General features: G+C 34.8%; 9 protein-coding genes across 12 annotated transcripts; 4 read left to right on the plus strand and 5 right to left on the minus strand.

The window, feature by feature from the left end:
• Window positions 1–905: 905 nt before the first annotated feature.
• Window positions 906–5,329, minus strand: LOC130642049 (uncharacterized). Its single transcript, XM_057449117.1, has 2 exons — window positions 3,605–5,329; window positions 906–2,403 (listed from the first exon to the last, which is right to left on the minus strand). Exons 1-2 carry the CDS (start codon window positions 3,666–3,668, stop codon window positions 1,220–1,222), a joined length of 1,248 nt encoding a protein of 415 aa, XP_057305100.1. The 5' UTR covers window positions 3,669–5,329; the 3' UTR covers window positions 906–1,219.
• Window positions 5,330–26,163: 20,834 nt separating this feature from the next.
• LOC130642048 (uncharacterized) lies at window positions 26,164–33,056 on the minus strand. Its single transcript, XM_057449116.1, has 5 exons — window positions 32,782–33,056; window positions 32,227–32,373; window positions 29,099–29,475; window positions 26,973–27,363; window positions 26,164–26,622 (listed from the first exon to the last, which is right to left on the minus strand). The coding sequence occupies exons 1-5, from the start codon at window positions 33,017–33,019 to the stop codon at window positions 26,366–26,368; spliced, it is 1,410 nt and encodes a 469-aa protein (XP_057305099.1). The 5' UTR covers window positions 33,020–33,056; the 3' UTR covers window positions 26,164–26,365.
• An 8,133-nt stretch (window positions 33,057–41,189) lies between these two features.
• On the minus strand, window positions 41,190–42,236 carry LOC130642384 (uncharacterized). Its single transcript, XM_057449469.1, has one exon. It carries the CDS (start codon window positions 42,234–42,236, stop codon window positions 41,190–41,192), a length of 1,047 nt encoding a protein of 348 aa, XP_057305452.1.
• A 13,348-nt stretch (window positions 42,237–55,584) lies between these two features.
• Window positions 55,585–62,251, minus strand: LOC130642050 (signal recognition particle subunit SRP54). Its single transcript, XM_057449118.1, has 16 exons — window positions 62,001–62,251; window positions 61,655–61,739; window positions 61,462–61,566; window positions 61,086–61,152; window positions 60,873–60,930; window positions 60,703–60,792; window positions 60,249–60,309; window positions 59,858–59,917; window positions 59,604–59,692; window positions 59,343–59,443; window positions 58,861–58,947; window positions 58,713–58,786; window positions 58,338–58,446; window positions 57,252–57,422; window positions 57,030–57,125; window positions 55,585–56,104 (listed from the first exon to the last, which is right to left on the minus strand). The coding sequence occupies exons 1-16, from the start codon at window positions 62,168–62,170 to the stop codon at window positions 56,004–56,006; spliced, it is 1,524 nt and encodes a 507-aa protein (XP_057305101.1). The 5' UTR covers window positions 62,171–62,251; the 3' UTR covers window positions 55,585–56,003.
• Window positions 62,252–64,752: 2,501 nt separating this feature from the next.
• LOC130642051 (haloacid dehalogenase-like hydrolase domain-containing protein 2) lies at window positions 64,753–69,554 on the plus strand. Of its 3 annotated transcripts, none has more exons than XR_008982535.1 (6): window positions 64,753–64,849; window positions 64,946–65,095; window positions 65,362–65,658; window positions 66,174–66,393; window positions 66,758–69,092; window positions 69,347–69,432. XR_008982535.1 is itself a non-coding variant. In XM_057449119.1 (6 exons), exons 2-6 carry the CDS (start codon window positions 64,995–64,997, stop codon window positions 69,478–69,480), a joined length of 816 nt encoding a protein of 271 aa, XP_057305102.1. In that variant the 5' UTR covers window positions 64,753–64,849; window positions 64,946–64,994; the 3' UTR covers window positions 69,481–69,554. The 3 variants fall into 3 exon arrangements, 2 of the variants coding, with proteins under 2 accessions (XP_057305102.1, XP_057305103.1); XM_057449119.1 differs by having other exon boundaries at window positions 69,029–69,092; window positions 69,347–69,554; XM_057449120.1 differs by having other exon boundaries at window positions 64,760–64,849; window positions 64,943–65,095; window positions 69,029–69,092; window positions 69,347–69,554.
• LOC130642053 (dynein regulatory complex protein 8-like) lies at window positions 69,500–77,295 on the minus strand. The gene is made up of 6 exons (XM_057449121.1): window positions 77,177–77,295; window positions 76,964–77,036; window positions 73,880–73,959; window positions 71,902–71,944; window positions 71,226–71,292; window positions 69,500–69,708 (listed from the first exon to the last, which is right to left on the minus strand). The coding sequence occupies exons 1-6, from the start codon at window positions 77,284–77,286 to the stop codon at window positions 69,584–69,586; spliced, it is 498 nt and encodes a 165-aa protein (XP_057305104.1). The 5' UTR covers window positions 77,287–77,295; the 3' UTR covers window positions 69,500–69,583.
• Window positions 77,296–77,400: 105 nt separating this feature from the next.
• LOC130642054 (DNA damage-regulated autophagy modulator protein 1-like) lies at window positions 77,401–85,998 on the plus strand. Of its 2 annotated transcripts, none has more exons than XM_057449123.1 (3): window positions 77,401–77,542; window positions 84,138–84,786; window positions 85,693–85,998. In XM_057449123.1, the coding sequence occupies exons 2-3, from the start codon at window positions 84,148–84,150 to the stop codon at window positions 85,894–85,896; spliced, it is 843 nt and encodes a 280-aa protein (XP_057305106.1). In that variant the 5' UTR covers window positions 77,401–77,542; window positions 84,138–84,147; the 3' UTR covers window positions 85,897–85,998. The 2 variants fall into 2 exon arrangements, with proteins under 2 accessions (XP_057305106.1, XP_057305105.1); XM_057449122.1 differs by lacking the exon at window positions 77,401–77,542 and adding an exon at window positions 81,444–82,064.
• Window positions 85,999–88,148: 2,150 nt separating this feature from the next.
• Window positions 88,149–90,002, plus strand: LOC130642055 (glycoprotein hormone beta-5-like). The gene is made up of 2 exons (XM_057449125.1): window positions 88,149–88,368; window positions 89,268–90,002. The coding sequence occupies exon 2, from the start codon at window positions 89,282–89,284 to the stop codon at window positions 89,636–89,638; it is 357 nt and encodes a 118-aa protein (XP_057305108.1). The 5' UTR covers window positions 88,149–88,368; window positions 89,268–89,281; the 3' UTR covers window positions 89,639–90,002.
• A 7,399-nt stretch (window positions 90,003–97,401) lies between these two features.
• Window positions 97,402–101,209, plus strand: LOC130642059 (DNA-directed RNA polymerase III subunit RPC10-like). Its single transcript, XM_057449129.1, has 3 exons — window positions 97,402–98,447; window positions 99,127–99,214; window positions 99,640–101,209. The coding sequence occupies exons 1-3, from the start codon at window positions 98,331–98,333 to the stop codon at window positions 99,759–99,761; spliced, it is 327 nt and encodes a 108-aa protein (XP_057305112.1). The 5' UTR covers window positions 97,402–98,330; the 3' UTR covers window positions 99,762–101,209.
• Window positions 101,210–105,962: the final 4,753 nt, after the last annotated feature.

Here is a 105,962-nt window from a genome sequence, read left to right on the forward strand (position 1 = left end):
ATTTGTCGAGGATTCAAAACCCTTATGCTGTTAAATGAGCATATGAAATGTCAATGTAAATCTTCATAGTTATTTTTACTGAAGAAAACAATAATGCACCCTAATTTTACGCGTTCTTATTTTTCTTTATATTTTTCCTCCATTAAATAAATCTACATGGCCAAATAGACCAACCTTGGGGGAAAGAATTCGTATTTCTGTTTCTATATGTGTATTTTTATTTCTTTCTCCAAGGGTAAAAAAAGTTGCTTTTAAGTTACACAATAATAATTCATAAAAAAAACAATCGGTAGAAATATTCGTAAATAAAAATTCGTCAGCCTAAAATTTGGTCACCAAGAGAAAAAATTGGCGACTTATTTCATTTTAATAGGGTATTTCGTTGTGCTAGCGTGTTAAAGCATTCGACCAAACTCAACGCGTAGAGCGAGTAGCAATTTTTTACCCTTTCCGCTGCAGAGCATGAGTCATTTGACGCTTTTGTCCATGGTGCCAAATGTTCAAGTTTGTAGACCAACAAAATCACGTTTTTAACTTACTCTTTCTACAGTCATTGTTCTCCACTTCCGCCCTGTTGGCTTCCTGTCATTATATAAATTATATAATAACAAAGCGCATACTCATCACTCATCGATGCTACCGATGCAGCAGCTTGATATTTTATTTAATTTTAATTTTAGTTTTTATGGTGCTGGATGTGAGAAAACGAACATCTTAGGTCACCATCATGTCCAGCTTTTTTTTTGGATCAGGTAGCAGAGCAGTACTTATCATGTGTACAGTTACTGCATCCAACACATTTCCTAGCAAAGATCTTAAATCAAAGAACTTGGGGAAAATAGAGACAGGTATGATTCCAAGCGAGACGTTAATTTATTGTTTTATTAATTTAATTTTATGTTCATATTTACACATTGTCTCGCTTTGAGTAAAATTTCTTCGGGTTATAAAGTCAGTCGTTTATATTGAAGTAACGAATTTGCATGTTTTTATATAAGCGCCATCAATACAGATGTTTAGTTTCTTACGACAATAAGCATATGCCAAAAATCTAAATGTTTGATACAGCGTTCGTTCGAATGGAGGAATGTGGTGTTCGTACCGTGCTTGCTATTAAAAGTGTTACGTAGTGTACTATATGAAGTGTTTATATGTCCGTACATTACCATTTGTCCACTAGTTGCCACAGATAGAATAGTTAAAACTTCAGTAATAATAATTAACTATGATTACTTCTCTGATTTTGTTTAGTAGAGTTTGATTCAATAGAACGTTTGGCATTGTTATATAATGACTTGTATGCAGAATCAACTTTCTTTGATGACTCCAACGTTTCTAAGCCATCTTTAGCAAGGTTTTCCCTCAGTTCATTATCAGCTTCAAGGTAAGCTTTTAAAGATGAAAAATTACTTCCTATACCGGGCGTTGATTTATCAGCAGTTGTGCTATCTGCGTTCTCTTTTGTTTCTTGCTCACTTGCAACTTCTTGTTGTTGTTGTAGTTGTTGTCCAGTATTTTGTGTTTCGCTTGCCTCGGAATTATCTCCTGTTGTTACAGTTATTGAGCTGGGTAAAGAAGGAGAGGTGTCGGCAACACTTGTTATGGATGATACTGCACCAAATGTCCTATCTTCTAAATCTTCGGGAAGACCAGTTAATGGATTTAAATTGTTTTGTTTTTTTGGTGCAGAATGAAACAATAAATTATTTTGTCTCTGCAAAGGCAATCTGTGTTGAGCCAGTTTATTATGTGTCACACTGATTCTAGAAAGTCTTCTTGCATTCGCGTGTTGTTGTGAAGTTAAAGCTCCTATTGCTACTCCTCTAGCAAAAGGTTCAAACTTTCCTCTGGACGCGAATGCAGCAACACTTCCAGGCAAACCTCTAGATAAACCACCGGCCACGTTCTGAGCAATGTTAGCTGTAATGGCTGCGCTATCTAAAGCGTTCAACGGCACTTTAAAGTTACGTGTATGACCCGGAAAACGTGAATATGACCCGTGCTTTAGAAATCGTGGTATTCCCACATCTTGAATCATTGGTATGGACGCCGGATGCCTTGCTACGATTTCTTCTTTAGTGGCATGTTGTTGTATCGGATTGCTTGGAGTTAAACCATTTGGAGTGTTAGTATTAACTCCTAAAATTGACGAAGAAAACCTATCTCTTCCTTGGTAAGCCATCAATTCATTATTATGAAGAGATGTATCTGTCACCGGTGTTCCAAAGAAGTCATCATTTATTTTGTTCATAACAAAGCGGGGATCAGCTAACGGATCATTTATTCCACGCCGTACAGTGTCTTCCAAATCGACCAATGGATTTGCCCCCTTGATTGCTTGTTGATGATCTTGCACTTCAATGACGTACTTTTTCTGGTTTCTATGGTGATGCGGACGGCCATCTATATGCAATGACACAAAATGTGAAAAGTATATTTTAACACATGGAAATAGTGCATGTCTATATTCGGAGGATTTTTTTTCTCTTCAAAACATTTAGACAAAAATCTCTATTATAAGGCTGTTTCCGTCGCCAACATAAAAATTATTGGTTTCAAACGAAACAACAAAAGTCTCCGCAAATATATTAAATATACTAAAAAGAAAAAAATTACATTTGGTTCTGATGTCTAATTAAATTTTGACGTGCTGATTGTGATAAAAAAATCTAACCTTTCTTGTTCGGTAAAACAATTAACCTCATACGTCTATTTAGGGGGTCCTCAATGCCGAAACTTTCTACAATTGTTGAGTACGCTTTAAGTAAGAACCTAATCAAAAAATTGCTGATATCAACATTTTTGTCGACGATATCATCAAATTTGCAGGAATTTGGAATTTGGAAGTTTCAATTTGATTTTGTAAAATATTTGTATAATAGTGATGTATTTAGTCTCATTAAATAATCAATGTACACTAAGACCATGTTTTCATTGTATCGGAAAGGTTTCGTGTCACGTGACGAATAGGCCTTCTATTATTTCAAAACTGATACGTCTTGTATCGGATAAGTCCTTATTTTGTTATTCTGTACATTTTCTATTGTGACGTAAATAAGTATATGTTTACAAAAGGCTATATGGAAACAGTGCTGTTTGTATGTGTTTCCATTGTACTGGATTATAAATTGATCCGGCGCAAAAACCTATCCGATACAATGGACACATGGTCAAGATTTTACACTATTTCACCATGGCAACGCTTCCGCATATTCCACCCCAAAAATCTCGAAACTCAAAACTAAATCAAATTTAGGGAAAGTACCAAAACCTCAAGGTGTAACTATAAAAAACGACGCCTGGAAGCTATTCACTTTTATTTTCTTCCAAGGTCAATTTTAATTGTCGCGATAAATGTTTCTTCACATGAAGGTATTATTAGGACTTTCTACGAATATATGTCAATCAGAAATTATTCTTCGTGCGAAGAAACATACTGAAAAGGTACCTCACTTCACCTAGCTCCCGCCTTTTTTTTGCCTACCACGCAATTGTTAAAGCTAATAGGGCTTACCGCGAAAAATGTAAACATTTAAAAAGGTCTATGGACATGTCATCGAGAACATGGGGTGTTACAACTAAAGCAAGATGAAAATACACTAACCTGTTTTTATTATATAAACAATAAAAATCAAGAAAAATAAACAAATTGCTTTGCCATCCATCATCACTGTGAAAAATTAGTTTTTGTATTTAGCAACACCATGACAATTTTGTGAATGTTTTTATTTTCACAGCAGCAAAAACATTTGCTCAGTTGTATGAAGACTTTCATGCCGAATGTGAACCGAGAAGAAACTTTACCACCTGCTCACTTTGTTTTACTTCATTGAACACCATTGCTTGCGTTGATTTTGTTTTAAAAATTGTTCAAAATCGCCTTCTTCAGTTTCGCTTATTTTGCTTTCATTGTAGTCTAGTTAACCACGCTTTCTTTAAAGATTTTGAAATAAGTTGCTCAGATACGAAAGCTTAGACGCAAACGAATGTGTTCAAGCATAATTGTTTCTCAAAGCAAACTCTGAATTAAAATCAAACACTCGGCTAATTAAGCCGTATCTTACCCCTTTAAATAATAGGGAAATTAATCATGCTTGTTCAGGTGAGTGGAACAATTCTAGCTCAATACATTAGAAGAAGAAAGGATTTTCTGGTAATGATCACGTGAGTAAAGAACAATAGAAGTTGTAAATTAAAAAGCGCGATATTCTGATTGCAAAAATTCGTTTGTAACCCAGCTTAATTGGTAAAAAAAGTTATGCTCGAAGGCTACTTTTTTTTAAAGATTTCCAAAGAGATTTCTTTAAAACATCAAAATTTCAGCTGAGGTTGTTATTAACGCCTTCTCAGCTTTAAATTGTTTTTTACAGAGAGGGAAATATACGGACAAATTCACGAATGATGATGAATATATTTTAGGATTGCAAAACAAAAATCGTGTTAAAGTTTTGTGAAATGCATACACCCGAAATGCTATAACACGGTATGCGCTTGTAAGATATTGTGCACATATACCAGAACACTCTACGTTGATGTGTGGCACGGTTGACTTGCACTCATGCGGTTAACCTAATGTTCAATGGCGGCAGTGCAGCATGGTCTCCCTGAAATAAAACGCTCAATCTGATGTTCAATGCTTAATCATTGATGACTTAACTACGCGTTTCGACGCCAGGTTAAAATATTATTTATTTCATTTGAGAAAGTAAGCTTATGCTCACAGAGTGCAGCAATTGCCAAGCTAGGATTTACTACTTTTTACTTCAACAATTTTTTAAGCTGCTTACTTCACTTAGTTACACATGATGCTAATGGCAAAAAGTTTTACCACTAAATTCTAGTTTTTTCACTATATGTTAAATTTCTAAATGGCCTGCGTTTAAATTTTACCCCTTTTTTGCATACCATCCTTTTTATTCAAGAAACTAGTTAATGGCTCCATAGTAATAACCGTCTGACTGTGTTCAAAATGGCTGCGTGTAGGTATATTTAGGGGAGATCAATACATTTTGCTAAAGGCCGAAATCACACATCTTATCATTTTGCATACAGAAAACGGGTATATCCATAATGATAAGAAAGAGCCAGAACAACGGGAGTTTACCTTAACAAAAACTCGCATTTAGACTCGCGTTTTTTAAATAGGCACCCCCGCCCAGCTCTTACAAACACATGGTACTCCGCAGTAGCTTTTGCTTGAGTATTGCCAAAACTGCGCGTGTGGATGAAAGAGTCAATCGAACGGATACGATAAATGATTTTTCCATCAAAGGGACTAAACCGATGACGGGAGACCTTTTTGTTTCCGGAATGGTGATGGAGGAGGGGGACAATAACAAAATTTTTTTAGCATACCGATGTTGTGAGACTATTTAGGAATGGTTCAGTTGTGTGTTTATTGCAGTTTATTTCTTCATTTTTAGACTGCACCCATTACTACGTTATTAACAAAAATCCAAAGTTTCATAATTCAAAAGAGCTATTAGAATCTTTTAAATCCTTCTAGGTAAAAGACATTCTGTGCAATACAATAACAGTCCTAATAAATTTCTTGTGATATATCTACAGCGTTTGTTTTTTTGCTAAGTAAATTTTGATAGGCATGCTGTACATCACTCTTTCTATTTAAACTTATATTACAAATTAGTCGATAAGGCCCGTGGAAAAATCCACTTAGACAGGATAACAGAGAAAAACAACCGTCATTTAAATTTTACTGACGTCAGCAGAGACCTGTGAGAACACAAATTTTTTTTTCAGAAATGTGTATACTTGTTGCCTTCATCGTATAGATCTTAAAACGCTGATGAAAAAAATGTATAGGATTATGTAATTTTGACAAACGGTTGCAGAGATATTAGGGTTTTAAGGTTTTTTGATGACGTCATCAACCCGTCCATTCCGAAACGGAGTCGGGTACCCAAGTTTGGGAAACTTATCCAAATTGGTCCCAGGTAGTCCCTAGTTACCCACGTCAGTTATTTCCACCCGTTTCCAAGTTATTAAGCCTTAATTTTTGAGTGCAATGCAATGGCTTCCCTAATCTTAATAAACTTTTCCTTGACGTCAATATTGCTCTAACGTCAAAGTTTGCTAATTTACAGAACAAATTTATAGACGATGTTTTATAGACTTTATCAAAAAAATTTTATCCACTTTAGAGATAGGAAAATACCAATGTTAGGACAGACCCCCTTAGCAGTTTCCTATCCCACGTCAATTTATAGATCATCCACGTCAAATCAACGATAGAGGAGTCCATAAAATCCATGTGCACTTTACCACTTTACGTTAAATAAGCGGGCATGCTCTATAATATCTGCCCAAAACCCCCTCCCCAGCCGTGTCCCCTCATCCCCGTCCCATGGGTCCCTACCCACCCTCATCTGTCGTCTCCTATAATTTATAGTGATATGTGCCTATAATGTCCTCTAGCCAGTGTGGTAATACCATCTTCCATAATTATACGCTTATCATCATCAGCATTGAGAGCGAGTTTATTTGTTTTTATGGTATGAACATCATGCTTAATCGATCGAAAGGTCATCTGTTCCCTGTAAACATTTTCACCCTCCAACAAGCATCTCCTATAGTCATCGAAACCTATTGTCTTCCTCGCCACACATTTCTTGACCCCCTTGCACCTCTTATCCTCCCTACCACATAGCTGTTTGTAGGCATAATTCTTAGCCCTAAGAGCGATAAATTCGGTCATTACCTTACCACCCAACTCATCCTTCATCAGACCAATGATCTTTTTATTCAAACCTAATGGTAGAGGTCTACCATCTTTCTTATCGTACCCCGAAGTGTCAAATCTCAAAGCCACATCGTCGGCGATATCTTTGTAAAAGTCGTCGGTTTTGATATGATAAACGAATGAATCTGTATCCATGTAGCAAAGCTTTACATCCACACCATATTTTGGTCTCATGTAATCATAGTGGAACTCATACATAACTATCTTGGACAAGTCGAGAATTGCCAGCCCCAGGTAGATTGGCTTGTTTAGTTTGATCTTGATCTTTGACATCTCTATGCCCATCAGTGTTTCCGAGAACCACGTGCTACCCTTGAAGTTGGGCTTCATCACCATTTTCTCATAATTCTTTTGGTTGGTGGCCAAACGTATATCCTTCTGCCTTCGCTGATTCTCCATTGTCTTCCCAAAGACCGAATTATTCATCAGCTTGAAAAAGTCCTTTTCGAAGTCATTAGTTGATTTGGTACGCAAATCAGTGTTGAAATCTATGTACGACTTCAACCACGCACTCTGATCAAATCTCAAGACCCTATGAACCTTCTCAAGAACAAGACCATGCTTCAACGCTTGATCAAGCGCACGGATATGAGTGATATATTTCTTCTTGTCTGAAAGACACGGTGTCAGCTTCTCGACGCCATTAATGATCTTCCTCTCGGGCATGAAAGGAAGGTCGTTATGAGAATCATGAAGCTCCCGTGGATAGCTAACATCAACCTCAAGGATGTACCCCTTTTCACCGTTTTCCACAGCTAATTGTGAAATCAGTTCGGGTGTAAAATCAGAAACCACGTCATCAACCCACTCAAACCCTCCGGTCGGCATCTTCTGAATCATGGCCCAGCCGTACAAATTATTTGCATCTAGGTATTGGAGATAGCTATTCATCTCCTTACTCTCAGATGTGTTGGCTTTGGTGGTATATTGTTTTTCCTCTTTCGGTACAGACGGTCCCCAACATACCTTTTCATAAAAACCCATGATCTTATCCTTCACGGTTCTGTAAGCTTTACTAGTTTTCACCTTGATGACCCTAGGTACATGTTTCATCAACCAGTACCTCAATTCAATCAATTTTCTTTTTACAAAAGGCACGGTTTTAGCCATTTCCTGCTGCTCAAATAAATCCATGCAATTCCCATCCGATATGTTGTACTCGTCCCCCATATACTTATTGTTGGCCTTGGCGTAGCGGTGGACAGCCTGACACAATCCACCCCTAATACCACTCTCAATGAACATGACCATCTCCGTATCCGACAATAAATCTAGACTAACCTTGGTCTTTTTCAAACACGCCCTCCAGGCTAATCCCGGAGCAGTGTAAAAGTGAGCCGGGTCTAGATCGTAGTTTCTCAAGCATGTTTCTCTGAATGTCTCAAACACATCACTCAGAAGCAGAACATCCGTCTTGAGATAGATATCATGATAAACGCCCATATTTTCAACTTTCATGTCCTTCCACACCTTCTGGGCATGCGCATAATCGGCATCGCTGATACCATTCATGTTCAGCTTGCCGTAGAAATCATCCTTTGACGGGAGCTCAGTTTCATTAAACCTATCGAATGAGTTAACATACTCATATGGGTATACACCCTTCCTTCTCATTATGTTGAATTCGTCACCATTGAAGAATTTTCTAAGGTTTTTGCATTGATCATCTGATAGGTTGTCAGCCAGGGAGCTTAGGCCGCTTGACATAAATCTAAATGAGTCTATGAATCTCAGTTGTATCTTTCTGTCCTTAGTCTCCCCATTTTTGTTAGTGTATTCACCAACCTTAACATCCGTAGAGAAAGAGATATATTTCTCCTTATTCTCCGCGATTACACCCATACCATCTTCTCCGTACTTCCTAGCAAGCTCCTTAATGAATAAATGCGCATCGTAGCCACTCAGATTGTGGAAGACAACCGGAATATAATTAGGAACCTTGTAACGGAGATTACATTTCTGATGGGCAGCCCCACGAAATTTACCGGTGAAATGGCAGTGATCCCTAACCTTGATGTCATCCTTGTCATCCTTGTCATCAAATTCTTCCATGCAAATGTGGCACACCCTGGCTCTCTTGAAACTGTCACGCTCCTCATCCGTCAGTGGATCCATTGCTTTCTGAGGAAACATGTTATATAACCTTTTCGCCTCAGAAACTACATGATCTACAAAGCGCGGAACACAGTCCTCACCGCGGTAAAGATTCAGAGGGTCCGGCACTTCACCATGAGCATATTTACTATAACAACAGAATCCGGTGGGAACATGTTTACCAACTTTCTCGGTGGATGATCCGCATTTTCTCTCATCTTCTGGCAACTCTTTTGTAAAAGCTTCGAAATCGGCATACATGATGAATGGGGCTTTGAGCTGAAACTTACCATCGGTGAAGGTTAGGGTGCTACCCTCCTTAGGGAGTTGAATCTTAGCGGCATCGTTATTCTTGCAATACTCAAAGTGCTCATCCCTTTTCTGTTCGCTTGGAAAACCAGAGAGACAATTCAAGCAATAATGCTCTCTATGTCCATCCTTCGAGTTAACCTTGCTCAGTACACCGCTCAAGTTCTTAACAGCAATGTAGTGCTTCTTATCACCCTCACACAGCAAAAACAAAACAACCGTCTCCTTACGGTCAAGATGCTTCGACTTGCGACACATGTAGATACCTTCTCCCTCATCCTTTGTCAAAACATGCACAGCGACATCGGGGTTCCTTCTCTCAAACAAATCTATCTTGTTTAGCGCCATTGGGAAAGTTAGACCATCCCAATTATACTTATCATGCTTCTTAAGGATTGAGATTCGTTCAGGGTGATTATCGATCTTATCATGATTGAGAGCAGCGATAATAGCCCATCTGAAACATTTATCATCATCCTCGTTATGAGGGTTAATCACAGATCGCTTTCCACTGAAATTCTTGGGTAGCGGCAAGTAAGAACTACCTCTGGTTAATTTCAGTTTATGAAAGTCCACATGCATATGCAAGATTTTATCAATTGTAAATCCGCTAGCTGGCAGCGCGGGGTTTTCAATCTGCTCGATTATCTTATTACGCATCCGATCGAAAACATCGGAAATGTCATCGTGGGCGTGCAGTATCTCCATATAGCTATTGAAAGCTTTATCTACATGTACACACGGGGCTTCGGTCGAGCTGGTGTCCTCCCTTACCCACTTCACCCACAAGGTCGCCTGGGTCTTCAGCGACTTCTTCTGCCTGAGCACGTCACTCATCAACCTATTTACGACGTGCTCGACCTTTTCGAGAAAGACCCTGACATTCTTCCCACCATCCGAGTTTATTTTGAAACGTTTGTATGAACCTACAAAAGCTTCTTCAATGGGGGTTTAGGGGTTTTCCTCCTCCTCCTCTTCCTCCTCCTCCTCCTCCTCCACCTCTTCCTCTTCCTCTTCCTCTCCACTGCCCTTTTTATACAAACCCATGATCTTATCCTTCATGGTTTTGAAAGCTTTGCTCGCTTTCTCCTTAATAGCCTTAGGTACATGATTTATTAACCAGTCTCTCCATTCGATCAACTTGCTTTTCAAATCCATGTCTTGTTGGCTAGTGCCTGGTCTCGGCACGGGTACGGGTCTGGTGGGTCTCGGCACGGGTACGGGTCTGGTGGGTCTCGGTGCTGGTATGGGTGCTGATACCGGTCTTGGCACCGGTACGGGTCTGGTGGGTCTCGGCACGGGTACGGGTCTGGTGGGTCTCGGCACGGGTACGGGTGCTGACACAGTAGTGGGTGTCAATAATTCGATCAGATCGGCCTTTCTGAGCCTTGATTAGCCACGTAGGCCGCGTTCTCTAGCGAGAGCTCTTAATTCAACAACTGTATTTCTCGAAGTCATGCTTGGTTATGATATACGATTTATGAACCTTTAAGATGGTTTTTTATAATCGTGAAACTAAAGATTCATAAAATTTGTTACTTGGCTATGATATACGATTTTGTAATCTTTAAGCCATTTTTATAAATCGTTAACCGGGGTGGAGGGTCGTGAGTGTCCTAGTTTGTGGGGCAACCACCCGGGGTTGCGAACCTTTAAGATGTTTTATAAATCGTTAACCGGGGTGGAGGATCGTGAGGGGCTTCGTTCGCAAGACAACCACCCGACACCATGGCGGTAAAACGCGGTTTATGATACTGACATCGCTCCAACATGGGTACCCACCCATCGACACCTCGGGATTTTTGTTACCCGTCCGAGTAACAAAGGCCGGGAATTCGCGTTCAATATTGTCTAATGACAAAATCTATTGGTGCCCGACATATGGGACATTTATCCCTCCTATTCTCCAATTTATATGCACATGATAGACAGCAGCAAAAATGCCCCGCTCTACCATGAACAATGGTTGCTGTCTTTCGTTTAGAAAGACAAATGATACATCTATCATCTTCATCAATGTCATCGGCGTCCTCATCATCATCAACCTCAAGCTGCGCCGGTATCGGTCCAGGTGCCGGTAGCGGTCTTGGCACTGATACATTTGGTCTCATCACGGGTCCTGAAAATTCGGTCACTTCGAGATCCAGCATCCCTATGACGAGCGGTAAAGTCATATCGGGATATCTTGCGGGTACTGTTGATAACAGTAATTCGATAAGCTCAGCCCTTCTGAGCCGCGAGTATCCACGTAGGCCAAGGTACCTCGCTCTGGCTCTTAAATCAGGGACCGTGAAAAGATCAAAGTCATCAATATATTCTCTACTGTGTATCAAATCGAGAACGATTCCTGAAGACATGCTTGGCTATGATATACGATTTTGTAATCTTTAAGCCATTTTTATAAATCGTAAACCGAGGTCGCGAGGATCGTGAGGGGCTTCGTTCGCAAGACAACCACCTGGGGTTGCGCTGCTCCATGGTGGTAAAACGCGGTTTATGATACCGACATCGCTCCACCATGGATCGTTTCCCGGAGTGTAAATGTGGGTGGGTACCCCCCCAGGGAAAAAAATCAGGACCTCCGAGGTCGCGAGGATCGTGAGGGACTTCGTTCGCAAGACAACCACCTGGGGTTGCGCTGCTCCATGGTGGTAAAACGCGGTTTATGATACCGACATCGCTCCACCATGGATGGTTTCCCGGAGTGTAAATGTGGGTGGGTACCCCCCCAGGGAAAAAAATCAGGACCTCCGAGGTCGCGAGGATCGTGAGGGGCTTCGTTCGCAAGACAACCACCCGACCCCATGGCGGTAAAACGCGGTTTATGATACTGACATCGCTCCACCATGGGTACCCACCCATTGGCACCTCGAGGGTCGTGACCGGTACACCATGGGTACCCACCCACCAACACCTTGAGGGCCATGACCGGTTAGACCATGGGTACCCACCCACCAACATTTGTTACTCGTCTGAGTAACAAAAAAAAATACCCAATCACTTGGATCTTTTGTCGTTATAACGTTTTTGAGCTTTTAGATATGCCTCCCTGTTTTTCGACCTCCACCTTGAACAGTATCCATACCATTCCTTCTTGGTATCCAGATCGATGGTGTAGGATGGGTCGAGATCATTCTTCTCAATCACCTCAACCAGTTTAGCCTTTCTCATACCCACGATATACTTAATTCCGCGGGATTTGGCAACCTCTCGCAACTCTCTCAGTTTCATCAATTTATAATCCGGTGTGGTATCCATGTCTGACATATTAATATATTATATGAAAAACTTTAAGCACTTTTATCGTACCACATCATAACACAAAAAGGAGATAAATAAAGGTGTGCATAAATAAAACATGTCAAAACTTCAAGAGACTTACTATCAACCTCAAAATTTATGGAAAGGACAAAAGGCTGTTCAGAATTTAAGAGTATTCGGCTTCGGGCCAAAGGAGATTAAGAAGTGGCTATCAAAACAAGCATTTTGGCAAGTACATTTACCCGCCCCAAAACATGTTGAAAGACCACATTATGAAGTTACCACCCCTAATGATTTACATCAATTCGATTTATTGTACATGCCCGGTGACATACTGTATGGTAATAAATATAAGTACATTTTGTCGGGAATCGATGCTGCTTCCAGATACAAGGTAGCCCGACCTTTGAGGACTAAGAAAGCCAAAGAGGTTGCCGCTATGATTGAAGACATCTACAAGGCAGGACCATTAACTTATCCGAAAACTTTCCAATGTGATAACGGTTCAGAATTCAAGGCAGATGTATCAAAGCTGTTGGAGAAGCATAAGGTTGAAATTAAAAGAGCGACTACAAAATATAAGCATACGCACACAGCTTTTGTTGAGGCGTTGAACAAGATACTTGCGGAAAATTTATTCAAAATACAAGATGCTCAAGAACTGAATGATTCGGAAAAGGTATCATCTACATGGGTTAAGCATCTGTATAAACTGATTGATAGGCTAAACGATACAAAGACGCAGATGATTGATATGAAGCCAAAAGATGCTATTTTAATGAAAGAGGTGCCTCTGGTTAATCAAGAGAGCTATCCACCTGAAGTAGAATTACCTAAGGATGGCCTGTATAGATATCTACTACAACCTGGTGAAGAGCATGATGATGGGCGGAGACGGGCAACCGATAGAATATGGTCGAAAAACACATATAGATTGCGTGAGGTAATAGCGCAACCTGGTAACCGTGTAATGTACTATGTTCAAGACGGACCCGGACGGGCTTTTGTAAAAGAGGAATTGATGTTAATACCTGAAGATACAGATTTACCTCCTGATTATGTGCAAGGTTGGTGAAAAGGGGGGCGATATCTTTACCTGTTTCTGGTAAAGATGATTGTGCCGAGGATCGCGCAGGGCGGTCGGCAGATAGGGCCGCTATGGCTCAGTCTTGGGGGGACGATCGCGCCGCATAATGTCACAAACCGCCTTAATATTAATTTTTATCGTACCACACGAAATATGCGAGCGGTGTACATGCGCACATCACTAACCTTGATTTACGGTCCTTCTGAGGCTTTGAACCTGGTCCATTAGACTTTTTGGTTGCGAGTTTCGCTCTCCATCTTTCTGTCGGTTTTCGTCATCTTGTCCAGAGCTTCGTAGTATATACCGCTCAGGGTTTGAAATTCAATGTGACTAATGTCATCATTATTCAGAGCCCGCGAGACGGAGTTTTCAAACACGGCGATGTCGGACGTTGCCACATCATATAATTTCATGACCTTGTCAAGTTTGCTCCGATATCTTTTAATCAGAGCCATGACGGAGCCCGTGAAAATGGTTCCGGACAGTGCTACGGCTCCCAATCCCACGGAAGCGGGGATTCCGATGAGCGTGGCACCGGTTACCACCGAACCTATGCCCGAAGCGACGGTTAGGGCCGTGGCGCTGGCATTTAAAAGCACCAGTCTGTGTAGCGTCTTGTTATATTTCTCATATTTTGTATTGAACTTATCACGTAATTTCCTAAGCTCCCCAAGTTGAGAGTTCACGGTATTAGTATTAAACTTGTCCTGCTCGCTCGAATACTCGGGAGCCGTGGGTAGCTTCGGATAAATCTCTGCCATTTGGTTACTACAAAGAAAAAAACTTTACTCTAAATAACCTATATCCAGTTTATCCAGATCCTTGAGAGTTCTATGATACGTATCACACAAATTCTCAAAATCGGCTCTACAGATCCGAGTGTGCCAGAGTAGCGTTTTATCGAAAACATCGATGGCATTTTGTACAACGCGATATGCGGCTCTTAATTTGATAAGTTTCTCCCGATATGTCCTAACATATTGGGCGGTAACCGCATAGGAAGCCGAGCCCAATAGACACATACCCGAATTCCACATGTAATTTCCATGGGTACCGCCCAAATTTCTAATAATGGTCACCGCGGTCGCTATCGAGCCGGTAATGGCTGCGGTTCCGGATAATCCCTCCAGAATCGACCATATGATCAGACATCCTCCGTGTTCGTGTGTCCTGTCTTGGAACTTACCTCGTAATTTCACCAGCTCCTCAAGTTGGGAATTGGATATATCCGTTTTAAAAGTTTCTTCTCTGGTACTAGAACTCTCTGCCATTTCTATTATATTAGGAAAAAACTATCCTTTAAATAAAATAATGGCGGACATTGATATTGATCCGTTTGGTGACCATGGTCAACCCGACGAGGGTCACGATGACCCCACACCTCTGGTACCGAGGGAGCGCACGCGTGTGCAGATACACACACCTGATGAGGAGACATCATTCGGAGGAGGCTCCACTCAACTTACAAGATTTTTGCGGGAAATGGTTGATGTGTTGTATGATAGATTATCTGAAGGATCCCTGTCAAAACCTGAGGTGCTACATACAGACCTTTTTGAAATTAAGGATGGTGAATTATACTACAGAGATAAAAACGAACCTTTGACAAACAATGGAATACTAAGGGCCACCGGTACTATATCAGATATATTAGGCAAGAAAAGGCTGCGTAATTTAGGCTTTGACATACCAAAAGGTAAGATTACAGCCCGACAAGCTGCTAAGCTAAACAAAATACAAGAAGAATTACCCTCGTCATCTAAAATAACAACAGCAAGTGATGTAGAATTAGAAGCTATATCCGGGGATGTGGTAAACAGTACGGAAGATTTAATTTCATTGGTCAAACAATCTGTAGACCATGAAGCAACCCAGACCGGTGATCTATTTGAATATCCTATGCGTGAATTGCTAGGATTGGATAGATCATTGAGAAACATAAGAGGAAGTCTTTAGGATGAAGTTGCAAAAAAGGTTCAGCTCGAACAGCATATTGACAGAGAAAAAAACAAGTTGGAAGAGATGGAAAACACACCAAATATGACCGAGGAACAACAAAATGAAGCGAAAGAAAGGTTGAAAGGTTTGCAAAATGAGTTGAAAGGCCGGCAAGAGATTATCGATATTCTCAAAGGTAAACTTAACAGTCAAATAAAAAGCATCAGGGAGACGATTACCAAAGTACTTGACAAAGAAACTACATTGGGTGAAAAGATACGAACGCTATTCCGTGAGCAGGGTATCACCATCGTCAGTGTACTAACGGCATTTGGTATGGTTATCGGCCTTCTAGTTGAAACTTTGACGCCCGGAGGTGGGGGGTCATCCACCGGTAATACAAAAAATCATGAAAAAACCGAAGGTGGTGTGAGGGAATGGATAAAGAACAAGCTGAGCGCGCTGGGATCTCTCCTGGGTAGATTAGCCGGTGCCGCAGCCGCGTCCCTACCGGGTATAATTGGATCCATCGTATCGTGGATCCTAAATAGAGCAAAGGAGGCCGTTGGTTGGTTGAGTCAAAACCTTTGGGCTTTGATAGTTGGAATCGGAGGTCTTATATACACCTACATGGTTACAAAGCGTTAGCGGATCTGGAATATATGTTACATGTGTCATGTAACATAGTAGTAGTACCACGCGTACTATTTTTCGAAATACCACACGGCACCCCCGACACCGATCATGCTTAGCGCGATAAATGCCAATTCCCGTTCATGCTGGCCATTGCTGGGTGTATAAAAGTCGCTCAATACGGGCCTGCGCGGAATATCTGTGAGAGGTGATCCTCCAAATACTTTTTTATATTCCCGCATCGCGTCATCCAGCTCCGTGAATTTACCCTCGGCCTTCTTCTCAAGTCTGAGCTGCTTATTGATAAAGTCAACCCTCTTCTGTCTTTTACGTTGCCATATAACCTGAGCCTTCTGCAGTTGTTCTATGGCTAGATCATGCCTCTTCCGTTCCTTATCTATCCTATCCTTGGATAAACTTGAAAAGAGGTAGCTTGATCCGGTGAAAGCCAAAGCGTTAGCGAAGGCACCTCCCAACATCATTGCAATTGAAGCCATGTTTATATAATCCGATATAATATGGTGGCGTTATTTTAATACGATAGCCTCGGAGTCTATGACATCAGAGTCGTCTATGACCTCGATATCCGTGTATTCCACCTTGGGTAAAATACTCTCAACTTTCTTACGTCGATATAAAACCCAGACCAACCATTCCAGTATTCGCAACATTATATATTTATAGTTTCAGGTATAATTTTTTGCTTAACTAGATATTCTCTTGTCATTTCACTTGCGGCGACTATGGCTACAAGCTTTCCGGTATCTTCCAGGTCAAACTTCTGAATTGAGGGTGGTGTCATTTTTAATACCTTTTTCCCGAGCATTGAATAGCCTACAGCGAAAACGCATACGACCGATGCCTTATAAATATCGTTGACTATACTTTTCTTATCCATGTCTTATATTTACTTCAAGATTATAGTATCGCGATATTATCCCTTTATTCCATTTCAAGCTTACTTATTCTCATAGTTTTTTTATTACCTGAGTTACTTGGTGGGGTACCCTTCACCTTAATATTTTTGTCCTTATTTTTATAGACGAAATAAGCACCAATTAAGACAAGTACTATCACCCCACCACCACCCATTATTGTGTAGTTCACTCCGCCGTGTTTGGGGCCATCTGTCACGGAATCCTCGATGACAATATCCTTAGGATCCTCCAACTGTGTCTGAGGTGCTGAGTGTGTCTGAGGTGCCGAGTGTGTCTGAGGTGCCGGCCGGGTTTGTGTCTGAGGTGCCGACTGTACCTCCGTCTGTGCCATGAGCAATCTTTTATATTCTTCCCTATTTTTACGATTGAATTCAGCCAGCCTCTTACCGGCCTCAACCTTTTTAGGGTTCTTCGTTGTCACCTGAACTGGAGTATCCGACATCTTTAGTATCCGTATCGATATTGTTTAAATTTTTTCCCGCGATATAATGCCTACCTGTTATTAAACCTACACTGATTGGTGATAGTAGTGATCCGAACTTATAATATAGATCACATGTGAACCTTTGGAGTGCCGAGTTTAGGAATGGATCATTCTCCAGGTCATCACTCAGAGCTTTTTGATTTTTTATACCGAGAGCTGTACAGGCGCCCATGGAGTACATGTGGATTATTGACTGTCCCAAAGACTTTACCATTTGACCGGATAGTTTAGCCTCGTATATGGTGAACAGTTTATCCACCTCATCATTCTTGAGCTTCTGGATCTCCGCCTCCGTATACATCTTACCAAGATATAACTTACTATTTCCGGTCAGCACACACTCGAGCAATTTTTGTCTCTTCCCATCATCCCGGGCATCCTGTTCATCGATAAAAATTATGTTGCCAATTGCGTTTTCAGCCATTTTCAATATCGATAGGTATTTTTTAATACAAAAAAGGCAAAAACTAACCAATACCAGCAATAGCACTACAGCTATCACCAGTAATATGAAATTTATATATTCTATCATGGTACTACAGTACTACAGTACTACAGTACTACAGTACTATGCTGTAGTTTTCCTATAGATTTGTTACAAGACTCTTGTAACAAAAAAATGTCCATTCTAGCAAATCACGTGAGTTCTTGGATGTTCCATCCTCATGACTAAATGTGTATATTTGCCATCTTTCAGCCTTTCCTTAACCTTCTGGATCTCCGACGATTCAATGACATCATTCTCTTCGTGGATGGTTGCGAGATCATGTCTGTCCTTCGGATACCACACATATAACATTTTTGCCTGCCTTCGTAAGTTCTTCGGTATCGCGGTGTATGATTGTGTGAGTAGCCACATGGTGTGGTTTCGATGCCGACCGCTGATGGCCAGCTCCAGAAGCGGTTGCCTCTTTTTGTCCAGTTTCTCATCCGCGATGATGTCGTCGATCAGGAATAATGTTTTGTATCCGGCACAGAAATCCGTCATCTTTTGAATCCATTCATACAACATACCTCTGGGCTCAATTAGAATCACATATCTATCCCTCCAGAACCAGTTACTCCCCATATATGTCTTGTTCCATCTTAATGTTGGACATATAATCACAATGAAATCGAAGTGATCAAAGTATTCACTCTCCAGCAGTGTTACTACGCGTTTGGATTTTCCGCAGCCCGTTGGACCGACGAATAGTGCCGTGTGAGGATCTTTCATGTAGTCCATCTTAATATAGTACATCCATAATTTCACCGTTTTGAATATTTAATTGAGCATCCATGATTAGATATATGTAGGCGTTTAAGGATCCCGCGGTTTCGGCCGTCTTTTCAACTTGCAGTGTGATCCCCTCGCTCGCATTTTCAATCCGTCGGCCGGTCCCGTGCAGTGAGTTTTCATCTATGGTTCTGAAATCCAGCCATAGAGCATATTTCGTGGTTAGGTAGTCCGCGACCTTCACATCATGTAGTTGCAGATGTTTCTGTATTTCACCGGCGTTGCTGTCCTTTTGCTTGCCCTCTGCGAAATACTTGCATATTTCACCATAATGCTCAAACGGCTGCATCCCCTGAGCGAAAAGTTGGTTAGGCTTACCCTCAACTATGGCGGATACCTTTTTGATCTTAGGATTGTAGAACCTACCGGTATCTCGTTTGTAAGCTTTCTCTTCCTCAAACAGAACCAATATACCCTTCAGGGACTTGCACGGTGTATTGAATGACCAATTCCACGTTGTGTCCGACTTATCCACCCTAATTTGTCTATGTCTCAGAAATCTGTCATAGAGTACGGCCATGTTTTGGTATTCATTTGAAATGAATCTGGCGAGTGTGGGTTGTGTCACAATCTCATATTCGAGAGATATGTTGGAGATTTTGTATTTAGCATCCGGCGCGGGTGCCGATGTGGCACCGGAAGGTTTGGTTGGTGTTGATAATACTACCCTGTCATAATTGTTGAATGCTATTCCATATTACTTTTATTTTATTTTACTTTAATTCGGTTAATGCTACGGTATCATCTGTACGCCGTATCTCTTATGTGAATGGTAACTGTTGTCTTCATACCACCCCATAACACCTTACCATCCTGACCTGTGACTCTCATGGTAAGTGATTGAAGTAAACCTTTCTTTAGTTTCTTATATTGCGGATTTTTCGGTTCAATATATGTAAAATCACCACCATACTCGGATATATGATATGTCATCAGGTTGTTGCTATATTCACCATCTTTAAGATTTAACGAGTTATCCAATTCATTAAGATTAAAATAGTATTTCTGTTACACCCTCCATATTGAATATTTTACTCAACTTAGAGTTTCTAGCTAGTTGTGTTGATTTTACATCACCTCTCACGATTGAATTCAACTCCCTACCCGTGTAGTGCTGACCCTGTTGTAACCTAACCGTGGTAACTCCATCGGCCAAGGGTATATCTATTGGAGCTGTAGCTACATATGTGACATTATCTGAAAACGTCTCCACGATCGCAACCTCCTTTGTACCATGTGAGTTGTCTATCGGTTGATACAAATAGATTTTCTTCTCGCTATTTACGTCCTTTATTGTGATATACATTATTATATTAGAGATTGTGAATATATTTAAATCAAAGAATGGATGATATTTTCAGATATAATCCGAATGCGGCATATAAGCCGAATGGAGGGCGGGATCTTCAAATATTGGGCGCTAGGGATCTGTACAAACAGGCCATTATTGTGTCTGAAAGTGGCTCTTTCCCCGCTTCCTTTCCTAATATTTTTACCAATTATGAACTTAGTCATAACGCGCAACGTATGAGAATTTGGAATGAGCAACCTTTTAGATTATGGCAAACCCAGCTAAATTTCGCCACTTGGTGTGCTTCAAGTGCCTGTGGGGTAAGTTCCGAACACCTTAATGATGGTAGATCTATGGTCAGGTCGATATATCGTTTTCATGTGTATTATCACATTAGACGAATCATTAAGCGTCTGCAGACACCTCTGCCATTTGAGGATAGTTTTAATCAATATGATAATCCTTATTCAAATGAGGAATTTCTAAAAATCTGTGGTGAGTATGATGTTGATTCCAACCCCATGAAATACAGAGGTCAGTACTTTTTCACTTCATATCAAAAAAGACGTAAAGACTATCCAACTCCCGGGTTGAGTTATTTCACTAACGACTCCATGACGCGGTGGATTGTGGAAAAATCCGATGGATTTACAAAAACGGGCCTTGTGAAGATCTCAAGCAGTGTTAGGGCCTATGCCTATCTTGTTCTTAGTTCTCAGGCCTCGGCACGCTCCTCCATCCTTGGTAATGATTCAAGTGCTCTGACCGCCCAAAGAGTTTTTATGAATAACCTTGAAGACATTGTTAACCGTAGGGTTGATATTCAGGAGGACATTAAACGCTATCAGGATACGTTAAACTACGCTTCAAGTAAGGTTGATTATTCGGTTGGACAAGGTATTTATATGTTACCTAGTGACATGAATCTCAGAATTAAGACAGGGGTGGTAGGTTACAACAACAAGATTTTGATATCGGGTGAAGATCTTACCATCGGTATCAATCGAAAGGTCAATGTTACCGAATCACATAAGATAACTAAAAAGAAGGCTGTAACACCCGATCATCCTGATAAACACATCACCGTACACCACGTGGATACTACAGATAAACACATTACTGCACCTTACCACAAAGATACTCCTCCTACACACGAAGATGAGAAGATCGCTCTTGTGATTGTTATGACAACGGGTTATTTCATATGGTATTTGTTTAGATAAAGATTGACGTCAATTAAATGTCAATCAAGCCAGAATAACAATAGAGAAACAATGCATTCCTTACATACCAAATATCCTTACATACCAAATATCCTTAGCAACGGCTACTTTCGTTTTAACTTTTTTCTTATGTAAACAACTTTCTGGTATGTAAAATATGTAAAATCCTATTGTTATAAGCGTTTGATTGACAGATGGTAGATAACAAAAACTGCTTTTCCGATAGAATCTATAAAGTGGTATAAAGAGATGTAATCGTGAATATAAACACAATGGCTTTTCCAACAGTTGAAGAATTTGAACAAAACATAGAACAAGTTACTCCAATCATAAAGTGGAGAGAGCTGCCTAAAAACGATATTTACCTTGTTAAATATGTGAAAGAGATGGAAATATCAAGACCCGGTGCTCTTTCTGAAAAATCTATGTATGCAGAGGTTCAAGATAGAATGGGAAATAAATATAAGACATGGTTGCCTGCAAAACTTTGTGATGAATTGAAGGATTATGGTTGGAAGGGTGATGCCTTTGTCAGATCAAATGGTCTCAAGCAATCTCAAAAGAATCATGAAAATCAATTCTTCAGTTATGACATTATGTGGCGCTAAACCTTGCAATGTTGCAATCATCTTTACTTGTTTCTGGTAAAGATAGACACACATAACACTATAAATTATAAGGCACGACAGATGAGGGTGGGGAGGGACCCATGGGACGGGGATGGGGGCCCGGGGACGCGGCGGGGGTTGTGGGTTGGGGTGGGGGGTGGGGGTTTTGGACGGATATCGTTGATTTAATGGATCATGATCCATAATTTGACGTAAAGTGGTAAAGTGCACATGGATTTTATCGACTCTTCTATCGTTGATTTAACGGGGATGATCCATAATTTAACGTGGGATAGGAAACTGCTAAGTGGATCTGTCCTAACATTGGTATTTTCCTATTTCTACTTTGCAAAAGTCACAGACAGACAGACAGAACTGGCGTATTATAATAGAGACTAGTCGATAAAGCCCGTGGAGAAATCCACTTAGGCAGAAGGACAATGGAAAAATAGGTTGTTTTAGATTTTTTGCTGACGTAAACAGTGCAGGTACAAAAAAAATTGGCCAAGTTTAGTTTATTCGTTGCCTATAACGTGTAAAGGTTAAAACGCTGATCACAATAATGTATAGGATCATATGTATTCGACAAAAGCCTAAGAACATATAAGATGTTAAAAATTTTGTTCACTAATCTTAATATACTTTCCTTTGACGTCAATATTGCTTTAACGTCAAAGTTTGCTAATTTACAGAACAAATTTATAGGCGATGTTTTATAGACTTTATCAAAGAAATTTTATCCACTTCGCAAAAGTCACAGAAAGAAGCTTCGTATTATTATATAGATAAGGCCCGTGGAAAAATCCACTTAGGCAGGATAACAGAGAAAAACAACCGTCATTTAAATTTTGATGACGTCAGCAGAGACATGTCAGAACACAAAATGTTTTTTTTCAGAAATGTGTATGCCTGTTGCCTTCATCGTATAGATCTTGAAACGCTGAGCAAGAAAATGTATAGGATCATGTACTTTTGACAAACGGTTAATGAGATATGAGGGTTTTAAAATTTTGCTGACGTCAACAATGGCCAGTCAACCCCCCAAAAAATTTTTTTAGAAATTTGTATACCTGCTGCCTTCATTGTATAGGTCTTGAAACGCTGATCAAGAAAATGTATAGGATCGCGTATTTTTGACAAATGGTTGCAGAGATATTAGGGTTTGCAAGTTTTTTGGTGACGTCATCAACCCGTCCATTCCCGAAACAGATTTGGGGATCCAGGTTTGGGAAACTTACCCAAATTGGTCCCAGGTAGTCCCTAGTTACCCACGCAGGAGATGACGTCAGTTATTTCCATCCGTTTCCAAGTTATTTAGCCTTAAATTTAAAAGTACAATCCAATGGCTTCACTAATCTTAATATACTTTCCTTTGACGTCAATATTGCTCTAACGTCAAAGTTTGCTAATTCACAGAACAAAATTATAGGCGATGTTTTATAGACTTTATCAAAGAAATTTTATCCACTTTGCAAAAGTCACAGACAAAAGCTCCGTATTATTATAAGAGACTAGTCGATAAGGCCCGTGGAAAAATCCACTTAGGCAGAAGGACAATGGAAAAGTAGGTTGTTTTAGATTTTTTGCTGACGTCAGCAGTGCAATTACAAAAATATTTGGCGAAATTTAGTTTATTTGTTGCCTGTACTATGCAGATGTTAAAACGCTGACCAAGAAAATGTATATGATCATATCTTTTTGATAAGCAGTTAATGAGACATAAGGGTTTTAACATTTTGCTGATGTCAGCAATGGCCAGTCAAACCCCCCAAATTTTTTTTTTAGAAATTTGTATACCTGCTGCCTTCATTGTATAGGTCTTGAAACGATGATCAAGAAAATGTATAGGATCATATATCTTTGACAAACGGTTGCAGAGATATTAGGATTTGAAGGTTTTTCGATGACGTCATCAACCCGTCCATTCCAAAACGGATTCGGGGACCCAGGTTTGGGAAACTTACCCAAATTGGTCCAAGGTGGTCCCTAGTTACCCACGCGGTGAAAAATCATTGACGTTACCACCTCGTTTCCAAGTTATTTGGCCTCAAAGTTTTAGGTGCACTGTAATGGCTTCATTAATTTAATATAGGATATTGACGTTAAAGTGGTGTTATTGACGTCGCGCCGTAATGTCTGAATATTTACCATATTAGACATGCATTTTTCGGCAATATCAAAGGAAAATGAAGACATCCACTTTGCCTGTCACAGAGACACGGAACTGGCGTATTATTATATAGACTAGTCGATAAAGCCCGTGGAAAAGTCCACTGCGGCAGGATAAAAATGGAAAAATAGGTTGCTTTAGATTTTTTGCTGACGTCAGCAGTGCATATACAAAAAGAAGATTGGTGAAATTTAGTCATTCGTTGTCTGTAATGTGTAGAGGTTGAAACGCTGATAAAAATAATGTATAGTATCGTATGTTTTTGACAAACGCCTAAGGAGATATAAGGGTTTAAAAATTTTGCTGACGTCATCAAAGTCCCTACTAAAAAATCCAAAAAAATTTCTTCATAAATTCGTACACCCGTTTCATCCATCGTAAAGATCTTGAAATGCTGGTCAAGAAAATGTATAGGAACATGAACTTTTGACAAACGGTTGCAGAGATATTGGGGTTTAAAGGTTTTGTGATGACGTCAACAACCCGTCCATTCCGAAACGGATTCAAGGACCCAGGTTTGGGAAACTTACCCAAATTGGTCCCAGGTGGTCCCTAGTTACCCACGCGGTGAAAAATCATTGACGTCAGCACCTCGTTTCCAAGTTATTTGGCCTCAAAATTTTAAGTGCACTGTAACGGCTTCATTAATTTAATATAGGATATTGACGTTAAAGTAGTGTTATTGACCTCGCGCCGTAACGTCAGAAATTTAACATATTAGACATGCATTTTTCGGTTGCTTCAAAGAAAATTTCGGTAAGATCAAAGAAAAATGAACATATCCACTTTGCCTGTTACAGACACACGGAATTAGCGTATTATTATAGAGACAAGTCTTTTCGGTGTTGTACTCCCTCAAAAAAGTTGAAACTTATTTTAATAAGACAAAATGTCATAAACAAAAACATTTTAGTCAGAAAATCTAGAACAACAAAAATCACTACACTTAAGGTACCAGAATTACTACATGTTAAATAAAAATCGTTTCGTCATATTGCATGTAACCGATGTATATAATTTTAGTTACACAAAATGTGAAAAATACATTATTTGCATACACAAATTGTGAAAAATACATTATTTGCTTAAAAACAGTCCTTAAACTCTTCTTAAATATTATGTAATACTTTTTTAAAAGTTGTTGTGGCTTGTTAATTTAAGCTTAAAATGTCAATTAAAATAAGTTACAGTCACATTCTTAGCAAAGACCACTAAGATTAGCTTACATGTAAAAAGCAACATAAAACTGAAGCTAAAATAAGGTAGCTACAGCAGCTAATAGCTGGTCACTTAAATATAAACTGGAGACTTTGCTAGGTATAAAGAACATGGCTACATATTTATAAAGTCCGAGCTAGCTAGCTATTAGGTTGTTGTTGGTGTGGTTGGTTTTATGATGCTAGCTAATAAAACATGTCTCGCATCAATAATATCATCAAAACTGAAAAAAACATAAACAAACCTTACAGAAACCTTTCTATACTTTATTTATATACCATGCCCCTTTTTAAATGCTTTTGTAAAGATTTATTTTGAAGGAAAGAGTAGAAATTGCTTAAAAAGAACAGCCATCTTTTTTGCAAACACAATTTCCGTTACTTTGTGCTAGAACTTCATTTAACAAACCACATAAAACTCGCAGCTTTTCACGACAAAGAAGACATAATTTTTTCGGCGACTTCAAAGATAATTTCGGCAACATCAAAGGAAAATGGCGATATCAACTTTGCCTGTTACAGACACACGGAACTGGCTTATTAATATAGAGATTAAAATTGGCGGGTGATTTTTTGCTACACAGAATAACAACAGACTATACCCTCTATTTTATTTAGAACAATATTGTATTTAGAAACTTCGCAAATACTTATTTCAAAAATTTAAATTGTTTAATGAATGCTTTAACTAGATGGGCTAAGGCTCAAGGTGCACCATTATAAGCGCTTTGTATATCTCCTAAATAAGGGTTTTCGTGCTTTACGTGCCTTACGTGTCTTAGCGCCTTACCCGCCCACACCCCGCCCCGTTCCTGTTTCATAAGGGTTCTATTATTTTATTAACACATAACAACATATAAATATAAAGCATTTTTCTTCAATAACAATACAAAAAAAGTATAGTGAAATTTTTTAGAGCTTTGAGATTTTAGTAAAATCGTTATAAATACATAGCAACATGGTAATTGTCTTCGCATATATGCTTATTTTGGTAAACTCTAAAACCAAAAGACACAATTCCATGAAAAGTTAAAAAACGATTGTACAACTCGTTATCATTGTAAGTCTGCCTTGACCTAAGAATAGTCTGGTTGTGGAAAGCCATGATTTTTATACGCAACGTTAAAAATATTTCGCTCAGTTGCAACTCCTTGGACAATGATGTTCTTTCTTGCACGCCTTTGTTCATAGTTATTGTCTATATATACTTCCCCTTGCTGAGATAATTGAGATACTAGTGGCTGTGTTTCTTTGTACGAAGTTTGTAAGTGGAGGCGATTAGATTGATTCGTTTGATCTTCATTAACTATCGCTGTCTGATGATGTTGAAAACCTTAAACAGAAATTTCAAACTTTAACATTCGGTCGAAATGTGATAACAAGACGAAACAACGAAGTGAATATTAACGTTATCGGTCTTAATTTATTTTTGTTCATCTGTTTTTGTTGTTGTCAATGCTAAAGTCTCGTATCATTTTTACATTGTTGTAAAAATAACACATAAAGGTAAACTTTACGAAAAGAAAAAAAGAGTGTTTACTACATAAAGGTATGTAACCTTTTTAAGAAAGGGGCATAACTAAGGACCCATAAGAAGTAGTTTTATCTCACTGTTCTCATTTGATGTTTACGTTTAGTTTTGTAGACAGGAAAAAAATAAGTCTACAGAAAGCTATTTTTTACTTTGATTTGCGTTGGTTAAAAGATTGATAAACGTCGGTTGCCTTGTGCGCTTTTCATTAAGATAAGTTGACGGCTTCCAAGCATCTACGTTGGTTACTGTGCGCCATGCAGCAGGACCTGCACAGCTGTTGTAACGGTATATCATTGATGGTGGGTTATTGTTGCTGGAAGCCTCGTTGGAATGGACACCAGAATCCGATGCTTCAATTGTATTTATTACTCCTCCACTTTGCCTAAATTTAGGGTCAGCATAATTGATTTCTGTTGTATTGGCTGAACTTTGAGGTTGATAGTAAGACTGCTTTCCAATGCCGCTTGCTAAGTTTCTTCTTCCGTGCATTTCCATTTGATGATGTTCTTGTATTGATAGGCCTCTTTTCTCGTAAGTAAACTAAAAATGATCATGACAAAAGTTGAAAAGAAAGTTGCGCAAGCCGTAATCTCTACCACTATCAATGTATTTGAGAATGTGGAAAGACCGACATATTAGAACTGTTATGTCAATATTCTACCAAAATTGTTAAGTTGTTTTATCACGAAAACAAGCACAATGAGTTAAAAAAAATTACTACAACCCATAAACTAGTTTAGTAACGTCATGGTCGCACATGAAAAGAAGAATTAACTGAGAGGCTAAATGATGTGGTGTATCACTTTATAATCACGTCGAACTTTGCAATCTCATTACAATTTGTAAACCATTTTGTCATACTTTGTAATCCTTTCATAACGCACTTTGTAATGCCTTCACGACGCACGTTGTAATCTTTCTTCAAAATATGTGTATGAAAAAAGGAGAAATTCTGTTACTATACATGCAATATCGTGTCATAAATCTACACACATTTCTATTAACTTTAACAATTCAACTTTAAGAACAGAATTGTTTTTATTCTGCAGGTAAGACTTATCAGACATTCATCTTTAGTCACGATTTTCTCTCTATTTGTTTCAACATTAATATATGTTGAAACACATCCTTTTTAAACGTAAAAGTATACATAGAAGTTTTTTCACCCAACACTCAATAACTTTATCTTTTAACCCTATTCGCTCCGTGGTTTTTCGAACGTATTATGACTGGGAGAGGGAGGGAATCCGCCGATAACTTTCTACAGGCTTGTCCAAATTGAATCAAACTCAACACACTTATAGTACGTCACAAAAGGAACAAAAAAAAATGGCAGCCATAATTTTTTCCTAGCGTCAGCACATTTTCTGTGACGTCATCAAAAGCTTGAAATTTCTTTAAATCTATCTACTTAAAATTCAATTACTTTAGTTCTAGAGCGAATTTTTACATTCTGTTTGAAGTTTCTGACAGTTAAATAAATGTTATTTAACATATTTTCCGGTTTATACATGGAGTGCATGAAAAATTGCTTAAAAATGCCCAAAAATCCGTTTTTTCCGATTTTCGGGTAAAATCAGGAAAAATCAGGAAATTGGATTAAATCACGTGTCCAAAAGATTCAGAATGATTCTTCTTAATGAAAAAAAGTTGTGCCGTAAGTTTCAAGTTCTAAGCATTATCTTACAAGAGTTATTATATTTTCCCTATTATAAGGGTTTCATAGAGATTTTGGGGGGTAATAGCCAATATCAAAGCCTCTGAAAAGTATGGGTCCTAAAAATTTGGCATGCAGGTGTCTAATAAATAATTATTAATACGCAGTAAGTATCGTAGCTATGCAACATAGTATGAAAGATTAATTACAAAAAACCCGTCAGGGGGGAGGGCGGATTTCGAGAACGAAAGTACGCGCTGTGTTATAACGAGAGACAAAAAGAGTCACTCGAGGGATTGGTTTACCGCTAAGGACGTTACATCTTCATTTGCTTTGCTACACTTAAACTTATGGCCGAGTTAGCTACAGTAATGTAAAAGCCTTATAAGCAATAGAGATATACTTTTACGTGTACTGTAAACAAAAAGACGTGTAGCAATAATTATTTGTTTTTCCCTGATTTAATAGAAAAAACGACAAGTTTGAAATTACCAAGTGCAATAAAGTGGGTTGCAAATTGCGATGGGGTGACAAAGTGTGATAAAATTGAATTAGAAAGTGCAATGAGATTACAAATTGCGACGGGTTACAAAATAATACACGACAATTGACACTTACTTGAATTTTATCTCTTGCATTTTTGTTGAATTTGCTTTCATCACTTATTGCTCGGCCAAAATATCTTCCTTTCTTTGCATCGAATTCAGCAAAATTGACGTCCCAATCAAAATGCTCAACTACTTTCGTGGATGGCGTGGTTGCACTTACCACATTTAAATTAGAATACTTCGAGTGATATTTCAGAGTGAACCCAAGTAGGCAAGTTACGATAATTACTAATGTTAACGCAACAATGACTCCAATGCATGTCGTCATGTATGGCCAACCGTATTCGATCGAAGTGCTTCCACTAATGTTTTGATCGATCCATTTGGGAGGTTTTGGATTTGTCCGGTCAGTTAGAGATAAACCAATGCAAATGCTTAATAAACCAGCTAGAAAAGAATAAGTTTTTATTTATAGAAATCATCTGTATGGTTAAGTCTTCATAGGAGTCCCTTTGAGAAGCTTTGTTTCCATATGACTGTATTTTCAGTTATAATAGCAAATACGCATTTAAAAAATAGAGTTTTCGTCCAAGTACACAAGCGTTACTCAAGTAGAATCAAGCCTTGTAGAACAAGTTTTACAAAATGGTTGCTAAACTGTTACAACACCTTACGTTTTTTTTTACTATGCTGGCGATCAAAAGTTTCGTTAGCAAAAAACTTAATGTAAAAACATATTTTTAACGGACAACAATTCAAGAGCATTTTATATAACAATTTTTCTTCCAACATTATCGCCTATATTATTAGGCTACTTCCGTCTGTCTGCCTCGTGGTTATTAATTATGATAATTAATGCTTATCACTCTTTCTTTTTTTATTAGCATGACCGGGATTATTACATATTTAAGCCAAAAAACCCAACGGGGAAGAATGCTCATTGTGATAGTGGAAGATAGTTGAAGCACTATGGAGATAATTAAATTTAGAGCATGAAAGGGGAAATTCTGGAAATTTAGATATTCTAATTGTCTAGATCTGATACTGTCTCCATAAAGAAGCGACTAACTGTTTGAACAAAGAAAAATAATCAAAAAGTAAGACAGCTAGCGAGGCGAAGCTGTCTTCAGACACAACAACAAGAAGAGTTCGGTGTTAAGTTTGACTTGAGTAAGTTAAAACGTTTAAATAATAAAGAATAACACTGAAACTTCGATTAATTTATCTGATTTGTCATGTTCGGAACTTTGTGGATACATTTATAAAAGCATTATGATGGAAATACAGTTACAGATGCTCTCCCTCATTTATTATTTTTGCTGTAATGGCATGAATCCAGCAACCATGTGATCGATTTTGCCGTGTGTTTATTATCGCATGATTCGTGCAATGAAATGCAATGGCGGTTCTGTAGGCGAAGAGAAATTGGGGTGAGTTTGTTATTTCTATGAAACATTTGAACATGTTCTGGTTGTCAGTTTTCACAAAAATTTTCAGGATAATGTTTTCTTATGTATATCTTTCGATTTTTACAATAAAATAGGCACCTCTAAAAAAAGTTGCCTACAGGGTGATTACGCGCCTTTAAGGCCAAATAACTTGGAAACACGTGGAAGTAACTAATGTCTTCTTCCGTGTAACTAGGAACCAACTAGGACAAAATGAAACCAACTTCCAAACCTGCATCAACCAACCCGTTTCGTACATCATCAAAACAGTTTAAACATCGGTATCTCCTCAACTGTTCGTCAAAAGCACAAGATCCTACAAATTTTCTTGATCAGCGTTTTAAGATCTACACTTTGCAGTCACGTGTAAACAAATTTTGCCGAAAATGTTTTATATACACTGGTGACGTCACCAAAACTTCTAAAATAACCTATATTTTTCTATTTTTCTTCTGCCTGGATTTTTCCAGTGGTTTATCGACTTATATAACAAACACGCTGTGTGATGACAGGCATAGTGAATGTGTTAATTTTTATTTGTAGTCACTAAAAATGCATTTCTCAAATGTTAATTGACAAAAAGAAAAGGCCAATATCTTAATAAAAATTAATAAAGCAGCTATTACAATGCAGTTAAAAAAGCCAAATAACCTAAAAACAAGATGGGACGTCACTTATCCTTCATCGTACAAGTAACAACCTGGAGTTGTATTATAAGTTGTAACAAGTTGTATTATAAAACAGACATTGGAGACTCATTTTGTTGAACATTAGATTTATATACAACCTGTAGAACAATCACATACCTCAAGTGACGGCGTATGCAACATCTGCTTATTATACCCAGATATTCTAGTATATATATTTAGTGTGATCGGACTGATTTTCAACTATAGGTTGAAGATAAAGATCAAAAACATCTTTTTTACACAGACAACTAATTTTGTGCTAGTTTTTTTTAATATAACGCAAGTAGAGTTTCAATCTGAAATCTGAAAAGTAACCTAAAGAGTTTATTGTAATTATTCGGCCTGGGCACGCTTATTAATTTACTAGATTGTGAATTTACTAGATTTTTACATGGGTGCTTATATAATAGACTTATATAATTTTTCCAACATAGGATTAACACGAAGAACGGAGGAATTTTCAACAATTTATTTCAAACATAAGAAGGGGACGATATGGAAAGCTTTTATTTATAAGAAAGTGAAAAACAGGCATTATACGATGAATATTCGTTATGTTGAAATAATCCTACGGTTTAATTTTCCCTCTTATGCAGCGAAGGACATAATCACAGTGAGCGCTTCTGAGATACATCCACATTTAAGAGGGGCACTTTAGAAGGGATCAATAATCCGAATTTTATGCTATTTGCACTGTGACACTTGCAGAGAGTATTTTAGCAAATTGCAATGCCACTAGCCTCCATGGGAATGAAGTTTACTTATTTATCTTTATATAACTAATATCCCTATTTGTTCGTTTCTGCGCAGAATGGTACCACACTAGAATTAGCTGTTTCTGTGAGATAGGATAGATGAGCTACGCACACACGAAATGCGATATAGTTGTATTGACGTTGCCGTGACAGGCAAACTCCCTTGGATTTTCCACGGGCTAACGACAAGTCTGTATTATAATACCCAATTTTTCGCCTGTGAGATAGTAGTTGAGAGCAGCAAATTCCCGTAAATTTTCTGACGAATGAATTACTGTGAATTTCCACAGGTTTGCTAGTACTTACATATTAGCCAGGTCAAAATCTTGACAACTCCAATCATCCACAGTAGTCTTTTGATAGTTTGATTGAGAGTTAACACGATCGCAATCACAGTAACAATAAAGCATAACACGATAGCACTTAACAAAAGCCCGCGAATTGCATTGAGACCTAAATGTAGAAACATATACATATAAATTTCATATATCAAAACCTTTGGGACGACGCAAAACTTCACGAATCAGTAGACCAAAACCAGAGGATTAACCTTAAAATCAAAAATTTTGATTTTAAGAATAGATTATCAACCTTTTCCTTTTCGTTTAATCTTAAAAGTGGCTTCTCAGTCATACTGCGTAAAGTGCTAAGAATGGACGAACCATGGATTATAACAAAACAGAAATAACATTTTATCGGAATTTATGCAAAAAACGAGAATATATGGCACTTGTAAAATTATTTAGCTTTGCCTATGAAACTTATTCTTGGCTTGGTTAAAAAATAATATAAAAAAATATTCAAACGACCAACCTAAGTTTAAATCCTCCTTGCTTTTTATGAAAATATGGGGCGACTCACCTGTAATACCAGAATCTTTTTGGTCATGCTTTTTGCATGAGTCCTTTTGTTTGACATAATCTTTATGACATGCACGATGCAAACCAATTGTCACTTTGTCTTTAAGCCTCTCACTTTGAACATATTTAATAATCCACCATCCAGGGGTGAAGTAGCTTGCCAGAAGTAGAATTGTTAGCAAAATTAAAACGAAAAGAAAAAATACCAGAAATCTTCGTTTGACTTCGGTTAGCCCCATTATGCTTGAAGTTGTTGTCCAGTCGCTTGTGTTCACCTTTTTTCGAAAATATAAATTTACATGAAATAAAATTAAAAGCAGAACTGAACAATTTTTTAGACAAAACTGTTCTTAGACCAAATTAAGTTTAGGTATTGGGAAAAAATAACAAAACTACTAGACGGCTTCGAAAAACACATTTTTTTGGACATTTGGGAGAAAAAAAATTTTCAGACTGTAATTCAGAAAAACGATACATGCAGTGTTAACAAAAATTCATACAGGGCTTAAATATTGCTAAACATTCTTAGACCGTTAAAGTATTAGCATCCCGCACAAAATTTAATCACTTTTTACCAACTAATTTGTAAATAATTATATGGTTGAGTTTATAAAAATTATATACAAGGTATTTTTTACAAATTTACATCCTAAGGACTGAAAATATCCAATGTCTGTATCTCATTACTGTGTTCTTAACGCACTAAAAAACAGATGAAAAAATCGACAAAAAAAAACAGTCAGCAGAGAAATAAAGTAAAAATGTTGTTAGGTCTAAACATTAGTTACCAAGTCAAAATTTTGTCACTTCTTACCTATAGCGTATAGTGCAGCATCTTTTAAATCCGCAGATTTGTAAGTTTCTGTAAATATCGGCAAGTTATCTATATTAACACTTTCGTCCTCATGGATCTTTATATAACTAACCCAATGTTATACTACGGACATTGTCAACTTTCTTAACTTACAAGATTATCTTAAGTTATCAGACTCTTTTTAAAATGGGTTTTCTGGATAAAAACATAATAATGTCAAGCTTTGGTACCTCTTTTAAATATTTCAACATAGCACCCTCGTCCCCAGACACGCTTAAGATACTTTAAATTAATAACTAAGATGGATAAAAAAATAACAAACAAAAAAAAAAAATAATAATATAATAAAATAAAATAAAATAAAGCAGCAGAACTGAAGTTAATTCTCTTCACTTCTTCCAAACCCACACACCAGAACCTTCCAACGAGCGCAAAACACATGCATATACTTTGTTATACATATTGCAACAATGATATAAAACAAATCTGACGCTATTTTTTAAGTGAGCTAATTAACAGAAAAGAGCTCAAAAAACAATCAATTTATGTAATCTTTTTTAAAAAATGTATCGCCTAATTAAGTACGAGTGGTAAATTATTTTTTCTTCTTTCGGCATATGCCATCATAAAAATGAATGAAACTTTTTTAATGGATTTATTGATAGCGAGAATTCTAATGTTTTCTTGTATAAAGGGTATAAGAATTTTTATATTCGCAGAACAAATAAGCTCCGTATGTTTTTTGTATGTGGCGACGTAAACATGACGCTACGTTTTGTTTCTAGTACCTGTTTTCGTTTTTTATATACGGCCCGCCGAATAAAACGTTTTAAAAAGTGTTTTTTTTATTTCACGGTAAGAACGCGTGACAATTTTTATCAAATGATTTTAAAACTCTTGGTCAAACATTTGATGTCCAAAAGACGCTGCGTCTCACGTCGCTGGTAAACCGATTTATTTTTATTTTTCAGTTCAGGCGTGATATACCCATAACTTCTCAGTACTTGCGGGAGAATCTAATGGTTTAAAACTCACTGGAGAGTTTGTTAACTGAGCGTGACCATCCTATTTAGAATAACACGGTAAAGGGCATGCCTTTAGAAATTTTGAGATTTCATTGTTAAATTTTTTATTTCTATTGTTAAAATTTAGTATTTTATCTCGCTCATTAAATATTTAGAATTAGTGAACACGCCAACTTGGTGCCGACGGAAGCTGCGAATATATTTTGGATGTGTTGTAGATTTTGTCGTTTTTATTAATTTTTCTACAAACTGCCCTATCCAACTGTAATACACCCTTAAAAACTGATAGTATAAAAAAAGGAACTAGTCATTTAATTTTTAGCAATAGGTTCTCGTGTAAATAATATTAACTTTAAACGGTCTTACCGTGCGCGAAAAAAGTATTACTCGATTGGTTAATTTATGTAAGCAGACTTCGTGATTGAGTTAACACCCACACGTTGTCACAAACAAAGTCGGTTAAAATATATCGCATTTGGCAATTTTCAGCTTAAAAAAGACGGAATATGGATATCATTTATATAGATATAAGTTCCAATCCGTGGACAGTCCTCGTAAATACATATCGGTCACGAAGAAATTGCTAAACATTTATTGCATTAACTATTTTCGTCTGTCTATAGCACGACATTTTGTCATTTTATTTAGCGGATAGACGGACAAATCACGGTTTTAATATAAGAGACGAGTTGTAGCTACCTACATCCATAGAGATATATCTCTATGCTACATCGATCCTCAGATTTTTGCTGGTCAACGCTATTTCATGGCGATCCAAATGCCATTTGGAACAACCTCAAGTATTATTATAAATATATTAAATTAAATTGTTAGATAGAAATTTTTCAACCACGGTGGAGTGTTTGTTTACTCAGTTTGAATGTTTACCGTCAACACACAGTCACATAACACACCACAATCTTAATTTCAAATGGATTTCATATCTTTAATCTTTGTTGTTGTCACAGAGATAGATTATTGTTATTAATTTCAAGTTCTCTTTTACTGTTGTTATATTTTATGACTTTAAAAAAACCTTACGAGTAATCTATTTAAAAAAATTCTAAACGTTCATCGTAGTTTTAGGTTTTAGGTGATGTGTTGCAACGACTTTCTTAAAGGAGAGGCAAACTGCGCTGCGAGACAGCTGCTGAGAAAGAAGACCAGACAAACTGGCTTGGTCTGCTCCATAATAATGCCAATCAGGTGGGTGAAGTAAAAATCAATGAAATATATTTTCCTTGAACAAAGTGACGAACATATTTATTATTTTATATTTCTGAACTTCTGAACAAATTTGTGAGTAAAGATAAAAAAAAGTAAAGATTCGAATGAAGCAACCACATATTGCACTTTCGATCTGTTGTAGATTTTTCCCGGTCTGTGTATATATCAAATTTGGCGCTATCCCATCAAAACAAACTTCGTCGTTGGAAGCTGATAGTATGTTGTTGAAAAGGGACCTAAAACATGAAAAAAAAATTGTTTTGGTCATGACAAATATTTCTTAAGTTCAAATAAGTTTAAATGAAGATTATAAAATGCTGATACTACTGTATTATCTCGATCTTATATCTGATGTTTACTGGTAGGTAAATCCATAACCTACTTATTTTCATCCCATACAGCCAAGAAGATTCTGAAAAAATGTTGCTAGGAAGATATATAGATACTTCTTAGTTGTGAAATACAGTTTGTAATCATAGTAGTTATCTTAGTAGATTTTGGGATTTAAAAATGTATATATTTTTTTTCTCGTCTAAAATTTATTTTGTGGCTGTTACAAAATAATTTTTTTGTTTGCCTCTCCTTCAACCCTATTCAGGCCGTACTTTTCAGGGGCTCTGAAAGTCGAGGAGGAGAGGGGGAGCTAAAACAAATCACCCCTCCGAGATGGATGAAGGATCGTATTGCTTGGCACATATGTTTGTTAACACATTATTATAAGACAAATTACGGGATAAAAATTGATAAACGTCATTCTGTCCAAGACGTCGTTATCATGTATTTCTGAAAATGAAAAAAGAGTGAAACGGTCGAATATAAGCTTTAGAATAAGAAAATTGGATGCAAACGATTAAATTTTCAAAATTACTTGATCAAAGCTTAAAAAGGCTAAAATAAGACTTTACAGAATATTTAAAGAAATAAACAAATTTGTCCTGTTTTTTTCTTGCTCGCTTGTTAACCGAGTATTGTGTCACAGTAAGTTAGTACTGAGAAGGCAATAAGGCAACACAAACTCATTTTACGTAAAAATAATTATTAAATTATAAAAAGTGCATAACGCAAAAAATGATATTCCACGTCTTCTTATTTACATTCAAAATTTGTTCATCTACTCCTCGGTGTCTTCCGTGAATGACGTTCTCTTCAAAAACGACTAGATTTTGATTCGGTAGTCATTAATGTATGACTCTGTCTCGTAAAAAGAGTTAGGGGTAAGCGAATAAATCTTGTTGAGATGTTTGTTTTAATTTAATGTGTATCTGTGTAAAAAAATAAGGGTGTAATGGAAACTTACCATTGGGGAAATTTTTTGCAATGTCGACGTCTATTTTATACAATTCATTCTCGGATTTCAACATGAATTTGTCGTAGAAAAACAAGTAACTACTTGATGAATCAGACAGGTAAATGTGTAATTGACGAGAGTTAGATTCCATTAGTTGGTAAATCTTTTCATTTCCTAACCTAAAGTCGGATCCGCCAAATCCATTCTTATAATCCTTCCAGTTCCGGTTGAAATTTTCTTTTCCAGTCATTCTTATAACGTAGATTGCTCCTAAAGTGAAAGCAAAGATCTACATATTCCGATTAATTATAAACAATAATAATTAGCAAGAGGCCAACCTCGATCCCAGAGTCTGTGGCGTTCTTTGGTATGAAAATGCATCCTTATATCGAGACACGCTACAGACCCTGGGATCGAGGTTGGTAAGAGCAATCGACCTTGTTATGAGGATAGGATAGGTGCTGATAAGTATAAAAATTCTATGCTATAAAGATTGTCCAAAATGTGACACAGAATTCGTTTTAGGTGAAAAAAAGTATATTATATTCTTAAGCAAATTGGTTTGTAGGCAGAAACTTAGCGTCTTTGTTTTGAAAATGACATGGTAATTATATATTAATTATATATTATATTACCAGGTATTTAAATTTTCTTTAGGCGTACATTAATAAAAACACATTTGCGACAAGAAACAAAAATAATGTTTGTTTTCATTGTCTATATCAAGAAAACATCTACGAAATCAATTTATGTAGAACCTATGTATTTCTAAGAAGGCCTGCTTATGCAGAAATAAAAGTGAGGATATTAGTGAGCTTATAGGTTTCCCCAAAGCTGGCTGTTGAAGAGTTTTTAGTTTTTATTATAAGCACAAACTTGCTTGTGAACTGGTAGCTTACAAATAATTTCAAATTAAACCTAGCTCTAACCCAATGTTTGATCGCACATTTCACAAAATGGCCAGGGGGTTAACTCTTCTTCGTAAGCAAACTTCTCTTCGCTATCTTTTACCGATTTACAATAGTCCCCTTGATTTTCATCAACATCACTCCTTGAAACACATTCGTAAGTGTTTAGTTCATCGTTTGGCACGCATCTTTTTTTAACGTCTCGACATATGTTTTCATTTTGTGTAGATACATTCTAAAGTGACAAAAAATTGATATAATTTTCGCTATCTACAAAGTTTTGAATTTCTGAAACAATTTTGCCTCTTTATTTGTTTTCTATATACAAACAATTTATTTTTGAACAAGAATATATTCCAGCAAGAGCACATAATGCAGACAGAGTTTTGTTTTCCCCTTTTCCGCAAAATTCTTTATTGCAAGCTATCAAATGTATATACATTATTTTCAAGTTTCTGACACGTGTTTACATTGAGCTGTTTTATCATTGTGACATGTCGCACCTTAGTAGCATTTCAAGTTCATGACTCGGGGCACTTTATGCCTCCCCCCTTTTTCGTGTTACATGGGTCTAAAAAGGCCAGGTTTAAAAGAAATATTTTGTTTGGACAACCTAGCTTCTGAATTTGCATTGTCAGCATTATCTAATGCAAACATTAGACTTGATAAACAACTTAGCAAAAACATTTGAAATACTTACAGCTGTTGCTATGTGTGTGGCTTTTGGATGCCTGACCAGTTGGCAAGGATCTTTAAAAAATGTTTGATTTAACAACTCGCACAATGTGAGATTACTTGTAACGTTAACAAGATTAAAACTTTTACATAGCGCATGAAGCAAACAGAACCTTCCACATTCCGCCATCGTTGAAACATTTCGTTGTTGGAGCGGTGTTGTAATCAAACGTCGATTTGGATATCGCTTGAGACCCATCCATGATGTTTTGATAGCACTTGTTATGCTCTTGACACGGACAATGTTTTGAGAACCACCGTGCACAAAAGAATACACGACGGTGAACAAAAATAATTTTAACCACATTTTGCTTCGTTTAGTACATCTCACTGATGTACCCTTTAACTAACCTTCCCTCAGTTATCTGTTTTCGCCTCCATTAATCTGAATTCTATTACTAATTAAATACTCGATGAAAGAATAACAGGTATATGGATGAGAAAAAAATATGCGATTACATATTCACAACGCATGTTTTTTAAAAACTGTAAGTTGTGGTTTGCCTTAGTGGTTTGCCTTAAAAACCACATATCGGGTTTGTTTTAATCGACGTAAGAACAACTGTAATAAACCAGTTTCCAACCTTTCCCGCTTGTCAACCGCTAGTTCAGAGTTAGCTAACTAAGACACGCGGTTTAAACAAACGGAACAAGGTTTGTAGGTTGGGATTTGTCAAACACTGCATGCACAAATAAAACAATGGGTTTGTACATCTAGATCCGCACTACAAGCCATTCTCAGCTATAACATACAGGCTAGCTGCTCACATTTAATTTCCCATACTGCATTGCAACTTCATAATTTTTAAAACATGGTAGCACTATCAATGAAAAGGCTAATTCATTAATTCAATGTATATTATTGAAAAAAAAATTGAAAAAAATATTTAAACATTTTCAATATATCATGAAAAGTTAAAATTTGAAAATGAAAATTAGTCAAGGGAACATCTTTTATAATAATATAGAGACTGTGTCTGTTTGTAACAGGCAAATAGGATATCGTCATTTTCCTTTGATGTCGCCGAAAAATTTATGTCTAATATGTTAAATGTTCTGACGTTTTGGCGCGGCGTCAATAACACTACTTTAACATTAATATCCTACTAGTCGATAAGGCCCGTGGAAAAATCCACTAAGGCAGGATAAAAATCTTGATGAAGTCAGCAACTCATCCACTAAAAAAAATTTAGAATTTTTTTTTCACATTGCTTCTATTGTGGAGATCAGGAAAATGTATATGATCACGTGCTTTTGATGAGCGGTTTTTGAGATAGGAGGGTTTAAAAATTTTGCTGACGTCAGACAAATCTCTCAAAATTTTTTTTGAGAGATTTGTATTCCTGCTGCCTTTATTGTATAGATATTGAAATGCTGAACAAGAAAATGTATAGGATCATGTACTTGGGTTTAAAGGGGTTTTAAGTGCGCTGTAATGGCTTCATTAATTTTTTCTTCAGTATGTGACGGTCAAAGTGGATATCGTCATTTTCCTTTAAAGTCGCCGAAATTTCCTTTGAAGTTGCCGAAAAAAGTATGTCTCAAATGTTAAATTTTATGACGTTTTGGCGCGACGTCAAAAACACTACTTTAACGTCAATATCCTATATTAAATTAATGAAGCCATTACAATGCACTAAAACTTTGAGGCCAAATAACTTGGAAACGAGGTGGTTACGTAAATGATTTTTCACCGCGTGGGTAACTAGGGACCACCTAGGACCAATTTGGGTAAGTTTCCCAAACATGGGTCCCCAAATCCGTTTCGGAATGGGCGGGTTGATGACGTCATCAAAAAACCTTTAAACCTTGATATCTCTGCAACCGTTTGTCAAAAGTACATGATCCTATACATTTTCTTCATCAGCGTTTTAGCATCCATACGATGAAGGCAACAGGTATACAAATTTAAAAAAAAAATTCGGTCTTGATGGGGCCATTGCTGACGTCAGCAAAAATTTTTAAACCTGTCCTTATATCTCATTAACCGCTCATATCAAAAGCGCATGATCATATACATTTTCTTGATCAGGGCTTTAATCTCTACACAATCTTTATCCTGCGTCAGTGGATTTTTCCATGGGCCTTATCGACTAGTCTACATAATAATACGCCAGTTCCGTGTGTCTGTCACAGACAAAGTGGATGTGTTTTTTTAAAAGAAACAGCCGCTGTAACATGTCACTTTTGTTAAAATTTTATTTTTATTCTGTCTTTGGTATGCTTTTTCAAATTGATTTAAAATCTTTGTTTTAAAAAAGTCACGGTTAATTTATTTTATTGTTAACAAAAAAAACTACATTATTCGCGACGTTTCGGATGTTCACACACCCATTTTCAAGCAATCAAAAACGTACAATGTTCTCCTAAATATATACAAGTTTAACAGCAACCATAGTTACAGATTAAATACTAATTGTATAAATACAATGGAGCAGATCTAATGTTGTTATTCAACTGGGGACTATCCCGCATTATGAACAAACTCTCTTTAATCTCTAGCAAATACCGGTTGTTACCCCTAGAGAGTATACTAAAATCGTCAAGAGATGATGTGGTGTGACAGGCTTTAAGATGATCTTTAATTGCCGTGCAATTAGATGAGGTTGATTTCTTACCTGTTAAGGGAGACACTCCGAGGTGCTCGCTTGCCCGAACCTTAAGATGACGCGACGTCTCACCTATATAAGTGGCGTTGCAGCCACTGCACTTATATTTGTAAATGACGCCTGACTTTAATTCTTTGGGCAACAGGTCTTTAAATCTGAAGAAGTTAGATAAGCGAGTGTGAGTTCTGAAAACAACAGAAAGTTTACAACAATGCAAAGTAGATTTGAAAAGTTTTTCTAACTTCGTTCTCGTTTGTAAAGATGTTTTACCTAAAAAAGGGAGAACAATCAAAATGTTTTTCTTCTCAGCTGTGTGGGTGACTTCTTTTGTTTTGCGAGATATTGAAAAAAAGTGTTTTATGACCTTGCCAATAAATAGTTCTGGATAACCATTTCGAATAAAGATATCTTTGATTCTAATAACCTCATGATGGAAAATTGACCAACTTGAACAAATTTTAAAACAACGATGAAGCAAAGTATAAATTAAGCCGAATTTATAGCTTTCAGGTATAAAACTATCGAAGTGCGTGTACACTCCGCTAAAAGTAGGCTTTCTATATATGGATGTAATAAACTTTCGGTCCACATCGCGAGTAATGGATATGTCAAGGAAAGATAATTTATTGCTCTTTTCCGTCTCTGATGTAAAAGAGATGTTAGGATGGCATTTATTCAAGTAATTTTGAAATTTAGGCAAGTGGTCCGGGGATGAAAACAACACAAAAATATCGTCAACGTACCTTTTAAAGTAGACGGGCTTGAATTCTGTTGGACAATTGTTCAACCAGTTTTGTTCATGATAGCACAAAAAAGCATTAGCAAATGTGGGGCCTAAGGGTGAACCCATAGCCACTCCATCAATTTGTTGATAAATTTTGTCATTAAAAATGAAATATGACTCCTTGGTAGCTAGCTCTAAAAGAGATTTAAACTCACTTCTAGTTAGACCTTGACACCTATCACATTGATCAAAGACCAGGTTGGTACATATTTCTATCGTTTCATGTAACGGAATGTTGGTAAATAAAGAGTCTCTTTTACATCTCTTTACAACATCTCTTTTACATCAGAGACGGAAAAGAGCAATAAATTATCTTTCCTTGACATATCCATTACTCGCGATGTGGACCGAAAGTTTATTACATCCATATATAGAAAGCCTACTTTTAGCGGAGTGTACACGTTGATGCACACAAGAGATTATGAACTACGCCGCTTCAAACAAACTAGCCTTGATGCTCATTGGGACAATTATAAGAAACTCAGAAATACTGTAACAAAAAAGATACGTGCTGCAAAAGCAAACCACATCAGAAATGTATTTAAGCAATCCACTGACAAACCTAGCGACTTCTGGAAGCAAATCAAAAACTGCTATCCTACTAAGGGTACATGTGCTCCAAGTAAATTTTTCAAATCATCAAATATCAAATGCATTTTGTTCGTTTTTTACGAAAGTCGGATCCAAATTAATGAACTGTAAAATCATTAATTACACATGGAAAATGTTTGACCATCGGGACCCCCCTGAAGGATATAAACCGAACTAATGCAACATTTAAGTTTAAACATAGTCATAAGAAAAAAAGATAGTCTAGAGGCAACGACCACCGACATTGTTTACGCAATGTATCCTTAACTTAGGTAGGACGACCCTCCGATATTGCACGAAAGTTAAACATGGCGGCTTCAGCACAGGAAGATTACTTAGCTGGTGACGAACTTGATGACTTGTTTCAGTTACTTGATGGTGGTTTTCTTGACGATGATGCAATTTTTAATGCAGATGTGAACGCTGTAGTTACTGAAGTAATGGATAACGAAAAAAATAAAGCTGTTTATCGTTGTCAACATTGTGAAATAATTTGTAAATCACAACGTGGTCTTACTAGGCATTGCAATGTTAAACATACATCAGCAACTATCACAACAAATTCTTGTGACTCTAGTATTTCCATACCACAGCTGTCAAAGGAAGAACAATGTTTGAAGAAATTTCACCCCTTAACTTTAAAATTAATTGTAAATAAATGTGCTGATTCATGCTTTAAAGATTTGTGTTTGCCTGAAAATATTAGATGCTTGTTCTCGAAAGAAAATTTTTTATTTTCAACTGATGATGCTATTGAACTATGGAACAAGTTCAGACCAATGATTGAAAAATATTCTGGGGATGCTGAAGATTTTTACATGTATTTTTATGGCATGTTGAAGGAAAATATCCTACCATCAAAATTTGAAGAAACACGATTTAGCAATATTTTACTTGCAGAAGTGGCAAATCATATGTTGACCCATTTATCAGGCATTGGTAAAGATACATCCAAAGACCTAAAGGTGGCAGAAATTTCAGAAAAAGAGCTCAAAAGTTTAGATTATCTTGGTGGATATATTCTTCACAAGCTACATTCTAGGTTTCGATTTTCAAAGGCTACTTTAACAAATCGCACACAATTTATTGCACTGCTGCAAGCATGTAAGGTTGATAGCGATGATTCTCAGACATATATTAATATTCGTGATCGTGGAGGTTTGTGGAGAGTAAACAAAAAAATGCAAGCAGTTTTCGTTAAATGTGAACAAATATTTCGGTTGTCAACTATTAATTTCCAAACCAAATTGGTATGTCACAACATAGTCCACAAGATGCTAGAAAACCCTTCAATTTTATCTAATTTTAAGAGTGCCTGTTATGAAGTGGAGCCACAAGTTGATGAAGAAGTTAGTTTAAACTTGTTGGAGCATATGTTAACATTGTTTACTAAAGTTCGCACCTTTTCATATGCTAAAGATATTCGTGAAAAACACAAGGCTGCTAAACAGAATTCAAAAAAACGTGCTTTGAGAGTTGAACTAAAGAAAACAGCTATTACTAAAGAACTGGGACATTAAATGTTTGCCAAGTCCTAGACATGGACTAAAAAAACTGTCAAAAAGGCTATTTTTATAGCCACAAATTTTCAAAAAACATGTTTTGGCTTTAACTTATATGTTTTATTCTACGTGCCTGATATATTTATTTACATTGTTTATTTAAACTTTATTATTGTTAAGAAATTAGGAACGACAGTTATTCACAGGTTTTGTCGATAACGCCAAATATTCTCAGTGACTTATAAATCACTGATTGCAAGTTTTTTTCCAAATATTTTTCAATTTGTAGAGTTGAAAAAAGTTCCAGGTGAAGTAAATACCATGTGTACCTACAAAATTTTGTTTTCTGCTAGAACCCTCCAGTCCCTAGTATAAAGGGGACTAAAGAATGTGACCAAAAATATTGATAGCCAGTGTAATGTTTTTTTTTAAAATTGTGGCTATAAAAATAGCCGGTTTGACAGTTTTAATCCATGTCCGGGATGTAGCATCTATTGAGAGTTTTTCTTTCTTTTTGGCAATGGACTATCATCAATAAGGTTAAATTTGCTACTACCTGAGGCACAAACATTTCCAGCAATTGGTCGTACAGAAAATTGGCTTTTGATGGTGTTATCATTATAGCCTACATCTCTCACTGACGGGTTGTCACGGCGTGATCCAATAGCACGTTGTCTGCCAAAATAATTTTCTAAATCATCCTGGCAAAATCTTTCTGACAAAATATAACGTACGCCATGTTCAAGTAAGAATTTACAGACTTCTTTAAAGGAATGTACAGTTATTTGTAATCCTTCATAAGTCTGCCAAGAGATGAACATATTCGATCTTGCCTGTGCAGTATAAGGATGATCATTGCGTTCTTTAATCGATTCCTTCCATAATTGGAAATAAGAGAGAAAATCGTCCAGCCAGGTGAAACGGATATCATCGATAGATTCATATGGTCTTAAAAATGGTTTTCTCTTCAATTCATGGTCAACAGTGTTTTTAACATTAAGGCAGTCAAAAAACTTATCCATCATGATGCAAAATTGTGCAGTGCCAGCTGCTTCAGGTGGACCAAACTCATTAATTACATTTCCAACTGTTTCACTTAGTACTTGTGCAGCCAAACGGACTCTCATTTTAGAATAAGGTGTCAAATTTATGTGATCATTTGTCAACTTGTGCACTAACTTTAAGCCACTTTCAAGATCTTCATGATATAACTGAGATATGTGACTCCAAAGTACAAAAAACCCACTGTTCCACATGTACCGTGTTGCTCTACCAGAACCAGAGTTGGACAGACAATTGCGAGCTGTTTTAATGAGATGGGGTACATCAGCAAAAAAATATATAAAACGTTTATCTGTAGCATATAGGTTGGTGGAACGATACACTACATTTTTTTCTGACTCTCCACATAATAACTTGTGCATTCTAAAAAAACGACGGTTTGGAGAAGCTGTGAACATTTCAGCCATTTCAGCCACTTGGGGGTAATAAAATAAACAAATACGAAAATGGTTTTTCTTCTATATAAAATCAACAAACACGTGTTTCTTCTTTTACACTTTTAACTCTACCATCTTTAGTCCTAATGCCGTTCTAGTTAAACGGCACCGGGAGTCTAGCAAACAAAAACAAATATGGCGGCAATCTAACACCCCCACTTGACGTAAAGTTCTCATTAAAAATTACTCTCCAAATAAATATTGTTTGAACATTGTCAACAAATGTTTCTTTGGCGGTTTTGTAAATATATCCGCTTTGTTTTCACTTGAAGGTATATATTCTACAGCTATCTGATTCTGTTGAAAACATTCTCTGATATAATGGTATCGGATATCGATATGTTTGGCCTTCATGTGCTTTACGGGGTTTTTTAATAACGCTAAGGCACCTTGGTTGTCATTTTTAATCACAGGCGGCTTGAGGTCAAAATTTGTTAAATCTTTGATAAGTCGTGTTAGGTAGGCGGTCTCCTGAGCTGTTAGTGAGAGGGCCATATATTCAGCTTCGCACGTTGAAAGTGCCACAGACGCTTGTTTTTTCGACCTCCAACTGATAGGTGGCCCACTCGGATTGAGCTGATACAATAACCGGTAATACTTCTTCTATTATCCAAAGAAGAAGCCCAATCAGCATCACAAAATGCATAGAGACGAAATTCTTCATGGTTTAGTTTACGAAAAGTGAATGTATAACTCACAGTATTCTTTATATATCGAAATACATGTTTTAACATAATCCAGTCTGAATTTTCAGGCTTTGACAAGTGTTGAGACAGCTTAGTTACAACATAACTCAAATCTGGTCGGGAGCAAGTCATGGCATATACAATGCTTCCCACCATTTGACGATATAGTTTGGTGTCGTTATCGGTCTTCTCAGTATCACTGGTCTCATCTAATATATATGCGGCAGGGTTTTGTTCACATGGGGTATTCCTCGGTTTACAATCATTGAGACTGAATCGGATAAGGACATTTTTAAGGTAACGGGACTGGGACATGGTGACGTAGTCAATCCCCCTCTTAAAATCAATTCCAAGAAACGATGAGAGTGTTCCAAGATCTTTCATATTAAATCGATTCTTCAACTGGATCTTGACAGTGTTGAGCAGTTCGTCCTTACTTGATGTAATAATAATGTCATCCACCCAAACAAGTAACACAATGGTATAACCACAATGTCTACGAACAAACACACATGGATCGGCATGAGATTGGACAAAACCAATATCACATAAAAAATCATGCAGCAATTGGTGCCAATTGCGTCCACTTTGTTTGAGCCCATAAAGAGATTTAACTTCCAAACATTATTGGCTGTTTCATATCCAGGAGCTGGTTGAACATAAACTTCACATTCTATTGGAGCGTGTAAATATGCTCCTTTAACGTCCATTTAATGAATGTTCCAATCTTCTTGAACAGCTACCTGTAGTAAAGTACGGATAGACTCCATTCTAGTAGTTGGTGAAAAGGTTTCTGAGTAATCTATTCCTTCTTTTTGACTGAATCCTTTTGCTACATAACGCGCTTTGTAAATTGGGTTGCTTAAATTTCCTTTGATGGTGTACACCCATTTCCCCCCCACTGCTTGCTTATTTTTGGGTAGTGGTGTTTCGGTGAACGTATCGTTGAGCTTCAAAGAGTTGATTTCTTCTTCCATCGCGCTTATCCATTGATCTGCATCATCTTGTTGAATTGCGTCATTGTATGTGTTTGGAACATTCAGATAACAACAATCATAATCGGTGTCTGCAAAATCACTACAGTGATAATCAGCATATCGTGGTGGAGCTTTGCGTTCCCTAGTTGGGTATCGAGCCTCCGGATTTCTCTCTGGGTTCTCATTTTGTTCTGAACTACTTTTTGTAGCCGGTTTAGTATTGGCTTCAGTTGAAAATAAGTCGTTGCTGATGGCTGTGTTCGGCTCTTCGACATGAAATTTTTCCGTAAATTTCACAAGTCTATGTCTTGATACAGTCCTGCTGTCGGAATAGTAAACTAGATAGGCTGGACTCTCTTTGTCATACCCGACAAAAATTCCTTTACGGCTTCTTGGGTCCAGTTTCTTTTGATTATGGACGTATGCATAACATATTGTACCAAAAACATGTAATCTTGAGATGTCAGGTTTTAGTCCTGTGATAAGACCATATGGTGTTTCTCTGATGCGGTCTACAAAACAACGATTTCGAATATGTGTAGCAGCCATAACAGCATATGTCCATAAATGTTTAGGTAAGCTAGCCTCAAGTAACAATGCCCTTCCCATTTCAAAAAGGGTGCGCCAGCTGCGCTCTGCAGTGCCATTTTGATGAGGAGAATGTGGAGCAGAGATTTCGTGTTTGATACAGTGTTTTGTCAGGATAGTTTTAAAGTCCTGTGATATGTATTCCCCACCCCCATCCGATCGCATTCGTTTTACATCACCAAATGGAAAAATTTCTTCGTCAAAATTAAAGGTTTTCACTTTGCCGTAGGGCGCTATGTCTGCTAAAAATTTTTCTAATGCACGGGACGCATCAGATTTCTGTTTTAAAAAATAAGTAAACATACATCCTGTGAAATCATCATTGAAAACAAGAGCATATCTGAAGCCATTCAGTGACGCTGGTTCTATTGGTCCAGCTAGGTCGGTGTGTACAAGTTCGAAAGGAGTCGTGGCACGGATGTCTGGCTGACGATTACGAGTGTTGGTCTGCTTTGCTAGTGTACATACCTCACAGTCAAATTTTTCTCGTTCACTGATGTGCATTCCTTGAACTACAGATTCTAATTTTATCACATCATCAATATTACAGTGTCCTAATATTCTGTGCCATGTTCTCAAATCTTCTATGCGTTTTTGGCTCACATTATTTTTGTACAGATAGTATAGTCGTTGGCGTTGTTCGATTGGAAAGATTGTTCCATCTGGGGCAATGAGATTAGCATGATCATTGGAGAAGTTGACAACAGCACCTTTACGGGTTGCGGCTTGAACAGAAAAAATATTTTGAGGGTAAGTTGGTACATACAGTGCGTTTTCAAGGTTAACTTTAACTAGTTCTCCACTTTCTGTACGTAAGGAGGTGACATACGTTCCTCTTTTCAATGCAACATTGTTTGATTTGCTCCCATCTGCCAATTCTATATAATGTTCAGCTGGTTTGAAGTTGTTATCAATTTCAATCATATTTTCTTCAGAATTCACTATATGGGTTGTTGCTCCACAGTCCACGAGTAGTGTCTCACTACCATTAATTTTCATACTGAAGTCATCATTAATCTTGAATGCAAAAGAATGACTCTGATTATTATCACTCATCGACTTGGCCTGGTCACGGTTTTGTTTTCGGCAGTTACGGTTCGAGTGCGATGAGGATCTACAAACGGTACACCATTGTCGCCGACATTCATTCGCTTTATGTCCAGCAACTCCACAACTGTAACAAATGAGTTGTTTAGATAAATATTCATTTCGTGCTTTCATAATAGCTTCATTTTTATTAGCTTCTGGTTTTGTAGATCGGGCAGTTTCAGTTTCATCAAAATTTCTCAGAGCTTGCTTGAATTTGTGAAATGTGTCTACAGTTTCGGATTGTGTTATAATAGCAACAAAAGCTTTGTACTGATCGGGGAGTCCCTTGAGTACCATTGCAATTAACAAAGCATCACTGACATTCTCACCAGCTGTTTTCAATGTGGCTGCAGCTTTTTCTGCCCTCATCATATAATCAGTTACTGATTCATTGTCACTTTTCAACAATGTTGTAAGTTGGTTGTATAGGGTAATTATTCTCGGTTTGCTACTTCCTGAATAAAATTCTCTTAGTATTTTGAACGCCTTTCTTCCATCATCTTTTGCTTCACGAATGACCATTGACAAAGAACGTTCATCTAAAAATTGTATAAGTTCAGCAAATGCAAGTTCATTTTTATCTGGATCAATTTCGATACTACTAGTTCCAACTAAAGTGTCTTTAAGTTCCTTGACTCTCATGTAACCTAAAATCTTTGTTTCCCATATCTCAAATTTTCGTTCATCCCCATCAAAAATCAAGTTCTGCCACTGGTTTCTTGGTGGACTGGGCCCATAACCTGTGAACATTTCAGCCATTTCAGCCACTTGGGGGTAATAAAATAAACAAATACGAAAATGGTTTTTCTTCTATATAAAATCAACAAACACGTGTTTCTTCTTTTACACTTTTAACTCTACCATCTTTAGTCCTAATGCCGTTCTAGTTAAACGGCACCGGGAGTCTAGCAAACAAAAACAAATATGGCGGCAATCTAACAGAAGCACCATCAGCTGTAGCAGCAATAACTTTTAAATTTATTTGCTCTAAATAAGAAACTGCTTTCCAAAAAATAGGCATGAGCTGAAATAGCAAATGTCGCAAAACTGAATGACAATGGGTTTACGATGCTTTTAACAAGAAAAACGAGGACGTGGGATGCTAATTCTTTTACATTTTTGAGTGTTGCAAAGTTTGTATTAATATCACCTAGGTCCACAAAACCAATTAGTTCACCTGTGTACTTATCCCACACCAAATCTTCCTGTATCTTCATCTCGTCAAATAGTATGGTGACAAATCTCTCAGGTGCTGAAAATAATGCTGTTTTCTTAGAAAGATCTTCAATAATTTGATAGTTAAATCCTCTGGTTGGGCGAATGTAGTTTCGGTAATCTCGCAAAGTACGCAAACTGGGAAGGACTAATATTCCAGAACCAGTGTTTTTATCAAATCGCAAGTCGGAATATGCAGAGGAAGATTTAGCAGCTAGATTCAGACAGTATTTGATGATCATAGGATGGTATCTGACACTATGTGGACTAGAAGATTGCACATACTTTTCTTGCTCCTCCCAAAATAACTTCATAAAAGGTGGAACAGCCTCTCTGTCACAACCAGTAAAAATAGATATTAGATCTTTACTTAACGCAGGACTTACATTTTCAGAGTGACTTTCTAAAGCATTTTTTATTTCTGCAATTTCCTTTCCCAATCTCTTACAATTTAGTCTTTGATTTTGCAGAGTTAATTTTATCCTTTCAGGGGAGGTAAATTTAATCGGTGCCTTCAATTTAGCTGGTTCAAGCATCTTTTTTTCTTTTCGGGTGTCACTATACATAACCTTTATGTTGTGAGAAACACACTGTAAACATGGATGTTTGTCATTGGTGGATAGCAGCATCCTGCAATCATTAGACCGGTAGTATTCATCTTGGTGTAGATGAGATTGAAATGACTGCTGTTGGAAGGAGAGGTAATTAAACTTTTTAGGTATGACATGTTTTTGATAGTTAAATTCTTTACCAGGATCAAGCATAGTAATACCTCCACATAATATGTAGTTATTGGTTAATTCAAAAATAAAACTTGAAAGTGTAATGTTATAAAATGTTCGATTGTATAACGAATAAAAGACATGGTCATCAGGCAACATCCAACCATAAACCCTTACAGAAAATGCTAATGATTGGTCTATAAATACTTCATACTTTGGTAGGATATGATCTGTGGTAAAACATGTAACAATGACTAAAGTATCCTGCACATCAACATGCCAACTTTTACTTAATGAAAGTTTCACGATGCGTTGTTTAAAATCAGAAAAACTTTTATAAATTGTGGAAGGAGATGGTGGCGGAGATAAATCTTGAAAAACTAGGAATTCCTCACGCTTTTGTATAGAAGTGGTTGAACGACTTTCACTACTAATGGTGACAGTTTGAAAACTTTTTTTAGGAAGATTCAGATATGGTATTTCCCCTTCTTTTAGTGACTTACGTGTAGGGTAAACATAAAATTGATCAGGCGAGAAATGACGTTCGCAAATATATAACTTGAAGGTATCAATACGCTTTCTCAGCTGCTTATCAATCACACGATCCTTTGTTATGATGTTGATCAATTTCTCACCCCATGTCTTGTTGAAATCACTATTTGGCAAAGGAACTTTGAAAATACTTATATCCTTATGTCTTCTGGAAGTGGAACAACCAAATATTGCGCAATTTTCCCCAGGCATATTAGAATAAACATCAAACTGTTATGAAATCAAACCAAAACATACAGGCAATTATACGCCATTTTGAACTTCTGTGCAGGATCGGAGATCTGGGTGCGAGCTTCATTTGCTTGCAAAAACATAAAACAATAGGCCATTGTTTGTCACCAGACTATCTTTTTTTCTTATGACTATGGTTTAAAGAATTAACAGTCCGAGAAACATTAAAAATCTTAGAATCGACAAATGCATCGAAAGCGGCAGGTCCGGACACATCACCTGCAAGAATTGTAAAGGATATTGCTCCCGTAATTGCAGCACCACTTACGTTCTTAATAAATGCAAGCTTGTTATCTGGCACCTTTCCAACATCAGAGAAAACTGCAAAAATTAACCCTGTGTTTAAAAATGGAGATCGCAGTAATATTGATAATTACCGTCCGATCTCTGTGCTCAACATCCTGTCGAAGACCATCGAGAGAGTCGTTTATAACCAACTAGCTGACTACCTGGAAGAAAACTTCTTCCTGAGCAAACACCAGTATGGCTTCCGCCGCAAACGATCGACTAGTGATGCAGTTACCAAACTTACAAATAACATCCGCGAAAACATGGACAAAGGCAAAGTAACAGGTGCCCTGTTTATGGACCTGAGAAAAGCATTTGACACTGTTAACCACAGTTGTTTACTTTTCAAACTTCCTTACTATGGCATACTTGGTAAAGAGGTTGATTGGATATCTAGCTACTTGTTTCACCGAAGCCAAATCGTTAACGTTGATGGAGTACTTTCTGAGAAGGAGTTTGTTACCCATGGTGTACCCCAAGGTTCGATATTGGGACCTCTGCTTTTTGTCCTTCTTATAAGCGACCTTCCGATCCAGCTAAATTACTGCAACGTATTAATGTATGCTGATGACACAGTGATTTATTTTTCACACAAATCGCTAACTGAGATCGAAAAATGTATAAACTCAGATGCTGAAAAAGTGTTCAGATGGATGCAAGATAACTGTCTTATCCTAAACCCCAAAAAAAGGAAAGACAGAATTTGTAACATTTACATCTCGATCACGTAACACCCAGATCAATATAACAATCAATAACAATAAAATCCACCAGTCTGCGTTCTACGAATATCTTGGTGTAATCATGGATAGCCATCTAAACATGAGCTCTCACCTTCAACGAATGTACAGGCGGGTTAGTTCAAGGCTCAAATTGCTCAAGAAAGTAAGACATAACATTTCACCAATTGTTGCTGAGAAGATATTCACGTCAATGATTCAACCTCTAATTTTCTACTGCTACCCTGTTTATGGTGGCATGAGCGATACATGGCGATTGAAATTCGAATCGTTATTTCTGAAAGCAAAATTCATTGTCAAAAATCGTAAAAAATGGCCAACTTTCACAATACGACTGAAAAGAAAAATTGTTATTGACGTCTTCAAATCGTTACATTTCGAAACTGATGGGAAATATGTTATGATCAACCACTCGATAAACACTCGAGGAAAGAACTGTTCACTTCGGCTCCCATCAATTAAATCTGAAGCTGGGAGGAAATTATCATATTATCAGGGAGCAGTTATTTTTAACTCCCTACCTGCTAGTGTTAGGAAAGAAACTAATTTTAATTTATTTAAAAAACTAGTAAACAATTATGATTTTTAAACTTTTCTGGTTCATCCACGATGTGGGAAGGAACGGTTGACGCCAACGACACAAACAACACAAATTTCCACGTCCTCTCACTGCCATTGTATGGATTGTGTGATGACATCATCCGTCGTTTCTTACATCGTGTTTCTTGATATACTTGAAAATTTTTCGTACAAAGTCTTTCACAATATTTTTAATTTTCTCATATATGGTTCTCAATGTTCATTCTCTTAAATTTTTCAATATCCGCGAATTTTTTATTTCTCTCCGTTTAAATCTTACTTCGAAAATTTTTATATTTTGTTATTTTTTGTTTTACACAGGTCTCTCATTGATAACAGTAACATTTACATATATCTTGTATATATTATACTGACGTAGATAAACCTGTATAAAGATGAATAATAATAATAATAATAATAACTTCGATAGTTTTATTCCTGAAAGCTATAAATTCGGCTTAATTTATACTTTGCTTCATCGTTGTTTTAAAATTTGTTCAAGTTGGTCAATTTTCCATCATGAGGTTATTAGAATCACACTACACACACTACATGTGTTCAAAATGTCAAGTTTACTATATGCTTTATCTGACTTTTTCACACTATTTCATGGAGAAGAAAGTCAAAAGAGTAGCATTTCGATAATCTTTATGCTCACTGGCTTAGCTGAATATGGTTTTGTTCATCTTCTCCCATGCTCTTGAAACATATGTGTCACATATTATATGTCACCGCCTGCCAAATACATTTATCTGGATGTTTGGATTTCAAAATATCCTCAAAATGAAATTTTGAGAAAGATGACATTTTCTATCATAAAATCTCAATGTTCACTAATGTGTATAGAAGTTAAGAGTAAATTGATCCAACCGATGAATGTTTATTAAATGGACTAATTAAGGTAAAAAATACATTGTTTAGTTTGGGCACTTTTAACATGTTCTTTCCTACTGGTTGATTGGGATTCCGGTACAACAATTACTAGCCCAAAAAGCTTGTAAAGGCAAGTTTATAAAAAGATGGTTTTGTGATTTCTCAAAACGAGGTGGCTGAAGAAGATTCCGGTCCTTCTGCTTTATCTAATAATTAAGATTTCAGCTCAAGTAGAATACTGACTAGTTGAGCTGACTCCAAAATATTTCGGCGAAGTACGCGTAAATTCTGTTCATACAGCTCTTTTACAACTGACAAATTTTATATTATTTGCAATCAAAAAATGTGTGAGCGAAGAATTATATCATTTGTAGATAAGACTTACAATTAATGAAGATGAAAAATAAGAGGTAGAAAAACTATTTTTAAAATCTTTATGCGTTTTCGCGAGAAGTAATTTTTGTTAATCAAGGGTCCCAAAGTTGCGTATTTCGTGAAAAGGGTTGAAAAAATCGTGAAATTCGGTCATCAGCAAAAATTAGCTACCCTTTAAGATTTTGAATCTAAATAAATAATTCCCGCTGTGACAATCAATGACAATTAAACGTTGACAAACATTTAAAGTGCGTGATACTTCGTAGAAGAGGGAGCGGCTTTCTCAATTGCTTGTGGTTAAGGGTTTTGAAAATTTCACCCTTCCTTGCAATAATTTATGTCGAAATTGTAGTTAGATGTAAAATTATATTCATTAAAATTAAATTACGCACATAGGTATTGTAAATTTATTAATATTTTATAAGTCATTTTTAACAAAAATTTCTAGATACCATTTGATAATTTTTAAGTGCTTTTTATGAAACAATATTCTTTCAACCACTTAATATCCGCCAACTTTGCTCCAAGACAATCAAATATTACGGTATAAGGCAGGAAAATAGAGCACAGCGTGGAGGATGAAATTAATCAATTTTGTATTTTCGTTAACCCTGATCCACCCACTTTCCCTTATAAAAAACTTTTGGTGGATATTTTTTCAGTTTCTGCATTCTAGAGGCTCAACTGTTGCTTAGTTTATTGCTTGGTGACTATCTACTTTGGCAGATCATGAGTTTGCTGGTCCTTTTTTTCATTGGTTATTTATACTTGCTACAGATGTTGCTTACAAGATGTTGCTTATGGAAAAAAGCGTATAATTTAAATTTTTTTTCGATGTTGGTGAAAGAGAACAACTGTTAAATGCCATGCCACGTGTTCGTCAAACCAGTTAAAAAGTCACGAAAGATAACAGATACACAGAGTTTATTTGCGATTTTAATATGTTACAAAATTACGTAATAATCCCAAAATAGACTTCTCTTATCTTGTGCAGAAATGGCTAAACTAATAGCCGTGATTAAACGATTCTCCAAATACAATTCACAGAAAATAAAATCTTTTACTTCAGTATTTAGATTAAAGTTGTTACAAGATTATTTTTGTATGGTGTCTCACAGGATTATTTTTAGTATGAAAAATGCAGACTCTCACAAGATTACTTCTCTCTATTTTCTCTAATCTTATTTCGTAGATAAGTGTTCAGGTATAAATAAAGTTCTATCCATGAAAACAACATTCTTTTCTTTTGGTAACGTCGCGACCAGCACGTAAACAAACCACATGTGTCAAACCTGTTTTTGACGAGAAATGACGATACTAACGTGACTATTTCTTTCTACCCTTGGATCCGCCCGGTGCGCCACCACCGCCACTACCAGATGCGCCCTGAAACTGTTTCATCATATTTTGAAGGCCTCCCATTCCACCTAAAAAGAAAGGTTTTTATGCAACTTTGGAAAAGATGCGAGGAAAGAATCAACGTTAATGACATAAATTTTAGCGAGAATTTAATGTTCACGATTTCGCGAGAAATCTGAAATTTTCTAAAATTGATTAATTACTGAAATCATCTAGTGATATTTATTCAGTCATACTTTGAAGCAATGTACAAGTGTTTGATTTAGGCGGTAAAATTTCGCTTATCATGTCTTACTAGTGATGATTGACCAAACTCGCAATATTAAAGATAAAATGTTAGCTAACTTTTTTATTTAAACAGATGTGACCACAAAGAGGCAGATAAACAAGGCACGAAAAATTGCGGCGTGTTAGCGGCGGACGAAACGTGGTTTATAAATTTTTATTTATATATTTATCAAAAAAGAATATAGAATGACATCTATCGCAGGTCATGCAAGAAACGAGAATATATGACACTTGTAATGTTATTGAGCTTCAGTTATGAAACATATTTGTATTATATTGCAAATATATACAATGTTTTTGTTATGAAGAGGGAAAAGGTTGTTCAGAAAAACACGCTTGTAATCAGTTTCGATGTTTTTGGAACTCAACGTTAATAGTGCGTTGGGTAAGTTTTACAAACTGTAAGATTGTTAGAGCCGCTAAGCTTTCTTGTTTTGTTAAAGCTGACATCTTAAATCTGATCGAAGAGTAACAGACTGTAAAAGATATAGTGATTCTTTATCATGGCACGTGATAAAAATCACCTATATATACATCTGAATAAACTATCGGTGATCATCACTAACATATAGCCGCAAGTAGTGTAGTGGGTTCGTCTATGGCTCCCAGAATTTTTCCTTATTCACCAAAAATGTTGTCGTTGTAGCAAGAAAAGCAAAAGATTTTTAGTTTTTTCACTAAGAGAACAAACAAACCATTTCTCACCTAGCTGATGGAGAACACGTGGGTCCATCATTTTCGCCATTTGGTGATTTAATTTTGCCATTTGGGAAGGATTCACGTTCTTTGCCATATCTCCACCTGCGATCAAAACAAAATCGATTTTAGTTGATTATATTAAAGAAGTTAAAAGATTCGATCAAACTTTTCATTAATTGCCATCAGAAATTTAAGTGAAATAAGACGGCTTATCAGAGTTTTACGTACCTTTAAAAAGTCCTTTGATACCTCCCATTTTCTTCACCATCTGAGCAAATTTTTGATATTGTGTTAGTAGTTCTTGAACCTCTCGAGTTGAAACTCCAGAACCTCGTGCCACACGATTTAATCGTCCTGGTTGTTTTGTAAACAATTTTGCTCCATTTGGACTGTCTAATTCTAAATGAAATTAGTAGGAACTCATTCATCATCATATTATATCATTTCCTAGAATAACCTTTCAATAGTACATAACCCTAATTCGAATGCTATTAATTCGAACATCCGTTATTTCGAACGACTACTTGATCCCTTGATTTATAAACTCTTTTGTTTTCTACTGGTTAATTTAAACATTCGTTTTTATTCGAACATATTTTTCGATCCCTTTCGTGTTGGAGTGAGCAGATACTGTAGCTGATACAATCCCTTTAGTTTCCTTTAAATATATTCTACACGGCAGGTGCTGTGCAGAGTGTGGATAGGATTGAACTCAAATTTTATAACCAAAAACTAAATGCTCATAAAGCAGGTTTAGTAGAACGCAAAGAAAAAGGTTCTGTTTTTTTTAGTGAAGGTTTGTTTTGCAGTCTGCACTGAGCTGATCAGGAAAAAATCATCATGCTTATAGATGTTTAATTATCAATTAAAAATATTTAGGTGGCATTACGTATTTGCGCGAAATTGGCCTGTCGTTATTACGGCAGTTGAAAAAAAAACGACATAAGAATATTTGCGTGAAATTGTTAACTTTTGTCTGAAATTTTTCTCTGGTCACTTAGCATATTGAATACAAGTTTTTTATTTATCAGAAAACCTAAGTATTTAATTGACGCTGGAGATTCTTAAAATTTTCATAATTTGAGTCTCGAATGTTTCTTCTTAATGTTTGAGTATTTCTTAGTCTGCTAAAGTTTCTTAAACAGATTCGAAGTAACAATGGTAAAAAACAGCGTGATGAAGAGTCGTTTTCATTCCGTTCTGTACGCAAATGCCAAGGTGCCAACAAAGCAGGCAAGCAACTGGCATTTCAAGTCAAAAATTTTAAGACAAGAACATCAATTAAATTAAATAAAAAGTTTGAGTAAAGCTAACCTATATCATTCATACTATCCATCATTGTCATCAATCTTTTTAATCTCGCTACAGATTCTTGTTCGTTGCCTTTTGATATAAAATCATTGCTAAATCCTGGTATCATACCCTTAGAAAAAAAAACAACAGTAAACAGTAAATTGAGTAAATAAAATATTTGCAAAAGCTGATCATGGTGGGTCTTAAAATAAGTTTTTATTCGAAGTAAAATTAAATCTTACATAAACTATTTTAAATTCAGTCTGCTGTCAGAAAAACACCTATGTAGACTGTCCTAAGTCACGAGGTTTTGAGATATAGCCTTTTTAAAATGGTAACCAAGATGGCACGCCCTGCGTGACACTAGTACAGAAAGGGTCAAACATAACAACTCACCATAATTTGACTAAATGGACCCATTTTCATAATGTTTTGAAATTGCTCATACATGTCGCGTAATGTGAACACACCTAACATAAAAATCACAAAGAAATACAAACCAAATAAGTTCATTTCAAAAACAAGGTGAATTGTAATCTTATACCTTGCTTAAGCTTGTCTATGAGTTCTTCATTTTCATCCAGTTTCAACTCATTCACTTTGTCTATCAAACCCTCAATATCGCCCATACCTAAAATGAATTCGATCAAGTTAGATCTTGGTATTACAACAAGTGTTTTCAAGACACTAATTTTATACAAACATAAAATCACTGTCACAGTGTTGGCTTTCTACACGGTCCTTACGACAAGACTTTTTGACGACAATACAATAAAAATTTTCCCTATATAGACGAAATGGTAAAAATTGGGAACAAATATTAAAAGTCAAAAACCTATCAAATTGCAGGTATAAGTAATTCCTTGTTAAATCTCTAAGATTTCGCTGATATTTGACAGCTTTTCCTGACTCCTGTAAGTCTTCTGTAAGTTTTACTGCCCAATCAACAAAATGTAACAAAACATAAAATACCATAATAAAAAGAAAAAAAACAGCAACAACATTTCAGTTACAACGTTTTCTTACCCAGCAGTTTACTGATAAAAGGTTGTGTTTTAAATGGTTCAAAGTCATCTATGTGTTCTCCTGTACCAATGAAAATGATGGGACTCTTGGTGCCTGCAACACTAAAACATGATGAAAAATACATGTTTATATGCTTATAAAAAGAAGTAGAAATGTACAAACTGATGTTTCGTGGTTCTATACTGGTGTTAGTAATCTACCTAAGGACTTTTTAACTGATCAAAATCCTCCAGTAAAAGTACATATAATAAAAATGCTTACGCGCTGAGAGCACCGCCACCCTTCGCATGACCATCAAGTTTTGTGATAATAACAGATGCAACATCTACTTTTTCTTTAAAAGCTCTAGCCTGGAATAACAATTACTTTAACATTATGTTTGCTAACAAATCAACGAATCGAGACACTCCAATGTTCTTAATTCTGCTTAAGACATGTATTGACAACTGTTATTTTTTAGCAAGACACTACAATCGTTGGACAATACACATAAAAAAACATTTCTAAACACTTACTTGAGCTTCACAAGCTTGACCAATGGAAGCATCCATCACGAAAATAATATTATCAGGATTCTAAAAAATAGGTGTTTTTATTGCACTAGGATTTGAACGATAATACTTTAACGTAGGGGAAGAATAAAAAAGTTTGCTTGACTGTTTTTACAAGTTTGTTTAAGAGGTGTCATTGTTGTACTCATTGGCAATGCTGCTGAAAGTATACAGTTTAATTTTTGGTCTTTATGTGAAAAAAGAATATATTGCTGAGGAGGATAACCAGGTAAATGGCTCAAAGCTTGTATAAAAATAATTACAAACAACTTCATTTTATTTTGTCAATCATCTCATTAATAGAAAATCTTGTTCTGATATATGGTGGAGCAAAACGAACAAACAGCTAACTTACTACAGAGTTTGAAACTTGCAACATTTCTTCAAAGAGGGACTCTTCTTGTTTATGACGGCCACTGGAAGAAGAAAAACACTAGTAAACATACTGTGCAAACATTCTTGACAAAAAATGTTAGTAGTTAAATAGAATTAATTTACGTTCAAAATAGAATTAATTTACGTTCAATCTATTTTTAGTATTTTAAGGTTTGTATGGAGTTTCTTCATAAAAGAAGTCTGTGAAAAAAATTCTAGAGAAATTCACCCATCATACATTATTTCTAAAATTACTAAGAAAGGAGAAGAAGTCAAAATAAATCTGCAGCACAACCATTTTAAACAGACAAACTATGCATTTTATTACAGAGATTAAATGGGTTGGCAAGTATACAAAACAAGTTAAGACCCGTATCTATGAGACATATTCTAAAAGCTATAAGTTCACATGTTATAATGACACTACTTTATACCTAGTATCAACAATGATAATCTCAAAGTTTTCCTTTTTAAACTTTTCAACACCATCAGCTGCAATGACAGCAGGATCGGGTTCAGAGTAACTAAAGAAAGAAAGATATCGACATGACACACACATTTTAAAAAGAAATTAAATAGATTTTTCGACAACAAAAGGATTTACCTTCCATAATATGGTATTCTGGCTTTCAAAGCATTTTGTTTTAACTGATCAAAAGCACCTAAATTGAAAATTCTAAGTGGAAACCATGTACACACTGCTGAAAGGGAATATGGGTCTTAGATAAGGATTGCTTAGTCATAGATAAGAAATGCTGTAAAAAATATATAAGATGTAAACTGTAGACTATATAAACATTGATTAATTTGAACTTACCTGCACGGAATGTATCAGCACATATAAGACACGTTTTCCATCCTTTTCGTTGATAGTAATATGCCAACTAAAACAGAAAATTAATTATTGCTTGTAATTTTTATACAGATGTTACGTTGAAAAAACCTGTCAGGAAAATCTGTGTTAATTCATTCTCAGTACTTGCAGCTACCATCTCTAGCTTAGACAGCGAGCACTATTATATAGATAGTCGTTACCCATGGAAAAATCCAAGGGGTTCATCTTTGAATTACATGCTATTTTGTATGCCTGCTACACAACAATTTTCTTTCCTGACAGACAGACAAAATACAGCTAACTATATATAGAGAGTTATTTGCCGGCAGATCAATTTTTATAGCTCATGAATACTAACCTTAGTACATGTCGTAGTCTTACCACTGCCTTGGAGACCAACAAACATAATCACATTATTCTTTCCTTTGCTTGGATGCCATGTTTTAACACCAGGATCAACCAACTATGTGAAAAAAATTAGAAGTTATGATTGTCTACATAAAATTTGCAGAACCACAGATACAACTATAAGCACAATTCAAGATGCTTACTTTACATAACTCTTGAAATACAGTATGTTGAATGAGTCTTCTTTTATTTGTACCAGCAGCCATTTCTTCAATGTTGGCTGCTGCTCTAATATAAAAATTTAAAAAAAAACATGTATAAACAAGTAAGTAAACTTATGTATAAGATAAGGTAATAAACAGCATGCAACTAGTTGATGAAATAATTACAAGTTATACATCAAATAGTGAAAGTGAAACTTGTACATGAGATACACAAGAATATGAAAATTTTTAATGAGGCTGCATGCTCTTATTTTTCACAAAATGTTACAGTCTAATAATATTGATTCTAAAATCCAAGTCTTAGCCTAAATGATTGCATTCTTACTTGATATTAGTTCTTAACTGCTTGACCAACTTGACATTGACATCAGATTCTATTAAAGCTGAGCATATTTCTTTTAGCATGGCATTCAAGACTTCCTCGTTGATAACTGTAGCATTGCTCAGAGAACGCAGAGCGTGAGTAATCTTGCGACCAAGATCAGCTAACACCATTTTGAATTATATGCTTGTATTTATAAATGTATATATTTTTATAAATGTATATATTTTTTCTAAATATAAAATAAAATTCCTATTAAGTTCACTACGTACATCACATGTACACAGTGCAAAGAACTATCACATGCTTCATTTTATTCTTTAAATTTTTTGTAGCCTACAAAGGTTGAATACAAAGGGTACATAAAAACAACCCAGAATGTACTCAGAGGTATTCTTCACATTTAGTGAATGTTACCATCTTATTCAAAACTAGTGTCAATGAATTCATATGTGTGGCCCAATATGATAAATATCAGCCCAAAAATATGCCAGCACAAAATTACCAACGACAGAATCAATTGTAACAGCAATAATTTGCCGGCACAAATAATTATTAAAGGGACTACGGAACAGCTGTTGATTTTTGACTTTAGTGACTTCAGCAGTTTCACTTTGTGTTATCTGGCACACTAAATGTGCTTTTTCTAGCATGGAAAAACAGCCAATATATAATTTAGGAGACAAAATTAACAATTTCTTGTGAAGTTAAGTTGCTCCATACCAAGCATAATAACTATTACTAACTGTCAATGAAAAATAAATTTAAAACCCTTACAATCTGTTCAGGGTAAATTAAATGTGTGAAAGCATAAAATGTATATATTTAATTATAAAATGATTTCTTCTACCCTTGGAGAAAATAATATTTATTTAATATTAGTATTTATGCCAAAGAAGGAAACATAATAATATCTTTCAAGTTTTATTATATATATAGTCAAATTTTTACGAACGTGTTTCCACGTGATGTTTAGGCCAATCATTACCAGCATAAAGATTATTTGTTATTTCAGATCTTTAATGGTGAAATCTTTATAAACTCTGTAAAGACTGGACAACATTTATAAAGACTGGATCATTAAAGGTTATCTGTCTTTTCTAGTTTCAAATCCCTAATTATGTTTTAAATACTGGTCCATCTTGGTCAATTGGCTACATTTTAAAGTGCATTTTCCTGTAGGTTTATTTTAATTGAGGTTTCAACTGTGAAGGTTTGACCATGAAAGGATTTACCCCATTGGAATGTGAGCACAGAAAAATATTATATGACAATGTATTTGCGAGTATTACTATGAAATAATGTCAAACTTAAAAACCCACAAATAAAAGTCAAATTCAGTCAAACTTCAGAATGGCCCAGCCCCTTAGCAACATAATTATTCTTTCCTTTTACAAACAAATGTGACTTCCACAAAAGAAATGTTTATATATAGCTAGCTATATATCAAAGTTAATGTCTTAGATGCGCGCAAAGTAAATATTGGGACTGATTCCATGTTTTCTTAGGACTTTAAATGAATTCAAAAAAATCAGAAGGCATCAATCTACATTCAATAATAGTTTAAAACCTTATAACAATGTTTCTGTGAGAAAAAAATCTACCTCCCTAAAAGATGCTATAGGATTTGATGAAGGACCTCCCTTCATCAAATCCTATAGCATCTTTTTTCCTGCCACGCAAATGCAAGCTCCGTCGTAGTTTAGTGGTTATAACTCTCGCAAGACCGGGGTTTGATTCCCCTTGGTGATGATTCAATATGGGCAAGTGAATGTTACCATAGCCCTGTATTCACCCAAGCCATGTAAGGGAAATTGGGGAGGTCGCACACTGTGTGAGCCATTTTCTGGTAGAGCACCGTCACAGACCCTAAATTAGGAGGGTGCCGATTTGCCAAAAGCGCCATATATTTAAGGGCCGCTGCAGGCATTTTTTGGTTTTTATTCTAAATTTTTGTCTGTAATGGACCGGAAAAACCTGGGCCCGTGGGAAACCACCCGATTAGCGCACAAAATGCAACCCAAGTTAGTTCATTGTTCTCGTTTGAACTTTGTCAAGAAGAAGGAAAGTCCTATTTTGTCATTGTGCTTTCAGTTTATTATTTGTGAGATTTTATTTCAGTTATTTATTGAATAAATGATATAATAAACAGTTTTTTAGAACTCCTCCACTACCCTGCTCAACATTAAAAGAATAAATTATACCTGGAAATAATCAATCTTAAATAATATAGAACTCCCTATCTAAGCCATCCTCCTGGAGGAAATAGACAGGGTATTTCCCTCAATATTTGTAAGGCAAGCCATGTAAAATATGCACATCTACCTATCTATCTAGCTATCTATCCAGAACCTAAGAGCTTACCACCGCTTTAAAAAAGTAAACAAATAACATCTCGCTTGAATGTTGTTGCCAGTCCTTTATTTTTATTTTTTACTCACCTGTTTGTCCAGCTTTCTATAAATTATACATGTTTATAAACCAAAGTAAAATAATGGGTCAAGCAAGTAAAGCAATGGGTCATCGTAATTTTGGATGACACAAAAAGGAGCCAAGAATATAATGAAAAATATAATAACCTGCCTACACAAACTCCATCTCATTATTAGCTAGGTATAGCTTTTAGCTTTAGTCTCAGTTGCTAGCTACTTAACTTATAAATATCAGAATAAGAATGTGAGCAAGTAGTGATTAAACAATCTGATCTTCTACCTCAGCCTCATATAGTAGCTGCACTTCTTCCGCTACCATATTTTATGACGACACGAATAAATTAGCAAAGTAGATTAACATCATACATTACTTGGGAGGGTTTTTCTTCCCTCATAACAAAAAATGTTATTATTTAAAGGGTAAATATCTTATTGATCAACTTTGTAGTATGATTTAGTATAAGGTAGTGAATAATTGGAACTGAAAATCCATTTCATATTTCTTTCTGTTAGCAGCACACACAACAAAAATCAAAATGGTAGATACTGATGTAAATAAAGCCTCATGGCAGCTTCGAAAACTTTTTGCGGCGTTTTGATAGACCTCAGCGGTACGGTTCATGTTGGTGAAGAGCTGATTTCCAACGCAAAGAATGGTCTATTAAGGTAGCTTGTGTGTTTGTGTGACGTTTAAGCACTGCAATGGTTTTTTTTAATAAAAGCTGCCACAAATGAAGCAAGTGTTTTTAGATAGGAAATCTAAAGATATATATTTCAATTTATATATCCTTCTTAGAGGTTTTTTGTGTAAATATTTCTTTCTTTACTCATTTCTTTTTTTCTTATAAGCTAGACATTTTTGGTGGTGTTTTTTATCTTTGATTCACTTTGAGTCTTCCCACTATAATTTGGGTTATACGTTCTTCTAATAGACTGCAAAAAGCAAATATACCATACCGCTTTGTAACGAACACAACTAAAGAGTCAAAGGATTTGCTTGTAAAACGTCTGAAGAGGTTACGTTTAGATGTCCATGATTCACAAATCTTTACTTCATTGTTAGCTGCAAAACATTATGTTACAGAAAATAAATTGAATCCTCATTTAATGCTGCATGACGACGCCCTATCAGAATTCTCAGATATTCAGACAAATGGAAAGCCTGATGCTATTCTTATTGGCCTCGCTCCAGGCAAGTTCGATTACAGAAGTTTGAACAAAGCATTCAGGTATTATGATTTTTGCAGTGACGCTACGTTTTATCTCCAAATTTTAAAGGATTGTGACATAATATTGTGAATCAAAACTTTGTCATTAAATTTTGCAATTATAAAGTCATAAAATAAAAGACTAAGTATTGTTTCGAATCTTTAGATAAAAAAAAAATTTTAACAAAAAATAAGACATAAAATATTGCAATTTGCCGATTTGGGATAATTTATGCAGCAAACATTTCTGTCCGCAATAATTTTTGGCTTTTATACTTGCAATTTCCTAGATGTAATTATAAAATTATAAGCTAGAAAACACAGTTAACTCACTTCAAATAAATAAAAGGCCTATTCATAGTCAGCATTCTTAAGATCTAATTCGCAAAGGCTATTTCTGTAGTTCGTATATTTTTTAGTTCGTTTTAAGATATTCTGAAGAAATAGAAACTCTAACTTTCCCAGTTATTGGCATGTCTAGCCAGATGCTTCTATGAGAAACTTTAAGTTGATCGTAATCAGAGCCTCCCTCAAAGTTTTATTTTAGACGGAGCAAGTTTAATTGCAATCCACAAGGCACGTTACTATAAACGATCTGATGGTTTAGCATTGGGACCAGGTCCTTTTATTTCCGCGTTGGAATATGCAACCGGTAAAAAAACGGTTGTGATTGGAAAGCCAGAAAAAGAGTTTTTTCAAAGCGCAGTTAAAAGTATGCACCTTGAAGAAAACGCAACTTACTTCATGATAGGAGATGTGAGTAGAAAAGTTCGTACATTATTCAAACAAATTTTAACAAGAAAATTTGAGATTGGTTGATTTTGCGCTGAAATCGGTAAATTAAGTTTAAGCCAACTCTCTTGCGCAATTCAAGGTGCGTATCCATCAACCATCCACTAGCCCCCCTCAAATATTGTTGTCATTCTGGTAACTTATACTAATTTTGTATCCGTTACTAACTCCTTTTGTGTACGATTTCAAAAAAAGTATTAGAAAGGTATGAAATCTTTTTTTTTCATTTCGTTGTCGTCACTTTCAATAATGCTTGTGCGTTTTTCGTTGAAATTAATTTTTAATACACGTCTTATCGTAGATTTATCTATGCTTCTTTTTTTTACAGAAGACAAAAATGCTTCTAAATATCGAGAATAAAGTTAATGCACTATCTTTGTTGTTGTTTTTTCATTCCACATTTGCTTTATGCACTGACAATGTTGAAAAAATTTGTGGATGGCGGATTTTATTTTACGGATTTTGAACAAAGATCGAAGGCAGAAAAACATTTAGAGATTTTTTGTAGAAAAATCTGTTTGACATTTTACTACAACAAGAATTATGGATATTGTTCACTTTTTTATACTGCTACTGTAAGAGGCCTTTCATTATTATAAACGGTTTTGAAAACCTGTTGACAATAACGAGTTGTTTTGATTAAAAAAACTCAACTTTGCGACAACTTTACAATAAAAGTAGTGCGGTAAGATGACAATACTGTTGGGTATTTACCACGAGAACTTGCGAGGATAATGAAATATTTTTTGGGCAAAGGAGCTTCAATGTATGTGAAACCGCCTTCACGCCATTACCGACGATCACCATTGGTAAGCGACATTGAAATTCCCTGTATTGTATATTTAAAAATGAACTCTACATTAAAAAATGCACAGCTTGTAGAACGCTACCTCCAATCGTTATACAAACCCAAAGGACGAGAAAATACTTAGATCTTTGATCACTGAAGTGCTTCCGGAGCGGTGGGTTAGAAAATATCTAAATCTGCTGATGATTTTGATTTAGACTTGTAATACTTGTGTTGTCGAAAGTAAAAATAGGTGAAAACACATACAATTTTTTTTTTCAAATTAAATTTTCCCAAATCAGCTTCCTAGGCTATTTCACGTGACATGATCTTTCGCGAATCCGCAGGTCAGCATTTTTCGCGGGTATTTACTTTCGCGAAAATGGCAAAAAAAAACGCGAAACTTTATTTCCGTAAAGTATAGTTCTTGCTAATATTTTCCTTAACCCTATTTGGTATGGGGGGCATAAAGTGTCCCCGGCATTTTCAAAGTCTCATTACTTTTTAATTACTGGATAAAATTCCTTGAAATTTTAGGACTTTTCTTAACTTTTATAGGTCTTTCGGACAATTAAATTTTTTTTTACAAAAATTGTCCTGTCAATGTTACTTTGTCCTTTATTCACAGGTGGTCATATCAACTTTTGCTGTAGTGCTAAAAATAAATGTTTTATAAACTAACCAGTTGTAGGAATATGTGATTATGCATGTGATACTGACATAAAGTCATCATACAATATTGACATACACAATGTGTAATTTGCAGATCGGAATACTGGTAATTTACAGACTGGAATATTTCTATTCTCCTATTTTTATATCTATCGTCATGCGGTGACGTCATAGGTCATTTTGTCACATGTCAATCCAATTTGCCTTGTTTGAGTACTTACCGACATGAATGCGCATTGATATACCAAGTTTTATTCCATGATAACTACTAACACCAAGGTTCTCAAATATCGATTTTTTAAACAAGTTTGAATTCTGATCGATTTCCATTCTCTCCCTAGAGAAATTCTTTGGTAACACCTGCAAATGTTTCTAATTATGACTTACATTCTTATATTAGGTTTTTTAATGACTAGTACTGCAAATATTTTTAAAAAAGATAAAAAACACGATAATTTCCAAAAAAAAGATATATTTTCGCCAACCATTGTCTCATTATGACGTCATTACTTCCTGTGATGACATGCCAACCAAAATATTTTGTCATTAATTAAGTCACAACATATTGATGCTTCTTTGTGCCAAGTTTCGTCACTTAAAACCAAACTGATCAAAAGTTACAGCCCGCGGGCACTTTATGCCCCCCCCCCTACTCACAAGGGTCAAAAAAAGCCCATACCAAATAGGGTTAACTATAATATCACCAAGAAAAATTGATACAGATAAGAATTCACATAAGTTTTCCACGTGTCGCAATTGAATACATGTTTCTTTTAAAAACATGACATACGCATCTATAGGCTTAAATTTGGTCATTTTAAGCATATGGTAAGCATTATGTGAGCCTAAGAAAATGTTGTAAAGTTTTTGTTCTTTGTTTCGTGAGCAGTTTTTCTTTTTATTCTTAATGTATTATTAACCAGTATGTACATACTGGTTAATTCAGATATTTATAATTTTCTGTAATTACTGATGTTAAAAATTCAAATGCAAATATTTTTTTTTTAAATAAGCATATTTTGAGCCTCATCATGTGTTTTCCATAAGCAATAAGTTTTTTTGTCAGTAAGCATAAACTCCTCCAGCCTTATTTTGAATTTCAATTGCTCATAAAAAACATGTAGCTTTTCATCCACTTAGGATGTGAAAGATGATATTGATGGAGCACAGAAAGCTGGTATGTTGGGAATTTTGGTCAAGACAGGTAATATAGCACCATTACTTGCATTAATTAAATCTTACGAGATGAATATTGCGGGAAACTAATTTTTGCGAAACGCTTATTTGTAAAAATATACATATATCTGGAAACCCTACTTGCGAAATAAAAATTTTGTAATTGAATTGCAAACTTTAACCCCGCCACTATTTATCTAACATTAATAAATAGACATCAGGCAGCTCAACAAAGTTAGGCAAACGTTTATTGCAAAGTCCATGATTATACTTTTTTACCAGGAAAATATCGCAAAAACGATGAAGGTACGATCAACCCTGCTCCTTACCGCACTGTTGACAGCCTTGCTGATGCAGTAGAAATCATTATAGAATACGAAACAGGCTTACAAAACCTTCATGAAACCGGATTATAAAACAGAGAACTCATGTAAATTTGCTAAGAATGTACAGTTGTTTCCAAAAATAAATTACGATATATATATATATATATACACATTTTCTTTTTTGTTTTGTTCATCACCAAGTTCCATCATCGTCAACAACCATAAGCGATACATAATCCTTGTACGAGACACACCCTTTGTCAGGATCCACAGCTGCACTTAACATCTCTTCCATTTCTTCCTGCGTAAAAGGTTCACCTAAAAATAAGGAACTGAACACTGTATGTTAACTTCTGTGTTCGCGAGATACAAAAATTTAAATTAATCGTTCTGTAAGATTGGATATTTCACGCGGATCGCAAATCTTCAACAGATGTCATATTTGACAACATTAATTCTCACTATATACAGCGTTGCGTGACACGAAGCAATATTTTTATGCGATAGTAACAAATTCAATTTTATTGATTTTATTGATTGCTGATTGATTAATTTTTTTGAATTTTGGTCCTCTGTAATTACATAAATACATGCTCAACATCATTTTACTTTGCTCGATGATGGAGAAAGGATCTCCCGAAACGTCCCCTACTAAACTATCATCTTGGCCTCAAAAATTTATTGTGTTGCAACAGGTAACATTTCAAGCACAACAAGGAAAAAAATCGGTATAATCACGTCACAGATAATTTTTTCACCCAAAGGCTTTTTTAGTAATTGCAGTTTTTTTTACCTTTAGAGATATCTGTAAATGTAAAAAACTAATGCCTTCGTTTCATCGTGTCAATGCCATAACCATATTCCGTCAAATACAAAATTAAAAATAAAAATTTTAAAACAGCAAAACGCAAATGTTTTTTCATGCGAAATCATAGTCAATTTAAAAAACGCGAAAGTTTTTTCAGGCGAAAAAAAATTCTTTTTTCAAGCAAATTTAAGGCCCCTCCATGAAATTCGTCGCTATCAAAAAAATGACAAATGGATGGATATTATTAATACGTATACAATTTTTCCATTTTTCAGTCTATCATTCTATTACAAATGTTGTCTCTTTCCTTCTCCTTGCTAAGCATTTCTCTGATATGTTTATTTCCTCCAGTACTTGTCGCAGCTTACTCCTTTTTTTCTAATTTGCGCTGAAACAGGTGGAGTGTTCACGGATGTGGGTGAAGTCATTACAAAATTGAAAAGGTTGCCAAAGGCTCTGCCTACGGGGTCGAGATAAAACGTAACATGTATAGAAGAATTTGAATTGTTATGTGGTAGCAAAATTCAGCGGTACATTGGTGAAGATGGAAAAACCAGTGACGAAACTGATTCTCAGTGGGAAGTTGATAAAAAAACTTACTTTTTGCTCAGTTGCGAAAGTTTTTTGCACGCGAAAATAGCCTTTTACTTCGATTCGTTTCTGCACTTTAAGTAAGTTCAGCAAAAATAGTCTGTACAAACACATTTCTTAGAAATAAATTTCTCTTAAAGGCTTTTTTCCACGCCAGAATAATGTTTCGCGGCGCAGGAACGAACGGAAGATTTTTCCACGGAAATTACCAACACAGAACGTAGTGCAATGTGATGCAATTTTCATGGCTAACCTGATTATCAGTGTTTCCGTACAGAACGAACAGAAAAAGTTAAACACGGTTGCCATTTTTTGGAAATAGAAAAAAAAATCCGAGCGTGTTGAGAACAATTCAAGTGCGCATGCTCATGAAACTTTTTGTTCAAGCCCGTTTTTCTTACAGTGGAAAACAGAGTTTAGCTGATTAAGAACTTACCTTCTTCTGAGATAAATGCTTGTATTTCGTCGACTGTCAAATGTTCCTTTCTTTCCGTATCTAAAACCTAAAACACAAGAAATGTTGCAAGTGCTTTTCGAAGACTACACAAGAAGGGAATGCAGAATTATACACTGCCGGTAACTTGAACCTTTAGGGACATGTCAATTATATATGAGAAACTGGTCGAATTAAGGCAACTTCTAAGAGAGAAATTATGCTTGTTGAAATTCAATATGAATGTGATATTTACAGTGTCAAATTGTTTTATTAATAAGACAAAACTCTAAATTTCCCAATTTTTTGCGGGGAAAATTTTGAGGAATTCCCCCTAAGTTTAAATATCACAATGCAGTTTTTCTGGAAAGAAGTTTCGTTTATCAGTCTTATTAGGTTTCTTCACTGTCGAAAGTTAAAATTTAAACTTTGAGATTTTTCACGGCTATTGATTTCCTTTCCCAGTTCAAAAGTTTGTGTTATCTGAAGAAATCAGCCTTTAAGAAAACAAAAAAATGGTTCAAGAAAGTGAATGGCCAAACCAACCGAAGTTTAGAGAGAATTTTATTAAGGGGGTATAAAAAAAGTGTAAAGGGACCGCAAAAGACAGTTTAAGAGAACAAAAGTTCGTGTTAGCCGGTGTTGGAGTTACCAAATTTAACTGTATTTAACACTGTACTTCGAAAGCTTTAAGTAGTTTTTCTTCGTTTGCTGGTCGATATCTAAAGAATATAAAAAAGAACTGCAAAAAAAACAAAAAACAAAAACAAAAAAAACCGGATGATAGACGAAAATGACGATAACGTTCACTCTACGCATAAGCGAAATAGTTCGCTTTTTTCATTTTCACAATTAATTTTCCGTTTTGCGAGAATTAATTTTCCCAAATTTTGCGAGTGTTTTAATTTCATGAAAGCTAGTTACCGCGAAAACAGTAAGAAATAAACCAGCCGTTTCAGCAGGAGGTTCTACGGCGTATTACTGATTTATACCATTCCTCCATGTGGGAGTATTTGCCTTACTTCTCCAATTGCGCAGAAAAGGTGATCACGTTATTAACAATTATTTTCAACTGGCACAGAAAACGATGAAAAGTATGAAAGTGGAAAAATGGGTTCAAATTTGTAAACACTGATTTTTTGAAAACTAGATGAAACATAACATTCAACAAAAACAACTATTTTTGATTTCATTTGTGTTTTAAAAAGAATTTTAGCTTGTTGAAACTACTCAACAGGCTAAAATTCTACAAATCTAGCTTTAGATCACAAAAAAATAACAAACAACCGTTTTAGCTTGGCGAAACTCGCGAAATCAACTGATCATAAAATAAAAATTCAAAATGATTTATTTGTAAAAATAATCGGTTTTTGTACCTTTGGGTAGTTCTTTTGTCAACACTCAAAAACTAATAATTTCCGTACCGCTACACTAAACTGGTACCCTTTCGTGCTTAACTAGTCTCGATAGTAAAAACGGCGTCAAAAAAGAAGCCTATTTAAAATTTCTACCGGCTAAAGCCGTAGAACAACTAGGTTATCGTGAAATTCGTTCAAATTCTTTGAGATTTTTTTAAAAAAAATCGAATTACACTATTTTTCCATCTGATTTATCATTTTATATACCACGCACCATAAATAATATATAGAAATTTAACGTAATAAATTTTTAAAAAAATTATTTCTTGTCCACTAAAAGTGACAGAAATCATCATTTGTATTATGTGTCCATCAACTTATCACCATGGACAGCGAAGACGAACTTTCGTGTGTTCTCGCTAAACTTTAATAGAAAATCACGTTGTTTTTCTTATTGTACCAAAAAGAGAACAAAATAGCGCGAAGCTAAATCATAAGTTTCAAACAAGGCGAGTCTAAGTAAAATAAGAACAAGCCAGGATATCAATTCTAATTCTCTCTTATGTATCTTCTCTTATTATCTTCGGATAAATGCTTTTGCTGGCGGTTCATTATTTTATATTCTTACTTACAATACCTGCCAAATAATATTTATATTCGCGCGCTTTGTTAAAAAAACAAAATTATGAAGCTGCATTAGCAACACCAAATTTTCTGATATAAACAAAAATTCCAGAGAACTGAGAAAAGATTTATTTATAGCTTTTTATTATTTCCAGGAGGGGCCATGGCTTAGATGGGGAGTCCTAGAGTATTTAATGCTTATTTTTAGCTACGCAGACCGAATATCAACATCCCACGGCCCACACCTTCTGCCATTTTCCCAATTTCCGTCACATGGCTTGGGTTCACCCGGGGCTATGGTAACATTCACTCGCCCATATTGAATCACTGTCAAGGGGAAACAAACGCTGGTCTCCCGCACAAAGTACGAGATTTATAACCACTAAGCTACAACGCCATGACTTTTATTTCGCCAGTTATATTCACTTGAGTGCTATTTGTGCCACAAGTCCCTAAACCACCTTATTTAAATTTCACATATTATGTTTGTTTATTTTAGAAAGTCTTACCACTATAAAGGATTTTGATAACATTTTTGTCTCTCTTAGATTTTCTTGGTAAGAACCGCACTTCAAATTGTCAGCAAAACTTAAATATAATAGGAAGCCTATGCTTACAAAAAACAATGAGTGTACAATTGGACAATTTTTCCACATCAAAGGTTTAAGAACTCACCTTCTTTCGATCAAAATACGAAGCATAACAGGCTCAAATTTCTCATATCTGATATAACCAGTCGGTTCCTCTTCCTCTACCTATATAACAATGTGGTGCTGAATGAGAACTGAACGTAAAAAAAGTAAAGCGCTGGAAGAAAGAAAAAAAAACCAAATTTTGCATTACCAAAACTTTGCCCATCCATTACATACCGCATTTGTAACTGCCAAATGAAAATACTTTTTTCTTGAACTACAGTTTACTTAATATTCACATATCCAGTATATATTATACAGTACAGTAAAATTACACAAATTTATCCCACATTATGTCCTTGTTGCCAACATAATAATCACAGATATTTTTGGATATGTTTAGGACAAGAAGCTGTTTCTTGGCCTTCTTTTGATCAGCATTTTGCACATATTTTGCATATAAATGTGCTAAGGATGTCATAATATATCCCTTGAATCTAATACTTCTTAATGTCTCAATACACATGTAGTTGGGTAAATTTTGTAGATACTCAATCAATCAATTAATTAATCAATCAATCAATATTTTTAGAAGACCACCAAAGGTATAAAAAATAATAGTAGGTCAACATAATATAATATGGTGTACATTATATTATATTATGTTGACCTACTTTGGTATCAACCACTGATGCAAAACTAGAAGGCAAGGCAGGCTCAGTAATAGCGCATCAAGAAACAGCACAGGGCAAGTACAGGACATCACAGGACGAAGCAAACATTTAGTTGAAATTAAGTGTAAATGAGAGAGAGAGATCAGTTGAATAGATAAATAAGAATTTTAAAATGCTATTTTTAAATTTGGTTAAAAATACATTAGCCAATTTGGAGTATGGGTTAAGAATGCTGCAGGGTTGCCAAGATTGAATAGATTGTTGTCTAGTGGACAAATAAAAGCTTTTTTGTTAATAAAGATTTATAGTTACCCTTGTAAAGGGCATCCATAATTTTTTGTACCATATTATTAACAGCATGCATTGGACCTTTTATATAATTGCAAAAATTTTGTTGTATGAATTCTATTATTATTGTTAAATTATTAATTCGGGCATATGACTTCACAATAAAAATAAGTGCGAGAAGTTTGATTGATGATGCCATTGTTGTTATTTAATTTTAACGGATATTTTGTCTTTTTACTACAAGACATTATCAACATAAATTGTTACAATTATCTTACAAGTTTTTTAAATATAATTTTCAACAACTACATAATACACAGAGGACGTATAAAACAATACTTAACAAAACATATAACACGTAATGGCAAACCCAAGGGTATTTAAATTATATACCGTTGGTAAGGGTAACGTCCACTGTGCGGAGCACAAATGCACTCCTCTCCTTGTTGACTGCAAATAATATTTATCTTAAAACAATTTTAATGGAACAGACAATTCTTGTGGGACTGTTATCACGAATATACATGGCCTCAGCTTTTTTTCTCTTTTTAAAGTGGTGAACATTATCTACTAAAATACTGAAGTTCTTTTGTTCAGCAAATGGGTGATTCTCAGTGACTAAATGTTTTAGGATGTGAGAGTTCTTTCTCGCTGTTTCACCAATGTATGTAGCATCGCAAGATTCCACTGGACAAGTATATTTGTACACAACACCATGTTTGTATTCATCCTTGGTTCTATCTTTCACAGAAAATAACGAAGATAACTTTCGACATTGATAAACAATGTGTGGCTTGACATTGGCATGTAGAAACTGTTTGAAAGTGTAATTTAGACGCTTTACTAAGCACATGATCTCCTTTGTATGGTAGAACCATGAAAGGTGTTATTGCAGGTTAATTGGTGTCTTCATTAGACACAGTGTTGGCATTTTGAATGTTGAAATTTCGCCGTGTGTTATTAATTACATTGGATACAACTGCTTCTGGATAACTATCGATTTTTAAAAACACATTTTGTAATTGATTTAGTTCGTATTTTAGATCTTGTGATGAAGAGCATATATTAAACACTCTCAACACCAACGATTTAACCGTTCCAACTTTCCATGGGCGTGGTGCAAATGAATTCTAGTGCATGTATATGTGTCTTTTCGATAAATGGATGTGTTAAATGAACCATCATTCATACGTTTCACTTTCACATCAAGAAAGGATATGTAATTGCCGTTTTCAACTTCATATGTGAACTGGATATTCGAATGGTAACTATTAAGTGTGACCAGCACATTGTTTATCTGGTTTTCCTTAACAAAACATATAGTGTCATCTACATATCGCTTCCAAAATTTTACTGAATTTTTCAAGTTTTGGGACTATTTCATTTCCAACTCAATCATGAAGATATTTGCTAGGACTGGTCCTAGAGGCAAGCCTATTGCTTCACCATCAATCTGAATATACAGTTGGTTGTTAAAACTGAAACGTACATGTTTTGTACATAAGATTAATAGATGTTTCATTTCCTCTGTGTTTTATGTAGTTGTTGACAATTATATTTAAAAAACATAATTGTAACAATTTACGTTGATAATGTCTTGTAGTAACAAGACAAAATATCTGTTAAAATAAAATAAAAACAATGTCATCATCAATCAAACTTCTCGTACTTATTTTTATATTATTATTGTATTTGTATTTGGCAAATTCTAATGGAGATCACTTTTTAACTTTTTAATTTTTGTTTTTTATTCTTTTTCTTTTCAATTTTCACACAGATTATAAATGTTACTATATTTGATTGAGCTAAAGCAGTCTAAAGTTTATCATTTTTTGTTTCCTTTTTGTTCTAGTGGCATATCTAAAGTTTTTGTGATTTTCTTGGCTACCCACTTTAATATTTATTATTATTATGTGTTATTGCTTTAGGTACTCAGTACCTGAAGCAATAACTTCATATAAATAAAATTGGCCTGCACTTTTATTCAGTGTCTTGCCCTTTTTTGAAAGTTGCAGACTCCCCTGATCAAGTGATTACCCCCGATCGGGGGAGACTCATACAATTGGGGAAAAGTGCAGTACTGGTACTTGTAGCTAGCTAGCTAGCTAGCTAGCTAGCTAGCTAGCTATTCCAAAAATATTGAACAACTATCAAAGAAAACTTACATCAGTTATTATGTCATTTAATTCAGCTTCACTTGGGCAACAGTTTAATGACCTGACAATTGTTCCTATTTCCCTAAAGATAAAATGAAAAAAAACACATTTTTAGTAAAAAAAAACACAACAAACTTCTGATAGCCAGCTATAGGGTGTTCTATGTTAAACAAATGTTAGTTAGTAGGATAGGGACATAAATATTGCTTGTGATATTTATACCGAACATCTACTGTTTTGTTTGATTCATGATCAAATATGCCAAAGGCATCATGGATTCTCTTCAAAATGTCCCCTGTTGAATTTTCGTTTGGGAGCCTTTCGGTAGCCATATTTGTTTACCTGAGAAATGCTATAAGACATAGCTTAAAAAAACAAGATAATTTTACAGACTGGGCAAATGAATTAATTAAAGAAAATTATTGTTTATATTTAATTTACCGAATGAAACAAAAAGCATAATCATTAGAATTATACGTGTTTCATTTAAGTTTTAGGGTCTGGGAATTCTAGACCTTCGTGGCTACCTACATTAGTAGAACGCACCCATACTGAAGACCTGTCGGCACTGCAAGAAAAGATAGATAGGTAGATGTGCATATTTTACATGGCCAGCCTCACAAAAATATCAAGGGATATACCCTGTCTATTATTTCCAGGAGGGGCCATGGCTTAGATGAAGAGTCCTAGAGTATTTAATGCTTATTTTGAGCTACGCAAACCCAATTAAGGCCCGCCTACTAGACAACTTCTGGCAACATCCAATGGCCCACACACAGTAAGCCATCTGCCCAATTTCCCTCACATGGTTTGGGTTAACCTGAGGCTATGGTAACATTCACTTGCCCTTGTTTAATCGCTGTCAAGAGATTTCAAACCCCGATCTCCTGGGGTTCGTTCCTCTTAAAGAATTTGGCGATTCAGTTTGACGTCATAAAAATTTTTTTGGAGGTGAAAAGTTTCCGTATTTTTGGGTGAAGAGAGTGCAGAGCTAGACACATTTTGAGAACAATGTTTGTTTGAGCAAAGATAATTGTTTAGAGCAAAATCTAGAGAGTTAGCTAAGCATCATTTTTAGACAGATTTTTATTGTGATTACCCTTCGTTTAGCTAAGTATTCTTCCATTTCCACATTTTTTTTGCATTCTTTTTCCCTGCGAACCAGGTTTGTTTTCACCCTGTGAAATTTTAAAAATGGATGTAGCACAAATGTGATTCGTCAATTAAGCAAAATGTCAATCATGCAACAAAGCTGAATCGAATCGCGGAATAGAACAAAAGAGAAGAAACAAAACGAATAAATTTTACACAAATAATAAAGCAGGCATAACTCCATATGTTGTGCCTTAATAGTTTCGTTTTGGAACTTCGTTATTTAGATTTTTGCAATATTTTGGAATTATAAAATTCTTGATTTTGGGTTTGCCTTTATTGTGCACTCACAGCTTAGTCCAAGAGGAATTACATTGTCAATACACCTTTACGATAATTCAATTGTAATTGTTCCTACGGCTCTCCATTATTTTACAATAAAAGTAAAAAAGGAGGTAAAAATAGTGTTTTTATGAGAGTTTGTTAGAGACGAAAGCGTGTTTTCTCCAGTTTTTTAACTTCCGTCGTATCAATTTCTTTCAAATTTTCAGGAAATCTATATAATAATACGCCAGTTCCGTGTGTCTGTAACAGGCAAAGTGGATGTGTTGTTTTTCTAAAGAAACAGCCGCGGTAACATGTCACCTTTGCTAACTTTTATTATTTATTGTCTTTTGTGTGCTTTTTCAAATTGATTTAAAATTTTTAGTTTAAAAAAGTCACGGTTAATTTACTTTATTGTTCTCATAAAAACCTTTGTGTAATAATGTAAACTTTATTACACAAGTCACGGGTAATTAAATTCTTATTATTTCCTTCAGCACGTGTCTATTGTTTATGAAAAACATATTGGATTTATTTATTCCCGCTTGAATGGAATTAACAACAAAACGTTTTCACGAAAAGAACAATGAATTTTATGGTTAATTTCGCTGTTTTTTTATTTGGTATCTATAGTGGATTTTTCCACGGGACTAAATACTAGTGTTAATAATAATAAGATACAACTTGTGTATTTTTCATTTAAAACAAAATACAGGTCGCTTTCGCAATCTGGGCAGAACAAAGCCACTGGAAGTTGATTCTTTGTTAATGGTAATTTTGTAATCACAAAAATGGTTAAACAGTGGTTAAAAGGAAGTTTAAATTTTTATGTGATTTATGTAACAAATTTTAGCTACTTTTGCTAAAATAATTATAGTACAAGCGAGAACCAAGACATTGTCGTAACACCCTCCTTCGTTATGATTAATATATATGTTTAAAATTACGCTAATTCAGTCAATACCATTTAGAAAAAATAATTAAAACAAGATAGAATAAGCTTCTCGTAACACCTTCCTCCGTTATGAATTAAAAAAAAAATGATTTTAACACTGCAAAAGACTTTAAATATTCTCCACTAAACAACCACAGTCCGAAAAAGAATTTGAACTTGAATTTAGATTAAAAGAACACTAAAATTGTTTGTTTTATTATTTTAAGTAGGAGAAGAATAACTTACTGTATAAGTTTCGAAACAGCGCAAGTATAACCTGCTGTAAGACTTTCAAAACAATACAAGTATATTCCATACAACTTTTAAAACAGCACAAGAATAATTTTAAAAACAAGTTTATGAGCATGCAAGTATTTTTATCTTTTCACCTTGAGAACTACAGTACCGCCTGAATGTAATGTTACATGTGCATGATAGTTATCACCTATACACAAGCTTTCGGTAGCGTCAGAACTTAAATACATGATCTATTTTTGCATGTCAAAAACAATAGAGTTCATGCCCCACACATGAATTTTAACAATCCCATGAAATTTTCGTATGGCTTATTGTTTTTTATAATTACCGCAGCTGCTAAGGGATTAACACAAAAAAATGTTTAAAAAGTTAATTACCCTTCGCGTCTCTATTGTTTTAGCACATGAACATCTTTTATTCACACATGAATTTATTTGTTAAAGTATCTCTGATTTTGTAAACACGTATGCGAATGTTATTGTTCTGCACACAAAAAAAATGTTATATCTTTTGTCTGTACATGTAACGATTTATATTACGCTAGTTAAAATGTATAATCTTTTGAATAAAATAGTGTACCATATAGGAAATGTAATATAAAAACAAGGCAGAATATGCTTGTCGTAACACCCTCCTTCGTTATGATTTTTAATTAACTTTAATGCTGCGAAAGACTTGAAATATTGGTAACTAACTATCTTCTGTAAAAAAAACTTGCAGTTAGATTTATTTAGATTTTCTTATAAGACTGCGGAAAAAGTATTTAAAGAACACTTGAAGCTTTTTTTACATTATTTTAAGTTGGAGGAGAATAACTTGCTGCATAAATATAACTTTCAAAACAACACAAGCATATTCTGTATATCTTTTAGAACCAGCACGAGAAAACGTTTTGCCGCATACCCCCCTAAAAACAAGTTTTTGAGCATGCAAGTATTTTTATTTTTTTACCTTGACAGTTACTTAATAATTCAAAACAAGAGAATAAATTTATCTGAACATTTTTTTGGTGAGATAAATTATTCTTTTCATTCGGAACAACGAAAAAATAGAAAATATGCTTTTAATGACCGACAAGAAAATATTTAAAAATTGAGTTACCCTTCATGCCTCTATTGTTTCAACACACGAACATCTTTTATTTACACATGAATTTATTTGTTAAAATATCTCCGATTTTGTAAACGCATATGCGAATGTTATTGTTCTGCACATGAAATAAATGTTATATCTCTTGTCTGTACATGAGTTATAAAGAATCTTATAACGAAACAGAATTTTTAATAGAAATAGTATGAATGAATATTTAAATAGAAAAAAACTTAATGACAGTGACATTGATTTTATAATGTAAATAGTTTGATTCTAATATTTTTTTTAGTATTACTAATTATACATTTGTAAACTTATCACCTTCTGTATATATTTTATTAAAAACAAGTGCAACCTGTTTGATCATTGATTGAGCTTTCGCTTGTCTACCAGTTGTTTATCTAATTAAATATGCAAACCTTTTAAAACATTTTAAAATAATTAAATTAAGCAACAAGGGGGAGAGCAAATTTAAACATGCTGATAAACACGTTGAGGTAAAAATGATATAACCTTCTGCCAAGTCTTCCTCGGTCTGCCTTGTATACTCTCCTCATCTAAACAAACAGCTCCAATGACAACCTATATATATATATATATATATATATATATATATATATATATATATATATATATATATATATATCAAATCTTGTGATGTGTTTTTTCCAATGTGAAATCCACTGGAATAATTACTATAGCCTATTTTATCAATAAAATAGTTGCAACACTTAGTGATTTGTCTCAGATGTATCTTATAGGCTCAAGCATCCACATTAAGCCATTAAAATAGTAAAATATAACTAGTTAAATTGAAGAATATGCAATGCTTTAATATGAGAAGTTGTTCTTTTTTCTCGATTTTCTCTAAATTCTAATTAGTTATAAACAATTTATCACTATGGCTTTCTTCATGGTGCTGTGAATAATGTATATGTATGTAAGGCATTTTATTTATGATTTAGTTATTTCCCTTCTTTGTTTTTTTTCCTTTAGAGTTAAAAATTCTCTATCTTTCATTATCTTGTTCTAATTGATACTATTTTTATTACTTTTTAAATAAGAAAGATATATTTGTACTTTTCATAAATATTCACGAGTGTTTTATCATTCAAATGTTTATTTTTATAAAAAGATCCAGAAGAGAAAGAAAAAAAAACAACAAATTGCCATCATATTGTTTCAGTGTCAGATATCGAAACACATAATATATATACAATGTGCATATTTGTATCTTGAAGTGTGTTTGTTTAGAAAAAATAATGTGTTTACTTTGTCACCTCATTAGTTTCCAGTTTTAACACAAGTATAAAAGGTCTGACATATATTTGTATGACTTCCATGCCTTTTGTTTTGTGAAAAGCACTAGTTGGTTAAGATGAAGAAATTTGATCTATCTAGTACTCAAAGGTAATTCGACTTTTCTACACTGTATATGTACTTCTGGTGTGGTCAATTAAAACAAAACAGTGCAAAGCTGAAAGTTTATCAGCTGCTCCACAGGGATTAAAAAAGAAGTGAGAAGAATTCCCAAGTATCTTAATTTTTTTTCAGAATTAGTAATGTACAAGATAGCAGCATGTTTTGCCCACATTTATTTTTTTGAACACATTAAAAGCAATTTAAAATGTATCTTCAGATCAACATGGCTCATTATGCTGTTGGTACATGTAATAATCTTTTTGCATTACAAGCTGCTGCTGCACCACACGAGCACTAAAACGAGTTTAGCAATTTATAGAATCTGTTGATTCCCTCATAAACACAGAAAAAGCGAGAAGCTAATGGTATTCATAATGTCCCCCTCCCCTCCCCTCCTCTGATTTCAATTTGCCTCTAACAGGGTGACTGGAAAATTTCATAAGTTAACAGGAGATATTCTCCTAGATAAAGAAGGGGAATAAAATAGTTAATATATATACAAATTATTATGTATCCCACATGATGATTTTTAATTTTATTTTTCAATTAATTATTTTAAAAGTCACACAAAGACATATCTTTGAAAACATCTGTGTTTCCATTCTTGCCTCTGCCTTTTATTGTCAGTTTATAATTTTGTTTATGCTAAAACAGCTTACTTTGTTGTGCCTCTGTAAATAAAAAATTAAAAACAGGCAACAAGAGGATGGGCTGTAAAACTTGTTGAGTGGACATGGCTTCAAATATGACAGGGCCTATTCACACTATGAAGACTTTTCTGCAAATGTTCAAATTACAATAGAACACAAATTAGCTGTTATATCCAGAGTGACATAAAAATTTATGGCTGGAGTTTTGAAAAGTGCTGTTATATAAAGTTTTTTTCTAATTTAAAAGTGAAAGTGAAAACTTGAATAAGATTGTTTTAAACAAAGCATATTCTCTTAAGGCTTATTATAAAATTTCCTAACAAAAAAGTCATTGGTCGCTGTGAACAACCGTGTCTGGAAATTTCTTGCATATTTTGCACACTAGGCAAAGCAGGTAAAACTTGTTACAGTGAGCTTTTCACTTTTATATTAGCTCCATTGCTTCAATTTCATTTTTTATATTAAAAAAGGTTATTGTGTAAATAATTTATTATTTTTTTGATATTTTTTAAAAACACTTTTAAAGGGGAACAGATGTTTGGAATTTTTTTTCTGTAATTTTTGGTTTGAAGACATAGAACAACATCAGTATTTATTTAAAAAAGGATTTACAACAAAATTGAGTGAATACATGCATTTAAAAATTGCCATATTTGAGTTCAAAGTCCTTTATTTATTTATTTATTGACATATCAGTATACATACATATCAGTAGATTTACTTTCCTAAAATCACATTAATCATATTGAAGGTGGTTGTGTTGATCTTTCCTACTGTTATGCTATCTTTCCTGGTTTTTGGGTGTTCAAACACAGTGGTTGCTTTCAAAATGAAAGTTTTTTTTGTAATTTCTGATTAATGGAAAGTTTATCTGTTATGCTCTCATTGGCCTCATATTAATAGAAAATTCATTGACAAATTTTGTCATTCATAGCATGCAGTGTAATATTCAAGTGATTCACAGTTTACGTTATATCCTAAACGATCACTGGAACTGTTTATCAATATTGTAGCCGGTTCTTTTATGTAGTTTGGCTCACAATAAGATAACTTTTTTTAGTTAACAGAAAAGGACTAGCAAGTGGGAAAGACTAGGCACATTGGAATTTGTAGCTCTACACCCTAACATGAGTGTACAGGAAACAGAATGCAACTATTTTTTCATGACAATCAAATTTTAAATTTTCTCCTATATATATACAACATTACTGTAAAAATGTTATATGTTAGTGTATTTTTGTGTTTTTAATAAAGGCAGCCCTGATGAAACTAACTTTAACTGTAGAAAGACTAGATATTTTAAAAATAATTACTTTGTCCTTCACATGCCTTTACAACTGATTATTTCTGATTTTAATATAATAGCATTAATACAATGGTTGCTAAAAAAGTGCTCTGTTTTTATTTTTAGCCTAATCAAAATGGAACGTAGAAGCACTGTGTTATTGTTTAGATGGGTGAAACCTCATCATCATATTATGTTATTGATATTGTTTACAAGTCTGGCCATGATACTTGGTTATACAATCTCTGTTAGTTCCAATTATGTGAATGCTTTGTTTCCGTATATCAGTGACACTGGAACAAAACCACCTGCAAGTTGTGTTTTTGGACTGATGTTAAACCTAGCTGGAACATTTGCGTTTGTCACAATGTTTATACGACACCGTTATTTTGAAAAATACTGCGCTTTGGAACGACAACTTGTGCATGTTTTAAATGACATTGCTTTATTTCTTGGTTTCATGTCAGCCTTCGGGATTTTTCTTGTTGCAAACTTTCAAGAGTCAAACTTAATTGTCGTTCATTTGATTGGTGCAGTCCTAACTTTTGCACTTGGTATCGTGTACTGTTGGATGCATAGTTACTTATCCTATGTCACCATGCCTGCTGGATTTACCACCAAGTTGCAGTTTTTGATTAGGTGTATACTAACAGGTACATCCACCCTAGCTCTTGTAGCTGTATTTTCGGGTGCATCCGTAGCAAAGGTGAAATATGAGGATGCAAACAATGGAACGAGTACTGCTTACAACTTACATTGGGATTCAGATGATCCAGTATGTTTGTTATACTTTAAGTTTGGAAGAAAAGTTTGGAGGGAAAAAACTGTTTGATTTTAAACTAATAAACTAAAAAAAATAATAAAAATTTGGATTTATGTATAATCTTAACATCTTTGATATACATATAGGTGACTATTCACATGGACACTGCTTCATTAACTAAAACCTTTTTAACTTGAATTCTTTGACCTCTATTTTTTTGGTGTATGGGTTTTTTGAGGGAGATTTTTGTTTGGGAGAAAGCAACTGGAAAAAATAGTCTGAAAAAGAGTCATACCCTGATATTGTGACAAGATTTAATTTGTTATTTGGTTAGACTTTGTCTCCTTTTCAATATAATTTCGACACTTGAAAATATTGGAAAGTCCCAGAAAACCCTTTGCCCTGGAATATACTGGAATATGCTGGAATTTTACCAAATTTAAATAATAGTCTTATGCAAAAACGCGTCTTTATGAATATGTTTTTTATGCCCTCACCTCAGAGCATACAGACTTTTTAAAAGGTGGCTGATGAAACTTAACAAGGTTAAATTTTCAACTTCAAAATGTTAAATTCTTTAATATTGCTTCAAGTTAGCTTACATTTTAATTAATAAATAACGAGACTTCAGAAATGCCATAAAAAACAACTTGTATCATTTAAAAGTTGTAGGTGCTCCAACACTGTCTGTAAAAAGTGGACCAACAAAGTCATGGTATGCATCTTAATGGTGTCCTAAGGTTTAAGAAGCAACGTTTTTATGAGCAAACTTCAAATACAGTATCCTATCCTTGAAACATCGTAAAATAGGATTCACCTGTACTATCAAGTTATATTATTAAGAAATATTAATCAAAACTAAATCTATTGTTTGTTATGCTTGCTGTGTTGTGATAGATGTTTCTTTTCTGTGTTTAGGGTTATGATGCACATTTAGTGAGCACCTTCTCAGAGTGGATCATGGTGTTTAGTTTTATTTTTTACTTTTTAACCTTCTATAACGATTTTAAATATCTTGGAAACTACGTGAATATTGAGTGTCATATGGGTCTTAGAGGTGAAAGTCCGATACGCAATATGTTGGATGATTCACGTTCATCAACCCACGCAGTAGATTGCTGATATGTTTTATATTTTTGTCTCTATATTTCGTTTTTGTTTTAATTGTATTTATTTTTCTTATGCTTAATGTTATTGGTATATAATAAACAGGACTTTGTGTGATTTCTGTTCATAGCAACTTAGTTTTTACTGTAACTGCATGGTTAGGTTTTACGAGATAAATACCAATAAAAATGAATGTGTAACTATTGAGTGTTTATGGCGGTAATTTTTGTGAGTGGTAAAAATACATTTTGCAGGTACTTTTTTGCGCGGCTGATTAAAAAGTTTTACAGGTATGCAAGAAAAGCCCTATCTCGTTAAAACACAACTACATTTGTAATCTGTACTAAAATTTCAGCGTTGTGCTAAAATCAAGATAAAATATAATTTACCAATTCTTGATTGTTTTTGCAGGTTTTATTTTGTGAATTTGGTCAAATTCGGTCAAAAATTTGGTCAAAATAAATATCCGCAAATATTAGTATCATATAGGTTAGAATATCCTATATGATACTAATATTAGCGGATATTTATTTTGATATATAGGTTAGAATATCCTAATATGAACGGAACTGTTGTTCATAAAACCTGTAATTAGTTACCAAGTTTAATCAGAGCTATATAACGAAAGGATGAATGACAGTCAAGTAAAACATTGATTCCGAAGGTTTTTGTAAGAGACATTAAGCTATTACATACTTTAAAACTTTTAAATTCATTCGAAAAAAAAAACATTCTAACATTAGAATTCTTTGATAAGTTTTTTTCCGATACAGTCAATCATTGTATATATTTTGTTTGGTTTTTTAACTTTTTATTTAGTTTAGTATTCATGTAATAAAACTTCGCGATGTACATTAATGAATGATTGAATAATTGATTGAATGAATGAATAAATGAACGATTGAATGAATGAATAATAAGTTGATACAATGTATATGTCATTTTGTTTTTACGTTTAACTATTTTTGTTTTGGCATTGTCACTGTTTCCCATTTGTTATTTCAGCTTCTCTTTTTGAACATGTACAACAAAAGCCATATTTCGTAATTCATAAATAAATCTCGCGATGATGCATGTCTAGCAGAAACAATAAATTCTGTTTTTACTCATTCAGTGACGAGAGAACAGAATAGATACCATTCTACACGCAACGATAAAGATATAACCCACATCGTTACCATACCTCCTACATCTTTTCTTATGGTTACACTGAAGGAAAGGAAACATTTCAGGTTTGTTGTGATTGCGTCACACTTTTATTGCAGTATTACATTTCTCACCTTTGATTCATTTTGTTGATAACACAAGTAGATTGAATAAATTCAACTTAGTTTCCATATCTCTAGTAAATTGTCTTGTGGGTAGCTGATAATTTCAATCTTGTGGAGTGTGTGAGAGAGTTTTTTTAATGGCATTACGTTTTGATTATACCGTCATGTTTTATTGCACTTATGAAGAAACATGTTTGAGTCACGTGTTAATTGGTGTAATCTTATTAAACGCAACTATGAAAATGTATATATTAAAAAGATATAAGATTTTAAACACTGATCTTAATTTTTTTTCAGCCGTCTGATATAAGGAAGGACGTGTCACATGTGAAAGAAACAGAGGGTATGTGTTTATCACCAACTTTTCTTCTATAATATAATGATAATAATTATAATATCCAAATTTCAGCTTTCCATTTTCCCTTTTTACTCGTTAATGTTTTTGTTTATTAAAAGAAAAAGACTTATCATTCTGTGAAAAACTGTTTCCTTGTCAGGTTATCCAAATTTTCAGGATTCAAATACATGTCTGAACACCGTAGTTTCGTTACTAATAAATTTTGAATAACCAGTGAATATATCTTTGCTTGCAACAGGATGTAAGGCTTCGCATTGGATTCATTAGGATCAAAAAATACAGAAAAACAAAACAAACGGTCAAACAAACAAGCAAACAAACAAATAAATAAAACACACATAAAAACAAGAAAAGATTAAGTAAACAAACAAACAAACAGCGTCAAACAAGAAGAAGGATCATGATGACAATTCGACATAAGAATAACCTCACAAATCAAAAAATAAAAATTAGCAAGTATCTTCTAATAAATCTATTATTTATTTTTCTTATGATGTAAAAATTCACGTGGGTAAGAGTGGAGGACTTCTTCATAAAAGCTTCAATTATTTACTACCTTTCTGATGAAATCATCTTTTAATCGATTTAATAATAAACTCATTAAAACAACCCTCTTGTAGTTTTGTGAAAAATTATAAACACAGGAAGATATTGAAGCAAGTTAGAAATTATCAAAGTTGTTAGTGGAAAGTTGCTTTAGTTGTCGTCGTCGTTGTTGTCGTCGTCGTTGTTGTCGTCGTCGTTGTTGTCGTCGTCGTTGTTGTTGTTGTTGTTGTTATTTTTGTCATTTTTATTGTTGCAGTCTATTTGCTTGCTTGGTTGTGTTGTTTGTATGTTATTTTTAATTGAGAAACGCAGGTAAAGTGATCTCTCTTTTATCAATACTTCATTTATCTCTATTGAAACTTGTTACTTGTTCACTATCTACTTGAGAAGGTCACATTTACCTTTTTTTCTTGCTAACTCAACTCTAACCCTTTTGACATGAAATTTCTGTTTTGATCATGCTTGGGCGTAAAAAACTCACTTAATTTCACAACAGGACTTGTAGAACAAATCTCCGAAATTATTGCTGTTTTTATGTCCCTTCTGTTTCACCTTTATTTTTTGTTTTTATTTGCCCACTTCAGGCTTGATGCTGGTGATAAGTTGTGCTCATCTTCCTTCTAAATTTGTTTCTTATAAAACACGCGTATTTAACTTTTAAAAAGTTTAAAGCAGCAGTTAATATCTTTTTTGGATACAATTTTCGTTTAATTCAATATCTGCATAAGCTTTATTTTTAAGCGCATTTTTGTTCTTTGTTTAATTTTCAAGAACTTTGCAAAACTTTGAGTCAAAACTGACTAAGTATAAGAACAGTTATGGTATGATCTCCATTATATTTAAACCAATTTCTTAGAGGAGATAAAAGTGAAACTGCAACTAATAAAATTAGAATAAATGAACGAAACAAATGAAAATTAGAACGAATGAACCCTTGTATTCTAACGAAACCTCGACATGTGAGAAAAGATAACCTGTGAGATATAATGATTAGAGAGAGAGAAATGATAAGTGAGATACCTTATCGTTAAAAACGAGCGGTAAAGAGTGACGAGATTCTTATCACAGTGACGAATATTCTATTCTATACCTAGTAAAAATATTCGCTTTCTTTTCTCGGAACAACCATTTAACCGAAATTGTTTTTTCTATAATCTTTTTTGGGGCGATAACTAAAGTATAAAATAATGTAATATTTGTTTTTCTTTTAGACAAGAAACAAAAAATGGATGTATGTCAAATCTTTTTACTTCTATCTCTAACTCCACTTGTTGCTACAGATATATGGGCAGACAATTCTATAGATGTATTTTGCAACAAAGAATTATACCGGCGCAAAGTGGAGCGTGAGGGGTGCGTCACTCAACACTTTGTTGTGTATGCTTGTCTAGGGAACTGTCGTTCGTATCAAAAACCTTTAATAGATAATCCTTACTTTCAATCTATGTGTCAGAGTTGTCGAGCTGTACAAACGGAGATGAAACAGTTTACCTTAGATACCTGTCGTAGTGGTATTGATAAATCTGTTAGCATCGAATCAGCGGTATCTTGTTCCTGTCAGAATTCAGACAACTGCAGTTAACGGATTAGAGCGAGGGAGCCTGACCCAAATAACTGTTTGTTTGTTTGTGTAATTTTTTTTTTATAATTTTTTTAACTGGTTGTAAACATTTTCCAAGCTACTTTTCTTCAGCTAGCCTATAGGTTTTTTTTAATTTTTGGACCGGGTACCAAAAATAATTTATGGAAAGAACAAGTAGATGCAATCGCCATGTTCTTCTTGTTTATCGCTTGTATTTATTCAGGTTTCATGTTGTGTTATTTATTTTTGGAAATATTTTTTATTGTTAACTTATTTTTTATACTTTTTTAAAGTTGCAACATTATTTTCTGGAAGTGATTTTTTTAATACATGCAATGTTTAATTGATTTTGATTCAAAGCTGATGTTCGTTGTTAGAAGATTCAGTTTTCGATAAAGCTAACACGTTGGAACATTCTGTTTTCGATAAAGCTAACACAATGCTCAAAAATATACTAAAATTTTTTTGTCAAATTCTACACGGAACTTAATATGCATGGTGATTATGAGTAATGCTGATTTTTTGTCAGCTTTACACTAAATTGGTCCTAAATTAATAAATAAATTTCTCCGGGTTCGACAACACGAAACATAACTTGTTTCCACGGTTTGTTATGTATTTTGTATTGGGATGAAACCTGAAGCCCATAAAATACTGATGTGTTGGCCGTAATGTTTACGGAGCCGTCCTGTCAGTACACCATAGATAAGTAGTTAAATGATATTAATATATAATCGAAAGTTTTAAATCAAAAGCTAGGAGAATGATTATGGCTTCTAAACTTTCTAAGGAGATATATAAAACCAGCCTATGCATTTCATTTATTGGTAGGATAGGCAGGTAAATATATTGCAGTGGGTACGGATTTTGAAATAGACAACTTTTAGATCCGGCTGCATCCTTTAAACCTAACCCCCAAAGTAACTTGTATCTTTTGAGATTGCATCGTTGTCCCGATGTCGGAATGACATAAGGTACCCGAGGGATGATATGCTCAAAGACTGGATCACTGGATATTCAACCTGGCTAATCGGTGTAGGTGATGATTTCAGACGGGTTAGTCATGTTTGCGCATGTGCATAATAACTTTCCATTATCAAATTAACGTCTCATGGCAGAAGTTAAACAAGATATCATTGATTCATATAGAACCTCACCAGGGCTTTTTTTACTTTTTGATATAAGGGACAGCAAGAAAGAAAAAAGACAAAGAACCCTGGGGTCAAGTTTAATTCATGTAAAGAAGTACAAATGCGAGAGATTTATAAAGGAGGAGAGTGCGAAGCTGTACTTTCAATAGATGTTGCTAATGCATTCAACAGTATCAACTATCACGCAATATTGTACAATGTTAACATCCTGTGTTCAAAACTTGGCTATTAACTTTCAACAGGGCATTTTGTTATTCAAGAAGGATATGAGCTAAAATCTAATCAAGGCGACCCTTTAGGAATGACAGCATACGCAATTGGCCTTACATCACTTGTTTACAGAACTTTAGAGGGAATCGTCAACTCAAACATGGTAAATTTTGCTAATAGATCACTGCAGCTGGAACGTGTGAAGAACTTAGCATTCCCCTACAACCTCAATGAAAAACAAAATCTTGTTAATTGTCAAACAGTAAAATGAGCAGCAAGTCAAAATCATTTAAGGTACTGATATTTAAACATCCTTTCTCGGGGAACACCATCTTGGACTAGTGTTTACAATAAAGAATTTAAATGTAAATATTTAAAAAACTGATTGAGAAGTGCATAGATGAGATTACTTCTCTCCTAAAATCGCCATGCCTGAACTAACAGCACTCTACAGGTACTTGCAAAATGGCTAATCAAGAAAAAAAAAAAGAATATATTTTCGCCGGTGTCAAAAAAATGCAAAGTCTTTACAGTCACCAGACATACCCTCATCATCTCAATCGTCTATACTAATAAAGTGAGTACCGCCGAAGGATTGTTTTCATTAGCACATAGACTGAAAACTTCTCACAAAAGCACTTTAATGCATTGTCTATACTAACTTTTCATAAGAAATAGACTAACAAGATTTCCTTGGTAGATGTTGCTAATGAATTCGTTCCCTTAAAACCCACTACACAAAAAAGTTGGTAAATCTTTTCAGGAAAAATTGTATATACTGTATGTACAAATCTTAAAAAAAATTATTTTGTGTCTATATTTTAGAGAGCATTTTTGTGAAGAAAGTTTACTAATTTGTTATTCGACGGGCTCAAAGATAAACTTTCCAACCAACAACTTGCTTGTAAAATCTACTTTATCAAGAGTTTAAAAATTTGATTTATCTCTGTAATAATAGCCATCGTCTGTCTGTGTGTCCGCCAAAGTGTTGATAACGCAATCTAGATACTTAAAATTCTAAAAATTTACTTAGCCTCTGTATTATTCAAATGTGGCCCATTACATTCAAAACCGTTGCCTGGCATACGCACGCTAGGCCATTGGATACCGAGACATATTTGGATACCACCTTAAGAACTATATCAGACGCTGTACGATGTTTAACACACTTTGAAAAAAGCATCAGACATCGCTTTCTTATTGCCATTACTGATGGAAACACTTCTTTCGCAACAGCAACACACTTTCATTCAGAGAAATAACATGCGAAAACCTCGTTTCCAGGGCATTTTTCCTTTTTAATATCAATTTCAACGGTTCAGGGGCCACAATGACATGGGGACGAGATTGGACATGTACAATACTTTGCATAGGAGGGTGCAGATCTTTCAAAGAAGAATTATAATTTAACACAAACATGGAATTCCTTAGCATTTTAAACATATGACAAGAACACTACAAACGGTTTTATATTAACCAAACATTTTAAAAGATGTATGTGGGACAGTGTGAAATGTTTAGTTTGGTTGTCTTCTGTTGCAACACTCTACAATACAATAGAGATAAAAGAAAATAAACCACAATCGCAGGGCCTATAGCGTTTTTTTATGTCAGGATGAAACGCTTACGAGTTTTATCCACATCTCTAAAAAACGCTACAGACCCTCTAGGGCCCTGGAAGGTTGAAAAAAATACCATTTCCTAAAACGCGGTGGGGAAGAAGATCACATTCCAAGGGGCAAGCTGTGGGCAACACTTTATGTAAGACAGCATTTACGCTAGTAAAATGGTCGAAAGAGCTTTGTTTTATTGGCCACAGTGAAGTATATGTTTTTTTATAAGCAAACGTTTATAAGTATATACAGGCTCATGTTTAGTAAAAAAATAAGCATTTATTAAGCTTATCCTTGAGCTTTTCCCCAGTTGCACCTCATTGCTATTTCCCTCATTTCTTTTCAAATTGCACATGCAACACAGCCCCCACCAACCAGACCAGATAAATAAATTCTATTGCTTAGTCCTTGCCTCCCACATCTTCATCATATATTACTTTTTCTTACCTTTATAAGCTAAAATGGTGTACCATGTCTGGGAAAAACATGTGTGGTGACCAAAATTAACCTGTTTTTTAAGTGTAGAAGAAAGACATCACCAGTTTCATCAATTAAATATATTTTGACGATGTTTTGGCCATATACTGCCATTATCAAGTCATGTGACAAACACTATTTCGTAAAAGATTATTTTAAATACAAAAACTTTTATAGGCACCGTAGATTAGTGGTTATAGCTCTCGTACTCTGTGCGGGAGACCAGGGTTCGATTCCTCTTGACGGCGATTCAACACGAGCAAGTGAATGTTACCATAGCCCCGGGTTAACCCAAGCCATGTGAGGGAAATTGGGAAGATGGCACACTGTGTGGGCCGTTGGATGTTGCAGGGAGTTGTCTAGTAGAGCGCGGGCTGTAATTGGGTCTGCGTAGCTCAAAATGAGCTTTAAATACTCTAGGACTCTCCATCTAAGCCATGGCCCCTCCTGGAAATAATAGACAGGGTATATCCCTCGATATTTGTGAGGCTAGCCATGTAAAATATGCACATCTATCTATCTATCTATCTATCTTTCGCAGGGAATACCATCTTGGAATAGTGTTTGCAATAAAGAATTTAAATGGAAATATTTAAAAAACTGATTGAGAAGTGCATAGATGAGATTACTTTCCCTCTGAAATCGCCATGCCTGAATTAGCAGCACTACAAGTACTCAGAAATTGGCTAGTAAAAAAACAAACAAAAAAAAATGAATATATTTTAGTTGGTATCAAAAAAAAAAACAGTCAGATCTACCAGCCATACCCTCATCATCTCAATCGTCTATACTAATAAAGTTAATTTTTGTTGATGCAGCTACAAGCGCTACTGCTGGAGGATCGTTTTCATATAACACATTGAAAATTTGTTAAGATTATTTTAAATACAAAAACTGGTGATGTTTTTCTTCTACATTTAATTATATGTACACACTACAGTACTGTGAAAAGGCTTGTTAACATCGTGTTCGTGTAACGAGCGTGGTCACACGAACCACGATAAAATCTTGGTCTTAATTTATAACAAACATTCTAACATTCTATCATGGCCACCTCGCTAATATTATTAACTCCACGAAGGATCATGTGTCTCACGATTATTTTTGCGAGCTCCACGATTTTTATAGCCAGTATAATTTAATTTTTTTTCTTTTCAAAAAAGTCGTTAATTTGTTTGTTTCAGGTTTTATTAAGTTAAAAAAGCATATTTGTAGTTTTTGCTTGGTGTGTACTTTTTTGTCATGGATGCGATTGTATTTTTATGAAATGTTTTTTAAGTTTTAAAAGTTTATAAACAAAAAGCGGCTATAGAAATGTGTTTTTAGATCGCATTTTAAAAGTTTATAAACGAAAAGTGGCGATAGAAATGTTTTTAAAGATCGCATTTTAAAAGTTTATAAACGAAAAGCGGAGTTAGAAATGTTTTTTAAGATTGCATTTTAAAAGTTTATAAACGAAAAGTGGCGATAGAAATGTTTTTATGTCGCATTTGGATTTACGAACGATTAAAATCTATTATATAGCTAGCTTTATGACAACGAATTAAAACAACAAGTGTTAATTTATTTTTTTCTCAACGGTTTTGATTTAATTGATAAACTAATACGGTCTTTGTTGTTTTACATTAGAAGTTATCAACCGTGGACGCCACGGTGTAATGTTTAATTTTTGTTCGTGTAGTCCACAAAACATGATCGTGAGGTCCACGATTGTTAAAAAAATACGCATTGTGGTCTATCTATCTATCGTTTTTTTTACATCAGCATAGCTACCTAGCTGGTAGTATTAAGTTCAAACTTGACCTTTTAAATTTGGTGATCACATAAACTAAATTGTAATCATGACACCAGTTTTGCACATATATGTATATATATACAAGGACTGAGAGAAATAATCAAGTCAATAGGGGTGCTACTATTTTCTGTAACACATATTGGTTCCATAATAATTTGTTTCAAAAAAATAGTGGAATAATTTCTTTAATTTCACTACCTCCAGGCATCAGGTAGCCTGTAAACCCCACATACGTTTAAAAAAACCACGTGGTCTATTCTGATCATTCTTATAGCAAACATAGCCATATATTTAATGTCATTGTCAGGACTAGACACTAGTTTCACAAATGGAAAATACATCAAGTTTTGTTGATGTACCTGAAGTTTTATATTAAATTTTATTTCAAATGACCATTAATGTTGAGACGGGCCATTGCCAGCCCTTCCCATTTCTTATGCTCTAAAATCAAAATTTTCATCAATAGCATATAATAATTAAGAGTGCCGAGTAACTATACACGAGTATACAAGTACGGGTACATTAAATGCTGAGTACAGTGCAAGACGAGTACGAGTAATCAGCGAGTATACTACTCCATACCTTTAAGTATAGCCTCTTGTGCATGCGAGTACAATAAGTGAATGATTTGTAAGTACGTGTGTGAGTATAAGATAAAAAATGGGAATTCGTTGTAGCGTAATTTTTATCGATAACTCCCATTTGTCTAATACTCTCCTAGTTAACTTATTTTATTGTTGTTGGGGGAGCTACTTTCGAATAAAGGTTTTGTATTGCTCAAAAATACAATAAACACAAAATCAGTTTTAGGATAAAAATTTTTTACCCGAATAAAATTATATACAGTACTGGAATCAGGACACCTAACATTGTGGATTGCGTATCATGCGTGTTGCACACGATTCACGATGTTGTCGCGATAGTAAAATTTGTTAGCATCTTGAAGGTCGTGATCCATTGTAAGGTCGACTTTCACAATGCATCGTGACTCTCGTGATTCATATCGCGACCGTCATGATATATCTTTAAACATAAAAATCATGTAATTAAAGTCATGAGAAAATAGCGCAATTAAATATGAATAATTCTTTTTTTTTGTTTTTTGTTAAATCAATAATATTATCGTTGTTGTAAGCTTTTTTCTTGTTTAGACTCTAACTTATTTATTTGTTCTATGGGCCCGCCCGACCCTAACTTTCATGATAAAAAGAATAATAAAAATATCAACAAACAAACATTTTCTTATTCCATCTCGTGAAAAAGAAGATTTTGAATGTCGTAACACCCTTCTCTGTTATGAAATAAATAAATAATTTTAATGTCGCGAAAGACTTTAGATATTGTCAACTAAACTATAGTCTGTGAAACTTTTTTGCACTTAAATATTAATTTTCTTATAAGACTGGGCAAAAAACATTAAAAAAAAACACTTAACTTTTTTATTAAAATGAATCTTGTGTTTTATTATTTTAAATGGGAAAATAATAACCTGCTGTATAAATTTCGAAACAGCCTAAGTATAATCTGATACATATCTTTTAAAACAATGCAGGTATATTCTGTATAACTTTCGAAACAGCACCAGAATAATTTTTGCTGTACAGCTTACAGCTTACAACATTAAAAAATATAAACTGTGTTTGTTATACAAAAATACATAGAAAACAACTGTTGTAACACCCTCCTCCGTTGTTATTTTTCTGACCATACATTCTTATTTTTCCATGAACTTTCATTAAATCGGACATTCGCTAATTTAACATTCGCTAATACAAGCAAAACATACATAGAAAAATATACATGTCGAAACACCCTCCTCTGTTGTTTTTTTTTTTTTTTTTTTTGTTCCAACCATTTATACATTCTTGTTAAAATTATTTTTATTTTGGGGATCAACAGACCGTAAACTACTATCTACTTCGCGCATAGAACAAGTAATCAAGTTGGAGTCACGTTATTTCCAAAATCCAATTTCGAATAAAAATACAAGATGCAAAAGAATTTTCAATTGTAAAGAAACAAAATCAAAAACACCAGATTAGCTATACACATCTATTGTTTAATATTTTTAATGTTATTCACGATCCATCGCGATAATCACGATTAATAGTGATGATCCCAATAGCATCATTATTTTTTTATACATTGCGCCTGATACGCTAAGGTTACTGTAAAGGAAAAAACTCACTTGATGAGTAGTCTCAGAAAAGCCCTTATAATTTATTAATACTTTTATATTTTTTCTTATTTATTTTTTCTGAATGCTTGATGAGGGACTTATTAATAGTGTTATTTTCATGGGATGTTGATTTTCCAAAAAAAAAACATAATGAAATAAACACACACCATTTCTTTGCACAGTACTTTTTAAAATTGCTTCTTTTTCTGAACACATGGTTGCAAACTTTTCCTTTTTTCACCATTACATTCAGCATAAGTTAAATTAAAAAAGGTTCCCGTTTTGTTCTTCTAATAACGTTGTTATGAAATAATTTGTAATTATATATAGTTATTCAAAAAAATGCATATTTTTCTTTCTGTTGTCATAATTCACTTATCAGTAATTTATGCAAAAAATCCGGGAACCTTTTGTGTATAAATTATTTAGCTTTTCTTTACCGAAAATTTTGATGAGCCAATAGGAAGCTTTCGAAAAAAGAAACCACAAACGTTAGGGCATGTATGTGAAAATTTACTAACAAGATATTTGTTTTTAAATATTTTCGTGGGTGTTATGAAAATGTGTGAACTGGGTATGCAGAAAGATGTTTGAAGTGTGAACTTTTTCTTTATGCTGAATATGCGTGCATGTGTTCAGATTTATTAATAGACAAAAGTCAAGGTTACAAGAGACAGCTTTATGCATACTACTAAACTTTGATTTTTTTTATGATTTTTTGTACGACAACATTTACATATATAAATCGATGGTTAAAGTATTCTACTAAAAAACATATTTATGCATATTTTTATACGGGAGTTCCATATCATGCAAAATGTTTAAAAAATATGCTCAACTCACCTTGCACATATTTCCTTTATTATCCGAGGGCGCGAAGGATATAAGACCTCTGAAAAGACTTTTTCCATAAAAAGGGATATTTCAAATATTTTCATGGAATATAAAACTTGTCATCTGAAAGAGAATTTTTTTTCTATATGTCATGAATTTTTTGCAAAAAACCTCAAAAAATTGTTTCCTTTACAGTAACCTTAAGATAAGTTTCCCAATTTATCACCTAAGTAAGTTTAAGGTATATATCTTTAAGGTGATATCCTAAACATGCTGCCTAGTATTACATTGTGTAAGAAAGTTGTTTCATAAAATTCAAGCCATATTTATTGTTTGGGTGTTATACTGATATTGTGGAATTACAATTGCTATGTAAATGTCACTGACATTGTATGTAACTATGTTCTATCCTTAGCGTGTGTGTAGAAAAACTATGTTGCTTTTTTGTCCTACTTGTGCCAATGTTCTAGTTGTGGAAGAAGGAACTGGGTGTTCATCTTACCGATTTGCTTGCAAGACATGCCCTTTTATTTATAATATTACAAAGAAGGTATGAAAAATTTTGTGTACAACAATTAACCTTTGTCATATATTGCTTTTTTTATTACTTCCACAAATAATGCTAATTTTTATTTTTCAAACCAAGCTACGCATTAGTAAGGGTGGCATAAAGTAATGATAGCCATTTTTTGCTCTTATATCAACACTTATGCTGTGACATTATCATTATATATATATATTATTTTACATAATAAATTGGTTGATTTCCCCTGAAAGTTCAATTATTGGGCTGATCGTTGGTTCTTCATTCTTTAAAATTTTGATCCAATGCAACTTCGGTGATGCGTTATTACATTAAAATTTAAGTAACTTCTTTACAGTACAAATGAAATTATTATCACCAATATGCTATGCTGCAAGTTTCTCAGAAGCTAAATGATAAATATTTATTGACTGTTAAGTCACTGTCAATACGCACTTAAACAGCTTCAATAGGTCATTGTGAGCAACGACATAACCATTTGGCTCTAAAGTAAAAAATGACCTTTTTTCATTCATGAACCATTTTTTTTTTCATTTTTCGCTGCACTACTCGTCATCTTACAAATTTGTAAATGCTCAGTATTACTTTTTGCTATAATAACAATATTTTTAAATAATATTTTGTTCTCTTTAAAATCTGACAATGAATATTCTAAAAAACTAAGTATGTATTTGTGTTTGTTTAGATATCGGATAAAAAGTATCCAAAATTAAAAGAAGTTGATGATGTATTAGGAGGTGATGCAGCATGGCAAAATGTAGATTCAACTGAAGGTATTATGATGTGCTAGACTTTACGAAATAGAATTATTGCACACATTGTGTGTAGTAATTACTTTGTGAGCATTTGAAACATGCAGCAATCAAATCACTACAACATTTTAATAAAGGTGTTTTACAGCTTATATTGTTTTAATTTTATAAACATAACTAAAGACCCTCTAATTCACATTGGCACTACAATTGGATTTTTCACAACAAGCATACCTGCATGTATAATTGATGAAATTTTAATCCAAGAATATATTAGAACCCTAATGGCATCATTTTTGCTGATAATCTCCTAAAAGTTTGATTTTTTATGGTAACTAATGTGGGCGTCAAGTAAAACCAAGCAAAAAATAATAAGTAATTTCGAAATAAATGTTGAAACTACATTTGGTCAACATCAATAACCAAGGTTTTATTTATCCGTTTAGAGAAATGTCCAAAGTGTGAACACAAGAAAGCATATTTTATGCAAATTCAAACGAGATCTGCTGATGAACCTATGACAACGTTTTATAAATGCTGTTCCTGTGGACATCGATGGAAAGAATAAATAACTCCAGCCTCAGCACGATAGAGAGGTTAATGGTTAATACCTGATAGATTCAAGATTATAGTTCACAGCAACTTAACAGTGTGTGCAGATTTGATTTAGAAGAAACATTCTTAAATGTGGATGACACTTTTTCTGGGTAGTTGTTTTCTGTTTAACCTATTTTGGTTGTGAAATATGCACTTTAAAAAAAGATTTATATAAGATATGAACAAATAGTTGGATATTATAAAAAATTAGTGTGTTCAAGGTACAGTATACATAATGTTTTATTGCATAACATAATATGAATTGTTTCTGTCCTATTTTTATTGTTTTGTTTGTTGCACAAATAAAAAGACGAGAAGTGGTTATTTTTCTTTTCATATATAGGTAATATTACACTTTATTCTTGTCATCTTTCATGACTTGTTAGACATTTGTACAGTGTATACTTTTTTTTTATAAAATTCACGTTATTTTACTTTCTTATTTGACAATAAAAAAGTAACCTGTGTTTTAACTAAAAAAATACCCTCTGGATCAACAAAAATATTTTGAAGGTAAAAGTTGATATATTTATAACTGTTGTTGTTTTTTTTATGTAAAATATAAATTTTGTGTTTTGCATCTATAAAATAATACGCCAGTTGTGACACGCAAAGTTGATATGCTTATTTTTCTTTGATGTCTTTTTTGTTAGCGGGTTTACTTTGTTTACGTCACGTGATAAAAACGACTCAATTTGATTTGCTGAAATAAATTTAACGGCTGAAAAAAAAAACACAAAAGAAAGGTCCTTTCGTCTTGAAAAAAGTGCAAAAAGTGATTCAGAGAAAGAAAACTCTAAGTAAAGAAGTATAAGTAGCAAAATAAAGTTAAAAGCCTCAAGAAGTTACTTTGGAATTGAAGAGTGGAGCTAGGAAGTAGTAAAGTAAAGTTAGAAGTACAAAATGAATGCTAGAGTTTCAAGTGAATTGGAATTGAGAAAAAGTAAGAACTTTTATATTTTTAGACGTTTTATTTTTTAGCACATTTAAAATTGTCAAAAAGAATCGCATTTTTAAAAAAAATCCATTGGAGCTTCAAATTTTTTAAGTTTTATATTTTACTGTATTTTTTATAAAGAAGCCTAGCATTTGTTTACAATGGTTTGTATAATTAATGTTGCATAAAGCTGTTAATGTTAGCTTCAAGGCTCCATTCCATAGCTAGCTCTAATATATAAGTTTTGTTGTTATTCCTCTTTTTTTAGGTATCTATAGCTACCTTAGCAGTCAAACTTCTCTTCTTTTTTGAACACGAATTATGATGTAACAAGCTAGCTACAAAATCTTTCTTGAACTTTTAGGATACTGTGGCACATTTTTATGCCCATAGAGAATAATTTTTTCACATTTCCTGTAAACTTTGCAAGGGGACCACAGTATGACAAGTGGAACGAATTTTATAGAATTTAAAGTCTGTGTGTTAACTTATTTTTTTATTGTTTTGTTTCCTCATCCTGTTAAACTTTTGTCAGCCTACATGTAAAATGCCAGGTCTTTTTACAGGGATTTTTGACATTTGATTGGAAATTTATATATTTATAAATTTATGAGAGGATGGTATGGTTGTTAGTTCATATTGTTTGTGTTGAAAAATGCTGTTTTTGAAATTTTGTGTAAACTTTTGTGGGAATAGACCACATGCAATATACACTGAAAGAACAAATCTTTGTAGAATCAGACTTCACTGTAAGCTGTTGAAAAGCTGAAGTCTTTATCGGTAAAAATAACAGCCATAGTTTACTAATTAAGAAAAAAATAAAACGAGCTTGAAAGTTAAAAAGTATTTATTTGTTAAGCTTTTCGTACACTAAGTACATATTCAGACTATATAAACAACTTTGTCTTTATATTTCGTATTATAAACTATTGTTTGGGAGAACTAACTGTATGTGATGTAATTTTTGCTGGAAGAAAATTCCATGGTTTCACGTTTTTGTTTTTCTTGAGAATTTTACACAATTTTGTAGGGATGTTTGCTGATGATAAAAAAATTATATAATTAATGTTCTAACTGGAACTGTTTTTGTTTTTTATATTTTGTAATTAAACCAGAGGACTGTATGTGTTGATATTGCGATTTGTGTTAATTCTGTTGTTATCTTTCAGTAACCAATACAATAGTATTAGAGACTGGTGAAGCCTTCAAGTTACCTCATCAAGGTAAGAATCATTTAACAATGGTAGCAGAGTTAAAAGGTACAGATCAACTGGCCTGGTATTTATGATCATTGTGCGAGTGACATTTGAGTTGAAAGAAAGCAATTGAGGGCACACACCCGGATGTGTTCCTTGAGGTAAGAGAGATAACTTTCCCTTTTGTTGGCTATTTGTTGACACGTGTGTGTGCAAACCAATTGGGTAAGTGGTTTGTGAACAATGGCAACAACAACATTGAAGGCTCCACCAGCGTTTAAAGAGGATGATGACTATAGCAGTTGGAAGAACGATTTGGAGATCTGGCAGATGTTTACAAAACTACCAAAGAAAAAGCAAGGTCCAGCTGTATACCTGTCACTGACTGGTCGGGCACGGGAGGCAGTACGCGACCTGACACCTGCAGAAGTGGGATCAGATGATGGTTTGGACAAGATTATATCTAAGCTAGATTCAATATATTTGAAAGATGAAAGCACAAGAGCATTTATTGCTTTTAAAGAGTTTTATGACTATAAGAGGAATAGTGGAGACAAATTTCCTGATTTTATTGTGCAGTTTGAGAAGCTTTACAATAAGATATCCAAATATGATATGGCATTGCCTGAAGCTGTCAGGGCATATTTTCTTCTCACAGCTGCGAATATGTCTGAAGAAAATGAAAAACTGGCTCGTACAACTTGTGCAGAACTCAAGTATAAGAATATGAAGGACACAATCATGAAGATATTTGGAGAACTGAACACAGCAGAAGACGCTGCACATTTGGGAGCTCTTCCTGTGAAACAAGAATGCTTATATGGAAATCTTCATGCTGATACCAAGGACAGCTTGTCAAGGAATACACGTTCAAGAATGAATCCTGTTGATAAGGATGGGAAACTCATGAGGTGCCATGAATGTGATTCAACAAGACATTTTGCTAATAAATGTCCTCATAGAAATCAAGAGCAAAGAGGTTTCAGATCACGGAACAATAGACCTACAGAAAAGAAACAAGATGTAAATGAGATCCATATCACCCTTTTTGCAGCCTCTCCAGACCAAAGGCAATATTGTCTTGTTGGAGAATCCTTTGGTAGAGGTGTCTTGGATTCTGGCTGTACAAAGACAGTGGCTGGGGAGAAATGGATGGATGAATATCTTGGGACTCTCTCTGAATCAGATAAAAATGCTGTAGTTTCAAATAGTACTGATTCTATATATAGATTTGGTGATGGAAAGGAAGTGAAAGCTACAAGAAATCTAATAATACCAGTTATTCTAGGTGGCAACAAGTATAAATTGTCTGTTGACATAGTAGAGATTGAAATACCACTACTAATTAGTCGTAGTACCATGAAGTCTCTCAGTATGAAGTTAGATTTTACCAGTGACTTGGTCCTTATTGGGAAGGAAAGAATTAACTTAATATGTACCACAACAGGACACTATTGTCTTCCACTAACACATTGTGATCTTGATGCTCAAAAAGGAACAAAAATCATTCTACATGGAGAAAATTTGAAAAATATTAGTAAGACAGAGAAAATGAAGAAAGCTATGAAACTGCATCGCCAATTCGCTCATGCTGGCAAAGATAAGCTACTCAAACTTGTAAAGGATAGTAATTTGTATGACAAGGAATTTTTGTCATGCATCGAAGAATGTTGCAATGATTGTGAAATATGTCACAAATATAAAAGGCCATACAGTAGACCAGTTGTGGGTATACCTCTGGCAAACACTTTTAATCAAGTAATATGTATGGATTTAAAGGTTTATGAACATAATAAACAACACATCTTACATATCATTGATGCTGCAACTCGTTACTCTGCTGGATGTCTTATCAAATCGAAACATAAAGATGTCATTGTCAGTAGAGTGTTTAGATTTTGGATTGCATACTTCGGATCACCAAGTACAATCTTGACTGACAATGGTGGTGAATTCTCGAATGAGGTTTTACAAGAAATGAATGAAAAGCTCAATATTGAGACAAAAACAACAGCAGGCGAATCTCCTTTCAGCAATGGTATTGTGGAAAGACATAATAAAATTCTGGCAGAGACCATGTTCAAGACAATTGAAGATACCAAGTGTGAACCAGACGTAGCACTAGCATGGGCCCTCAGCGCAAAGAATTCTTTACAGAATCATGGTGGCTACAGCCCAAACCAATTGGTATTTGGCCATAATGTGAACACACCCACTATTCTGACAGATCATTTACCAGCATTGGAGCCAACTACGTCAAGTGAAATAGTGAGAAAAAATCTATCTGCTCTGCATAAGGCAAGGGAGAATTTCATTAAAGCAGAATCCAGTGAGAGAATTAAAAGAGCGCTGAGACATAATGTTAGAACATATTCTGATGAGACGTATTTGAATGGAGAAAAAGTCTTCTACAAGCGCAAAAACACCAAGGGTTGGAAAGGTCCAGGTGTGGTTTTGGGACAAGATGGTCAAATGGTGCTTGTCAGACATGGTGGTAACTTTTACCGAGTGCATCCCTGTCAGTTGATGAAACATAGCCAAAATTGTAAAGTTAGTGAATTCAAGTCAGATCATGTCAAGAGGAAGGAAAGCCATTTGAATAAGTTGTGTGATATGAACGATAGCGTCAATGATTGTGATAATGATGATGATGATGATGATGATGATGATGGTGGTGATGATTATGATAATGATGATGATGATGATGATGACACAGCTGATAAGAATGTGATAGATGTTTATGATGATTCTGAAGATGTAGAGCAATATCATCAAGAACAAGCTAGAAATGTAGACGAAAATGACCAAGAAGATTCTGGCACAAGTGAAAATGAAGTTGAGGAAAACAGGGATACTCATAAAAATAATGAAACTGAAGAAGACGAAGGTAGTGGTTGTACAAGTGACATTTTCAGAAGACCATCTACAGAATCCAAGAAAGTTGAATCGAAACCAAAAGCAAAATCATACATCAAATACAATCTAAATGGAAGATGGTATCGTGCAAGAGTTCTCTCAGCACAACCCAAAAGAAGTGGCACTTATAAAAATTGGGTTAATGTGTCTAATGATGGTGATAGAAAGCCAAAAAGCATCAATTGGAATGATGTGTCCAAATGATGTTGATATGTTTTCACAGGAAGTAGTTGATGCGAAGGAGAGAGAATTGCAGAATTTAAAAGAAAATGATGTCTTCGAAGAAGTTCCAGACACTGGTCAAACAACTGTATCAAGCAAATGGGTCATAACTGAGAAGTTCAAAGGTGAAAAAAGGGTTGTGAAAGCTAGATTGGTGGCTAGAGGCTTTGAAGAAAATTCACAATCGTTGAGAACAGATTCTCCAACTTGTGGCAAACAAAGTCTTCGACTTGCTATGGCTATCATAGTTAGCAATGATTGGCAGATCAATTCACTTGATATCACTGCAGCTTTTCTTCAGGGAGATGCTATTGAAAGAGAACTGTTTCTACAACCACCAAAAGACACATTGTCATTGGGAACAGTGTGGAAACTAAAGAGATGTTTGTATGGGTTAAACGATGCATCTAGAGCATGGTACAAACGAGTGAGAAATGAAATGTTGAAACTTGGTGGTGAAATGTGTACCTACGACCCTGCTGTGTTTTACTGGTATAGAGTCAAGCAAATCACTGGAATTCTTGTTTGCCATGTTGATGACTTTGTGTATGGTGGTAGTCCAGCTTTCCACAAAGAAGTTATTGCTAAACTTTTCGAAACGTTCAAAATCAGTACGCAATCAAGCTCAACCTTCAAGTATCTAGGATTAGATGTGGATCAATTTAAAAGCAAAATTAAGATTAATCAAGTGAGCTATATAGAGTCTTTGATAACTGTTAATATTGAAAATGATGTTAACAATGAACGAAAATTGACTAGCAAGGAAAAGACCATGCTGAGATCGTTGAGTGGGCAAATTGCTTGGGTGGCCGGACAAACCCGCCCTGATGTGGCTTATGATAGTTGCCAAACGTCTAATTATGGCAAGGAACCTACAGTTCAAAATTTGAAAGATGCCAAC

Source organism: Hydractinia symbiolongicarpus, chromosome 4 (assembly GCF_029227915.1).
Source record: "Hydractinia symbiolongicarpus strain clone_291-10 chromosome 4, HSymV2.1, whole genome shotgun sequence".
NCBI classification, from domain to species: Eukaryota; Metazoa; Cnidaria; class Hydrozoa; order Anthoathecata; family Hydractiniidae; genus Hydractinia; species Hydractinia symbiolongicarpus.

Coding starts and splice junctions, on each gene's coding strand:
- LOC130642384 (XM_057449469.1), bottom strand. CDS start 42,236: ATGGGTTCACCCTTAGGCCCCACATTTGCTAATGCTTTTTTGTGCTAT.
- LOC130642055 (XM_057449125.1), top strand. CDS start 89,282: ATGGATGTATGTCAAATCTTTTTACTTCTATCTCTAACTCCACTTGTT.
- LOC130642054 (XM_057449122.1), top strand. CDS start 82,033: ATGAAGAAATTTGATCTATCTAGTACTCAAAG. Junction 82,065..84,137: donor GATCTATCTAGTACTCAAAG/GTAATTCGACTT, acceptor TTTTATTTTTAG/CCTAATCAAAATGGAACGTA. Junction 84,787..85,692: donor ATTGGGATTCAGATGATCCA/GTATGTTTGTTA, acceptor TTCTGTGTTTAG/GGTTATGATGCACATTTAGT.
- LOC130642048 (XM_057449116.1), bottom strand. CDS start 33,019: ATGGGGCTAACCGAAGTCAAACGAAGATTTCTGGTATTTTTTCTTTTC. Junction 32,374..32,781: donor AAAAGATTCTGGTATTACAG/GTGAGTCGCCCC, acceptor TTCTACATTTAG/GTCTCAATGCAATTCGCGGG. Junction 26,623..26,972: donor TTTAACCAACGCAAATCAAA/GTAAAAAATAGC, acceptor TTTCTGTTTAAG/GTTTTCAACATCATCAGACA.
- LOC130642049 (XM_057449117.1), bottom strand. CDS start 3,668: ATGATGGATGGCAAAGCAATTTGTTTATTTTTCTTGATTTTTATTGTT. Junction 2,404..3,604: donor TGTTTATATAATAAAAACAG/GTTAGTGTATTT, acceptor CATTGCATATAG/ATGGCCGTCCGCATCACCAT.
- LOC130642059 (XM_057449129.1), top strand. CDS start 98,331: ATGTTGCTTTTTTGTCCTACTTGTGCCAATGTTCTAGTTGTGGAAGAA. Junction 98,448..99,126: donor TTTATAATATTACAAAGAAG/GTATGAAAAATT, acceptor GTGTTTGTTTAG/ATATCGGATAAAAAGTATCC. Junction 99,215..99,639: donor AAATGTAGATTCAACTGAAG/GTATTATGATGT, acceptor TTATCCGTTTAG/AGAAATGTCCAAAGTGTGAA.
- LOC130642053 (XM_057449121.1), bottom strand. CDS start 77,286: ATGGCTACCGAAAGGCTCCCAAACGAAAATTCAACAGGGGACATTTTG. Junction 73,960..76,963: donor TAAATGACATAATAACTGAT/GTAAGTTTTCTT, acceptor ATTGTTATATAG/GTAGAGGAAGAGGAACCGAC. Junction 71,945..73,879: donor CGTATTTTGATCGAAAGAAG/GTGAGTTCTTAA, acceptor TATATTCTTTAG/ATATCGACCAGCAAACGAAG.
- LOC130642051 (XM_057449119.1), top strand. CDS start 64,995: ATGGCAGCTTCGAAAACTTTTTGCGGCGTTTTGATAGACCTCAGCGGT. Junction 65,659..66,173: donor AGTTTGAACAAAGCATTCAG/GTATTATGATTT, acceptor CCTCCCTCAAAG/TTTTATTTTAGACGGAGCAA. Junction 66,394..69,028: donor CTTACTTCATGATAGGAGAT/GTGAGTAGAAAA, acceptor TCATCCACTTAG/GATGTGAAAGATGATATTGA.
- LOC130642050 (XM_057449118.1), bottom strand. CDS start 62,170: ATGGTGTTAGCTGATCTTGGTCGCAAGATTACTCACGCTCTGCGTTCT. Junction 61,153..61,461: donor AGACTACGACATGTACTAAG/GTTAGTATTCAT, acceptor TTTCTGTTTTAG/TTGGCATATTACTATCAACG. Junction 58,447..58,712: donor GTCCATTTAGTCAAATTATG/GTGAGTTGTTAT, acceptor TTTTTTTCTAAG/GGTATGATACCAGGATTTAG.